Source organism: Dreissena polymorpha, chromosome 3 (assembly GCF_020536995.1).
Source record: "Dreissena polymorpha isolate Duluth1 chromosome 3, UMN_Dpol_1.0, whole genome shotgun sequence".
NCBI lineage: Eukaryota > Metazoa > Mollusca > Bivalvia > Myida > Dreissenidae > Dreissena > Dreissena polymorpha.
Genome location: NC_068357.1, coordinates 39,633,801 through 39,767,850, shown reverse-complemented (window position 1 = coordinate 39,767,850; position 134,050 = coordinate 39,633,801). Strand labels below are relative to the sequence as shown.

General features: G+C 35.7%; 6 protein-coding genes across 10 annotated transcripts; 4 read left to right on the top strand and 2 right to left on the bottom strand.

The window, feature by feature from the left end:
* Nucleotides 1–5,943: 5,943 nt before the first annotated feature.
* Nucleotides 5,944–21,158, top strand: LOC127873779 (uncharacterized). 3 transcript variants are annotated; one of them, XM_052417757.1, is made up of 8 exons: nt 5,944–6,045; nt 10,273–10,940; nt 11,316–11,389; nt 11,957–12,010; nt 13,604–13,702; nt 14,535–14,636; nt 18,761–20,106; nt 20,209–21,158. In XM_052417757.1, the coding sequence occupies exons 2-7, from the start codon at nt 10,295–10,297 to the stop codon at nt 20,063–20,065; spliced, it is 2,280 nt and encodes a 759-aa protein (XP_052273717.1). In that variant the 5' UTR covers nt 5,944–6,045; nt 10,273–10,294; the 3' UTR covers nt 20,066–20,106; nt 20,209–21,158. The 3 variants fall into 3 exon arrangements, with proteins under 3 accessions (XP_052273717.1, XP_052273716.1, XP_052273718.1); XM_052417756.1 differs by having other exon boundaries at nt 18,761–21,158; XM_052417758.1 differs by lacking the exon at nt 11,957–12,010 and having other exon boundaries at nt 18,761–21,158.
* Nucleotides 21,159–27,309: 6,151 nt separating this feature from the next.
* Nucleotides 27,310–29,680, top strand: LOC127873787 (uncharacterized). The gene is made up of 2 exons (XM_052417779.1): nt 27,310–27,844; nt 29,298–29,680. Exons 1-2 carry the CDS (start codon nt 27,671–27,673, stop codon nt 29,610–29,612), a joined length of 489 nt encoding a protein of 162 aa, XP_052273739.1. The 5' UTR covers nt 27,310–27,670; the 3' UTR covers nt 29,613–29,680.
* An 8,164-nt stretch (nt 29,681–37,844) lies between these two features.
* On the bottom strand, nt 37,845–70,628 carry LOC127873784 (E3 ubiquitin-protein ligase FANCL-like). Of its 2 annotated transcripts, none has more exons than XM_052417771.1 (12): nt 70,459–70,628; nt 64,008–64,127; nt 61,786–61,842; nt 58,000–58,094; nt 55,622–55,718; nt 54,187–54,406; nt 48,497–48,580; nt 43,265–43,310; nt 42,814–42,895; nt 39,519–39,635; nt 38,794–38,865; nt 37,845–38,008 (listed from the first exon to the last, which is right to left on the bottom strand). In XM_052417771.1, the coding sequence occupies exons 1-12, from the start codon at nt 70,537–70,539 to the stop codon at nt 37,979–37,981; spliced, it is 1,101 nt and encodes a 366-aa protein (XP_052273731.1). In that variant the 5' UTR covers nt 70,540–70,628; the 3' UTR covers nt 37,845–37,978. The 2 variants fall into 2 exon arrangements, with proteins under 2 accessions (XP_052273731.1, XP_052273732.1); XM_052417772.1 differs by having other exon boundaries at nt 70,572–70,620.
* A 71-nt stretch (nt 70,629–70,699) lies between these two features.
* Nucleotides 70,700–97,066, top strand: LOC127874036 (GTP cyclohydrolase 1-like). 2 transcript variants are annotated; one of them, XM_052418142.1, is made up of 6 exons: nt 70,700–71,131; nt 76,077–76,186; nt 76,406–76,461; nt 80,200–80,231; nt 87,965–88,049; nt 93,795–97,066. In XM_052418142.1, the coding sequence occupies exons 1-6, from the start codon at nt 70,807–70,809 to the stop codon at nt 93,925–93,927; spliced, it is 741 nt and encodes a 246-aa protein (XP_052274102.1). In that variant the 5' UTR covers nt 70,700–70,806; the 3' UTR covers nt 93,928–97,066. The 2 variants fall into 2 exon arrangements, with proteins under 2 accessions (XP_052274102.1, XP_052274101.1); XM_052418141.1 differs by having other exon boundaries at nt 87,965–88,064.
* A 6,334-nt stretch (nt 97,067–103,400) lies between these two features.
* On the bottom strand, nt 103,401–122,336 carry LOC127873775 (eukaryotic translation initiation factor 3 subunit K-like). Its single transcript, XM_052417750.1, has 8 exons — nt 122,182–122,336; nt 118,744–118,842; nt 115,892–116,012; nt 114,666–114,740; nt 114,235–114,301; nt 108,701–108,778; nt 106,014–106,139; nt 103,401–103,803 (listed from the first exon to the last, which is right to left on the bottom strand). The coding sequence occupies exons 1-8, from the start codon at nt 122,232–122,234 to the stop codon at nt 103,772–103,774; spliced, it is 651 nt and encodes a 216-aa protein (XP_052273710.1). The 5' UTR covers nt 122,235–122,336; the 3' UTR covers nt 103,401–103,771.
* A 79-nt stretch (nt 122,337–122,415) lies between these two features.
* On the top strand, nt 122,416–130,311 carry LOC127873776 (tetratricopeptide repeat protein 9C-like). The gene is made up of 3 exons (XM_052417751.1): nt 122,416–122,800; nt 125,540–125,728; nt 128,014–130,311. Exons 1-3 carry the CDS (start codon nt 122,509–122,511, stop codon nt 128,133–128,135), a joined length of 603 nt encoding a protein of 200 aa, XP_052273711.1. The 5' UTR covers nt 122,416–122,508; the 3' UTR covers nt 128,136–130,311.
* Nucleotides 130,312–134,050: the final 3,739 nt, after the last annotated feature.

Sequence of the window (134,050 nt, the reverse complement as noted above, 5' to 3'; positions counted from 1 at the left end):
TGGCGCTACAATCTTCGGGATAAATGCTGAACGCCTTCAGTAAGAATCTCGCTATGAACATGGGCAAATATACCACATTTATGAGAAGACCAACCGGCTCCTTCAATATTAGCGCAGTGGGTTCCAAGCGAGATTTATCTTATTGAAACGACTGGTGTGAAGTCATCCGCAGACGTCTTAGCGGTCGGAATGTCAAAGTACCAGACGAACGTCAGTTCCGTCTGGTCAGAGCTAGAGCATTAGGGTTAGGGCTGCCTCGCTGGCGTTAGCATTAACATGGGTTACGTGGCAGTGTAATGCGTAGGACTAAAGACCCGAGATAAACGTCTGGATCATATGGATATGGTAAGCGTGCTATGATATGGGTGATGAATAGATAAAGTAACCCTTATGATATAAAATTTCTAAGGATCAATAAAAACGTCCCGGTCATGCAGTCGGGTCTGTTGTTCATCGCTCGGTACTAGGGCTAGTAACTCTAATTTTAAGAAAATAATAATCGTCCATATTGTCACTGCCATTCACCAAAAAAGCTCTCATTTAGGGCTAGTGTATGCAGCTGTTAAGTTAAGAACTGAAAATGTCAAAGTCCCAGCCGAACGTCGGGTTAGGGTTGGCGCGTTCTGGTTTTTGTCGTAAACCTAATGAGATTCGATTTATAGACCAAGTGCAGACATTGGGATGTCTCCATTTGACCATTGCAAATACTAATTACAATAGCTATAGGGATGAATTTATTAAACCTTTTGTATGCCCAAGCCAAACGTCTGGACCGTCAATCTGTGTTTGTTGAGTACTAACCTTGGTATGAACTTGATTTACCACTCTTTCAGCATTGGAAATGCAAAAGTTTAACAATATCATTAAAATTAAAATTATCATTAACGCCGTGTATGTCAAGTTGTCTCATCAAGCCGATTGCAGAAATTGAGATGTCTCGTTTGAACAACTGCAAATACGTATACCGCCATTCTCCTTATTTTTGCTTCACACGAATGTCTCATGGGCATTCGAGTTTCTTTTATACTCCTTTAGGATAGTCCGACTAAGTGAATAAGTATGAAAGCCTTGGCCAGACGTATTGCATGTTTTTTCCGGGACTTCAATCTGTATTTACCCAGTCGTGTCAACATATCCGTCAATAGGGTTACAATACTGTTTCAAAACTTGGTCACATAGAAATAATGTATAAGCCACAGTAATATAGACACATCAACGGAATACAATATTTTGCAATTTTCCCAGCTGGCGTGTGATTGATTATATTGAATGTTATATTCCCCAGAGAAACAATTATAAAAGCAGCGCACTTTTGAGATTGAGTTTATACCCGTTTTACTGCAGAATTGATTCATAATGCTGAGGTTGTGTTTACCGGTAGTCCACTTTGATGTACATGTTAGTGGTGCAATATCATTTGCCCGTCCTTTTTTTCCAACCATACGGGCTCCTTTCCCTTTGTAATGAAAATTTTAAACGCGTTCACCTGGAATTGACCATTGCTGTTTTTCCTAATTAGACGGCGAAACCACTCCGTACCGGTAAGGACAGTGACCTTCTTTGTCATACAGAAGGCTGCCTTGTTTTATTTTGGTGTGAAGAGCTACAGCTAGGACGTATGTTATGTTTGCTTTTCCACTGATGAACATGCTTACCGATCGACAAATTGCGACGCTCCACCAACCCGCTTTATGTTTTGCTACGACGTTCAGGTCGAGGTTACTTTTGCAATGCGCCTTTTCCGTCAAGGACTAGACTTTTGAGCGCGTTATTCCCTTCAAAAAGATGGGCTAGTGAATACGAAAACTGCTCGCCTGGACTCAAGCTTTGTCGGGATATTTAGCTATTGTGCGCTTTTCCTTTTGGCCTTCATGTATATTTAAAAGAAATGCGGGCAACGTCATCCAGCAGTTATGACTGTCCCTCAACACAGGATTACACCCCCCCCCCACCTCCCCCTTCACGAACGCTTCCCAAGCATTATGAATATCTGCTGAAAAATATACAATATATAATATTTGGTCTCCTATCGATTTCCGCCTTTTCGAATTGTTCTGTACCAATGACGATTTGGCTTTAGAGCTCGGCGTGTTAGTTCGAGCTTGATTGTCTCCAGTCCTGGGACTGTTTCAGACCATTCATTTTATTACTATATGCTTCGAAGTCATTACAGACATTACAGCCTGTATCTGTGTTGAGCGTCTTCATACTTTACCACAGAGCTGAACATCTTTGCTATTATTTCCTGCGACCACTTGCCTTCCTGCCATGGCGTCTGAATTTTATTACTTCGCATAAGAACTCGATTGTTAATGTACCGCCGGGTTTTCAGCTGTTTTGACATCCTAATGTGATTTCCCACGCAGCGCTTCATACATGGTTATCAAAGACAGTCATTCTAAGATGACGGGCGAAAAGCGCCCAAAACCGAGGGTTACTTTACCAACAAATTGACCAGCCGCTTTTATAACCTCGCGGAACACCGAGCAGACGGTCCAGCTGATGTCGGGCATGCGAGATCACCAGGTACGCACAAACTCTACACTCAAGCAAATGCCGCGTCCGTTTGCATATTCACGAACCGCGAGATCTTCAATTTGTCAACCAGAAAAATGCGGCTGCCGAAAAGGCCTCTATGGTATGTGCTAACCTAATCGCTCTTTGTCTTGAAAACCTAGCCTTCGTTTTATATTTTAGCTCTATAATTGCTTTAGTTTTTATGATATGACTGTACGATCTCACGAACCAAAACCGATTAATGAGACATTCGCAGTCTCGCCGTGTGAAGGCGTGTACTTGCAAGACGATGCTTGTTCTTGATAACGAGAATATAAGTACTGACAGGATCAACAAGATAGCTAGTCACTGTGGAATAATAATACCATTACGATCGTTGTGCTGTAGAGGAATTTTAGTAACAGCTACCAGAGCTCTTCTTATACGCAAAACAAGTAACAAATAAGCCTTGTAAACTATCACGTTATGGTTAAACCAGTAAGAAGCTTTCATTACATCACGTACGCATTGGAGCGGTGTAAGGTTACTTTAGACCTCATTTGAACATATAATATTTGCAATAAATATAATGGCAGATGTAAATTATGTTACATTGTACTCATATAAATAGTTCAGAATGTGCAAAAGTTCAATGGTATGATATTGTCATAAGTTTACTGACTAAGCCAATGTTGAAATAATTTCCCAATAAACAGACACAAAACAGTACTTTCGTTTAAATAGATGTTCGCAATGCAATGAAAGCTTACTATTATGCAAATAAAAAAGGGAGCAACATGTATGGTTCTTTGCAATACACATTACCTAACGGAGCTTTAGCTACCCATTGAGCTTCAAATTGATACCTTTGTTTGTTTGCGAGAAATGCCCCGGACAATAAAGCATGATAACGACGTCAGATGACAAGATAGCACCAGTTGAACCACCGCCACCACTCCATTTAATTATGGTTCTTTGCACTACACATCCCCTCATTGAGATATAGCTAGGTATGAGCTACAAATTGATACCTCTTTTTGTTTGCGATTAATGCTTCCGACAGGAAAACATGATAACGATGGCAGGCGGACAACATGAAACTAGTTTACACATCCCCCCTCCCGCATACCACAACCACCACTACATTTACCGGTAGTCACGTCGGGGGTATACAAATATTTAGCTGTGTGTTCTAACAATTGATTTATGAATGTTTATCATGAGGTAAAAATATAATTATGCTTGAATCTTATTAATAGTAGTCTTTCATTACAAAGTGTACCAGATTATAGTTGAAAAATCACATTAAAGAACATAAAAACTACCTCAAAAATCGATTAACATTCCGTGTTTAATTATTTGCTGCTGATTGAGGAAAACTCATTGTTGGATGAGGATTTTGACGCTAAAAACAATGCATGAATTTTTGTAAATACGGTTATTATCACAAGAATGTGGATGACATTTGCTTTATTGAAGAAAGTAAAATCTTTCGACGATAATTACACATTCCATACCAATATTTGACAATGACTTTTCAGTAAAATGATTTATACAGTCTCCAGATAAACCAAATGAAATTAACAATAAAGTTTTATTTCGAATAACATTTAATTTAAAGTCCGAAACTTTATAGCTTTATTGAAAACTTATATATTAGTGCATTCTTAAACACGTGGAAGTTGAAAGATGTGTTGAAAATAATATTCATGAATTGGACCTTAAAATACAAAAACATTTCATCCGAAGTATAAGCATATTTCGATAAGTAAGGCTATTTAGTACCATTAATTACCATATTTGGCAGAATTATTATACATGTCGTCACATATCAGCCTCATATATGGCTTACTTCTGTAAAATCATTTGTAACATATTTAAATCCAATTTATTCCATATCAATATAATTAGAAAGAATCCAATGTGCACATAACAAAAAGAAATGAGTTCATATTTGACGAACATTTCTGTCAATATCATTCAGCTTTTTTAATTGTTGCCATTTCGTATTATGAGATGTTTAACGAAACATAAACAGACCATGTTGTAGCATATCTTAGTTGAATCAAAATGAATAGAAAAACAAAACAAAAAATACTGCCCTGTAAAGAATCGGGTGTTGGGCAAGATAAGGCGCAATAAAATAACGTATTTTTTGGCGCAGCTGTTTAACGTCACTTTTGACCTTAGATGACCTTCATTCATGATAGGTCCCACATGAATAAATCCGAATTGTGCATTGGCTAATAATACAAAAATCACCGTAAACATCGGATGCATATCATTTTTACTGAAATATGAATATATTGTAAATTACATGTATATTACAATAAATTAAAAAATGTCATGATACAAAACATCCTCTAAACATACATCGAAACGTTTCTCCTTAGTTTACTTAGCAGTATAGCATTAATCACATGTCTCTACATTAAAAGAAGCTATTGTTTACATGCCGTAGCGGTCACACTAAACACTACAAAAACAGGCTACATTGCACTTTACCGGTACGCAGTTGTTTACCACTATCGACAAAGCGGGGGTTTGGGGCGGTAGCCCCCGATACCAAGGAAATATATACGTGTTGGAAATATATGTGTCTTTGATTTATTCTAATCCATGTTTGCGTTTATTAGTGTAAATATGTTTCTTTGTACTTTGTTTTGTTCTTTTTTTTTATGAAGTTCTGTCTTTCTGCAAAAAATCATATCGCTATGATGCTTGCAATATTGAGCCTTTTTTGTTTACATTCTACTAACATATTTACACATTATAATACATTTTCTTTTATTTAACTCCAACATTATGTTCATAGTATTTCAGTGGCGAATATGTTTTCTTTTTCTATTGAAACTAATGTATTACTCGTTCAATTATGAAAACCTAGTCATTACAATACTTATTGACAATAAAACATACAATTTCACCTCTTCTTGTTCTTCATTTCTCATTTGTTAATACAGTAAAATATATTATATTATTATCACTCACTACCTTCATTAAAATACATGGTCGCTTCATTCCATTTCCTTTCACTGGTCGCAAACATTACAACATCAACGCCGTATATCTTTTTAAAGATAGTTCTTGTTTTCTATATTTCGCTTTACGAATTTGATGTGGGACAAATCCGGAGAACATCTGATCAATGTTTGTGTTGCCTTAACATAACTAAGACCTGGCCCCGTGTTCACAAAACATTTTTTGCAATCGGAAATCGATTTTGATTGTCATTGAACATGGATTTCTATTGTAGTTGATAGGAAAAAATAAAAATCAATGTCAGTTAAAATCGATTTTCGATTGCAAAAATTGAAAATCGTTTGTGAACACGGGGCCAGGCTAAGCTAAGTCCAACGTCTACGATGCGTAGACTGCGATTGCTAGCTGTTTTTAAATTATAAGTGCACTATTACCTACTGTGTTTAAGTGCACGAGTATATTTTTACCTGAGCACCGCCTGTCAATTTCGCCGCCATTGCATGTTGTCATTAATTTCGCTCATTACAGGTGTAAACTACAATGTGTGTCTCTGAGTAGGATTCATTGGTAAGTGATACAGACTTCATACTAGATGTATAGGACCGTAAAGTATTCATAAGTATGACTGTCGGATTTGTTACTCTTTCTTCTTGAACGGTATGTTTTAAATAAAAATTAAAATTGTCGCGAATTCTGAGGTTAGTCGATATAAACGTACTCCCGAAGCCTTTGATAATTTTTACTATGGCGGCTCTGGGAATACATATATATATTAACACAATCGCAGTTTTGCGCACAGACGTTGTTCGTTACTAATTAAGGAAAGCGATGAATAAAGGTCAAAAAGTTAAAAACACATTAAATTTACCTGAATGGCAGCCTACGAACATTATCCTTTGCATGCAACCTAAAAAAACACGATTTTTCAACACACTATTCTTGCTGATATCAGTGCCCCAGATAATTATTTGGGAAATAGGGTTTTCACCAATTGATTTTAAAAAATAGGGTGATTTCGGTCTTGAAATAGGGTGAAATGAGTTATAAAAATTCTTACCTTAAAACGCATGTATGTCGTAAGTAATTTTGTCAGATGCTGTAATTAAATATGAAATCTAGTTCACAGAGTGTTTGAATAACTTTGACTATTGTCGTGCTCCTTCATCCAGAAGCTTGCTGAATAAAAGCGACGTCTTATTACGATAATAATTGCAAAGAGGATATACCGAAAATTAGCAAAGAATTTTCGATTGAAGCTATTGTATCATACGCATCAAATTTTAGGAATTTGCGTAAAAGTCAAATTGGTTGCATTTTCAATACGCATGATATTGCATTTCTTTGCATTTTTAATCATTTTAATAGGGTGAAAGACGCGAATACACAGTTTATCTGGGACACTGTGACATTTTGAAATTATGAACAGTGTTAAAGGGGCCGTCCAACAGATTTTGGCATGTATTGAAGCATGTCATTAAATGCTTTATATTGATAAATTTAAACATTTGAACTAAAAATCTCTAGTAAAAAAACAAGAATATAATTTTAAAAAAGGAAAAAAAGTAACCCTAAACATTGCTCGAACCACTGACCCCTGGAGTCCTGGAGTAAAAAGTCTCCCGCCCAGACCACTCGACCATCCATGCTCATGCTTAGAGCGGATGTATTTTTTACCTATATAAGCAATCATTGTTGTTTCCCAAAATACTTCTTCCAAGTCAGGGTTTTTTTTGGCCCGATTTTATAGCCGAAATTCGGCTATGTTTACAATCCCAAAAAGTATACTTTTTTCCCAAAATGTGGCCAAAAATTCCCAATTTCCAAAAAAAAAAAAAAAAAAAAAAAAAATTTTTTTTTTTTTAGAAAGAAGTGTATTATGCATATTTTATCTCAATTTTAATTCAATTACATCTTACAAAGTATTTTATGATTTTGTTCTTTTAACTTGAATGATTATAAAGAGCTATATCAAATTTAGTGTTTCCCTCATCAGTGGATTTTTCGTGTGGAAAAAACGGCCAATGAATTTATTTTCCCAATTTCATGAAAATGCCGATAAAATTCCCAATTCCAAAGCCATGGGCTATCTTCCCAAAAAGTGGAAAAAAAAACCTGCAAGTTATTCAATCGGTTCGCTTTGCACGACGCTTTATAATTTTCAGGTTTTCAAATCGTCAAAAGATGCATATAATGGATATTTAAGAGCATGGTAAATGGTCAGTATTACAATTTCCTCATAAATATCATAACAAAAACGAAAATTTGCGAATCTGAAACAACTTGCCTTTTACTATAACTTCTTCATTTCTACACCGATTCACTTCTAATTGATACTGAACTTCTCTTATGACAATACGGTCAATCTCAACTATGCATGGCCCAATTACCAACCCTGGGGCGCCCCTGCCCAAATAGGCCACACCCACACAAAATTGCCTTTTACTATAATTTCTTCATTTCTACACCGATTCACATCTAATTGATACTGAACTATTCTTATGACAATACGGTCAATCTCAACTATGCATAGCCCCATTACCAACCCTGGGGCGCCCCGCCCACATAGGCCACACCCACCTAAAATTGCCTTTTACTTAACTTCTTCATTTCTACACCGATTCACTTCTAATTGATACTGAACTTCTCTTATGACAATACGGTCAATCTCAACTATGCATGGTCCCATTACCAACCCTGGGGCACCCCTGGGTCAAACATGCGGCGAGGGGATACGCGTCGGCCTCTGCCGCGCCATTTCTAGTTAACAGTTATCTCATCTATTTCAATTGGTAGCCAAGTTATGTACATGACTTGAAAGCGTACTTAATTGAAAATTCAGCCTTTGGATCAAATGTCCACTATATTTTTTACTAACTGTACAAATTGTCTTTGCATTACTCTTGACCTCAAATATTAATATATATTGAAACTAGAAATGGCGCGGCAGAGGCCGACACGTATCCCAACGCGGCATGTTTGACCCAGGGGCGCCCCAGGGTTGGTAATGGGGCCATGCATAGTTGAGATTGACCGTATTGTCATAAGAGAAGTTCAGTATCAATTAGAAGTAAATTATTGAAATGAAGAAATTAGAGTAAAATGCAATTTTGGGTGGGTGTCGCCTATGTGGGCGGGGTGCCCCAGGGTTGGTAATGGGGCCATAAATAGTTGAGATTGACCGTATTGTCATAAGAGAGGTTCAGTATAAATTTGAAGTAAATCAGTGTAGAAATGAAGAAATTATAGTAAAAGGCAATTTTGGGTGGGCTTGGCCTATGTGGGCGGGGCGCCCCAGGGTTGGTAATGGGGCCATGCATAGTTGAGATTAACTGTATTGTCATAAAAGAGGTTTAGTATCAATTTGAAGTGAATCGGTGTAGAGATGAAGAAATTATAGTAAAAGGCAATTTGGGGTGGGCGGGGCGTCCCAGGGTTGGTAATGGGGCCATGCATAGTTGAGATTAACCGTATTGTCATAAGAGAGGTTCAGTATCAATTTGAAGTGAATCGGTGTAGAAATGAAGAAATTATAGTAAAAGGCAATTTTGGGTGGGCGTGGCCTATGTGGGCGGGGTGCCCCAGGGTTGGTAATGGGGCCATGCATAGCTGAGATTGACCGTATTGTCATAAGAAAGGTTCAGTATCAATTTGAAGTGAATCAGTGTAGAAATGAAGAAATTATAGTAAAACTGCAATTTTGGGTGGGCGTGGCCTATGTGGGCGGGATGCCCCAGGGTTGGTAATGGGGCCATGCATAGTTGAGATTGACCGTATTGTCATAAAAGAGGTTTAGTATCAATTTGAAGTGAATCGGTGTAGAGATGAAGAAATTATAGTAAAAGGCAATTTGGGGTGGGCGGGGCATCCCAGGGTTGGTAATGGGGCCATGCATAGTTGAGATTAACCGTATTGTCATAAGAGAGGTTCAGTATCAATTTGAAGTGAATCGGTGTAGAAATGAAGAAATTATAGTAAAAGGCAATTTTGGGTGGGCGTGGCCTATGTGGGCGGGGTGCCCCAGGGTTGGTAATGGGGCCATGCATAGCTGAGATTGAACGTATTGTCATAAGAAAGGTTCAGTATCAATTTAAAGTGAATCAGTGTAGAAATGAAGAAATTATAGTAAAACTGCAATTTTGGGTGGGCGTGGCCTATGTGGGCGGGGTGCCCCAGGGTTGGTAATGGGGCCATGCATAGTTGAGATTGACCGTATTGTCATAAGACTAAGAGAGGTTCGGTATCAATTTGAAGACAATCGGTGTAGAAATGAAGAAATTATAATAAAATAACCTAAAAAAATGAGTGAAAATCTCTGACCCGGCCCCGCCCCAACCCCCATAACTTTTGACCCAGCAGTCAGATCAAAATTCCAAATAGTGCAGGGTCTCACATATGCTCATAGCTACCATGTGTGTAAGTTTCAAGGTTGTAGTGCTTATAGTGTAGGAGGAGATAGTGGCCAGGACGGACAGACATACAGACGGCGGAGATAACCACAATATCCCCACGCTTTTCAAAAAGCGTGGGGATAATAATTGTTAACATAATAACCTTATATTGCTCTAAACAAGTACAATTTTATCTCTAATTTAGGTGTTAATACAACTTATCTTCTAGAAATCCTTATTGGTAATGAACATGTTTGGTTTCAATAAAAACATAGTTTTTTAACAATAGGCTAAGTAAGTTTAAGTAACCAAGTTAACAACTGGCTTTTGCATGGTCATAGCTAAATAAAAAAGACCTTTTTAGTTGAAGCAAAGTATGTACTTTGTTAAACCATATCTTTTTAAGGAGCTGTTCAATTTCTTTCATCATGGATTCTGGGAGTGTTTCCTCCACCTCAAGTGCACGAAGTACGCCAGTACCCACCTACAAGCCCATCACTCCCAGCTCGTCTCTCTTAGCTCTTTCTAAAACCCCGGACGAGGATTTTCGAAGAAAGAGCAATGACGAATTATTGCAGATAATAAGGCGACTTGAGGCAGAAAATCGAAACGTCGTTGCAGAGCACTCCTCAATTTTAAAGGATGTTAATAAAAGAATGCAGATATTGTTACTTGAATTGCGTGGTCTGAAAGACATTAATCAGAGCCTTCAAGACGATAACCAAGAGCTCAGAGACCTGTGCTGTTTTCTTGATGATGACCGACAGCGAGGCAGGAAACTGGCAAAAGAATGGCAGAGGTTTGGTCGCTACACTGCCAGTGTCATGAGAAGTGAGGTGTCTGCATACCAAGAGAAACTGAAGGAGCTTGAGGTGAAGCAACAGGAGCTGATAACGGACAACCTGGACTTGAAGGAGTTGTGTTTGTACCTTGACCAGGAGAGGTTGCGGGCTAGTCAGCCACGAGATGAAGGGGACGGCAGCAGTAGCAGCACTGTGGCTGGCAATGAAGACCAGCAGCCTGATATTGAACTCGTCCCAATGAGCGAACTGCAGGACAACGCTGATAAAACAGGTATCATCATATAATAGTGCTAAGTATCTCAGATTTCTGTCAATAAGGGACTTTCAAGATGTGGATTATGTTTTGCATTAATATTATGTAGGTGCTTGTATCCTTTAAAACTGGATTTCTTGACATCTCCCTTTTTAATAGTCGATTTTTATTGCAAATGATTACCAGTATTACTAAAAGTCTAAATGCATTAACAAGATAAGGAAATGCTCAAATTGTACACTTGCTTATATGGACAAATAATGGCTCAGTTTTTTTGTTAACAGAAAGATTTTCCAGTCTCATTCTTTATTTTACGGGCTGGTATTTTATATGTTTTTCGCTATAGATTTTTCCAGTTTCCAGTTTAGAACATAATTCTTTAAAATGTTTCAGCTGACAGTGACTATGTTCGTAAGATTGACAACAGGCTGAAGAACATTGAAAAAGAAAAACAAAGCAAAGAAGAGGTAAATGCATACATGTACTATACTGGTAGTTGGTTGTTGAAATCACAAGTAAAGGTATTACTTTTATTAAATGCATATACAATTAATGTTCATTGTACCCAAGTATGCACTTTTTGGCCATTATGATCCTCTTGTTTTATACATGTAAACCATTTAGGTTACATTTATAGTCAAAAGAAGTGGCCACTGCGTAAATATTTGCGATAGGCTTTTACCGAAAAACTATTTTGAAATGACATCTTGGTTAATGAAAGTACCAAACACCTTTATGCTGCCATTTTGTACCATTAACTGTTAACTGTTTAACTAAAACAAGCAGTTGTTGAAATAAAATATGGTGGTTTAACCAAAATAAAAAGGAAAACAACTGCTCTTCTTTTTAAAGATTCTTTTGCGAGGCAACATGGACTCTGCACTGGCAATAAAAAAATATGGTTTAATTATATGATCTTTAAACGCAGCAATGCTTGGCTGTGTTCTAATGTTTAGAAGCTAATACCTTGTTAGTTGTGTTGTAATGTTTGGAAGCTAATACCTTGTTAGACAACCTTGTTTTGGGTTTTACAGTCTGGCTGGAATATAAAGCAACCAAGTCAAAGTAAAGTTACACCTTTGGTGCAGGTAATAAACAGTTCATTATTATCAAATTCATCTAAACATTCAACACAATGTCTCAAGAGTATTTTTTCTTAACTGATATGAAGATTTTAACAACTTTTATTTATTATTGTACTATTTTGTAAAGTTCTTAATGGAATGATTGATCATTTAGTCTCACATTTGTATTTATTGAAATGGATGTCTTATCAGTTGGACATTCAAGCTAGCTTTTATAAATATTCACCTTATTTTTACTGGAATACTCTGCACTTTATCTTCAGATGCTCATCTTTAATATCATAATACTGAATAATATCAAAACTTGAGAAAATCTAGATAAAATATATCCAATGTTTTTTTCCACCATTGAGCCAGGTCCCTTACGGTTGAGAAAAATCATGGCATTTTGACTACAATTGGGAAATAAATTTTGCTGTTTAGCTAACGGGTGCTTCAAAATTGAGTATAACTGAGATGAACTAAATGTTGAGATATGTAGCTATAAACTTGTTCAAAATCCGAATTTGAAGGGCTGTTTCTCACCATTTTGGGACTAAAACCTTTAGCCATGAAATTTGTAAGTTAAACATCAATTGACTTTAAATTAAAAAAATAAGTATAATTGTTTGCAGTGATTTTTTTCCCCAAAATTACAGCCGATTTTCGGCTGCTTTCCAATTGCAAAATTCCAGTTTTTTTCTCAAAAATCTGACCAAATTTTTTTTAAGAAAGAAGTCTCTTATGACTTTATTATGATTTCTTAACTCTAGATCTCAACTTTATTTGTTAAACATCCTACAAAATATATACCTTTAATTTAGTCCTTTTTGTTGATAAATAATTCCCAAATTTGCCACTTTTATTGATTAAAAAAATTCCCAATTTGACCAGACTCCTTTTCTCAAAATGGCTAGAAAACCCCCTGAACATGCACTTAAAAACAATATTTATTCTGTTACTTATAATCATATTTATAATGCTTAATTTTTCACAATTTCATGGTTTATCGCGCTATTTTTCCCAATTTCACTGTTTATCGCGCTAATTTTCCCATTTCAAATGGCACAGCCTGTAACAAATAAAGAAAAATCACTGGTTTGAATGCAAAATGTTGAACAAGTAGTTTTAAAACTAACAAAAACAGAAAATCATGTACATGTATAAATATAAAGATACAATAAAGTACTGGTAAATATGACACATTCAAAACACATCATGTTTTTGGACTATTGGACTCTATTGACAAACATTAGAAGGTCAAACAATCATTTGGTAATTTTTTAACTTGATTTTGTAAAAAAAACAAACTATATGCCATTAGGAATATTACCAAATAAGGACTAAAAAATCAGCAGAAAAAAGCCCCTGTCTGCTGAATGGATTCGTGGAGGAAAATCCCTGAGAAATCTTGGATGACAAAATTTTACTTTTGTGTCTTGAAAGTTTCCAACAGTCCAATGTAAAAAGTTTAAAAACTAATACATTATGTATATTTTCATTAAACAAAGACATTACCTAAAAGGAATACTGCAGTTTAAACTTTTGCTTGACATTTAATTGCCTCAAGACATTGATTATTGATTTTCTTATCAATTGTATGCTTACATTTTCCAGGTGGCTGGTACCCAACGATTGGGCCCAGATGGAACAAGAGACAACAGCAATAGGGGAACCAGTCCTCATAAACCAGAGGCCGTGGTCCATGCCATGAAGGTATTAATTGGAGATAACCTGTTTTGCATTCTCCTGCATAAGATAAATCTGATCAGTGATTCCTTTTGAAATGGTTTCATCCAGAATAATAAATAGGTTTTGTTAATTACCTTGGACATTTGAATGGTCCGTCTTTGTTTTTATATCTGAACCAGTGTCATAAACAAGGTTGTAAAGCTTGGGTTTACGTGATGCACTTCTGTGGAATATGTGATACGATTCTGTGCATGAGAGAATGTTAGTTGATTATTCGAAGCGTTGTATTACTCCTGTTTACTTAACTAGTATTGTTTTCAATAATTTACAGAGTGTAAGAATTTACAGAGTGTCAGTTAAGAATGTTGTATTTGATCAACAGATTAAAAGATTGTTTCATTTATTGTTTCATCTTGTTGTTTCTTTAACTTCTTTTCAGATGATACAATTGTATTCTTTTTCCGATTTCTCAGGTCAAATTTTCTTCTTTATACTATCCTAAATAGTATAAGATCATGTGTTAAGATGCAAACTCGCTTTTATAGTTTTAAAAGACTGCTGCCCACTCAGTTCTTTCTCGGATGTTGTTTACGTTGATGATATTGTATCTGCAGCCTTTGATATTGATGATACTGTGATATTGATGATACTGTGATATTGATGATGAACTTGTTACTGCAGATCATGCTCATTTTGCTGTAGTTGTCATTCCTTCTGCTGTTGTTAATGCTGATGCTATTGTTGTTGCTTCAAGTTTTGTTACTGCAGAATGATGATACTGTTTTTGCTGATGATGGTGTTGTTGTTGTTGCCTGTGCTGTTGTTACTGATGCTGTTGCCATTGCTGTCTTTGCAGGTGCTGGAGGTACATGAGAACCTTGAGAGGCCTCTGACAGCTGTTGGAGAGGACAGTGCTCTAGATGATAAGGAGAAGGCTATCGTCAGGGAAATGTGCAATGTAAGAACCTTACACAGGATTGGCTGCATTAACTTTTGAAAACTGGCAGTCTGAACACCCTTGCCTCTGGCTCCAAAACTTCATATTGTCATATTTGTTCAATATTATTCTTATTCGCATATATTTAACCAACAAACAAGAAGAAAATGTTACTAACATACTTCTCATTGATCAATATATTGTGTTTAGACCATGTTTGTGATCAAAAGTATTTGTAGTTGTGGGGCAGGATCATTTGAGTTTAGCTCACAGGTTTTTTCAAGCTTTGACAAAAAAATCATCCTCTTAATTAACATGAATACTTAACAACAATGTATATAAGACACTTATTTTGTAACCTTTCAGCTGGTAGTATAACTAAAACAATGAGTTTTGCTTTTTTAGCCGGATTTTTTTCGAAAAAATCTCGGCTTATAGATTGATGTTGTCGGGCGGGCGGGGGGGGCGGGCGGGCGGGGTGGCGGCGTGCTCGAAAATGTTAAAGTTCTTATTTCATGGTATAACTTTGGTATGCTTGGACCTAGAGTCTTCAAACTTGACATGAAGGTTGGCCAGGATTAACAGATGACCACTGGTCATTTCAAGGTCATTCATTTGAAGGTCAAGGTCACTGTGACCTTCAATATAAAAAATGTTAAAGTTGTTATAACTTTGGTATGCTTGGACCTAGAGTCTTGAAACTTGACATGAAGGTTGGCCATAACTAGTTAGTAACCACTGGTCATTTCAAGGTCATTCATTTGAAGGTCAAGGTCACTGTGACCTTGAATGTAAAAATGTTAAAGTTCTTATTTCATGGTATAACTTTGGTATGCTTGGACCTAGAGTCTTCAAACTTGACATGAAGGTTGGCCAGGATTAACAGATGACCACTGGTCATTTCAAGGTCATTCATTTGAAGGTGAAGGTCACTGTGACCTTCAATATAAAAATGTTAAAGTTGTTATAACTTTGGTATGCTTGGACCTAGAGTCTTGAAACTTGACATGAAGGTTGGCCAGAACTAGTAAGTAACCACTGGACATTTCAAGGTCATTCATTTGAAGGTCAAGGTCACTGTGACCTTGAATGTAAAAATGTTAAAGTTGTTATAACTTTGGTATGCTTGGACCTAGAGTCTTGAAACTTGACATGAAGGTTGGCCAGAACTAGTAAGTAACCACTGGACATTTCAAGGTCATTCATTTGAAGGTCAAGGTCACTGTGACCTTGAATGTAAAAATGTTAAAGTTCTTATTTCATGTTATAACTTTGGTATGCTTGTACCTAGACTCTTCAAACTTGAAATAAAGATTGGCCAGTACTAGAAGATGACCACTGGTCATTTCAATGTCATTCATTTGAAGGTCAAGGTCACTGTGACCTTAAATGTTAAAATGTTAAAATTGTTATAACTTTGGTATGCTTGGACATAGAGTCTTCAAACTTGACATGAAGGTTTGCAAGCACACTTAGATGACCACTGGTCATTTCAAGGTCATTCATTCTAAGGTCAAGGTCACTGTGACCTTGAATGTAAAAATGTTAAAGTTCTTATAACTTTGGTAGGTAAAAATGTTAAAGTTCTTATTCCATGTTATAACTTTGGTATGCTTGTACCTAGAGTCTTCAAACTTGACATAAAGGTTGGCCAGTACTAGAAGATCACCACTGCTCATTTCAATGTCATTCATTTGAAGGTCAAGGTCACTGTGACCTTCAATGTTAAAATGTTAAAATTGTTATAACTTTGGTATGCTTGGACCTAGAATCTCAAACTTGACGTAAAGGTTTGCAAGCACACTTAGATGACCACTGGTCATTTCAAGGTCATTCATTTCAATGTCATTCATTTGAAGGTCAAGGTCACTGTGAACTTAAATGTTAAAATGTTAAAATTGTTGTAACTTTGGTATGCTTGGACCTAGAATCTCAAACTTGACGTAAAGGTTTGCAAGCACACTTAGATGACCACTGGTCATTTCAAGGTCATTCATTTGAAGGTCGAGGTCACTGTGACCTTGGATGTAAATATGTTAAAGTTGTTAATACTTTGGTATGCTTAGACCTAGAGTCTTCAAACTTGATATGAAGGTTGGCCAGAACTAGTAGATGACCACTGGTCATTTTAAGGTCAAGGTCACCGTGACCTTGAATGTAAAAATGTTAAAATTCTTATTTCATGGAATAACTTTCTTATGCTTGGACTTACAGTCTTCAAACTGGACATGAAGGTTGGCCAGCACTAGTAGATGACAATTGGTCATTTTAAGGTCATTGAAGGTCAAGGTCACTGTGACCTTGAATGTTAATAATTAAAAGTTGTTTTAACTTTCGTATGCTTGGACATGGACTTTGCCATGACTAACAGATGACCACTGGTCAAGAGAACAACTGGTCATTTTAAAGTCTTTCAATTGACAGTGACCTTAAATGTGAATATTTTTTTCATGATTTAACTTTGGTATGCTTACCACTGGTAATTTCAAGGACATTCAATTGAGGTTCACAGTTGCGGCAACTTCAAATGTGAAAGGGCTCTAAAATATTATAATTTTTGCTGTTTCAGTAATTTAAGTATTGCATTGACAAAAACACGAAAGGTACTTTCCTGTCATTTAAATAAAAAATCCGGCTTCAATGCGGTCATCTCCGACAGCGGAACTCTTGTTATGAAGATGTTAAACTGACTTGAATACTGTAGTGCTGTGTATTTAAAATTGTAATTTAGCTGAAAAATGAAAGAAAATGCTTTTGCACAATTAAAAGGCCACATTTATTGCCCGTTTATAATGAAACTTGGTCAGAACATTTGTCTTAATGATATCTCTTCGGAGTTTGAAACTGGGTAATGTGGGTTCGAAACTAAGTCAATTGATTATAATAAAGAAAAGGCTTGTGAATGCCACATTTTTGGCCCAATTTTCAAGTTACTAGGGTCACTAGGTCAAATTAAAGAAAAAGCTTTTGCACACTATGGAGGTCATGCAATATTTATAACTTTATCTTCATGGATAGTCAAACTATGTTTCCCCAATGATATGTTGGCCAACATTGCATTGGTTTGAGTTGGGTAAAAAAACTATTACACATATAAGGATATTAAAAGAAAAGCTTGTTACCACTCTACAGGCCACATTTATAGCCCATTTTAATGAAATTGGTCAGAACGTAAGTCTCAATATTATTTCCACCATTATATTCAGCAATTCCAAAACAGGATTGTAAGGGTCAAAAACAAGGTTGTAAGAACAAATCAATTTAAATGCTTGTGAACATTCTGAGGCCACATTTATTTATCTTCATGAGTGGTAAATCTGGATCATGTGCAGGGTTTTTTCCGCTATGTAAAAAAGGCCGTAAAACGGACCCGATCCCAAAGCAAACGGACCCAGTCCCAAACCAAAATTATAAAAAAATTCCCAATTTCAAAAAAAAGAAAATAATTATGATTTTTGTTTGTTAAAAGAAGTGTCTTATGACTTAATATAATTATTAGACTCTATCTCATTTTTTTAAACAACATACAAAAATGAAAATATATAACCATAATTTATATGATTTGTATCCAAAACGGCCATGAAAAGACCTGTTGTGTCAATATCTGTTGATAAAAAAATCCCAATTTGGTCGTTTTTGTCGATAAAAAATCCCAATATTGACACTTTTATCAATTAAAAAATCCCAATTTAACCAGACTCCTTTTCCCAAAATGGCTGGAAAAACCCCTGATGTGCATCCGAAAACAAGAACGCCAGGTTCAATCTTAGAAAAACCCTGTTTCCACAATCAAGTCTACACTCTTTAAATATTTATTTCAATTAAGTCTGAGTCTGGTTAATTCTAAAACTAGAAAACAAGGTCAAATCTTAGAAAATCTTGTTATCTCTCACACCATATGCATGACTAAATCATGATGAACTTTTATCAGAATGTTCAACTTGACAATATCAAGGCCATGTTTTAATCTTGGTCAAGCAGGGTCAAAAACTAAGTCACTTGGTCAATGCTTCCCCATAAATGTTCCTTGAACTCATTTGAGCATTTCAGAGCTATCATGGTCCTCTTGTTGTATTTCAGACTTCCAAATAACCAGAACATAAACATCTGACTTTAATGTGCAAGCTCTCTATGTTATATTTTAGGTGGTGTGGAGAAAACTGGGCAATGTTCAGGCAGAGAAGCAGCAGTCACAAACAGAGGGGCTGTCAGAGCCCAGCACGGGACCCCCAGTCTACGAGAACATTGGTTCCTCCCACAGCAAGCTGCCAGAGGGAGCAGGGAACCAGTCTGTTAGCAGTGTGGCATCAGAGGACAATGTATACCCTCCAGGGTACCAGCAGGTGCAAGGAAGACCAGACCTTATATATGCACCAAGGCCTGATGAGAAAGGATCTGGGTATTTGGTCAATCCACAGTACAATGACCCTGTGTCTAATAATGACCTTGACTTTCAAGGACAATATCAGAAAACACTACATCAGGCTCCCATTCAAAGACCGCTAACCTCAAGTTCTTCGTATTCGCAGTCCTTTGATTACGCCCCTCCGCAGCCACATAATTATGGTAATCAGCCCAAGTATGGTTACATTCATACCTCCAGGTCGACGCCTGTCACTCCAACCCCGCTAGTTCAGGGACCCACAGGGCCTCCCATGCAGAGAATGGAGCCCAGAAGTCACTCTCCAGGTCCAGTCCGAAGGTCCATGACCCCTAAAGGGACGGAGTATTACAGTCAGTCCCCTGGCCCTCCTAGCAGGCTAATGGGTTCTCAGTTGGATGCCCCTATGTCTGAGGGCCACAGTCCTGTCTATCAGAACCAGCTCCAGTCTATGCCACGGAATGATCGATCGTATGAGAATGTTACTTCTGCATATTACGCATCCCCACCTTCTCAAAACTACGGTCATGCTAAACCGCACGATTCTTCTAATTATGACTATCCTCCACCACAACCAAACTTCACCGATAATTATTACCAAGGCAGCAGGCAAGTAGGCTCTACTCAGTCAGGACCGAACCAGAGAGGACCCGGTCCAAATCCTGCGCATCAGAGACCACCAATGTCACAAGATCAGAGACCACAAATGTTGCAAGGTCAAAACAGTTCCTATTACCAAAACATGGCACCTGGAACAAGAAGTCAGACCCCTTCAAAATCTAACGTACGTGACCCCTCCCCTCAAGGAATGAGGCCTACTCAGCAGCACCCGGCAGCGTTACCTCAGTTTTCAATCCATAGGGCCACACCTACCCACCCAAATGTAAATAATCTTCAGCAGCCGCCTCAGGGAGTGCCATCCATGCAACACGTCCTGCCCCCTAGATACAATGCTCCGCCCAGTTACCAGGACAGGCGCATGCAGGGATATAGTGAGACCAGGGACCCACAACAGCAGCAGTATGAAAGGGGCAGAAGAGAAACCAGAGATGGCTACTACAAGGATTAGAAGTGCATAAGCCAGGTGTTACTTAGAAGTGCATAAGCCAGGTTTATATTAAAGTGCATAGGCCAGGTTTTACATTAAAGTGCATAAACCAGGCATTTCTTAAAGTGCATAAGCCAAGTGTGGGTTAGAAATGCATATGCCAGGTTTTACATTAAAGTGCATAAATTAGGCATTTCTCAAAGTGCATAAGCCAGGCATTACTTTCAAGCACATGCATTGTTGAGCCAGGTTTTGCTTTAAAGTGCAGATTTATAAGCCAGTAGTTACTTTGGATTGACTTGAAAGTGCATAAATCTGGTGAAGATAGTATTTACAATACCGATACTTAATTGCAATTGTTTGCATAAATATTTACTATAAATATTATAGGGCATTTACATTTAGGACATAATTGTTTGTGTTCAAATCAATAAATAAGTACATTTACATTAGTAATTCATCATAAAAGATAATATTTCTTGTTATATTAAACTCTGTAATTTGTTTGGCATTTACAAAGAAATGTTCATGGTTCTGAAGCTATTTGTTGTGGTTTGTGCCGAGACAAGTATTAATTTGTTTATTAAATCGGTTTTAAAATTTAAATTTATACATCTGTTATGCAGAGATAAAACACTATAAAATTGAAATAGTTAAACTTTAAAAGCTTTGGCAGTGCAATATAGAACTATTTATTTTTGGCGATGGAACATAAAATGAGTTCAATCTTTCTTACATATTTTAAGTTTACTAATGTTGTACATATATTATTCCAAACGGAACATAAAATCTTGTCTTAATATTGTATCACAGCTTTAGATACTAATGGACAGTATCATTATTTCACCTCCACTTGCTGTAAATATTGATTGTATGTGTTTAAAAACTTGATCTCTGTTCTCTGATCTGAATAAGTGCAGATAGTATGATATTATCTACTTGTCAATTCAAGTATTTGTTTTTTACTCACAATTTTTGTAATCTTTTCATATCAAACATCAGAATGCATTTGGTTTGATTCATCTTTCTAGCAACTGGCTATTCCCTGGGGGTCAGACAGCTTCTATAGACTTACTTTGAAAAATCATTAAAAATCAATTTAAGTATCGGGTTAAATTATGAAACATAAAAAAAATAATTTGTTGAAATATTTGCACTGATATATAAACATTATTGATATACATAACGCATTTTCAATATTGCTAATTTGCATTTAAAGCAGTTACTTATACAAATATCTAGGAAGATCGACTTATTTAAATGTGAATGTTTGAATTCTAATCTGTAAAAAAGAACCAAAGTATTAAGTGAATTGCTTACTTGGCAATTATTTCTATGAATATGTAAGTATTTATTGCATTTATATAATATTTTTACTTTTTTACATGTAAATATAAACATATACATATGTTTTTTTCCCACATAAAAATATTGTGAATGCAGGTTCATTGTTTATAGATTTGTTACGGTATTTTCCCAAGTATACAGTGTGTTAAGTATTTTTGTTATCATGAGATGATAGTTTTTGTTAAGATGAATGTTTTATTTATAAAATGAAGTTAAATGACCATGCAAACTACTTCAGCTCTTATTAATTTTATATTCAAGCAGTATCTTTATAATATTAGCTTACTTCTGGAAAAACTGGGCTTAATGCATGTGCATATATTGCTGACCCAGATAAGCCTGTGCAGTACACACAGGCTAATCAGGGACAACACTTTTTGGTTTAACTTGATTGTCACTGATAAGAGACATCCTTGAAATGAAAAAGTACCATGAAAGCGAAAATTGTTCGCCCTGATTAGCCTGTGTGGACTGCTGATCAGGTACACTTTACGTATATGCATTAAGTCCAGTTTTCCCAAAACCAGGGTCATATGAATGTTCGGCAAAAAGTGAAAAAGCCTGTACGATCTGACAGTTGTTTTTATGCTACAGTCATTTAAAAAGATGGCATGTGAGCAGGAATTGTTACTGTTGTCCGCGGGTTTTTGAAAGCACATGTCCATTCTATTAAATAGCATAACCAGTTGCTTCTTAATTAGCTGGGGTATTCATGTCTTATTTCAAGTGTATAGGATATTGTATGATTTAACAAAAGCTTATTAATTATAAACTAAGAAATTAACGAAGTTGGAGTAAATTGCCATATGTTTAATTGTATTTGTCATTTTCACTGGTGCTGAATTTCTATGCATTTTGTCACAGGCTGTATTATGTATTGTTTGTATGGTGCTTTGGACTTGTTTATGTTATTGACAACAGTGTAGTGTTCTTTGGTTTTGGTTATTGTGGTATAGTGTTTGACACATCACTTAAACTGCATTTTGTCATTTTGGTGGCTGAAAAATTTATATTGTCTGTGTGTATAATAATACATGTACATGTGTACTATATGTTGAGAATTGTTTGTCACTGATGTGATTTACCTGACAAATGGCCTCAAAGCATGATCATGTATGAACATATTACCATGAATATTTGTTGATTGACTCAAGTTCACTATATGAAAAACGCCTACTGTTATGGCATCTTTAAACTTGTGCTTAGACAAAACGAAATACACGAATCAATTCAGGCATTTAGCATTTATATTATTATATATAACATGGCACACCAGTATTATTGGTTACTGTTAGAAGGCTGTAGGAAAAAAGCTGTGACTTTTGTTATTGAAATGATTCTTGTAAAGCTATTGCATAATTGTAAACTCTTAAAAATTTTTATTTAAGCTCTAACGTTTTTTTAGTAAGTTTATTTAATGGCCTTTTACAAAAAAGAGAATCTGTGAACAAGCCCCGTTTAGATGGTAGTTACTGGATTTTTAAATTAAAGTTTTATTTCATACAATGTATGAAGTAACTTAAATTTCAGAAATACAAATATTTAAGTTTTTTGCTCAAGTCATGCTTTATAATAATAATAATAATAATTATAAAATAGCTTGTATTGAAAGTATAGTGAACATGATTATTTAATTCAAAATCGTTTAATTTTCAATTTTTATATACAGAGATTATTTGTATTGCATTTGAAAGATTTATTATGCATGATATTGTTGAAAACACTTGCATTTATGTCATGCTTTACATATTGTTGTAATGGCAAAAATGTAAACAATTAATAGATTATCATAAATATACTAGCTTTATTTGTAATTATTTTTCCACCGTATGCTAGTTTGATTGAATTTATGTTACAAGGCCACCTTGGCATTACCAAATTGAATTGATATGTTATTGAATATATTGAAACGGATTTTATCTCAGATAATTCTCAGATTAAAACATGTTATTATGCCCCCCTTTGAAGAAGAGGGGGTATATGTTTTGCTCATGTCGTTCCGTCCGTATGTCCGTCCACCAGATGGTTTCTGGATGATAACTCACGAACGCTTAGGCCTAGGATCATGAAACTTGATAGGTAGATTGATAATTACTCGCAGATGACCTTTATTAATTTTCAGGTCACTAGGTTAAAGGTCAAGGTCACGGTGACCCGAAATAGTAAAATGGTTTCCGGATGATAACTCAAGAACGCTTTTGCCTAGGATTATGAAACTTCATGGGTAGATTGATAATGACTGGCAGATGACCCCTATTGATTTTCAGGTCACTAGGTCAAAGGTCAAGGTCACGGTGACCCGAAATAGTAAAATGGTTTCCGGATGATAACTCAAGAACGTTTATGCCTAGGATCACGAAACTTCATAGGTACATTGATCATGACACGCAGATGACCGCTATTGATTTTCAGGTCACTAGGTCAAAGGTCAAGGTCACGGTGACCCGAAATAGTAAAATGGTTTCCGGATGATAACTCAAGAACGCTTATGCCTAGGATCATGAAACTTGATAGCTAGATTGATCATGACTCGCATTTTACCCCTATTGATTTTCAGGTCACTTGGTCAAAGGTCAATGTCACAGGACCCGAAATAGTAAAATGGTTTCCGAATGATAACTCAAGAGCGCTTATTGCTAGGATCATGAAACTTCATAGGTACATTGATCATGACTCGCAGATGACCCCTATAGATTTTCAGGTCACTAGGTCAAAGGTCAAGGTCACAGTGACAAAAAACATATTCACACAATGGCTGTCACTACAACGGAGAGCCCATATAGGGGGCATGCATGTTTTACAAACAGCCCTTGTTTGGGTTTTATACTGGTCAGATTGTTGGGGGCCATAGCCGATTCGCGATATATTGGGCAACGCGATATAACGGACCGTGATATATTTGAGTTGCAGTGTATACACACTATTAATAACATGTTTGAATACATTATGACTCACACATATACAAACTGTTTACCTTGAATGCCTTTTACTGTATGTTATGTCTAATATCCATCAAACTGTATAATGGTTCAGCTTTTTCTTAGGGTGTTTTTAAAATCGCACCGTCCGTTAGTCAGTCCGTTAGTCCGTCCAGATTAGTTTCCGCTCATTAAGTCAAGCAATTGTCATCAGATCCTCACCAAACTTCAGGAAAATGTGTAAGGCAATAACATCTAGGTCAAGTTCGATAATCGGCTAAATTGACCCAGACACTCTTTAGTTACGGCCCTTGAATCATCGTAAAATTTGTTTTTTTCTCGTTTCCGCTCATTAACTCGAGCAATTGTCATCAGATCTTCACCAAACTTCATGCAAATGTGTGAAGCAATAACATCTAGGTCAAGTTCGATAATCGGCCGAATTCACCCAGACACTCCTGAGTTACGGCCCTTGAATCATCGAAAATTGCGTTTTTTCTCGTTTCCGCTCAATAACTCGAGCAATTGTCATAGGATCTTCGCCACACTTCATAAAAATGTGTAAGGCAATAACATCTAGGTCGAGTTCGATAATCGGCCTAATTGACCCAGACACTCCTGAGTTACGGCCCTTGAATCATCGAAAAATTGCGTTTTTTCTCGTTTCCGTTCAATATCTCGAACAATTTTCATAGGATCTCCACCACACTTCATGAAAATGTGTAAGGTAATAAGATCTAGGTCGAGTTCGATAATCAGCAAAATTGACTCGGACACTCATGAGTTACGGCCCTTGAATCATCGAAAAATTGAGTTTTTTCCGTATGTTATAAAGTTGTGCATGTTGGATTGTTATTGTCCTATATCAAAACTGAACTTTTTTATGCCCCGGTAGAGTGGCATATAGCAGTCGCACTGTCTGTCCGTCTGTCTGTCCGTCGCACTTTTGCGTTTAGGTTTTCGAAAAATGCTCATAACTTCTATGTCACTTCAGATGTAACCTTCATATTTGGTATGCATGTGTATATGGACAAGGCCTTTCCATACGCACACAAATTTTGACCCCTTTGACCTTGAACTTGAACTTCGGGTCGGCGTTTAGGTTTCGAAATCTGCGTTTAGGTTTCGAAAAAAGCGTTTTTTGGGGGAATTTGTCTTCCGATGGAGAAATCTCTTGTTTTTTAACAGAACAACTCTTTATTTACACCCAAGTATACAAGGTATACAATAAGGGCAGAAAGATGATTAATATTGTCAGTGCGTCCATCAGTTGCTTACTACGGTTTGCAAATATTTTCTCCACAAAGAGATTGCGGAAATCTTTATTATTCTTTCTTGTTAGAAAACTTTTACCACCGCGGGCGTTTCAATAGATGTTTACGATTTAAATACAACACAAATGAAAACTGTTTGTAAAAGCGCATTCATTAAGATAACCTAATTGGTAAAGATAACAAACCCTTCAACGTCAGAAATATTAAGTTCACTCAATGATCATGCAGCAAAATGAAAACACGACAAAGGTTCATTGAGTTAATATTATTACAAATGCGCACATTCTTTATTTAAAACCGGAAGACCAGTAGAAAACGGATTATCATATTCTGTATAACATTCGCCTGCATACTGTACATTTATATTAATGTTCAGATGCGAAATTGTACAAAAGCCGCATATTTTAAGATATAGTATATAGTGGCCGCCGGGAATCACGGATCCGATCCTCACTGCGAGAGCCTTCTTTTGGTCTTCCACAAAGACACCAAGTACACAGGGAACAGGCTCGAGAAAGTGTAGATCTTACTAGATTCAAGCTTTTAAGGCTTCATTTCCAAATCCTTAGATACTGATGAGCAGCAAACAGCATAAAACCTGAACAGACTGAGAGTAATTCGCAGGCTGTTCTGGTTTTATGCTGTTTGCACATATCCATTTTCACATTGCTTCTGAGTGGGAAAGGATTAAACCTACTCAACATGTGACTGTCGGCTATATTTTTGGTCGGCTACTTTTGATATCTTCAAAATCGCGCGCATTCGAAAAATTCGTTTCAATAGTGTACGAGAAATTTGACAGCAATCCATTCAAATTTAGTATTAATTAAGTCTGTTTCGGGTAAGCCAAAATGTTGTAAAAATAGTTTCTGTTATGTTAAGTCTCCCCACCCCCACACCCAGATTTTTTTTTTATAAAGTACTTAATTATGAAAGCAGTGCATGCGATATTTCGATGTCCCAATATGTTAGAATATACCTGTACGTACCCTTGTTTTTAACTGTACTCGTGTTCCCGGTGGCACATTTTCCCTACAGATTACACTAGGGACTGGGCTGCTGTAGTTTATAGCGAACTCTCCGACCTATATAGCAAGGTTTATGTGCCACATTTTCCCTACAGATTACACTAGGGACTGGGCTGCTGTAGGTTATAGCGAACTCTCCGACCTATATAACAAGGTTTATAAAGCTGTACTAACACGAACTAAACATTGTGCTTAACTGTGGAATTATCATGTTACGGTTCGTTCAATTACAAGATGTAGACACGACGCATATTACAATATATAAAAAGGAATTTATAGAAACAGCATTCTACGAAAGTATATACTTATACAGAGACGTAGACGTCTTTGACCGTTTAGCAAGACTATATAAAAATACATGTACATTGTATGCAAATTATTTTGCGTATTTTGTTGTGATGCTTTTATAGATACAGTTGCAGTTTGTGGCTTGCTATAAAATAAAAACAGATAGCTGATTGATGAAACGGGGCGAAAGACAGACTTCATCTATAATATCAAGATGTACTAGAGTTGATGTTTATTTAGTAGTGCTTCTGCTGTTCGTGGATTTGTTGTTATAGCTAGAGATGTACAACACCGTAAACTGTGGTCTCATTCTTGCATCGTAACACAGGATTGAATTTACCTGTAGGCTATGTCTGCTTGTATTCATGTTATTAACTCGTGGAAAAAAAGTGTTCTTTACAACTGTTCTTGAAAGCTCAGCTGCTTTTACGCAGTCATGTACAGATTGGATTGTATTGATAGAATCTGTACAATCGCGGTTCGCCTAAACTGATCGCAGGTTGTCAATTATCTAAATTACAGATTTCCGTGTTTCTGAGTTTGGGGCATGTCAATCGTATCTAGCAAATTACTGGTTTGTGCTCATTAACAATACAGATGTACTCCACGCGAACAACGATTAGAGTTTGAAATGACGTTACGTGGATTATGGTGACGGAAACATGATCAAGTGGTTGTGTCTAATACTTGTTGCGATGCAATTTCAGAGCAGCAACTCATTTGAAAAAAAATCAACTATTTTTTCTTGTGTTTGTGTGGAAAAGACATAAAATGGAGACATCTCGAAGCGTGAAGCGATCAACAACGTTCAGTGCCGCTGACGTCATGCGTAGGACGTCAGATCCACCGCTGGTCGCCAGGTCGATGTCGGTGGACGGCGTGGAACCAACGGATGACACCCGGCTGTCGAAATTCAAGGGATCCTTTGAACGTCGCTCGATCCGGGTGTGTATTTACTGTTACTTTATAATAATGCTCATTATAAATTCTATCCAATCTGCTGCGTAAAGTCAATAAAGCCAAAACAGGTTACGATATTTCAAGAGACTATCGACACGTGAACAGTTAACTTGTTTACTTTTAAAACACACATGTTAAAATTTACAATATGCTATACATGATGTGAGCATGCATAAGCTTTTGTAAGATTATAAAAATATACTTTATTTCTCAGCAATATAAACAATGTACGGCCACTGGTTCGTTATTTGCACAGTCAGACGGCACACTCATAGTTGTTTCTTTATAGTCTTAATACCGGTTTCATTAATTCAGGCACAACTGTCTTAGCTTGTACAGAAACTGTATGAGGTTCGCCGCAGGTATAATTTGATGGTATTTGGCTTGTAGAAAACAGGTGCTGGAACTCGTGCCTATTTATGCCGGATCTCATAAACCCTGCAACTTATAGCATTTTTTCCGGATAATTGCTTTGCTAATCGAGTCACAGACTAGCGGTATTTCTTACTTTGCAGCTGCCTCTTAGAGTTTTTTCCCAAAATTAAAGAATGAAGCAGTACATAGCAACACTCGCATGGTGTGCTAGTTCATGAACACAGAAGAACGATTCTCCTCTTACAGAATATTGATTACCGGTACATGTATTCATGTGTATTATATTTCTCTCTTTTGACCAATTTCATTCACTTATCAAATGGCCGGTCTGCAGCCGGAAATTAAAATACTATAATAATGAACTCTTATATTATGCTTTCCTTGGATATCAAAACTCATTTAGATTTACCAATTGGCGACCACAAAATTACAATAATGATCCCCAGTTAATAGCCTCGTACGTTTATGAAACGCGTACAGAAAGTGAGTTTATACTCAATGTATACATGTAGTAAATGTATACACCGTAACAAGTTTTTATGGCGAAAAGCACATATTTAAGCATTATCAAGAGTCTGGATTTTTGTACATCAAGACGTAGATTATATATTTTTATTTCCGGATACATATATTTTCGGTGCCTCCAGCCATTGCCGACAGCAATCTCCACACATGTCATCCGCTGTCGACAGAATTGTGATTGATACATTTTGAGCGAGTTCGCCAAAGAACAGGAGTTATAATCAAAGTCGATATTATTCTGAACGATTTTAGCAGAAAGTTAGAACCAATAAAGTATACATATGTTTGTATTCAATTATTGACTCTACACAGCAATGTGGCGTCTAATGAGCAAGATAAAAAAATGCATTTTCAAAGGTTCAACTAGCGTACTTAATTTATGCATGTTTGATGTTGCCCAGGTTTGTCTTACGAAAATGCAGCACATATTCATCTGTGCCAATATTTCCGAAAGACGAAAGGCAAGATGCGTGTAGATATGTTAATGCTATAAATTCGATGCTTAATTAAATTAATTTAAGTGTTTTATTATCATTTCCAGCGCCGTCCGAGTAAGCGGTTTGACCGAACGGATCTGAAGTACGGTCACGACGAGGACACTTACGAGGCTATACGTCAACGCGTGTTTCAGGAACGCGCCGTCACTAACGCCATAGAAGCGTTACAGGAGCGCTGGAACATGCTTATGTTCATGTACGAAGACTGTATGGCACTTAATGACGAATGGAAACAGAGAAAGTTGACTAAACTTAGTGTCAAACGGCAGATGGAATTGATAACTATAGTTACGCTGTTTCTCGTGGCGTGCATACCTGCTGTCGTATTGATGTGTATAGTGTGTAAGATAAATGCATAGGAAGAGTCATATCATATCGCTTACAATCATCCGAGGAAAACAATCTCAAAATAAAATTCATGGAATTTTACTTTTTTGCTTAACATCGCCCATTTATGTGCACAAATGCATACTTTTAATTGTTTACACGATCTCATTTTACTTGATTGGTAATTCATTCACGGATACCTTTAAGTCACCTATTTCATTTTATATTTGATATCAGATTTATGTTATAACATGAGATCATGGTTTGCATTTGTCACCGAATGCCTCTTTTGCATGACGGCATCAAGGTTATGGTTGACGGATGCCATTCAAGAATTACAAAGTAATTACAATCCGATTTGAAGTATGGATATAGATGTAGCAAGGGAAAAGAACTGAAATGTCAAACTGATAGTCTTGCTTGATAACATTAAGCTTATATTTTAATAAGTGACTAAAGAAATATTCTTCATTAACCACTTTATGTTGTTTCCTACACGAATTCATACGTTCCAGCGCATCTGGGTGCAATGTGCTGTCTAAGCGTCGGTTTCTTTTTGCCCAAATTACTCTGACGACTCACATTTCGGTAACTAAAGTAAATTAACACAGACATACCCACTGGTGGCAATATAAAAGTCTCGAAATAATGATAATAATGTTAATTGAAAACGGCATCAACAACAGTACTCCACAGACAGTAAAAATGCATCAGAAATAGAGGAATAAATATTAATTAATTACCAAGTAATCAATTAATAACCCAGTAACCATTAAGCGCATTCAAGCAACAAATTACCGTTAAAGGGATCTTTTCACGGTTTGGTAAATTGACAAAATTGAAAAAAGTTGTTTCAGATTCGCAAATTTTCGTTTTAGTTATGATACTTGTGAGGAAACAGTATTACTGAACATTTACCATAGTCCAATATAGCCATCATATGTATCTTTTGACGATTTGAAAACCTAAAAATGATAAAGCGTTGCAACGCGAAACGATTGAATAATTGGGGAGTTCTGTTGTTGTCGTTTAAATTTACGAAACTACGAAGATTGCTTATATAAGGTATAAAATACTTTAATTGTGTATATCAGGCGGAATAGCCGAGAAGGCTAATGCGTTTTTACTTCAGACTAACTCCATGACTCCAGGGGTCACTGGTTCGAGCCCTGGTACCGGCTACTTTTTTCCTTTTTTTAAATTTTATTCTTGATTTTTTTACTAGAGCTTTTAAGATCCAATGTTTACATTTATCAATATAAAACTTTTAATGACAAACTTCAAAATATGCCAAAATCTGTGAAAAGGCCCATTTAACATGTAGAGTATAGAAGTAGTTCACCTACCAATAGTTTTAGAACGCTTATATGCACGTTATCCTGTCGGCTTGCTCCGCCAGTCTGAATGCGATTGACATTTCAACTATTCCAGCGTTGGTTCGATTGTGAATGCTGATGGAGAATGGGAATCAATTAAGATAACCTAATGGACCCATATAATAAACAAATCTACACCAGCAGTTGAAGTTAAATCAATTTACATACATCAGCGCTTTAGGTATAAGCGCCCGACGGTTATTGATATGTTGGTAAGAATTAAACTCGTTTGTTTGCGCTTTTAATACATATGGCATATAGGTAAGTTTACACTTAATCCAAGTCACGTAAGGTCCGATTGTAAAAAATGCAAATTACTTGTCAAGTTATTTGTCTTGCCGTTCATTTATTTCAGATTGGTCGAGTCTAGTTCATGTTTACAGAAGAATTTGTCCGCGTAAAAGCTTTCCTAAATATGATCGGATGTGCAATGAGAAACAAAAGGCGGGTTTCCCTGCTTTTTAGTCCCCTACCGGTTTCACCGGAGGGGACTTATGGTTTGCGCTCTGTGTGTCCGTCAGTTCGTCAGTATGTGAGTCTGTAACACTTTTCTGGATCCTGCGATAACTTTTAAAGTTCTAAATATTTTTTCATGAAACTTGAAACATGGATAGATTGCAATATGGACATTATGCACGTCATTTCATTTTGTTCCTACGTCAATAATTATGGTTGCTATGGCAACACATAGACTAGAAATACTGCTGAAAATGGTGGTTTTCTGGATCCTGCGATAACGGTAAAAGTTATTCATATTTTTTTTAATGAAACTTCCAACATGGATAGATGGCAATATGAACATTATGCACGTCATTTCATTTTGTTCCTACGTCAAAAATTCTGGTTGCTATGGCAACAAAAAAAAATATATTCTGACAATGGTGGAATTTCTGACAATGGTGGAGCCGGTAGGGGACTTTTATTGCTTGGAAATAGTCTTATGTTTACTGTTTTAAACCCGAAAATCAAGTTTCACTATATATATATCGTGGACAAGACATAATTATTATAATAATCACATGTTTTCCTGCTAAAAGTAGGGGTTAAGAGCCGTTACCTGGTTTTCTTCAAGGAAATTTTACACTAAATCCAATGCCCATAGATTACGATATGAAACGGCCAATTTTCAAGACATTTGTCCTTCCTTTCCTTTATTTTAGTTTGTGCGAACCTATTATCCCTTTAAACGTATGTATGTTTGTCATCTTTCGCAAATTGGAATTAAACAGATATGTCATTTTACTCTTAACAAAAGGCCATTCTCCCTAATGCAAGCGCCCTCATAAAACAGGGTTCGACAGTGTCAGTTCGAAACAAGTTTTGGGCTCTTGAAAAACGGTTCAACTCCTCCCCCCCCCCCCCCGCCTAGTGCTTTTGGATCGTTCCAATCCGGTGACCCCATTTTGTTCATGCGTTTTTCTAGTACATTTGTTTTGAGTCGTACTTTTGGGGTATTGGTTTCGATCAATAAATAAGGGGCCGCATTGTGTAATCATATTTCTCTTTTGCTGGCGCAGCTGAAGTTCCCCTTCATGTGCAGTTTGTATAACTGTGGCATTGTCGTCATGAACGGTAGTGAGACAGAACGCTATTGAGGCTCGATTGGTCACTAACGGCTCGGGTACTACTGAAATGTACCCCAGATACTCATAGGTATACTTAAATGTACCACGGGTACGGAAATTATACTAAAACGTACCCGGGAATTCTAACACTAAATTTGTCGTTTTCGGCTTTTTTTCATATTAATTATGCTGTTATTTATGTCAATATTTTGTCAAATGGCATCTATAATATCGAAAGTCATACTCAGTAAAAGAATGTTGAGGCAGGTTTCGTTCAAATATAATTTTGTTTCGTATTTCGTAGCGCGTTTTAAGAAATCGGATTTTAAGCGGGAGTAAAACTTGGTTACAGTTCTCAATTCGTCGGGTACGTTTTAGTATATTTTCCGTACTCGGGGTACATTAAAGTATACTTTAGAATACCCGGGGTACATTTAAGTAGTAACCAAGTCAACAATCAACAATCGCGCGCTAGGAAGACATTTGCAAATCGTCGTTTACGATTTAATGCTTGAATCTCTATATCAAGCGTGAATGGATACGAAGAAATGTTAAGGAAAAAAAACTTCTGGCCCGTAATGTTTCATTGTGTCCACACAATATGTTGTGCGAGAATTTCGTTAAAAGCTAGAGAGCGAAATTCGGGGATCCGATCTTTCGACTGTAATTAGTGTATATTTAGGACACACAATCATGCCATTCAAATATTCTGAAGTATTCTCATAGCTGATTGTTTTCTGGCGACTCGGCTGTATACCAATATAAAATGTTACAGCATGATCTTGTGACACGCCGATGAAGATTAACAGTCAGGATAAGTTTGTTCGAATGTTAAATTATGGTTTTATACTATGATATGTCGTAAATCATAGAACATGAACATGATGAAGATCAAGTGAATTAATTTGAATTGAGAATATTGAAAAAAACACATGTTTGTTATTAATCATAGTTTTCTCATTAAACAGTATGAAGACTTTAGTAAATGTTTGCTGCAGCTGTTATTGTAACTAACAGTCCCCCAAATCATGAACGTATAATAAAAAGAAGTTACAGTTAATTTAAGCCAGAGACTATAACCGCTCAATTCGTAATGTCTTTATTATTGAGAGACATCGTTATACAGATACCAGTGCTTTTATTAAGTGTAACCCCATGGTTCATATAAACTGATCACTACTAATCAATTTGTTAAGTTTTTTTTTATTAAGCATTGATGACTATCATAAACAAAAGAGATGTGTATATCTTATCTAGATCACGTCCAACAAAGCTAACTTAGCTCCCGAAACAATACAACTATGTAACGTGAACGCTCGTATGGTTTGTAAAAGATTACGCTCGACTTTTTATTTGCAAGATATGGACTTTTGTTGTGAATACTTATGTTCTTGTAAAACGTTGTGTTTAACGCAGACTGCCATGTGAATTTCGTTTATGCGCGCTTTTTCGTTCTTGAAATATTTCTCAACATATATATATATGAAAGATAAAAATTGTTTGGGCGTGAAAAAGTAGATTAAATGGAGGGTTCTCAAAGCGTAAAGCGGTCTTCAACCATAAGTGAAAGTGACGTTACTCAATTGACGTCAGAGCTGCCTCGGGTCGCCCGGTCCATGTCGGCAGACTACGGAGAAACCGCGGACGGTGCCCGGATGTCGAAATTCTCGGGATATATCAAACGCCGCTCTTTTCGGGTAAATTATATATTTCTGTTCAACACAATTCAATGATACCCGGGTATTTGATATTTGCTCGACAAGGTTGCACTTGAACGCTGTCACAACATTTTGAACACTGTTTATAACAATCTCCATGCAGAGTTGTCGTTCCATGCTCTCACATACGCATGAATGTAATGTAACCGTATTTTTTTAGAAATTACCCGATATATAATTAAATTATAGTCCGGACAAGCTGTTTATGTTGAAATTTAACCTTTGAAATGTAAGTTTGAGCTTGGTCGTTAAGGTCTAGTTAGATATGTGTTACATATGATGGACATTTTTGAAATTTCATAATGAAGACGACGCGACAGTCCGGACCCAAGCACACCAACGCGCACATACTCTCTACCATTGTGACAGCTACATCCAGCTTTCCACAAAATTGCTCGACAAACACGATTTGATAATTATGCATGTATTCATATAAAGTTCCATATTACAGTTCATACAGTATTGGCACACACAAAATAAACGCACGCACGCATCGTTCCACAAATCAAACTCTTTAATAGTCAGGTTCATTTCAGCGCCGCCCGAGTAAGCGTCTGGTCATACCTGAAAAGAACTACGGTCACGACTCTGCCACATACGAGGCGATACGTCAACGCGTATTGCAGGAACGTGCCGTCACGAACGCCATAGAGGCGTTACACGAACGGTGGAACATGCTTATGTTCAGGTACGAAGACTGTACGACATTGAATGAAGAACGGAAGAAGAGAAGGCTGATGAAACTTAATGTCAAACGGCAAATGGAGTTGATCACTATTGTAACGCTGTTTCTCGTAGCGTGCTTACCTATTGTCGTAGTTATGTTTATAGCGTGCAGATAGCATAGAGAGTTATCTAGCATCTAACAAAAACATTTTAGCCTCGCTCCGGGAAAACAGGACTAAACGCATGCGCGTCTATTGAAGTCCCAAGTTAGCATGTGCAGTCCGTACGAGCTAATCAAAAAATACACTTTCCGCATCGACTGGATTTTCTCAGAAGAGACTTCTTTTAGACGAAAAATACCATTTAAGCTGAAGGTGACGTCACCGAAACTTTAAGCATATACATTACACCCCGTTTTCGCATATACATTACGCCCCGTTTTCCCGAAGCACGGCTCAGATGTTTTTTATCGTCCAATGACATGTATTCTTAACAGTTCAAGTTCTCTATGAAATCTACATCTTATTTTTGTAAACCATTTGCAGATCTGGTTTCGTCTATGTATTTTTGATTTGCATGTGTATGCTGGGACGTGGCTAGTTGTTATTTCATCGTTACTCCGATACCTTCATTTTCTTCTGTCTTCTTTAATTTCTTCGCATTCTTCTTTTTCATCAAACGTCAACTACAAGTTTCATCATCAATTATGAAACCTATTTTAAAATGTGTAGATGCAGTCGATGACGCGGTGGATAAATACCGGTTATGACATGGCAGTAGTTAAGCTAATGCTTACATAGAACAATATTTCAGTATTATGATGCCGTCATTAAATTCATCCAGTGTTTCATGTTTATTGTTGGTAAATACCGTTCAAGAATTGTATGCGTTCTGAAGTATTTGTACACATAATAAAGGACGTGATATGGCCTTCAGTCACCGAATATCAAGTCATTGAACACAACAAATCAAACAATGGCATGCACAAGTGCGTTAGTGTCACGATTTGGACGAGATACATACAGGAATAACAACACAAAGAATGGCTGGAGTTTTTAATGGTTCTATTAAAGTGTAGTTGATACATTATTAGTCCCCTACCGTTGTAACCGGAGGTAAAGTAGCCCCGGCCCGACCGTGTGTTCGTCCGTCCGTCATACCGTGTTTCCGTATAAATCTTTCCCCCGCAATAAATCTTAATTAAATTTCGTACACTAACCAGATGAAACTAAGTATCTGTATAGAGTGCCATGTCACATGGGGAATTTTCACGTTTTTTCTTTTTTTTAAGACAAAAAAATGTGGTTGCTACGGTTATTGATATAATTGATAACTTAAATTGATTAAACTTGGTATGTGAAGAAAGGGCGACATGGGGATATGAACATTATTTCAGTTTGTTGTGTCAGACAAAATCGTGATTTCTATGGTTAACGAAATTATTGACAACTAAAACCTGGATCATGCGATAAGTGAAACAGGTCGCCGGCTACGTTGCTGAAACTTGGAATGTGGATAGAAAGCCATAAAGGTAACATGCACGTTGTTTAAGTTTTGTCCGTCCGTCGGTCCGTAAAATCTGGAACCTGCGATAATACACTGAATTCTTCAACTAGGTTGAAAAACTCAGTATGCGGATAGAGGGTCAAATAACCATGTTATTACTTTTCTTTCGGGCCAAAAGTGGTTGCTATGTTTACGGAAGTAAGTGAAAACTAAAATCTAGATCCTCCGACAACTCAAAAAGTACTTACGCTAGGTTGATGAGACTTAGTAGGTGGGTAGAAGACCATATGAGGAAATTATACATGATTTCAATTTTGTCCGTCTGTCCGCACGGAAAATCTGGATCATGAGTTAACTCAAAAATTACTTAGGCCAGGTTGATACAACTCAGTAAGTTGATATAGGTCCATATAGAGAATATGCATGTTATTTCAGTGTGTGCGACAGACAATTATTGCGGATTCTATATTTACAGAAATTAGTTATGGCTACCATAACTTTACATATCGCTTTTTATGATTTTTGACTGGCGCGATATTAATGGTCTGTCAATACTATATAAACTGTACGCTGAATTTTCTTTAGCTACATGTATACAGAAATAAGTGGAAACAAGAAATGTGTTTGTCGGAAACACTATGTCCCCTTCTGCGCCGCTTTGATTTTTTTTACCTTTGACCTTGAAGGATGACCTTGACCTTTCACCACTCAAAATGTGCATCTCCATTAGATACACATGCATGCCAAATATGAAGTTGCTATCTTCAATATTGCAAAAGTTATGGCAAAATGTTAAAGTTGGAGCAAACCAACAGACAGACCAACAGATAGGGCAAAAACAATACGTCTCCCACTATAGTGGTGGGGGACATAAAAAAAGATCCTGCGACAATTCAAAAAGTACTAATGCGAAGTTAGTGAAACTCGGTATGTGGATGAAGAGTCGCATTGTGAATCTAAACGCGTTTTATTTTGTCAGACAACCTCAACGGGTAATCGTGGTTTCGATTGTCACAGAAATAACTGAAAACAAAAATCTGCATCTTGCCATAAATAAAAAGTACTCAAGCAATTTTCATCCACCATATGGACATCCAGATTTTACTCCGACAATAATAACACAGTAGACGACTGCTGTTTTGTCTGCGACCAATATCTTGTTACAACAACTTCATTTAAGTGTGTGCAAAAAAGAGTGCTGCTTTTAAACCTGACAACCATATATCCAATATTTGCGAATAATACTTTGATATACTACTAACCCTATTTTAGTGATATACAGATAAGTTCTGAAATAGTTTTATAATTATGGTGAACCACATCACTGGAGCGTTGGATGTTAACTGGGCTAATTGAAGATGTGAATACGTATACCTTTGTCATACTTTTGACAAATTTCATCACCGCTAGTCAATAACAAAGCACCGTGAATATAAAATAAAGCCACAGATTTAATTTTTAATCATTGCAACATGCATATAGAATAAGAAAGCATTAGAGTCACTGAAAATGAACACAACAATGGTGGTATGGGTGCTGGAAGACTAGAAGGGTTTTGGAATCAACTTCACCGGGCCATCAACTTAACCGTCATCGCCTGTCAATAAAATGTCATACAATTATACGATTGTGTCTCGTTATGGGAAAATGGGGCTAAATGCATGTGCGTAATATCGTCCCAGATTAGCCTGTGTAGTCCGCATAGGCTTGTCAGTGACGACGCTTCCCTTTTTATGATATTTTTCGTTTAAAGGAGGTCTGTTCTAAGCAAAAATCCAGTTAAAGCGAGTCATCCCTGATAAGCCTGTGCGGACTGCACAGGCTAATCTGCGACGACAATTTACGCACATGCACGAAGCTCCGTTTTCTCAGAGCGCGACTCAAACACATGAATAAATGATACACATGCATGAATTAAAGCTTACAACATGTACATGCTATAGTGGTATGTCCTCTAGTCTCGATTTAATGTCTATATAGATATAGTCTACACTGTGGTCTATAGTTTGAATAGTTTGAATATGAACAATGACGAAAATAACCTTTTTTAAACAGGGTCTCAATACACAGGTACATAGGTAAAAAACAACACATTGTAAAAAATAAATCATTCACCACACCATACTAGCTAGCTACTGATTTCAGTTATGCAGAGTAGTAAAAAAACCCACAAGACTTCATACAATTTGAAACAAAAACATTTCAGTAATTTTTGTGAATAAATATTTTAAAACTGAAATTTGACATGATTTGTCTACATTTCTTGCATAAGTCATGTTCAAATATGAAACATACGTGAGAACAAAATGTAACTAAGCAGTCCAATACTAAATTCCAAGTATTAAACACATTATTCTTGGACCTAATCATATTTCTGTATACCTTTTCACAATATGGACAGTTGCCAAATATGGTATTGAAGCTTTGTCTACTCGATGAAAGTGCACGTAACCACTGAAAAACATTGAAATGTTCCGTAGACAATGATATAAGAGAGTCAAAGGTGCTTATCTGAGACCAGAAGAAACTTGCATTTTATTAGCAGGACGTTTTTCATTATAGCTTATAAGGTTAAAGGGACACCACACAACCATGTTTTTGTTGTTAGCTTACCAACCACTGAGGTTAATAATTTGGTTCTTAAAATCGGTCTTCAAAAGAACTACTGTTTACCAAATCACTCAAAAATCGAGGACTGAAGGCAAACAGTTGTATCTGAGTTCGTAGAAGAGTATTCTTTACATAACTGTTTTTGCATAATGAAAATAGTCCACTGTGTGCTTCATTATAAACGCATAACACAGCTCTCCTTAAAGGTCACAGGGGTAGGTCCGCCAATAGATGCAATTGCAAAGCACAGCAGGACCAGTAATGAACTCTAAAATACACGCACAAGAACTGCAGCTATTCATCAACCTTAATAACAGCCACTTCCTTATCAGATCAAGAGGACCAGGATAAATTGTCCCTAATTTTTAGGACATCATTTTTTTTTGTTTTTTTTTTTAGTCTAAATTTTTTGACACAAAAGATATTGACAATTGTCATTTTGGCAAACTGTAAAAAAGTGGAACCCTTTAATGCCTTGATACTATGACTACACGTACATCAACGAGGCATGTCTGGTGGAAGACCTGTTGACAGCGTGACTCATTGCACACCTCCGAGGGAATCTCCTCCTCCAGACGATATGAGTAACAGATGCCACACTCAAGTCTGAACTCCTGCAAGGCACAGAAAAGAGAAGAGTGGATTGAGGAAAAAAGCACTTCTTTTTCTGGTACAGAGATGTTAATCAGATTCAAGAGTTTTGCGCTTAATCCTTGATGCGAAGTTAACATAAGGAATATAATGAGGTTTTTCTTTGAAATCTGACCTATCCGAAGTTTTCTGTTTAGCCGTTGAGAAGAACTGAAATGTCACTGACTGCCATGTTTTTGAGCTCACTCAAATAAGGAATCTTTTTCTGAAGTCTTCAAACTCTTTTTTTTTAAGCTATTGGTTGCCATGGCAACAATAGTTTTGAACTACCAATAGCAAGAATTGGGTAAACATCCACCCTAAAACATATAAAAATACATCAAAATCCGACCAGTGGTTTCAAAATATAAACTATTATAAGAAATGTGTCCATTGTGTGAGAACATGTTGATTGTGTGATAACTGACAGCAGATGTAGGACAGAAATGACTGAATAAAATGCTCAGGCATGCCATGTGTTCTTAGGTCAGCTACAAACCATAAAACATTTTGATCATACAGAAAAATGTACCTATGGCCTAATTCATAAACACGTTAATTCATTAACATTAACGATTATTATATTTATGTTTATTGTTATACAAGACAAGGGAATTAACAGGGGTCAAAAATCAATGCTTTCATCTAAACCTTCCAACTCACAGTTACTTCCCTTGCCAATTGCATGCTATAACAAGAAACTATTGTTCCAAACATCAATCAATTACTACCGGTATGCTCTCTCAAAAGAGTATTATGAGTAATCGATACCACAAATCACACATTAGCATGTTAAATGCAAAATGCAGTATTTCATATTGAACATGTAATATTTTAACATGTATCAAACACAAAACAATAGTTATCAATAACCATGGGTAAATTACTCTGTTCAGTATGCATACAATAGAACATTCTGTTGTGCAGCCAGATGGAACAATTGAATGACTAGCTATTATCCAGCAACAACACAGATTCAATCCCCTTTACTTGAATATTTAATGCATTGCAATAAACACAATAAAATTTAAACGCAAGGCAAGTGGTAAATAACAATTCAGCCAGAAATAAAAATTATAAATCATCAAGCAATTCCAGTTATAAATAATAAATAAGCAAGTGATGAAAATCAATTTAATAAACTGGCTAAAAAGTTTTTTTGTAAGGATTACATTTTAATGATTGAAAGCAATTATTGATGGCAGTCCACAACTAGAGCTTTGTCACAGACGTGACGTATACCCCCACATGCTGCATTGACACACAATATTTTACATGCTGTCTTCACAAAACAAGAGAAGCAAATTTATGGCAATTTTTAAGAATTATTATGCCGTTATCATTTATGGCCATTTTGACCTTTGAACTCTTGAATTCTTTGGCATGACACGCCGTCCAATTACTGTGAACAAAATTAATGTACAAAGTCATTTTAAAATCTCACAATGAAAGACATACGGTAGTTATGGCCCGGACAAGCTCATTTATGGCCATTTTTGACTTTTGAATTCCATGTGTGACCTTGGAGATATTGATGTAATTCTTTCGCATGACACACCCTCAAATGATTGTGAATAAATGTACCCAGTAATTTTAAAATCTCACAATGAATGACATAGTTATGGCCCGGACAAGATCATTTATGGCCATTTTTGACCTTTGAACTCAAAGTGTGACCTTGACCTTGGAGATATCAACGTAATTTTTTCGCATGACACACCGTCCAATGATTGTGAACAAATGTACTGTGTAATTTTAAATCACATTGAATATCATAGTTATGGCCCGGACAAGATCATTTATGGCCTTTTTTGACCTTTGAACTCAAAGTGTGACCCTGACGTTGCAGATATCGACATAATTCTTTTGCATGACACACCGTCCAATGATGGTGAACAAATGTGCCAAATGATTTTAAAATCTCACAATTTACGACATAGTTATGGCCCGAACAAACTCATTTATGGCCATTTTTTACCTTTGAACTCAAAGTGTGACCTTGAGCTTGGAGATATCGGCGTAATTCTTTCACATGACACACCATCCAATTATGGTGAACAAATGTGCCAAATGATTTAAAAATCTCACAATGAACAACATAGTTATGGCCCGGACAAACTCATTTACAGCCATTTTTGACCTTTAAACTCCAAGTGTGACCTTGACCTTGGATATATCGATGTAAATCTTTCACATGACACACCGTCCAATGATTGTGAACCAATGTGCCAAAGGATTTTAAAGTCTCACACTACATGACAAAGTTATGGCCCGGACAAGCTCATTTATGGGCAACTGTTCCATGATGGTGAACAAATGTACCAAGCCATCTTAAAATCTAATGATAAATGACATAGTTATGGTCCGGACAAACTTTCGGTTTAAAACGCACAAAGTGACCCTGTGACCTAGTTTTTAACCCGGCATGACCCATATTCAAACTTGGCCTAGACATCATCTAGATACAACTTCTGACCAAGTTTAGTGAAGATTGAATGAAATTTTCGGGACAGACAAACCGACAAAGTGACTCCTATATAGCCCCCATTACCCATGGTAATAGGGGTACATTGTATAATAATAAGAAATACACTGTACAATTTTTTACTAGTGTTTTATCAGCACTAAAGGCCTCGGTAAGCAATTTTTATAATGGAAGGGTTCTGACTATTGTACCTATATAATTTCATGTTACTAGCAAAGGTTCCCTTGACCTTTCACTTGCCAACCACAAAATGGATTTGTGTCTTTCTTTCATTACAAATTACAATCATACCAATTTAGGTAATATGTCAAAGAAATGGGGCATTATAAATATGTACATCAGTAATGCTTTTTTTTGCTATTCAAATAATCTGTAACATGTTAACCAAACTCTTTTATTGTTGAAATATGTGAAAAAAAACACAACACTGTTTAAAACGTAAATCTGTCCAACAGGGAAGAAACATTTTGCTAGTTTTCGCAATCACAGTACATTAATACACAAGGTTACATTCTGAAACGGTATATAGGTGTTATTGGTCTAGAAACTTAAAAATACTTTACTAATTAAAGGCAACACAACAATTTGACAGACCAATTGAAAGATAGGACTATCCCCTCATAAAGACAATAAAATATTTACACTTTCTATTTTTTCTTTAGAAAGATGTAACTTACCTCCTTTGTAGAGGTTGCTGGTGAGGGGAATGTGACGTTCAACAAGCGCCCAAGGTTGTCAAGGATACCAGACTCCTCATTCCTAGAATGCAACACTATAACACTGTAGATCAGCATGCAAACCAATAGATGATTGAAACGGTAATGTTACATAACTTTAGATCTACAAGGAGAACAGTATCTTTAATATCCTACTAACAGTATTAGATTGTATAACAATAAGAACCACAAAATACAAAAGCTAATTATGTTAGTTTTAATATACTGGCTTTGCAAATAATTATGCAGTGTTATTGTACTTAATAAATGGAAATACATGTATACATGTAATGCCATGGCATAATTATGTGAATTATAAATTTAAATTCAATATCTAAATGCAGAGTTCTCAATAGATTACCATAAATAGTATTATTGCAGAAGAAATAAATAACAAACACCAGTTAATTACCATGCAGAAATATTGGCATTCATGCTCTGTCTGAGTGGTTTGATGGCTGAAAATAACAATTCGCACTCTGATATCCACCAACACTCTGATTGCATAATTTATAACATAATTGCAGATTTTGCATGATCGATGATTATAAAGAACAAAACATATAGGCATTACAGGATTACATACCACAACATGATAGTGAACAGTATGGTTACAATAATGATTGAAGCACTGAACAGTATGGTCACGAAAAATTGCAAAAAACAATTAAAGTCACGTGACATTAGTGTAAATTACAACAAAGTTCTCAGTGGGCCCACAATAGTGTAAACTGCAACAAGGTTCACAGTATGGTCACAACCGTGTAAATTGCCACTATGTGCACAGTATGGTCGCAACAGTGTAAATTGCCACTATGTGCACAGTATGGTCGCAACAGTGTTAATTGCAACTGGGTTCACAGTATGGTCGCAACAGTGTTAATTGCAACTGGGTTCACAGTATGGTCGCAACAGTGTTAATTGCAACTGGGTTCACAGTATGGTCGCATCAGTGTAAATTGCAACTAGGTTCAAAGTATGGAGTCTTGTAAATAGCAGTTATGCTCTACTTCAGTCACAACTATTTTGATTGCAAGTAGGTCTGCAGTATGGTCAGAATACTGTTAATGCAAAGAATATTCACAGTCAGTAGGTTTTCACAACTGTTAATTGCAACTTAGTTCCACTATCAGTGTTTTTTCTCTCAATATTTTAAGAATGCATGAGGCCCGGGTTGTTTGGATTGGGATATACAGCGTTATTATGACAACAATTGGTAAACTTCTGTTGTCTCTGCTAAGAACTACTTAAATATTGAGAAACAATTGAGAATAACAATATCTTTAAAATTACATTATATATTTTAAAAAAAGTTCTTTTTTTTAATAAACTTTATTCGGAATTTGGGGAAAATAAATAATATTTGACATTGGGAATGTGAAGACACAAATTTGAAAAAAAACAACACTTGACCATGATCACTTCAAATGCTTTGTTTAAAAATATGGCCCCTGGTAACACTTAGAATTCATTCAAACATATACAAGATAAGTATTGATGCAAAGCATCAAAGGGCGTCGGGAATTTCAGTGTAAAAGGCACTCAATGAAGTTACATGGAACGATTTTTTTCTACTGTAAATATTAATATATTGGCCGATTATTTTAAACAAAATAGAAAAAGATACTGGTATAACCATTATCTATGATTTTGTGTTATAACCCCCAAATAACCATTATTTATGAAGTTGTGTTATAACCCCCAAATAACCATTATCTATGATTTTTTGTTGTAACCCCCAAATATTTCATAGTTCATTTTATTTACATTGGTTTCCTTTTTTTACTGGCATCCGTGTGCAGTTTTCATTAATGGAACAGAACTGTGTAGGTTTTAAAAAATCTGCTTCATCTTGTAAGCGTAATTTCATATTTTTCTCAACTTCAAGGGGAGATGATTCTGAACTTATTCTTACGTTGCTCATTTATGATAGGGGTTGAGTACTCATTGATATGAAAACACTGTAAAAATTTGAAAAAAAATTGAATGAAAACTGTAAATTGCATAAAGAAGCTGCATTTCACAATACTTTGAAATTCAGTAAAAGATCATAATAGATTTATTGCTCCGATATTCATAATTTTCTATAGGGTTCGAGTAATACTGATATAAAAACACTTAACAAGTTTGGAAAGATTCAGACGAAAGTTGTGAAATCTTTTAAACAAGTGGAAATTGTTTATTTGTCAAATTTAATAGAAAAAACTCTGGACTTATTGTCCCGATGTTTCTCATTTTAAATGAGGTAAAAATGCTCATTGATATGAAGACACTGTAAGTTTGGAAAGAATCTGATGAAAAATGATGACATTATCGCCTAACCAAGCAGTTTTTCACTTTTATTTTTAAATTCAAAGAGACATAATTCTGGACTTATGGTCCAAATTGCTCATATAGAGTTTGGGTTGGGTCCTCATTGATAAAAAAAACCCTGTGCAAGTTTGGGAACAATCGGATGAAAATTTTGGACTTCGAACAAGGATTTCAAAATTTCTCAAATTCTAAGGAAGATAACTATGGACGTAATGGTCGGATAATGCGAAAGGGCCCATACCACCTGGATAGTAATACGTGTCGCGCTCTATAAGTGGTTCTTAAAAAAAAATCCGAGGAGTGCTTGACTCTAGGGAAACGGGTTGCTGGGACACAGCTCCTCCTTAATAAGCGGCTGCTTCCTTTATCGCAACTCATTGTTACAATCAATAATACGTGTCGCGCTTCGCGCTCTATATGTGGCAGGGATAGTACTTAGGGCCTATGATAGACAACCATAAAAATACATGGATAATAGATGTGTTGTTTGCATTTATTTGTTAATATAAAAACACATGTATTTTTAGCTCACCTGTCATGAAGTGACATGGTGAGCTTATGTGACCGTGTGATGTCCGGCGTCCGTTGTGTGTGCGTGCTTCCGTCCGTCAACAATTTGTTTGTGTAGACAGTAGAGGTCACAGTTTTCATCCAATCTTTATGAAATTTGGTCAGAATGTTTATCTTGATGAAATCTGGGTTGGGATTGTATTTGGGTCATCTGGGGTCAAAAACTAGGTCACTAGGTCAAAAACTAGGTCACATTATAGGTCAAATAATAGAAAAACCTTGTGTAGGCAATAGAGGTCGCAGTTTTCATCCAATCTTTATGAAATTTGGTCAGAATGTTTATCTTAATGAAATCTGGGTTGGGATTGTATTTGGGTCATCTAGGGTCAAAAACTAGGTCACTGGGTCAAATAATTGAAAAATCATCAACAATTTGTTTGTGTAGACAGTAGAGGTCACAGTTTTCATCCAATGTTTATGAAATTTGGTCAGAATGTTTATCTTGATGAAATCTGGGTTGGGATTGTATATGGGTCATCTGGGGTCAAAAACTAGGTCACTAGGTAAAAAACTAGGTCAAATAATTGAAAAACCTTGTGTAGACAATAGAGGTCACGTTTTCATCCAATCTTTATGAAATTTGGTCAGAATATTTATCTTGATAAAATCTGGCTTGGGAATGTATTTGGGTCATCTGGGTCAAAAACAAGGTCACTGGGTCAAAAACTATGTCAAATAATAGAAAAACCTTGTGTAGACAATAGAGGCCGCAGTTTTCATCCAATCTTTATGAAAGTTGGTCAGATTGTTCATCTTAATGAAATCTGGGTTGGGATTGTATTTGGGTCATCTGAGGTCAAAAACTAGGTCACTAGGTCAAATAATAGAAAAACCGTCAACAATTTGTTTGTGTAGACAGTAGATATCACAGTTTTCAGTCCAATCTTTATGAAATTTGGTCAGAATGTTTATCTTGATGAAATCTGGGTTGGGATTGTATTTGGGTCATCTGGGGTCAAAAACAACCGGTAGGTCACTATGTCTAAAACTAGGTCACTAGGTCAAATAATAGAAAAACCTTGTATAGACAATAGAGGTCGCAGTTTTCATCCAATCTTTATGAAATTTGGTCAGAATGTTTATCTTGATGAAATCTGGGTTGGGATTGTATTTGGGTCATCTGGGGTCAAAAACTAGGTCACTAGGTCAAATAATAGAAAAACCTTGTGTAGACAATAGGTCACAGTTTTCATCCAATCTTCATGAAATTTTGTCAGAATGTTTGTCTTGATGAAATCTGGGTTGGGATTGTATTTGGGTCACCTGGGGTCAAAAACTAGGTCAATAGGTCAAATATTAGAACAAGGGACAAAATTGTCACAAAACCAGGTTTTCATTGTGAAAAAAAATTCTGATAAAGGGAGAAAACTCAAACTGAACTTTTGAAATGAACAAACAAAATTAACCCCCTTTGTAAGTTTGTTTTAAAAAAAAATCTATTTTTAGTCGTGGCAACCTTGACATTGGAGATATTGACGTGATTCTTTCGTGCGACACACCAAACAAATGTGCCAAATGATTTTAAAATCTCACAATGAATGACATAGTTATGGCCAGGACAAGGTCATTTATGGCCATTTTTGACCTTTGAACTCAAAGTGTGACCTTGACCTTGGAGATATCGACGTAATTATTTCGCGCGACACACCGTCCAATGATGGTGAACAAATGTGCCAAATGATTTTAAAATCTGACAATGAACGACATAGTTATGGCCCGGACAAGCTTGTTCCGCCCGCCCGCCAGCCAGCCAGCCCGCCCGCATTCGCAAATCTAATTACCAGTTTTTTCCTTCGGAAAACCTGGTTAAAAACCTTGTGTAGACAATAGATGAACAGTTTTCATCCAATCTTTATTAAATTTGGTCAGAATGTTTATCTTAAAGAAAACTGGGTTGGGATTGTATTTGGTTAGTCAGGTGAGCGATTCAGGGCCATCATGGCCCTCTTGTTTATAAGCTTTTTAAGTGATGTAAGAAATTTTAATTAACGTCACCACGTTGCATCCATTAATTTTAATAAAAATGTCCAATTGTAGTAAAATGGATTTTAAAATGTCTACATAAAATAAAGCTTTCTTATATTTATTAACATGACTGAAAAAATTGTCAGCCGCCGAACTGTTCCGTTCGTGCCCGAAACCAGGATTGAACCTGGGGCCTTTAGATTACTGTTGCGCAAACAACTTCAGTCTAACGCTCTCCCAACTGAGCTATTCCGGCTGACATTAATTTATTATCTGCTATTTGGTGAAGTTGTGTATAGCGATCGTTATTATATGCCTATTAATAAACTAATACATTGTACGTTTTCGTACTACGCCTTCCAATAAACTTGCTTGCGCGATAGGTCGTCAAATATCTTACTACATTGATTCTCCACTAAATAAGCAAATTAGAAAAACCACAAAATAAATATATTTTGATTATGTTTTGTTTTTAAACAAAACATCATTTGTTTTTATACAAAACCAGAAAGTTTCGCATATTTGCCCAGTCCCTGTGATCTTTCCCCTGTGATCAGTTGTGGATCAGTTATTAATTAAAACAATTAGCTTTGCATTATTGGCAATAAATGTTGTAATAAATGTAATAGGCACAAATGCAGTACTTATTTACACTAATTTACACATAAAATCACCACTATGCAAGATATTCTTAAAAAAAATATATATACATTAATCCGTAAAATAACTTCTCCAATAAGCGAAAAAAAAAGCATTACATTAGTGCGACGCCAATAACATTACATTATTTTCATACCTTGGTCTGAACCTAGAAACATGCAGTCCGGCAGAACTCTTGGATTGTTTGGATCCACTGTGATTTGTACAGAGACACTGGGATCTGAAACATTGCCATAGCATGAGAAACATATATATGCATGTATATTGCCATATTGCCAAGTGGTACTCAGTGGGATATCATTTTGGCAAACCCTTTTTAATGTCCAGAAGAATGATGAAGTTAAAGATTAAACACAATCTGAAGAAAAGACAGAGGCATAGAAGGGATATAATTTATAGATATTATTAATGATGTTTTCTTTTTGAGGGCATTACCAGTAGTAAGTTAATAAAACAAGAGCACCACATAACGGGTGCCACGCTCGGCGTGTCAGAATTTTTTTTTTTTAAGGTCACAGTGACCTTGACCTTTGACCTAGAGACCTAAAAATTGGTGTGGCGTGTAGAACTCATCAAGGTGCAGCTACATGTTTAGTTTCAAAGTTGTGGGTAGAAGCACTTTGATTTTAGAGCCAATGTTAAAAACCTTAACGAAATGTTAAGGTTTTAGCACGACGCGGACAACGAGACGACGGACACAACAAGCTGGCTATGACAATACCTCAGGTTTTCTCCGAAAACAGCCGAGCTAAAAAGTCGGAACAGCGTATAACAACTAGAGGGTTAGATTCATGGTTTACTAATACTTAAGCCTTTCCAAAACAAGAGGGCCAAGATGGCCCTAGTTCGCTCACCTGAGAGGAGTCGGTTCATTCAATCTTTACCTAATGTCAAACTTCACCTAGATATTGACCAGACAAACATCCTGGTCAAGTTTCATCATTATTTAACCAAAACTCTGGCGTAGGGAGTGTTTTTGATTTTGTAAGATTTGAAATGGTGACCTATATTTTGAGTTGACCCCCCATACCAAACATCAAACTTTGCTTACAAGGATTTTGTATAATATAATGAAAATTTGGACAATCTAAGGGCAATAATTATCATATGGCATTAACTATGTGATTTTGGTCATCATCAAACTTGACTGAGATCTTTCAGCAACTTTGATAAAGAATGCTTGAGAAATGTGAATGCTAGAGTGTTTACAAACCAAATGTGGACGGACGGACAGCGGACAAAGACCAATCCTAAAACCTCACCTGAGCAATCAGGTGAGCTAAAGTGTGTTTCACACCGATCTAAGCCATTTTCCAACTTGTCAGAGAAATCGATAAAACCAATGTATTGACTAAGTTTCACGATGATTAGGCAAAAAATGTGACTTCTATAGTGTTCGATCACAAGGTTTCTCTATATACATGTAGTCACATAAGGAAAACTGCCCCACCCCCCTGGCAGCCATGTTTATTGACCCATCGGAACCATTTGCAAACTCAAATGAGATATATATAAAACCAATCTTTTCACCAAGTTTCATGATGATTGGGCAAAAAATGTGACTTCTAGAGTGTTCACAAGCTTTTTTTACTATATAAATATAAGAAAACTGCCCCCCCCCCTCCCCCCCCCCCCCCCCCCCCCCCCGCAGCCATGTTATTCAACTGACCGGAACCATTTTCCAACTCAACTCTCGTATCAAGGAAACAAATGTTCTGACCAAATTTCATGAAAAATGTGACTTCTAGAGTGTTCACATGTTTTCACTATATACATATAGAGAAAAATGCCCCACCCACTGGCGGCCATGTTTTTTCACCGATCTGGACCATTTTCAAACTCGTCCGACATATCAATAAAACCAATGTTTTACTTAACTTTCATGATGATTGGGCAAAAGTTGTGACTTCTAGAGTGTTTACAAGGTTTCTCTATAGCCATATAAGGAAAACTGCCCCGCCCACTGATGGCCATGTTTTCAACGGACCGGAACCACTTTTGAACTCAACCAACATATCATTAAGACAGACATTTAAACAAAGTTACATGAAGATTGGGCATTAAATGTGACTTCTACAGTGTTTACAAGCTTTTTCTTTTTTTTTGACCTAGTGACCTAGTTTTTGACCCAGCATGACTTAGTTTCGAACTCGATCGAGATATCATTGGGACAAATCTTCTGACCAAGTTTCATGAAGATCGGACAATAAATGTGGCCTCTAGAGTGTTTACAAACAAATGTGACGGACGGAGGGATGACGGCCAAAGACCGCGGACAAAAGCTCACCTGAGCAATCAGGTGAGCTAAAAAAACATCCAACCTCGAATAACAATTAACACATAAATTATACACACCACTATTATTATGATGAAAACATTAACAATCAAAGGGGAGTAACTACTGTCAACTTAAATGCAATATTTAGAAGAGTTGTCTCGCATGTTAGATGTCCTTAATTCATGATTGTTTAAAAGCCTTTTTACTATATAAATATAAGGAAAACTGCCCCGTCCCCTGGCAACCATGTTTTTCAACGGACCGGAACCATTTTCAAACTTAACTCACGTATCTAGGAAACTAAAATTCTGACAAAATTTCATGAAAATTGGGCAAAAAATGTGACTTCTAGAGTGTTCACATGTTTTCACTATATACATTATAGAGAAAAATGCCCCGCCCACTGGCGGCCATGTTTTTTCAAGGATCTGGACCATTTTTGAACTCGTCCGAGAAATCAATAAAACCAATGTTTTGACCAACTTTCATGATGATTGGGCAAAAATTGTGACTTCCAGAGTGTTTACATTTACAAGGTTTCTCTATAGCCAAATAAGGAAAACTGCCCCCCCCCCCCACTGGCGGCCATGTTTTTCAATGGACCGGAACCACTTTTGATCTAAACCAACATATCATTAAGACAAACATTTTGACAAAGTTACATGAAGATTGGGCATGAAATGTGACTTCTACAGTGTTTACAATTGTTTTCTTTTTTTGGACCTAGTGACCTAGTTTTTGACCCGGCACGACCCAGTTTCAAACTCGACCAAGATTTCATTGGGACGAAGCTTCTGACCAAGTTTTATGAAGATCGGACAATAAATGTGGCCTCTAGAATGTTTACGAACAAATGTTAACGGACGACGGACAAAGACCGGTCACAAAAGCTCACATGAGCAATCAGGTGAGCTTATAAAACCAATCTTTTCACCAAGTTTCATGATGATTGGGCAAATAATGTGAGTTCTAGAGTGTTCACAAGCTTTTTTTACTATGTAAATATTAGAAAACTGTCCCCCCCCCCACCCCCCCCCATCCCTCCGCAGCCATGTTATTCAACTGACCGGAACCATTTTTTTTCGAACTCAACTCTTGTATCAACGAAACAAATGTTCTGACCAAATTTCATGAAAATTGGGACAAAAATGTGACATCTACAGTTTTCACATGTTTTCACTATATACATATAGAGAAAAATGCCCCGCCGACTGGCGGCAATGTTTTTTTACCCATCTGGACCATTTTCAAACTAGTCCGAGATATCAATGACACCAATGTTTTGACCAATTTTCATGATGATTGGGCAAAAATTGTGACTTCTAGAGTGTTAACAAGGTTTCTCTATAGCCAAATAAGGAAAACTGCCCCGCCCACTAGCGGCCATGTTTTTGCATCGGACCGAAACCACTTTTGAACTCAACCAACATATCATTAAGGCAAACATTTTGACCAAATTTCATGAAAATTGGGCCAAAAATGTGACTTCCAGAGTGTTCACATGTTTTCCCTATATACATATAGAGAAAAATGCCCCGCCCACTGGCGGCCAATTTTTTTTTCACCGATCTGGACCATTTTCAAACTTGTCCGAGATATCAATAAAACCAATAATTTGACCAACTTTCATGATGATTGGGCAAAAATTTTGACTTCTAGACTGTTTACAAGGTTTCTCTATAGCCAAATAAGGAAAACTGCCCCCCCCCCCCACTGGCGGCCATGTTTTTCAATGGACCGGAACCACTTTTGAACTCAACAAACATATCATAAAGGCAAACATTTTGACACAGTTACATGAAGATTGGGCATGAAATGTGACTTCTACAGTGTTAACGAGGTTTTTCTTTTTTTTAACCTGGTGACCTAGTTTTTTACCCAGCATGACCCAGTTTCGAACTCCATCAAGATATCATTGGGACAAATCTTCTGACCAAGTTTCATGAAGATCGGAAATTAATGTGGCCTCTAGAGTGTTTATGAACAAATGTGGACGGACGACGGACAAAGACCGGTCACAAAAGCTCACCTGAGCAATCAGGTGAGCTAAAAAAGTTGACAGAAAAAACTATAGACAAGGGACAAAATTGTCACAAAACCAGGTTTTGAATTGGAAAAAAAAGTCTGATAAAGGGAGACAATTCAAAATGTGCATTGTTATCCCCTTTGTGTAAGATTCAATCTAGTTTTACTTGTGGCGACCTTGATTTCTTTTTTCTTTTTTAAAGTGTGATAAAGGGAGACCAACTCAAAATGTGCATTGTTACTGGTCAAAGTTACCCCCCTTGTTTCAAAGTCAATATATTTTCAGTTGTGGCAACCATGACCTTGGAGATATTGACGTAATTCTTTTGCGCGACACATCGTCCAATGATGGTGAACAAATGTGCCAAATGATTTTAAAATCTCACAATGAATGACATAGTTATGGCCCGGACAAGCTCATTTATGGCAATTTTTGTCCTTTGAACTCAAAGTGTGACTTTGACCTTGGCGATATCGACGTAATTCTTTCGCGCGACACACCTTCTAATGACGGTGAAAAAATGTGCCAAATGATTTTAAAATCTCACAATGAATGACATAGTTATGGCCCGGACAAGCTAATTTATGGCCATTTTTGACCTTAGAACTCAAAGTGTGACCTTAACCTTGGAGATATCAACGTAATTCTTTTGCGCGACACATCGCTAATGATGGTGAACAAATGTGCCAAATGATTTTAATATCTCACAATGAAAGACATGGTTATGGCCCAGACAAGCTTGTTCCGCCCGCCCGCCCGCCAGCCGACATTCGCCAATCTAATAACCTTCGGAAAACCTGGTTAAAAACCTTTAAGACAGTAACATTATAAATAAGGCAGTTAAAAAGTTGGCTGTTTCCAATTACCCAACCAAGGCTAAGTTTTGTGTCAAACAGTGGTTAAGGGTTAAAAGTCAAGTAACAGTGACACTGATCTGAACCTGATTGGCCCAAAATGCAATCCCAAGCTAGGTTGCAATGTAAATTACATACACGTACAATTGTAATGGCAATATACCATCCAAACTGAATTTAATGAGCAGAAACTACTTTTTTTATTTTAATAAGTAACATTGATGTTGACCTGATGAACTCCAGATTCAATGCATGCTATTTCTGTATTCAAGCTTACTATATCATAAGTTTAATCAAGATTGGTTCGTGTAAAGTTTTTTTGCAAAGTTATTGACCTTAAAACACCTATTTTAGAGCAGACAACATAAATTTAGCAAATATTTGATAATTCAAGGGCCAAAGATCCAATGTGCTTGAGGCTCTCTGACTGTTCATTAAACTTGGTCAAGATGCTACACCCAAAGAATGGTCACCATGCTTGAAGATGATACAATTAGAACTATTATCACAAAGTTTTATTTGAACTTTAATTTATTTCGCAGATATCATTCTCCTGAACAGCGCACGCAGTAGGCGTTCCCATAATGCATCCCTTCCCTGTGGCAAACCTACAAACCTTATGTTTTATGTTTGAAAAATTAAATTGGAGGCTTAGAAGAACGCTATACTTATTGCTATTCTTCTATGCTTTGCAGCATGCGTTGGTTTCTCAGGTTCAAGCACCCAAGTTTTGGCATCAATTTCCGCCATCTTGTTCCAGAAGTCCTGGAAGGTATCCACGGAAACCTCAAACTGGCCATAAGCATCGGTCAGTGTTGCATGGGCTGACCAGTGGAGATCAAACTTGACAGGTAGCTGGACAGAACACTTCGGACAGTCTCTGGGATACTTTTGGGTAGAACAATCATGGTGACATTTATAAATATAAAGGCCTTATGTTGCTGACCTGAGATAAGAAGGAACTGAACTTTTCTGAGCAGCTTTTTTTTATTTAACTAAAAACATTTAAGGACTCAGCCAAGATATCATAAGAACAAATTTCTGAAAATTCTCCATGAAGATTGAGTAAAAAACACACTCTTGAGCTTTAACAAGGTTTCAAAGTAGTCATATACAGAAAACTGCCCCACCCCCTGATGGCCATGTTTTTCAACACACCAGAGTCATTTTAAAACTCTGCCAAGATATAATAAGAATAAATGATCTGAGCAAATTCCTTATAGATTGTACTAAAACTTTTAATAGAAGAATGTAAACAGGGTTTCACTGCAGCAATATCAAGAAAACAACCCTGCCATCTAGTGGCAATGTTTTTCAACCAACTGAAACACTTTTTGCACACAGATGAGATATTATTAGAATAAATGTTTGGAGCAGGTTGATTGGGATTATACTGTCAGTTTAAAAGTATTTACATCCTTTTTGTTTTATTTCTTTAATTTGACAGAGTAACCTAGTTTTTGACCCCACATAAACCATTTTCCAACTCGAAATATCGATAGGTCAAATGTTTTGACCAGGTTTTCTGAATATTGGACAACATATGTCACTTCTAGGGTGTTCACAAGGTAGAATCATAGCCTTATGAGGACAAATGCCCAACTCCCTTGTGGCCATGTTTTTTTAACTGACCATTTTGAAATTGGCTGAAATATCATAAGAGCAAGAGTTCTGAGCATTTTGTATGAATATTTGGTGAATATTCTGATTCTTAATTGGGTGTTCGCAAGCTTTGTAAATTTCATAGTGACATAGTTTTCGACTCCACATGTCCCAGTTTTTATTTTGTCTAAGATATTTTGAACAAAAAATATTTTCACAAAATTATTAAATATATTGACGATTGGGATGTAAATGTGGCCTCTATGGTGTTCACAAGGTAGATGTAAACTATGATTGACAGATGACAAACAACAGATCAGCATGTTGTGCTCAATAGCTGATAAAAAAATAAAAAGTTCTTCTTGATCTTTTGCTATACATTAAAAAGTAAAAAGTTATAGATTCACACATAGTTTGACCAAAAATTCACTTGAAGGTATGCATTTATTAGTTATACAAATATTTACCTATCTTACTTTCAATGCAAATTTAAACTTTCACCTGCTTTCCAGTGTAGAGTTTCATGACATGTTTTCTCCGTGCAACATCAGTGAAAACCATATGAACCTCACGGAAGTCATCGGATACATACTCTAGTCTGAAGAGGATACAAGAAACACAAAGTATGGGAAACCCTTTATCAGAACATGTGGTTAAACATTGAAAAATTAAGCAATATGACTACTAAAGTAATTAATCTTAAACTAAGTCTCAAATTAACAAGGCAGTCTGTGAGACAGCTATATTTATCCCCTGTCGAGATTCTTTTGACTTGGCAGTAGTGATCTTATCTTTTAGGCGGTGACCTTGACCCTTAGGCGGCATGACTGACTCTTTCCGTCTGCACACCCTCGCAATGACATTAACATTTTGACAAAGTCTAATAAAGGGTATAGGACATATGAAATGGACACCAAAATGGAGGATCAAACTTTTGATCTTTAAATATCACCTTGACCTTGTACTGAAATGATTGCTGACTATTTATTACTGCACATACTCTCAGTTACCCCAACATTTTAGACAAGGTTCATGGTTATATGCCAAAGGTTATAGGAGATAAGAACCAAATACCAAAGTAGAGTCATAAAGTTTGACCTTGAAGTATAACCTTGATCTTGAGCCAGCATGACTGATATGCCATCTCAATAACACTAACACTGTAAACAAATAAACTGTGTAAGGGTTTATCAGAAACGAAGGAGACACAAAAATGAAGGCTTAAATGTTAACCATCATTTATTGCCTTGACTCATGCCTTTAGCATATCATCTCAATAACTTTAATAGTGTTGCCAAGTTCCATGAAAATCCTTCAAGGTCATCGGAGATATAGACTTGACATTAACAAATAAATTCTTACTTTTTACCTTTAAGTATGACCTTACAAATGACTTATCTTTTCTGCAATAGATCTAAATGACACAAATTTAGCCAAGTTTTATGAAAATCATTCAAAGGTTAAAGAGATATGGAGTCGACACAGAAATGGAGACTCTAATGTTTGACAATGAAGCATAACGCCGGTATTCAGATAGCAAGACTGGCTGCTGCCCTCTGCATATTGTCTCAAGGCCCTTAAAACATTTGAGACACATTTCATTAAAATCAGTCAAAGGGTTTACAATATATGGGTTGTACAAGATATATGAACAAACTGATGGAAAGACTTACAAACAAATGAAATAAGGACATTTTTCTCCTGTTTTGCAGCTGGGGATCTTTTGCAGCTGGGGATCTTTAAAACTGATCAATTAGAATTATTGTAATGCTTGAGCTTTAATATCCATTGGTTTAATGTATGCAAATAAAATTGAGCTCAACTAGACATCATCTAGATACAACTTCTGACCAAGTTTGGTGAATATCGGATAAAAAACTACTTGAATTAGATAGCGGACACCATGCTCAATGTTTAAAACGCACTAAGTGACCCCGTGACCTAGTTTTTGACCTGCCATGACCCATGTTCAAACTTGGCCTAGACATCATCTAGATACAACTTCTGACCAAGTTTGGAGAAGCTCGGATGAAAACTACTTGAATTAGAGAGCGGACACAATGCTCAATGTTTAAAACGCACTAAGTGACCCTGTGACCTAGTTTTTGACCCGGCATGACCCATATTCGAACTTGACCTGGACATCATCTAGATACATCTGAGCAAGTTTGGTGAAGATCGGATGAAACAACTTGAATTAGAGAGCGGACACTTAACACGGACCGACGGACAGACCGACGGACAGACCAACAGACAAGCTCACTCCTATATACCCCCCTAAACTTCGTTTGTGGGGGTATAATAATGTTTGTTGTAGTCACAGCAACGATACACTACCAGTACCATGTGCATGTATGGTGCCATTAGGACTAAACTACTACACTGGTTGAAATCCACTAGGGGCCATATTTTCACAAATTCAAGGGCCATAACTCCGAAAAGCCTGGGTGGTTTTGAACTTGGTCCCAATTTAATGCTAATAAACATTTCAGAAAGGTGAGTTATTGGTTGAGTGGTTAAGTTAGAGGTCTAACACAAAAAAGTGCATACAGACTGACAGAAGATCATAGCTGATTCTATATGCCTCCCTTAAATGATATAAAAAATATAATATAAATAGAATGTAAGATCAAGAGAAAAAATAGTCTTCTTAATACCAGTTTAACACTAAAATTCTTTGCATTGACCATTCCAAGACAGTGACCTCAGTTTGATTCATTTTTGATTGGTTGTTGTAAATGTGTGTGTCATGTCTATCACATGTTCTTTATGTCATGCTGTTTGGTAATTGCTTCCTTGCTTCGAATGAAGGGCCACATGCTGTAATAAGGTTCCCTCCTACTGGTGAAGCTGAATTAACACAACTAATATTTCCCTACTTGTCCCACCCAAGCAGTTCAATGTGGTCCAAAAGTTGTCGACAGAACATTGTAGAGTCTGTGGCTGCTACAGCATTTCTGTCAAGTTGATTCTCCTGCAAGAACCAGGGTACATATTAGAACACATTGTAAAGATGCTTAAGCTTATTAATAACCTAATATTAAAATAAATACAAATTTGAAAATGTGTTGTAATTACACATTTTTACACGTTTTTGAACTTGACATATTCTTATCAACATGTTTGAATAAAGGAAACTCCGGCATTGAATTGATGTCATTTTTTTCTTTGAGATTATATTGTTTTGATATTTTTACTAGCTTATTGGCAAATCAAAGACAGAAATAATGTAACAAATAAAATATTAAGCAAGTGTTGAATTGTGTTGGCTGTGTTAGGTTTACTATCTTAATATGAAACAGGTTACAGGCTTTCCACTTTACAGGCAATGTAATCGATAAACTGTGGCAACCAATCAAGGTCCTTTCTAATTGATCATGCCTGAACCAAGCGAGCCCAGCAAAGTAACAGTGTTGATAACCTCAATTTAATGACACTTCAGGCGTCAGATTAAATGATGTTGGGGCAATCAACTGATGTCGCAATATAACGCCAGATCATGAAAAAATATCGGCAGCAACACATGCACCTTTTGGGTCAACTAAAATGTGGCACAAAAAGTCTTACTTTGTTTGGTTAAAATTTTTGGTAGATATGTATAAAAGATAAAGGTCATTAAACATAAAACACAGATGTAAAATAAAGAATATAGCAGGGGAGCATGTCCCCAGATTAACCCTAGCATCTCCACGTAAGTGAATACATGTACATGCCTAGTCAGGCCTGTGACAAATTGCGAAAAACATTGACGACAATAGAACTGAAACAAACATGTATCACAATTCCATTACGTCAATTTGACTGAAAAAGGAAACAGCAACAAAAACAAACATTGATCTAAATTCCACTCTTCCATGAACACATTCCATAGAAAATAAGCCATTACAATGGAGACAAAAACAATTATTGTTTAACTTATCAATAGCAATAGTATCACATTTTCACTCCCCCGCTTCCACCTACATATTCTTCATTGTATGGAATAAACAAAAACTGATATTTACATAAAGACAAAAAGGATGCCCAAAGAACTAATCAATATAAATTATTCCTGAAAAGACACAAAAAGGAAATGCAAACAGAAAATGTCAAACAAGACAATTTCCATGAAATATTGTAACCATTGTTAAAATTACTGGCTTTGAAAATAGCTAATTTGAAATCTATACTAATAAATAAATGCAATAAATAAATGCAGTTGACTAGGCATGTATACAGAGATAAATGAGCAGTTAAAACTATGGTAATCATTGTTGTTGTTGTTATATCAATACTTACATGCTTATGAAAAGAAGTCAATTAAGCATCACTTAGTCTCTTTTATACACTAACAATACAAATACAAGTAAATATTAATTACTTGTATGGCATAGCCCTTTTCCTAAAATATCACCATTGTTAGTTAATGATATTGTTTATGACGGATGTTCTGTCCTAGTTAATGACCTATCACTAGAAGAACAAGAGATGTGTTTGTCAGAAACACAATGCCCCCAATTGAGCTGCTTTGATTTATTTGATTTTTTTTTAATCATTTGGCAGGTACAGATAATTATCTCCCTTTTAAGCTTATTCCTTCCCTTGGATTTGTTTTTTTGACCTTTGACCTTGAAGGATGACATTGACCTTTCACCACTCAAAATGTGCAGCTCCATGAGATAAACACGCATGCCAAATATCAAGTTGCTATCTTCAATATTGCAAAAGTTATGACCAAGTTTAAAGTTTTAGAACAGACAGACACATACAATGACAGACGGACGGACGGACGGACGGACGGACGGACGGACGGACGGATTTCACCATTTCACCAACATGACCTACATGTATACCCATGAACTTGGGAAATTTAGCTTAAATTTACAATGAATTGTGAAAAACTAATTTTATTTAATTGATAACTTTTGAACAATCATGGATATAACTGACATAAAACAAATATTCCTCATCATGAACGTAACAAAAAAATGTATATCAAACGTCCAAACTCTTTATTTCTCAAAATGAAAACCTCTATTTTCAAATATACAAACATCAAACCATCAGTTAGGATACCATTTGCTATAAGAAATATTACAAGATTATGACCATAAAATTAGCCTTAAATAAAGGCCTTCCCAAATACAATCCCAGGTAAAGTCTTGATATGCAAACTTGCTGTTCCTACAGTTTATACAAGATTGATCAAAGCATATGTTTGTTATTGACCAGAAACCAACTATGTGTCTCAACCTGTCCAACCGCATTCCCAAAGCTCATAACCAAGATTTTCAACTTTCTTTAAAACCTTGTTATTAATGTTCATTTTTGGCTATGCATTATAGATAGTGATCAATTATCATCTACCCACACAAATCTATATTATTGCCAATCAACGTTGGTAATACAGCTGTATCAAAAAAGGTTCTCTTGGTATAAGAGCAGATATGCAAATACAGGCATTCCCACACACTTCCTATTTGCTATGGGAATATTCATATGGTTATTTACACTTTGGATGAGTACCTTGTTGTCAGCTGTTTATAATTGATTTAAAAACCTGGTTTTGGAGAAAATTTATTTACATTTGTTAACTCATATCTTAGTTTATTTGTTGTTTTGTTGTCGATCCCCAGTAACAGCAGGGTTTATGTGAGGTAGCTTAAGTGGAGTAAAATGCAAAAAATATATTTCACAAAGTCTTTAGTAACAAAGACAAGTGTCACTCAATATTGTTTGGTTGTATCAGTTCCTACTAATTTCTTAATATCGACTCTGGTAATCTCTAAATTTCCAAGTGTATACAAGGTTTTAGTTATTTTAAGATTGACTTAAGCTTACTGTATTGGGAATTAACATTATTATAACAATCACTAATGCAAATGAAAACAAACCATCAGTTCCATGATTTACAATCAGCATATAACTGAGATAAAGCCATCAGACAAGAAATAAATTGTTCTTTGGTGGATTATTTGATAATTCTGTTAAGCCATATTGTCTCACACATATAACACATGAAAGGGGATTGAAAACATGGAAAGCCATAACAGTTTAAACTTGATAAGAGGAAACTATTATATTACTCAATGTTTTCAACATACAAATTAATATGTGCTAGTATTCAAGTAATTTGATAAATAAGCATAATTATTTGCTTGATCTAAAGCATTGATAAATGTGCTTTTTTTTACTGCAAACACAGTTTTGTAAATATACATGTATTTGTATTTAAATCTTTATTTAAATAAGCCTTGATTAGTCAATTAAGCAAAGTCTTGTAAAAAACAATAAAAAATGTACACAATTTATAAAAATACTTTTCACTCACTTTACATAATAATTCTCCTAAAATCTACTTAGTCTTATTTCTAGACTTTCTTCCTACAAAACACTGTTCTTTCTATATGATAAACCTAAATGAAGACATACTGAAAATAAAATGTAAAATCAGCATTTCATAACAATGTTTTTATTGAAAGCATACATCAAACAAACATCTTCATCACCAGGAAGAATTTCAGAATTAAAAAAATAATCTACCTTGTGCTTGATCTGATTATATCAAAAATGAAATGATTTTGTTTTTGTTTTTAATATGATCTCTCACTCCTGTTGCGAAAAGCTTAATTCTTTTACAAAACTGCTCAATTGTTGTGGCCTCACCATTTAAATACAGCACTTACCGCAATGCTCTGTATTTCTTTCAGGAAGCCATGGAGGCTATCACATTGGGATAATCTCTACAAAATATGAGAATGACTATGTATGTCTTACAGTGTTGAAAGCTATATTGTATCAATGGAAACAATAATTAAATTAATAAATTGAAAACTAAAGCTTTGTCACAGACGTGACAAATATCCCACATGCCGCATTGACCCAGAATATTTTGCATGTTGTCTTCACAAAAAACAGCGGACACCATGCTCAATGTTAACAAGAGTGCCAAACTGTCACAAAATACGCCCGTTCAAAGGTTTTGGACACCATGCTCAATGCTTGAAATGCGTTAAGTGACCTCGAGACCTAGTTATTGACCCGGCATGACCCATATTTGAACTTGACCTAGATATCATTTAGATGTAACATCTGACCAAGTTTGGTGAAGATCGGATGAATACAATTTGAAATAGAGTCCGGACAAAGTGGCCCCTTTGAAAATGCACTTATTGACCCTATGACCTAGTTTTTGACCCGGCATGACACATATTCGAACTTGGCCTAGATATCAACTAGATGCAACTGCTGACCAAGTTTGGTGAAGATCGGATGAATACAATTTGAATTAGAGTCCGGACAACAGGTTTTGGACACCATGCTCAATGCTTGAAATGCGTTAAGTGACCTCGAGACCTAGTTATTGACCCGGCATGACCCATATTTGAACTTGACCTAGATATCATTTAGATGTAACATCTGACCAAGTTTGGTGAAGATCGGATGAATACAATTTGAAATAGAGTCCGGACAAAGTGGCCCCTTTGAAAATGCACTTATTGACCCTATGACCTAGTTTTTGACCCGGCATGACCCATATTCGAACTTGGCCTAGATATCAACTAGATGCAACTGCTGACCAAGTTTGGTGAAGATCGGATGAATACAATTTGAATTAGAGTCCGGACAACAGGTTTTGGACACCATGCTCAATGCTTGAAATGCGTTAAGTGACCTCGAGACCTAGTTATTGACCCGGCATGACCCATATTTGAACTTGACCTAGATATCATTTAGATGTAACATCTGACCAAGTTTGGTGAAGATCGGATGAATACAATTTGAATTAGAGTCCGGACAAAGTGGCCCCTTTGAAAATGCACTTATTGACCCTATGACCTAGTTTTTGACCCGGCATGACCCATATTCGAACTTGGCCTAGATATCAACTAGATGCAACTGCTGACCAAGTTTGGTGAAGATCGGATGAATACAATTTGAATTAGAGTCCGGACAAAGTGATGCCTTCCGCCCGCCGCCCGCCGCCCGCCCGCCCGCCGCCAAGGGGTTTCACATAATACGTCCCGTATTTTATACGGGCGTATAAAAACCCACAAAGTGACCCCATGACCTAGTTTTTGACCCGGCATGGCCTGTGTTCAAACTTGGCCTAAACATCATCTAGATACAACTTCTGACCAAGTTTGGTGGAGCTCGCATAAAAACTACTTGAATTGGAGAGCGGACACCATAATCAATGTTTAAAACGCACTTAGTGACCCCGTGATCTAGTTTTTGACCCAGCATGACCCATATTCGAACATGACCTAGACGTCATCTAGATACAACATCTGACCAAGTTTGGTGAAGATCGGATGAAAACAACTTGAAATAGAGAATGGGCACTTTATACGGACCGACAGAGCGACCGACCACCAGACAGACAGGCTCACTTCTATATACCCCCCTAAACTTCGTTTGTGGGGGTATAATAATAGAAACATGGTAAATAGGTGCTGAGGAAAAATACTTTGCTGCATAACTTGAAAATAAACAGCAATCCCATTATTTACTGAAATTACTGGACAAGTGACCACTTTATTAAATAAACAGCATTTGTTTACAAGATAACAGGGTATAACTGAAAACATCTACTTTTGTGCCCTAAAGATTAAAAAGAAATGAATGGCACTCTGGGAAACAGGGCTTAATGCTTGTAAGTAAAGTGTCATCCCTGATTAGCGGGTGCTGTCTGCACAAGCTAATCAGGGACAACACTTTGTACTTTTACGATTTTCTTTGTTTAAAAGGATGTCTCTGGTAAACAAAAAAGTCTAAGTGGAAAATGTCGTCTCTGATAGCCTGTGCACACTGCACAAGGTATCTTGGACAACACTTAACATACATGCAATAAGCATTTTTTGTACAGAGCGATCAGGCTTAAATAAATTGTCAAGTCACATGTTACCTGCTTAATGATGTCAGAGAAAGGATTCAGAATTCTTGTAAAGTTAGCATCACATTTGACTGTAGCCTCACTCAGGGATCCACTGGCTGGCACCTTCACCTCCAGTCTATAGAGAGCACCCTGCAATGCTCAATAAGTTCTGCCTATTGCATATAGGAGTGGCCTTTTGGGAAAACTGGGCTTAATGCATGAGCCTAAGGTGTCATACCACATTAGCCTGTGCAGTTTGCTTGGGCTAATCATCGATGACCATTTCCCCTTTAATGGTATTTTTTCTTTAAAGAAAGTCTCTCTTTAGTGTAAATCAAGTTAAGGCGTAAAGTGTAGTCCCAAATAAGCTCATGTGGACTGCATAAGTTAATCTGGGATGACATTTTATGAAAATGCATTAAGACCATTTACTAAGAACAAGGCTAATATGATATCATCACATATTCTGGGCTTGTACAGTAAACAATAATAGACAAACAAAATGCTTATAGCCTTTGTGCCTATTTATAACTGCAAAAACAAACAAGTAATATGAACTACTGCACCCTACACACTGACCTAACAATTAAAATCCTATGATTTTAAAATTTTGTGACAATCACATAACTTTCGTTAAGAAAACCTAAGTGATATTGAGACACTCTGGGTCAACCGTCTTTTTTATAAGTGGCGGTCTCCGCGAAAGTCAGCCTAAGCCAGTTAAAAGTCACATGGCCAAGGAATCAATTGAGACTAGTTCTATAAAATCAGGTGTCATTGCATGTGCGTTTAGTGTCTTCCTCACATTAGGCCTGTGCAGTCCCCACAGGCTATTCAGGGACCGCAGTCCTGAGTCCTCACCTTAACTGGATTTCCTCTTAAAAGGGAGTCCCTTTTAAGGAAAACTACATTAAAAGCCGGTACATGAAGCTCCATTCTTCCAGAGCAAGGTTCATTTTCAGAATTCCAACCTGCTGGTCAAGTACTTAGTTGTAGCTGAGTTGCAAGTAAATTGGAAATAGGGAAAGTTATGCTCGATTGGTCATTGTCGGCTAGGGTACTACTTACATGTACCCCGGGCACTCTTAAGTATACTTTCATGTTCCCCGGGTACGGTAAATATACTGAAATGTATCGCTGACATTAGACTGTAATTACACCACTTGAAAAATTTTGATATAATCAAACTGTCATATTCAGTTAAAAACATCTTAAACTATTTCTAGTAACATATTTATCTCAATTTTGCTTCGTAAGTTCAAGACTACTTAAACTAAAATAACAGGGATTTAGTTAATCTGTTTATTGCAGAAGATCATTTTGTGAAAATAATTTGGTGTGATACTTACTCCTTTCATAAGTATTAATGCAATTTGTTTGTGGCATATGCCTTATACAAATAACAATAGCAAAATAATTTGTTATTGTTTATTTCAAATGGCTTTTTCATTCAAAGATCTTTTAAATGTTAAACATGAACTATCAAACAAATTATCAAGAAATTCAGTTACACTTCAAATGTATGACAAACCACGTTTAACCCATTTATGCCTAGTGGACTCTCCCATCCTTCTAAATTGGATAAATTTATTTCCAAAATTAGGGATGTCTAGTATTTTTATTTCCATATTTAGAATATTTCTTACAGAAATTCCTTTGAGCAAACAGCGCAGACCCTGATGAGACACCACAGTATACAGTATACCTTGTATGTCTTAATTCAGAACAACTTATACATCTCTTAAAGGGTGTTATCAGTAAGAGTATATTTTTACAAAAGCAGCTCAAAATATACAGAATATATGAAATTGTTGGTCATTTTTAATGTGAACAGTGTCACATGCATCCTAGGCATTTACATTTACTTACATATTTAAAACAAGAGATGCGTTTGTCACAAACACAATGCCCCCTATTGCGCCGCTTTGAAGCCATATACTTGACCTTTGACCTTGACCTTTCACCACTCAAAACGTGCAGCTCCATGAGATACACATGCATGCCAAATATCAAGTTGCTATCTCCAATAAAGCAAAAGTTATTGCAAAACTTTAACCAAGGTTAAAGTTTTAGGACACACACAATGAATGAATGAATGACATACAGACAGGCAGACAGACAGGCCAAAAACAATATGCCCCCGATCTTTCAATCCGGGGGCTTAAAAATAAACAATTTGCATAAGCTAAATTTCTAAATATTTAAATAAAACCATGGTAACTGGTACTTTCTCCCAAGTTTTAAGGGGTTTCATAAATACTACCATAAAATTTTTCAAGATAAAAAAAGAAAACAATACCATATTTCTTATTCAACATGAAATTATGTATACTCAAATCCAGTATTCACTTGCGCTGGCTGGTCTGACAGTATTGCGTTTTATAATGTCCCCTGGCTTTTGTTTACAAACAAACATTTGCGACCTGTTTGTTAAATCTGCAAGAAAACATCTCTTTTGCGATTATTGGTTATTTTATGGTGGGAAACTTAATTCGAAGCTGAAATCTACTAAAATGCCATCATGTATAGCTCTATTAGCTTAAAGGGATCTTTTCACGCTTTGGTAAATTGACAAAATTGAAAAAAGTTGCTTCAGATTCGCAAATTTTCGTTTTAGTTATGATATTTGTGAGGAAACAGTAATACTGAACATTTACCATGGTCTAATATAGCCATTATATGCATCTTTTGACGATTTTAAAATCTAAAAATTATAAAGCGTTGCAACGCGAAACGATTGAATAATTTGGAGAGTTCTGTTTTTGTCGTTAAATTTTGTGAAACTACGAAGATTGCTTATATAAGGTATAAAATACTTCAAGTATATGTACTCGGCGGAATAGCTCAGTAGGCTAAAGCGTTTTTACTTCAGGACTCTGGCAGGACTCCAGGGGTCACTGGTTCGAAACCTGTTTCGGGCAGTGTTCTTTTCCTTTTTTTAATTTTATTCTTGATTTTTTACTGGAGCTTTTACGATCCAATGTTTACATTTATCGATATAAAGCATTTAATGAATAAGTTAAAAAATGCCAAAATCTGTGCAAAGGCCCCTTTAATGTTCGCAAAAGGCAAAACTTGTTTTCCTGATTTTGGTCCCTGACTGCACCAACATAAAATAAACAAGTCCTATTAACATATTAGGATGAATTGAACTTAACTTCTTTGTAAACATAAGAAAATTTACTAAACAAATAAAATATAAATTTAAGTTTTTATTTTATAGATGTATGTATGGTTTTAATTTACAAGCTAGCTTACACAGGCTACAGACCCAGAGACGTAGATGTACGTCTCTGACCAGGGCTGTACCCAGGAAATGTTGACTGGGGGGGCCCAAACGGGGAGGGTGCGGGAGGGGTTGCCCCTCCCGAATAGATTTTTTTTATTAGGCACTGTTCAAGGTGTATTTTAATGCATATAGAAACATATGTTGTGTTGTAAATTAATGGATATATAACAAGTAAATCAGCACCTTTCTGAAGTCCATTTAACCATTACGGGCCGTCCATAAAGTTTGTCTCGCTCCAGGTGGGGGGAGGGGGAGTAAGAAAGTGACAGTTTGTGACATGGGGGAGGGGAGTCAGGCCATGTGTGATTTCACACATTTATTTTAAAAAAATGTATAATTTATTTATTATTTCTTTAGTAGAATTTAAAAATAATTTTCAAAAAATTGTGAAACATTTGAATTAGTTTTATGTCAAAATAAGACGAATTGCGTATCTCCTGATTCTGTTGTTCGAATGTTCAATAGGCAACTTGGCTGGGCCGGCTTATTCAATAGGCACAACCTCCACACAGATTTCAATGACGAAATAATTGGACTGTTCCATTTTTAGTAAGTAAAGGGTTGAAAGAAAATCTAAATTATAATTTCGTTTTTATTAGAGGTTAACACGTGGATAAATATTCATACTGCTCATCGTAACAACCCTACAGTTATAAAAGCCTGTAATGTGAAAGTTCTTTTACCGGTAAGTGAAATTTTAATACGGTTTAATAGTGAATTGAGTTTTAGATTAAATTTAAATTAAGTATTAATTTTAAAAAAATGTTCGAAAGTGTGAGTTTGTGACGTACTTTAGGGAAGGGGGTCCAAGATTTTGTAACAGTTTGTGACATGCCGAGGTAAAAATGTTAAAAAAAAAGCGTGACATGCTTTATCAACGACCCCTTAGTGTAAAATTCACACACATGTTTAAAGCTTTAGATTTCAGAAATGTATTACACTTTATAAAGAAGTTAAAGCAACCTTTGAAACTAAATAACCTTTATTATGAAATTTAACATAAAGTATGACTGTAGAGGAGGTTTGATTTCAAAGAGAAAATACTACTATGGTTATATGTCAGAAACTGACATATAACCATCTAGTATTTTCTCTTTGAAATCAAAACTTCCTCTATATAAAATTTCAAAGTAAATTCATTATAAAATGTTTATCATCTACAAGACAGTTTTCACAGAAATGTTTAATAAGCTATGACTCTAGAGGAAGTTTGAATTTAAAAGAGACAAGAAATATCTTTAAAAAAGATATACGGCGTAAATAGTTTAATGAATGAGATCAAGTATAGCGAATGTCTTTTTCTGTGCAGTTCTTAGCTGCATCACACGCAGTACGGGATGTTACGGGGAGTTTTCGCGGCTTATTTTACATTATAACATATTGCTGGTCATAAACCTATAGATACAAAACAGAAAACCAAAAGAAGAATGGAAGTGAAATTTAAACATATGAGTCAACCGGCCACACGAGAAGTATCCGTATTTATAGGCGCGTTCTTCGAACAAACCTGTTTTAGTGGTTTGTCGGGCATTGCTATTTGATTCGATTATTAACAGTATCAATTATCATCGTGCTAATGCTTAAAGTGATATTATGGGCATTTTGCACTGTTGAATTGAGCTGAAAAGAATTAACAGGTCAAAATAGTTAGTTAAAATGTGGTTACTGATTAATTATCTGCAACTCACCTTGCTACCAGTTGTTTATAAAAATATATTTTATATTCGATATTCTTACGTGACCCACCCAGTCCTGTAAGCTGAAATGATCCGTAAAACAATTTCGTGTCTTTGTGTCGTATGAACAAATCTGCACTAAAACTAAATTTAGGTTCAACTCGTAAACGCATGATCAGTTGTCAAACGAAAGTACGGTTGATATTCAAATGCATTATTTTTCTCTTTCTGGTATATTGTTTTAGTATGATGATGCTGCATTAATTAATATAAGTGTATATGAAGTAGAAACATCAAAAATAATCAAACGGTTGCGATAGACACCTATAAACTGTTACATGCTCATAATATCATTTTAGTACATTAGGCAATATGGACGAATAATTATTGTTAAATTTATCAACAATAATATTTATCATTGTATTGTTGAAAACACATTAAGAATCTATTATTTACATACCATAATTATATTGCTGAATATCTTCATTTAACATATTTCTGGTCTAAAGAAAATTCCAGGTCACCTAGTTCACGGATAGCGTCTTTATTATATAACGATTATTTTACTGGCCGCCAACTCCGGTGATGACCTGTATATAAACTCTGAATGTCCGCGAATTGACCCGATATACCTCGCGGGTTGAAATGCAATGCTTTAAAGTGAGGCCTCGCTTCCATTGCTCTTTATACTTTTACATGTTAACATGTTGACAGGAATAAGGAAGTAAGTACTAAATATGAGAACATAGCCTTTTAAGTATAAACGCTCTTGCGCTGGTAATACTCTGAAAATAAAAGTTGTACGCACAAACTGTATTGATGTCGAGAATTGAGTGTAAAACTGTTCTATCTATTAAGCCTTTTCATTCGAGATAAAATTGTTTCATACAGTAAAACAGTGTTACAAAGACGTGGATATGTTTCCAATGTTCTGGTGGTATACTCAAATCAGCCAATGGAATAAATGAAGTGTATTCATTCGTACCTAGCCGCGGGAAATTTTATTGGACACTTACAAAGGTCAGGCTAAGGTGAAAAGCTGGCTTATACAGCTTACGCCGAAAAACACTATTATCGTTCAGACCTACGACCTTCTGTATCAGTTCCATCCATTCGCTGTTTCTCTTTCCTTGTCCAATCAAAAGACGTGTTACACCCACCATTAAAAGATGAAGCATTGAGCACAATGGGTAATTGACAGATCGGGGATGTTTGTACAAGGTGATAAGAAAACAATGCCTAGGGGCTTATCTCCACTGGCGAGTAAATTAGCGCTAATCCCCTTGTGTATCAGGGGCAATAAAACACATCTGCACATTTGTATTGTAGGGAAGTGTACTTTGGGCCCTTTCATGGGAGAAAATTTGCTGTAGGCCCATTATTAAAAAATCATAACTCGACAGCCAGCTGGGGGGGCCCGGGCCAGACAGTGACAGACCCAACTTAAATTTCTTTATTACACCCGTAATACCATGATACATGATGACAGTTTAAATGATTGGATGCATTTATAAACCTTAAGTTCAATGAATCCGTCATAATGAAGTCCTTTTATATCTTGGAGAGTCAGGTAAGGAAAATCATGTAAAATATCCATAGCTTTTATGATACTAAACACATCAATTGTACTTTCATTTTCAGTTCATTCAGACGCATGGAATGCAACCGCTGGCTTTCCGTCAAGCGTCGCTCGTGTTATGAAAGATATTTCAATAGACACGTGATCGCAAAAACGCCACGTGATACTATGTGTATAAATAACTGGGTAAACGGTTCGACAAATCACATTGGATGATTGTGCAACTTTGATTAACACTAACAGCGAAAAGCGTTTGAGATAACTTCTAGTAATTGTGGCAAAAATATGAATGACATTGCACATACCACGATGGAAGATGGCGAATTTGATCTTGATGAAAGGTTTAAAAAGATGAGCACTAATGGATCTTCGTTTGAAGGTGACACTAGGATTAATAGCAAGGCAGCCGGTTCTGCTAGTGCTGCGAATGAAAAGAAAGTTGAAGAGGAGGCAAAATATGAAAAGGCTGTGGCGGAAATTTCACACGGTTATAAAGGTTTATTACAAAACATTGGCGAAGATACAGAACGGCAGGGACTTTTAAGAACACCAGAGAGAGCTGCAAAGGCTATGATGTTCTTTACAAAAGGATACAGGGAGAACATATCAGGTACCTGCTATCATGTATTATGACCAATTGTTTTTGTAAGCATTTTTATGGGGCCAGGGCCTTTTGGATTTGAAAAAAAATACTTAAAAAGTGCTTGCATTGTTTTTTTTTATTACAAATACTATAAAATAAAACATAAAAGTGTTTTCAGTATTTTATTGACAAATCTAACCTTGAGCTAGGAAAAATATTTACTTTCAGTGTTTTTTTTTCACTTATATGGGAATGGTGGCGGGCCCGTCCAAAGGGGAAAAAATGCGTCGTTTTTTACGAAAAGGGGAAAATTAAAAATTCACTCTTTTATATGTAATATTTATTATATGAATACACATGTTTGTATGAATATAATATTCACAGCAGAATGTCTGTCCTTTTTCTGAAATATATATCAATGATTTTTTCAACATTAGTTTCAGACAGTTCAGCCTTCATGCACAGTCTCAGTTTTCTTAGCCATTTTAAAATTTAAGTTGAATTGAGTTTTTTGAAAATCGATTAAATGGAAAATTTGAGCATTTTTTATCAATAAAATGGACCAAATTGGAATGTTTTTATCAACAAATATTGACACAATATAGATACATCAGGCCTTTTTGCTGGCCATTTTGGGAGAAAAATGCAATTCATGTGAAAAGTCCACTGATTTGGAAAAAACTAATCTAATTTAATATAACACTTTATAATAATTAAAAATCATATAAATTTTAGTTATATACTTTGTTAGTTATTTATGAAATAAATTTGAGATATATTTGTCATGATAATGAAACAGTTCTTTCTAAAAAAAAAATAAAAAAATAAAAAAATTTTTTTTTTTTTTTTTTTTTTACTTCTGGAGGGGATTTTTTTTACAAAATGGGGGGAAAATGTATACTCTTTTTTGAGGGGAATGGGGCCGAATATCGGCCCCGAAATTGCCATAAAAAACACTGACTTTATTTTGGTAAAGGTAATAAGGCTAAATGATTTCCCCAAATTTGACCAAAAAATATTGCTATATGGTATTGACAAGACATTTTCATTTTAATTCATGCATAAACCTTAATCTTTGGTATCTTAGTATTTTATTTGATTAAATTTTGGACATAAATTCTGTCCCATTACGTACTTCAACAGGTATTTATTCTTAATCAATCAATGTTAATGATTGGCTGGAAAAGTATAAATATCAATCATATTAATATTGATAACAACAAATGGGAAATTATATATCGGCCATTACAACACGATGCTTTGCTAACCATAAACAAATAATTATAAGACATGCAATTATTCAATTATTATAAATTCATACTTTAATATAGTAATATATAAAAATCATAAATGAAAATCATACATTATGGAATTTATTCATACAATGTCATGTAAGAAGCATGAATTCTCATATTTTTAATTAATAACTAAATGAATAAATAATTCTCATGAAGACATACTGGATGATTTACCAATAATTCAAACCAAACAAGTCAGCGTAATTAGTAATAACTATGATCATTAATACAGTTGCCTGTGCTTTAATAAAATAATTGTTCATATCACCTATGTCAATTGATTATTTCCTTTAATTGGAAAGCATCTTCTGAAAATAAAACTTTTTGTATGTACTTGATGGGCCAACATAGCGACAATCCACCCCCTCTCCAGGGCCAGTATTTTTTAAATAAAATTAAAATTCTCAAGCCAGTGTTTTTTTCCCACCATTTTGGGAATGGGGCCGGGTCCCTTTGTATTGGGAAAAATCGCTGTGTTTTGACTAAAATTAGTATTGTTGCTGTTTAGTAAATAAATTCAAGTTGAGAATAGAATTAAGTTTTTTTCAGTATTTTAATAAGGTTGAAATGATATTTCGGACAGGAGATGAACAAATTGTTGAAATCAAATCTACAACAATTTTTTTTTTAGAAACCTTAATTTGGAATGTTAAGGTCTCATTTGGGAAAAATATATACTTTTTAGCTCACCTGATTGCTCAGGTGAGCTTTTGTGACCCGTCTTTGTCCGTCATTCGTCCATCGTCCGTCTGTCCACATTTGTTAGTAAACACTCTAGAGGCAACATTTATTGTCCGATCTTCATGAAACTTGGTCAGAAGATTTGTCCCAATGATATCTCGATCGAGTTCGAAACTGGGTCATGCTGGGTCAAAAACTAGGTCACTAGGTCAAAAAAAAGAAAAAGCTTGTAAACACTGTATAAGTCACATTTAATGCCCAATCTTCATGTAACTTTGTCTAAATGTCTGTCTTACTGATATGTTGGTTGAGTTCAAAAGTGGTTCCGGTCCGTTGAAAAAATTATGGCCGCCAGTGGGCGGGGCAGTTTTCCTTATACGGCTATAGAGAAACCTTGTAAACACTCTAGAAGTCACAATTTTTGGCCCAATCATCATGAAAGTTAATCAAAACATTGGTTTTATTGATATGTCAGACGAGTTCGAAAATGGTCCAGATCGGTGAAAAAACATGGCCGCCAGTGGGCGGGGCATTTTTCTCTATATGTACATGTATATAGTGAAAACATGTAAACACTCTAGAAGTCACATTTTTTGCCCAATTTTCATGAAATTTGATCAAAACATTTGTTTCCTTGATACGAGAGTTGAGTTGGAAAATGGGTCCGGTCAGTTGAATAACATGGCTGCCGGGGGGGGGGGCAGTTTTCTTATACACACTTGTGAACACTCTAAAAGTCACATTTTTTGCCCAATCATCATGAAACATGGTGAAAAGATTGGTTTTATATATTTATTTAAGATGAGTTTGCAAATGGTCCCGATGGGTCAATAAACATGGCTGCCAGATGGGTGGGGCAGTTTTCCTGATGTGACTACATAGAGAAACCTAGTGATCGAACACTATAGAAATCACATATTTTGCCTAATCATCGTGAAACTTAGTCAATACATTGGTTTTATTGATTTCTTGGATAAGTTGGAAAATGGCTCAGATTGGTGAAACACACTTTTTAGCTCACCTGATTGCTCAGGTGAGGTTTTAGGATTGGTCTTTGTCCGCTGTCCGTCTGTCCACATTTGGTTTGTAAACACTCTAGCGTTCACATTTCTCAAGCATTCTTTATCAAAGTTGCTGAAAGATCTCAGTCAAGTTTGATGATGAGCAAAATTCACAAAAAATATTGCCATAATGATTGCCCATAGATTGTCCAAATTTTCATTATATTATACTAAATCCTTGTAAGCAAAGTTTGATGTTTGGTAAGGGGGGGTCAACTCAAAATATAGGCCACCATTTCAAATCTTACAAAAACAAAAACACTCCCTACGCCAGAGTTTTGGTTCAATAATGATGAAAGTTGACCAGGATGTTTGTCTGGTCAATATCTAGGCCAAGTTTGACATTAGGTAAAGAATGAATGAACCGACTCCTCTCAGGTGAGCGAACTAGGGCCATCTGGCCCTCTTGTTTCAATTAGGAATAGGGCCAAATACCAGATTCAATTTTTAACGAAAAAAATAATTTTCCAAGTTATTTTTTTCCTGTGTTAAGTTATATAAACAATTGAATTAAAATCAAATTTATCATTTTCACAGCAAACACATGAATTATGTATGTATTCAATAAAGGCCAATTTTATTTATTTGTTTCTAAAATACAAGTGGAAGATTTTAGAATAACAAAAGATTATGTTTCTAGGACAAATATCATCAACAAATGAGGAATATTTGATAAAAATGGACATGTTTATTATGCATTTTACTCAGAAAAAATATGCTGGGAACTTTCATTCTATTAAAACATGCAGGGATGTCATTTGATGTGGCTATAAGAAGATTTGAGGCAATGTTATACAAATCCTTCTTAAGCGTGATTTCCATGAATAACAAATGAGACGGGATTGTTCTCCAATTGCCTTTTGATCAGCCCAATGTCATCAACGGACATACGTGATTGAGAGAACAAATATGTGATATTCCTGCGTCTGTATTTGTACTTGGAAATAGTTCCCGTGATCAATAGCTTTGTGGACTTTGAGCAAGAACTCGTTTAGATTGTGCATATTTATGTTAGGACTTAGACGAGATTTCATCATGCAAGATGAGAAATTGGATAGACAACTGACTTGCATCAGGTCCACTCACTAACATTGGCATTGTCTGGGTTGAGCAGGAAAGTGATGTATCTTATATAGAGAATGGTAGGCAGATACCGCAGATTCCCACTAAATGCTCAAGTGAACGCACTTTCTGTGTTGTTATAGTTATAGATTATTTGCAACAGAGTTTTCATGAAAAGATTGGTGTAACCAATAGGTTATATAGAGTACATAGCTTTACCAGGTCTTGGATCCATTTATGGCAGAAGTTAATTGATTTTGCATTAAATAAAGTATTCAATGAATGTGTTTTTATCCACAATTGACTCTAGTTGGGGTTTGTTGTATTCAATGAAGGGATTGATAGGCAGCCGTGCGGAGGTGTTATTGATAATCTGTCGAACATGGAATTGCAATTGATCTCCTTCTGCATGACAATGTGGCTCTATTAGTTTAGTTAATGTTGTCGCCTTTTCATGAGTGCTGACAGTTATGAAAACAGGTGTTTTTGCTGAAAAATGTTTATATCAGGTCTTTTAGTTTTACAGTTCAGAGCATCTACTTTGATGCAAGTCCTTTATAATTATATAATTATAAAAGGGTTTTGTTATTTTTGAATGCACTCAGCATATTATTCCGAATTTTTTAATTATTATCCTTAATATATAGCTATTTGTTTAGAAAATATAATATAGTATGATAATAATAAAATAAAATAAAATATTATAATCTTTTAAATAACCAAATGTTTCCTTTGGGTGATCAACATACATGGAGCCACCCACGAAAGCATGCTTTTTGGTCAATATCTTCTTATGTTGAGATAAAAATTGGGAAGGTTAAATAAATGTATCTTGGGTACCAGTGGTTTAAAATATTTTGTCAATTTCAGATATTCTTAATGATGCAATATTTGATGAGGATCATGATGAGATGGTTATCGTTAAAGATATTGAGATGTTTTCACTCTGTGAGCACCATCTTGTGCCTTTTATAGGAAAGGTGAGTTTATAAGCATTTATTGTTCTTTTGACTTCATATTAAAAAAATAAAAAACAAACTTTGGCTCAGTATAAATCATGAAAACTAAATGGTTTACGTCATTATAGTAATTTGTTTTAACGACTGTTCAGTACTTTTCATTATCTAAGTTTGTTACACTTTCCCTATATACATAAGTATACATGCAGTTGTTGTTATGATATATTTTTTGTATTCCAGGTTTCTATAGGATATCTACCAAATAAAAAGGTGTTAGGTCTTAGCAAATTAGCAAGGTAAGTGTGTGTTTTTTTAAGTGAGTATCCATGTGGTTAAAAAGCATGAATTAAAAAGAAAATGTGTTGTTTTTTACCTTTACAGCATTTGCTCATTTTCCATTAAGGTTGAAACATCTGGGATATTTGTTTATTTTATTTGGAAAATGAAAACTTTATCATAACCTACATCATTATTGAACAAATTAAGACACAAACAGGACAATTTAAATTCCTGTTAAATAGGAATACTTTAGTTTAGAACAATGAGATTAGTTTGTTTGAACTTCTAATGCAATGCATAGTAGACAATGGTATTTTTACATTTGTGTGATTTCTCGCTTTGGGAGAAAAGGATGTAAAAGATGCTTGTCTACTCTTGTCAGCTTGATTTTCATTCATCAAATAATATTTACATAGAATTTACAAGACAGTAGACTGGTCAATCTAAGAGCTATCTGATATATGATGCCGATATACATGTAAGGCGAACTCCTAATGGAGAATGCTTTTTAGACACAGGTTTTATGTCCTTTCTACTTCCTGAAAAATGGTTGAGACACAATTTACACAACAGCCTATCCTGAGAATTAGCTCTGTTTGCAGTGGAATGGGAGAAGGTGATACAGTATATTAGCTAATGGCACATGTTAAAGAGGCTCATTAATAGTCCTTATCAGGAAAAATGTGTTTGAAGTGCTAATGGGGTGTTCAGACGATGCCACAGGAATTCCGATATACACTTGGAGACTTTTCCAACGCATCACTTAATCATATAAATATAGCTCCCTTATTTTTGAACGGATTGTGTTGAAATTTGGACCAAGAATAATTCAACACATATCTGATAATTCCTGACAATTTAATTGAAATTGAAAAACAACAAAATATAAAACTTAACAAATTAAAACGTCACTTCAAAAGTCAAATTCGCAAACTCGTACAACGTTAAATAATAACAATTTGAAAAGTAAAACGCATAAACTTACACGTCTTAATAACTGACCGGCTTGCAACATGCCAATTCGGCCGTTGCGCTCCTAAATATTTATACAAGCAAATTGTTTTTCTTTAATTAATGTTATGTTTTTCTTGTGTAAAAACTCAACTAGAATGATGAAATTGAAATTAAATTGGAATAACATGTATATCTCGTTTTACTACACTTGGTGACTTTTCTAACGCAAAACTTTTAAAACTTACATATCTCAGTAATGAGTAAATATTTTTATTTAAAATTGCACATGTGATCATTTGACTTCATTATGTGCAAGCTAACGATAAAATCGTTCATCTGTGACGATCAGACGCTTTAGCAAGTGGGGAAGGTATTCTGCAAAATGCAAAGTGCACGATTGCGCTCCTGAATATTCAAACGAGCAATATTGTTTTGTAAATTAATTTTATGTTTTCCTTGTGTAAGAACCCACAGAAAATAATTAAATTGAAATAAAACTAGAATCATATCGCGTTTCACCATTTTCACGTGCAAAAATATGGAACCACACCTACCCCATGTGCTTAATCGTCCAATTGCCTCGGATAAATGATTTTATCGTGAGCTTGCATAGAATGTAGTGAAATGATCGTAAGTTAAAATTTAAATCAATTTTTTTTTACTCGTAACTGAGATATTCAAGTTTGAAAAGTGATGCGTTAGAAATGTCCCCAACTGTAGATTCCAAAAATTGGTTGCCTTTAGGACACTGTCACATCCCTCTAATCCTAATCTACAGTGTACATGATATGATGATGATATAATCACTAGAAATGATGCAATATAGTGTTTCAAGCTTTGAGTGCACACTATGTCTATCACTGTTTTTGTTTATTTTATTTTATGGTTTCAAGCTTTGAGTGCACAGATGTCTATAGCTGTTTTTGTTTATTTTATTATGGTTTCCCATGGTTTATAGAAAAATATCATTTAATTAAAACTGAAAATTAACAGTGAAAATTATATATAATGTTCACTGTTTTACTGTGAAATTACATCATTTTTTATTGACAAAATGACGTCATTATTGCAGCAAAATTCTCCAGTTTAAAACTTTAACAATGAAAATGAACAGTGAAAAAAGCATAAAATACAAAAAAAATGTTGGATTCTGTGGAATATCAATTTTAATTCACTCATGATCATAGAAAAAAAATATTTTCACTCTTTGCTGCACCACTCATGAAAATATTATTTACTATGATCACTCGTGAATTAAAATCGATATTCCACTGAATCCAACAAGCATCCTCTCTATAAAAATTAAATTATCGTGTTTTTATTCCTTCTAATGAGCGAATAGACATACACCTGTCTGTATTTACTATTTAGGGTTGTCATGAAATTTCATCTAAATCATTTATTTTACACTTAACAAAATGTGCAAAATAACAGCATTTTAAAATTAAACTTTTGCTCTTAAAAATCACGAGACTTTTAAACTAAAGAAGACATATTTAAATGTGTAATCTATCCAATTAATTATAAATTCATGCTACAATGTTCTTGGTGTTAAATACAAAGCAAAGAATCCCTTTGCTATGGATGTGTGTACAATTGTTTATATTTTAAAGTACATGTACGTGTGCCATGTTGAAAGCGCCATTATTATTTCCATAATTGTGCCTTGTTCTGAGAAAACTGGGTTTAATGCATGTGCGTAAAGTGTCATCCCAGATTAGCCTGTGCAATCCGCAGTTCGGTAAAAAAAACACCATAGAAGTGGAAAGTGTCGTCCCTGATTAGTCTGTGTGGACTGCACAGGCTAATTTGGGACGACACTTAACACACATGCATTTAACCCCCTTTTCCAGGGGTGTGATTTTTCCGCGGATCCGCGGATTTCCGCGGATCGGGTTGTCCCGGATGTCACTTCTGAGATTTGCGTAAATTCATTTTTAAAAAAGTGGGGGAGAGGGGCTGCCACCGATTCCGCAGACGTATTTCATAAGCGGCCCGAAATATCCGCGGCCCGCAAAATCTCTCCGCATTTTACACTGGTAGATTCTGCCTAAGCATTTTTAAAACGAGCCATATAATTGGCTGTCGTTTCCCAATCTTCCAATTAAAATCGTGTTCTTAAAATGCGCTTTGTGATTTGTTTGCAAATGGCGCCGTTGTGAAGAGAAAATTAAGAATATTGAAATAACAAATAGCAATCGAATAAACGACTGACATCACCTAGTCTGACAGGAATAATGAAATGTGTTTGTCAAAAAAAAGACTACGTTTTAGATACAAGCAACACATATTTTGTTAAGAAATGTGCCCACTGAATTTGTGTCACGGAAACCAGTGTTTGCAAATTGGAGTGTAGACTGTAGTCTACTCGCGAAGTAAAACAATTTAGAGAGTATCGTTCGAACATGGAAATAGACAAACATGGAAAATCCTCAGTATCATTAATGTGAACTTTAACAGGTTTTTATAAAGAAATATTGTTATGAAGTTCAAAAAGTTGTTTATTTTAATGTCTGTTTTTATGTTTGTCATTGTGTTATGCGCGCCATTCGGGAAGTCATAATCAGTCAACAGAATTTTCCTCCCCTCTGACTTTGCCTCAATCACACCCCTGTTTTCACAGACCATGGTCATCATGTTTTTAAATGCATGTTTGAGTGCTCTTTTTCAGAGTACTGGCTGTGCATCAAGTATGCTGATACTTATATAATGAAAAAATGTGTGTAGAAATGTGTTGGAATAGTCTCAGTTGTGTACTTTTTGGCTGTTTTTTAATCAAATCAATTGTTTATGCTTTTCAGGATTGTTGAAATTTACAGCCGACGATTGCAAGGTGAGTGGATAAAACCTGTTGCTTATTTTCAATCATAATTGTTGATTGAAAAAATAAGCATCACTGTGTTTTTTGTTACATGCAATTATTACCAGTATGGTAATTTTTATTGATCTATTAGGAAATTTATAATATTCCTGTAGTGATAATATTTAATGATTCTTAATAAATATGCAAACTAACGTTTTTTCCTATCAGTTACATAATTGTATGTAAATTAGCAGGACTCCTGCTGCCATTCGCAAATGTCACCAAATGTGAACGTTTTAGAAGAGTGGCGATAAAATCTTTCCATTTGAAACATGGCCATTAAAATCAATTGGATTTGAGAATGGCTGGTCAGTACAGGCCATGCGAAGTTGAACATTGAAATGAACGTTTGGGAGCCATTAGACTTCTTTAAATTGTTCATAGATGATGCCTTGATTTATTGCCTTGTGCTGTGCCATTTAACAATGCTTCTGCAGTTAACCCTTTGCATGCTGGGAAATTTGTTGTCTGCTAAAATGTCGTCTACTGAATTTCTAAAATTAGCATTTTCTTCGATCTTTTTCAAAGAATACTATCAGAATAGCAAACAGTATGGATCCTGATGAGACGCCACGTTCTGTAAAAAAAATCAATATATTAAAAGTACCATCATAATCTACAATCAATGACAAACAACAAAAATTAGGTGTTATTAACTTATGTCTTATAATAATTTAAATGCATTCTATTGACATTGACCACACATTTCAGCCTCTATAAAAGTAATTAATTCAGCAGTAATGAGGCTTTTAATATCAGTTATTACATACATGTAGCAGGTTTTAGGTTAAATATAGAAATGAAACTCAGTTTAATAAATCCGTGAATAGACATAAACACTCAAGCGTGTGTTTGTTTATATTTGTTTATGTTTCCCTCAAACTGCCAAATGTGAGTTGTTTGATTAAAGATGATGGGCATTATGTAATGAGGTGTATTAAACAAGTGCAAAGTTGATATAAATGCTGGAAATGAACCACTTCTCCCTTATTTTTTAATAGAATCTGTGGTTATAAGGAATTATCAGAAATATATATTCATTTTTCATACTACAAAAGCAGTATGTATATATTCGATACGGAAGAGTTAATATGAATGTTTTGGCAAATGGTGCAATCACAACACAACATGGAAATATAAAATAAGCATTGAACTTATTTACAATACAGGTTTGTGGCCCATGTTGGAGCTATAATAGTGTATGTTTACAGCATCTGATGACCACATATTAAAACTTGGCATTCAGTAAGGTCTAGTGTAATATCGGTTTTTAATAAAACAAAGAATAAAGCATTTTATTCTATATCCAATAAATTCATCCAATCGGCATTCTTCATATGTACCACGTGACCGTCCAATATATTCCGGTATTGGATCCAAAAAGTCTATATTTTTTCCATATTGGACAGTTGAGTACAAGTGCACTAAGCAATTGTTTTATAACGATAAAAGCCGTTACCGAGAAAAAGTATCCGAATGTACTATAATCAACTCACACGGGCGCTTGTCTTGAAAATAGCATAGATGCAATTAAAGCATTTTCAAATCAAAATTAAAATGAAACAAAGAGCTGAAGAAAGGGATATAGAATAAAAAGCTTATTAGACGTTTAAACTGTACAATACGTGATATATTTGGACTCGCACACAGTTTGAAGTCATATTGGACTCGCCTTACGGCTCGTCCAATATGACGTCAAACTGTGTGCACGTCCAAATATACCTTCGTATTGTACAGTGAAACGTCTAATAACCCATAAGTATTGCATTGAACGCTATGATTTAAGAATATGGCTGTTTTGTTTTTTTTAATGGCAAAACATAAATTAAAATGGCAAAAATGGGTGGCGAAAGAAAATCTTAATCCAGCGAGAGCCCTGAATTACTTTACAATGTATTTCAATAAGACTGAAATACATAATTTTGCATAATTTATTATTACAAATTATTATCTATATATTTATAAAAAGATATGTATCATTAACTCGGTGTTTTTTATGCCCCTGGTAGGATGGCATGTAGCAGTCGGACTGTCCATCCATCGGTCAATCCAGCAAATCATTTTCAAGGCTTTTTTCGAAAAACTTTAAGATATTGACTTGATATTTGGTGTGTGAGTCTATCTATTTGACTTTGATGGTCCACTGATTTTTGGCTAAGTTATGGGTCTTGGACTTCGACATTTTCCTTTACCAGAGTTTTTTTATGAAACGCTTTCAGATATTGAGCTGACATATATTGTAACCTACAGATAAAGTGTGAATTTTTTTCCGGTCCAGTGATTTTTGATGAAGTAACAGGCCTTGGCATTATAATTTTTCTACAATAACCAATTTCCAGAGGTTATAACACAACGCTTTCAGATATTGAGCTCATTTTTGGTATGTGAGTCTTACATGACCTACATGACTTTGATACAAATGTGATTTTTGGCAACGTGATAGGCTTCGAACTTCTAAATTTTCCGTTTACCAGAGTTTTTTACCAAAACCTTTCAGATTTTGACCTGATGTTTGGAATGTTAATGTACCATAATGCCCTACAGATGAAGAGTGACTTTAGTTCTAGTCCACTGATTATTGGCATATTTATGGGTCTTGGACTTCTACATTTTTGGTTTTCTGGAGGTTTTTACTGAGCAAAATCAGATATTGAGTTGATTTTTATGTCCCCCACTTTAGTAGTGGGGGACATATTGTTTTTGCCCTGTCTGTTGGTTGGTTGGTTTGCTGTCTGTTTGCGCCAACTTTAACATTTTGCAATAACTTTTGCTATATTGAAGATAGCAACTTCATACTTGGCATGCATGTGTATCTCATGAAGCTGCACATTTTGAGTGGTGAAAGGTCAAGGTCATCCTTCAAGGTCAGAGGTCAAATATAGGTGGCCAAAATCGCTCATTTTATGAATACTTTTGCAATATTGAAGATAGCAACTTGATATTTGGCATGCATGTGTATCTCATGGAGCTGCACATTTTGAGTGGTGAAAGGTCAATGTCAATGTCATCCTTCAAGGTCAGAGGTCAAATATATGTGGCCCAAATTGCTTATTTTATGAATACTTTTGCAATATTGAAGATAGCAACTTGATATTTGGCATGCATGTGTATCTCATGGAGCTGCACTTTTTGAGTGGTGAAAGGTCAAGGTCATCCTTCAAGGTCAGAGGTCAAATATATGTGGCCCAAATCGCTTATTTTATGAATACTTTTGCAATATTGAAGATAGCAACTTGATATTTGGCATGCATGTGTATCTCATGGAGCTGCACTTTTTGAGTGGTGAAAGGTCAAGGTCATCCTTCAAGGTCAGAGGTCAAATATATGTGGCCCAAATCGCTTATTTTATGAATACTTTTGCAATATTGAAGATAGCAACTTGATATTTGGCATGCATGTGTATCTCATGGAGCTGCACATTTTGAGTGGTGAAAGGTCAAGGTCAAGGTCATCCTTCAAGGTCAAGTATATGGGTCAAAATTGCGCATGTTATGTCACTTCTGCATTATTGAAGCTAGCAATTTTATATTTATAATGCGTGTGTATCTCAAGGAGCTGCACATTTTGAGTGGTGAAGGGTCAAGGTCAAGGTCATCCTACAAGGTCAAACATCATATAGGGGGACATTGTGTTTCTCAAACACATCTTGTTTATATATTAGTCTACCTACATAACCTACAGATAAGGTGTGAGTTTTGTTCGAGTCAATTGATTTTTTGTTGACATTTTCTCCATTTACAGAGGTCTATTACACAACAATTTCAGATATTGAGCTGATTCTTATGAGTTTTGTTCTGGTCCATTGATTGATTTTTATAAAAGTTGGATTTAACAATTTTCTCTAAAATAGCTGCTGTGCGGCTTCAAAGTCGATAGGGGGCATTGTGTTTTTCAAACACAGGTATTGTTTATTATTGTTATGCCCCTGGTAGGGTGGCATATCGCATTCGCACTGTCCCTCTGTTTGTCCATCTGGCATTCAGTTTTCCATAGTTTATATAAACAATTCTTTAAGATATTAAGTTTATTTTTGGTATGTGAGTCTACCAGTCTACCTACATGACTTACAGATGAAGAATGAGTTTCATTTTGGTCAATTGGTTTTTGGCTAAGTTTTGGCCTTGTTTTCTCTAAAAGAGCTGCTGTGGAACTTAAGCCCAGTAGGGGCATTTTGTTTCAATAATGGAGCTTTTGTTTTTGTTTTTAGATCACCTGAGCACAAAGTGCTTATGGTGACCTTTTGTGATCGCCTTTTGTCCGTCGTGCGTTGTCCGTTGTGTGACGTCAACATTTGCCTTGTTCACTCTCTAGAAGCCACATTTATTGTCCAATCTTCATGAAATTTGGTCAGAAGATGGGTTTCAATGATATCTTGAATGAGTTCGAAAATGGTTATGTTTGCTTGAAAATTTTGGAAAACGGAAGATGGGTTTCAATGATATCTTGAATGAGTTCGAAAATGGTTATGTTTGCTTGAAAATTTTGGAAAACAAGCCTTATATAGGTTTAATAAAATGATACAGTTATTGTAAGTGAAACAACACTGAAGCTTAAGTATGGCAAAATAGCCTATGGTAAAAATGATACTTGTACTGCAAATATCACAATGGGCGGGGCATTTTTCCATATATTGCTATATATGGCTATAGCAAAATCTTGTTAACACTCTAGAGGCCACATTTATTGCCCAATCCTCATGAAACTTGGTCAGAAGATTCATCCCAATGATATCTTGGACGAGTTCGAAAATGATGTTGGCTGGTTAAAAAATATGGCCGCCAGGGGGCGGGGCATTTTTCCTGATATGGCTATCGTAAAACCTTGTTAACACTCTAGAGGCCACATTTATTTTCCGATCTTCATGAAACTTGCTCAGATGATTTGTCCCAATGATATTTTGAATGAGTTAAAAAATGGTAACCTTGGCTTGAAAAACATGGCTGCCAAGGGGCGGGGCATTTTTCCTTATATGGCTAAATATGGCTTTAGTAAAATCTTGTTAACTTTCTAGTTTGCTCAATCTTCATGAAATTTGGTCAGAACATTTGTTTCCTGTGTAGTAAAGTTTGGTTTTATTATGTCAATATTATGTGACATTAACTGTATTATGTAATTTTTCATAACACAGAATTTTCATAGTTAACATAACTGTTTTAGTCATTAACACTTATGATAAGCCTTTCAACTAAGAGATAACTGAAAGAAAGACAACATGTACATGATTTTGCAGTATTTATGCAGTATTTATCTCCCTTGTTTAACCTGGTTCAGTAATCTATTTTTTAGTTCTGCTCTGGAATTTGGGAAGATATTGATCATTGATAAATGCACTGTTCTGAGGGAAAATTGACTACTCTGCCATTGATCTCTTCTGAACTGTATAAAATAAGCTGTTTTGGCTGATTTAAACACCTCTTGATGCTTTCTTGAAAAGTTAACAGCCCTTGAAAAAGGTTGGAATTTTGAAATAATTAAACTCTAAATTATTTTTAACACCAGCATCAAGACATTTTGGCATTATTTTCTAAATTATTCTTATTATTTAGATTATTTTTATTTGGCATTTTCTAAATTAGAAAGACTATTATATTTCAATAACTTTAGTAAATTTTTCTTATTTTTACATTTGATTCACTGAAGTTTCCTAATCTCCATTAATATTGTTCTTTAGATTAAATTAGACCTATTTTGTAAACTAGATTTTGAAGCACTTTCTAGACTAACAGTAACTTATATTTATATCAGTTTTTTTGACAGATTTTGAACTTCTTTTTACATTCATTAAGGTATTTGCTGTATGTTGTTCATTTTTGTAACGATACTTAGATTCTTTAGACTTGGCTTGTACCTGTTCTTAATTTTCTGTCATTGTTCTTCATTTTTCGAGTTCTTGGAATAAAAATTAGTTATTTTTGTTAAAGCTGCCTTGGTTTTCACTTATATAAATTCTTTTAGTGTATTTAGGCGTCCCTGACTGAACGCCTTTAGTTAATTGAATTACAACCAGTCAATATAGTCATCCTGACCGGAAATAAGAGTTCGTCAAATAAATATTTTCGCATTACATAAGTGCTCACAAAGTTACATAACTTGTAACCGTCATGTGACCTGTTCATTTGCGTAAGCGAAGGAGACCGCACTACCACACCTGGATAGGACAGTTGAGTTCGATAATGGTTTGGATCGGAAAAAAAACATGGCCGCCAGGGGGGGGGCGGGGCTTTTTCCTTATATTTATAAAGTAAAAAAGCTTGTGAACACTCTAGAAGTCACATGTTTTGCCTAATCATCATGAAATTTTGTCAAATCATTAGTTATGTGGATGTCTCGGACAAGTTTGAAAATGGTCATGATCAGTGAAAAAACATGGCCGCCAGGGAGTGGAGCAGTTTTCTTTATATGTATATACTGACAACATGTGAACAGTCTAGAAGACACATTTTTTTCCCAATCTTCATGAAATTTGGACATATCTTGGAAGAGTTAAAAAATGGTTCAGGTCTGTTAAAAAAACATGGCCGCCAAGGGGCCATTTGTTGTTCATTCTTCATGATACTTGGTTAGAACATTTGTTCCATTGATATCTTGGGCTGCAAAGAACAGGTCATTTCTTTTTATCTCAGGTGAGCGACTTTGGGCCTTTCAGGCCCTCTTGTCTTAAATTTACTATGTAAGTTGTGCAATGCTTTCAGTAACACAATTCTTAATTGAAAGTCAAGTAAACATGTTTGCACCATGCACTTTTTAAAAAGTATATGTAAATCATTATTTCAATATTTTCTTTCAAAAGGAATGTGTTTCAGTATTCTGAAGCAAGTAAGTGTCAATAACAGTTGTTACGTTGGTGTAGTGGATATGGTGTTTGCAGTGTTCTTTAGATCTCTTCAGTGGCTGAAATAATAATCTTTTAACCCTATTAGCGCTGGAACTGAATTTTAAAGGTCTTTGCAAACAGTTTGGATCCAGATGAGACGCCACAGAACGTGGCATTTCATCAGGATCCAAACTGTTTGCTATTCTGATAGTATTCTTTGAAAAAAATCGAAGAAAATGCTAATTTTAGAAATTCAGCAGACGACATTTTAGCAGAAGACATGCAAGTACTGGTTCTACCCAGTAAACAGACTCTCTAAACAGAATCTCTCAATAAATCTGAAGCTTTCAATGCAATCTACTTTAAAATAAATACCAGTTGACTTATATCAAACAAACTTGTGTCATTTTCAGAAAAAATATTTTGCAATAATAATGTCATAATAGTTTTGCCATGTTAAAACCTATTCTCTTGCTTGCAATACAAGAAATATTTTTCATCACTTCATTCTAGAGCCTGTTGTCCTATTTAAAGTACAAGTATTGTGTTCATAGTTTTGTTGTATGTAAATTTTGTGCTTCTTGATGTCCAAATATCATCTTCATAGTAAGTTCCTACTTAATTAACAGTAATTGTGATATTTGCAGTACAAGTATCATTTTTACCATAGGCTATTTTGCCATACTTAAGCTTCAGTGTTGTTTCACTTACAATAACTGAATCATTTCATTAAACCTATATAAGGCTTGTTTTCCAAAATCTAGTACAAGGAGCATTTTCTTCATACCCAAATAGCTTTATCAAAGCTCTTTGTTTTGTAATTGCAGTACAAAGTTCATTCATATCCTTATTTGCCTTACATAAGCCTGTTATCCACCTATACTTACAGTACAAGAGAGGTTAACCAAGCAGATTGCTGTTGCTGTAACGGAAGCCATTCAGCCTGCAGGTGTTGGGGTTGTGATAGAGGCAACGTTAGTATGCTTGAAGTACTGGTTTCTTTATTCTATACTTAACTTCTATAGAGAAAATATAATTTAACAGTTTGTTTACTCAATTTACTATGCATAATATGAATAAGTGGGCCAAATTAATAGAATGAGCCCCATAATGGGAAAACTGGGCTTAATGCAGTCATTACAGACTTATCATGGATAACATTTTCCGCTTTTATGTTTCTTTCTTTAAATTAAGTCTCTTCTTAGTGAAACTCCAATTTAAGCAGAAAGTGTCATCCCAGATTAGCCTGTGCAGTCCGCAGTACTGAGACAACAATAAGGACATGCATTAAGCCCAGTTTTCCCAGAACGAGGCTGGTATTATTACTTTGTAAGTACCCTCATAAATGATGTTCAGGCTTCAGCTTTCCACTACTTCCTGTCAGGTAAATGGTTTCTGCTGACCAGATAGTCACTGTAACATAAGGAGGCTGTCGATGGTCAATAAAATCTCATACAAATCAAATCCTAACTTTGGCGTAATGAGTTGTGGAACTTAGCAGGTAGAATAGCACCATCTGACTGAGGATGATTTAAATGAGATAGGTGGTGTGTAATATTAATCACATTAAGCCAACAACAATCCACTCTTGTTTTCCAGAATATTTTAAATACTGCAAAACTATAGAAGGATCTATTAGACACATTGTCTGATCATGTTAGAATCTTGTCAGACATAAGGGCCATCTTTCAGATACACACTCTCAGGGGCATTCCTGAGGCTAGTTCAGCTATAAGTACGATCGAGCAGCCAAGCTGCGAGTGGCGGTAGGTGCGGGAAGGGGTCTCCCCTCCTGCTGGGGAGGTTTGGGGGGCCTCCCCCAAGAAAATTTAGGAAAATTTCACAGCAGATGGTGCGTTTTGGTGTTATCTTTCAGTCTCGTTTTGGCAATTTTAATCATCAATTACCTACTTGAAAAAGACAGATAAAAGGAAATATTATATTAAACATTGTCAACAGTAAATATACTTTCGACCATAATTTATTTGCTACGTTTAAATGTAAATGCTTTAAAATCAAGAAGCCTTATTGCGAGTGAGAATGGATCCGTAGTTGCATAGGTGTGCGAGGGTGTTCAACTCTATTGCTGGCGGGAGTATGGGGTCCTCCCCTAGAATTGTTTTTTAAATTTCTTTGCAAAAGGTGAAATTTGGTGTTGCATTTCAGGAACATTTTGACAATGTTTATCCTAGAATTTTAGCTTCAAAAATTAAGAAAAATAAATATTTTTAATAAACATTGCCAACTGCAAATATACTTTTGACCATAATCTATTAAGTTTGAGTGTCAAGGCTTTAAATCAAGAAGCCTATGATTGTGAGTGAATCATCCAGGGTATGTAAATGTGAGGAAATGTTTGACTCTTGCTTCCTCCCTAAGAAAATTTTGGATTTCATTGCAGAAGAAGCGTTTTTTTGTTATCTTTCAGCGACATTTGGCAATTTTGTTCCTCAATTTCTTTCTCTAAAAAAAGTAAAGGATTCTCCATGGAAACCTTTCTCATGTCCGTGTTTTTGTTGCGACTAAGTAAAAATGTGGTACCACGCCCATGGCTTGTGTATTTGTTTAGACGAGTCGTCAAACCTGGAGCGATGTGGCGCCAAAACTAAGCCCGACATTATTTTATTCTGAAACTGATTTGATTTGTGGTATTTAGTAAACTGAAAATTAAATTCGTTTCTAATTAAACTGTAAAAACCCCCCCCGCTCTTTGAATGTAACAACAGCATGCTCGATGAGTCTTGAGCAAGCATACTTAACTTTTATTTAACTCGTAGATCTATCAATCGACTTACCTTAAGGTGGGTTCCCACTGCCGATCCGATCAACTCGATCATCCAGTTCACCAAAATTTCCTGAACAAACACGACCAAGCTCGACTAAAAAGGGTATACACGACTTCTTGTCGATAACACACGACCCCCACATGACTCTTTCACGACATCCACTCAACCATCTTTCCGATTTCCGCTAGATCATCTCGACCTATACGCGAGCCCTATACAATCTCAGCTCGACCCAGTGGACCTCAGCTCAATCGCCACCAAATCTTCACACGACCAGATCGTGATGGTCGTACTACAGTCGTACAAAGCAATCTAATATAACTATATAATCTATAATAATCTAGAGGTTGAGCAGATCAGGTACAGAGCTTGTGTATGGTCGAATAGCAATCGAGAAGTTATCGTGTACGGTCGAGTAGCCGTCGGGTAGCAGTCTAGTAAATCCGTACATCAAATCAAATAGAGGTCCAGTGGATCGTGTTGCTATCTAAAATAACTCGGGTAGAGGTCGAGCGGATCGGGTACAGATCGTGTAAAAGATGTCAATATGATCGCCACACGATTGCTTCACAATCAACTCGATCTTATTCTCGACTTATACGTGACCACTTCCCAAGCGCTTCTCGATCCATTTCCTACTCGACTGCTACTCGATATTTTTTGACATGTCATAAAATATGGGGTAGGGAGCCCGACCAATGCCGACCTACCCGATCGCCCCCGACCACTCATGCCGACCGAACCAGACCAGTACCCCACTGCTTAGTCGGGCTTGATCGAGTTGATCTGATCGGCAGTGGGAACCCAGCTTTAAGCGAAATGTAATGCTGTGAACATTTTCCCATTTATCTATTAAAACAGCTAGCTTCTGAGTATCATCTAATGAACATGTTTCGCTGAAGCTATCTCTAAAAACATCTGAATAAAACAGAGCGTTCGCCGACATTTTGAAAATTTGTGCCATGTAAACATAATCTAGTACCCGTGTCCGAATATTGGTTCCAAAAAAACCATGAAGGGCGACAACATAGTCGTATAACAAGTAAAGTCTGCCCAGTGATTACACAGTGTACCCCTCATCAGTGAAAAAGACTTTACGTCGTATGTTTGGAGTTAAGACTGTGTTGTTTTTTGTACCAACTTTTATTTTCTGAAAGTGGACGTCTTGTTTGCTTGTTTACATATTTATACCCCTAACCCCCTTAGCCCTCAATTTTTTTTAGCATTTTTCGAATTTTAAGAGTTTTCATTTTTTAAAGTTTGAATGAATTATACGCACGGGCGTACTGCCGTATGCCTAGGTACGCCCATGCACTCTTGTTTTCTGTGAACTTAAAAAAAATCTTGGCAGATCTTGTGTCTTATTGTACCGGAATTGTCAGGGCCCATATTCATCAAACTATTTTTAGACTTAAGTGGTAGCCTGTATATACAATGTACTCAACTACTGGATGTATTTTCTTCATCTCAGTAAATTCTTTATTCTTGAGTCTTAGAATAGATTGGTGAATAAGGGCCAAGATTTGTCATGCAGGTTTTGCATACATGCTGTTTCAGGCACATGTGCATATTGATGTTGCTATTTCAGGCACATGTGCATGGTGCTGTTGCTATTTCAGGTACATGTGTATGGTGCTGTTGCTATTTCAGGCACATGTGCGTGGTGATGTTGCTATTTCAGGCACATGTGCATGGTAATGTTGCTTTTTCAGGCAAATGTGCATGGTGCTGTTGCTATTTCAGGCACATGTGCATGATGATGTTGCTATTTCAGGCAAATGTGCATGGTGCTGTTGCTATTTTAGACACATGTGCATGGTGATGTTGCTCTTTCAGGCAAATGTGCATGGCGCTGTTGCTATTTCAGGCACATGTGTATGGTGATGTTGCTGTTTCAGGTACATTGTGCATGGTGCTGTTGCTATTTCAGGCACATGTGCATGGTGCTGTTGCTATTTCAGGCACATGTGCATGGTGATGTTTCTATTTCAGGCACATGTGCATGGTGATGTTGCTATTTCAGGCAAATGTGCATGGTGCTGTTGCTATTTCAGGCACATTTGCATGGTGATGTTGCTATTTCAGGCACATGTGCATGGTCATGTTGCTATTTCAGACACATGTACATAGTCATGTTGCTATTTCAGGCACATGTGCAGGGTACTGTTGCTATTTCAGACACATTTGCATGGTGATGTTGCTATTTCAGATACATGTGCATGGTGATGTTGCTGTTTCAGGCACATGTGCATGCTGATGTTGCGCATGGTGATGTTGCTATTTCAGACACATGTGCATGGTGATGTTGCTATTTCAGGCACATGTGCATGGTGATGTTGCTATTTCAGACACATGTGCATTGTGATGTTGCTATTTCAGACACATGTACATGGTCATGTTGCTATATCAGGCACATGTGCATGGTACTGTTGCTGTTTCAGACACATGTGCATGGTGATGTTGCTGTTTTAGACACATGTGCATTGTGATGTTACTGTTTCAGGCACATGTGCATGGTACTGTTGCTATTTCAGACACATGTGCATGGTACTGTTGCTATTTCAGACACATGTGCATGGTGATGTTGCTATTTCAGACACATGTGCATATTGATCTTGCTGTTTCAGGCACATGTGCATGGTGATGTTGCTATTTCAGACACATGTGCATGGTGATGTTGCTGTTTCAGACACATGTGCATGGTGATGTTGCTATTTCAGACACATGTGCATGGTCATGTTGCTATTTCAGACACATGTACATGGTCATGTTGCTATTTCAGTCACATGTTCATGGTGCTGTTGCTATTTCAGACACATGTGCATGGTGATGTTGCTATTTCAGATACATGTGCATGGTGATGTTGCTGTTTCAGGCACATGTGCATGGTACTGTTGCTATTTCAGACACATGTGCATTGTGATGTTGCTATTTCAGACACATGTACATGGTCATGTTGCTATTTCAGGCACATGTGCATGGTACTGTTGCTGTTTCAGACACATGTGCATTTTGATGTTACTGTTTCAGGCACATGTGCATGGTACTGTTGCTATTTCAGACACATGTGCATGGTAAGGTTGCTGTTTCAGGCACATGTGCATATTGATGTTGCTGTTTCAGACACATGTGCATGGTGATGTTGCTGTTTCATACACATGTGCATATTGATGTTGCTGTTTCAGACACATGTGCATGGTGATGTTGCTATTTCAGACACATGTGCATGGTGATGTTGCTATTTCAGACACATGTGCATATTGATGTTGCTGTTTCAGACACATGTGCATGGTGATGTTGCTGTTTCAGGTACATGTGCAGGTTTTTTTCCCCACTTGTTGGGAAGATAGCCCATGGCTTTTGAATTGGGAATTTTATCGGCATTTTCATGAAATTGGGAAAATAAATTCATTAGCCTTTTTTATCCACACTAAAAGTCCACTGATTAGGGAAATACTAAATTTTACATAACTCTTTATAATCATTCAAATTAAAGGAACAAAATCATATAATACTTTGTTAGATGTAATTGAATTAAAATTGAGATAAAATACACATTAGACACTTCTTTCTAAAAAAAAAAAAAAAAAATTTTTTTTATTTGAAATTTGGAATTTTTTGCCACATTTTGGGAAAAAAGTATACTTTTTGGGATTGGGAACATAGCCCAATTTCGGCTATAAAATCGGGCCCAAAAAAACCCTGATGTGCATGGTGATGTTGCTGTTTCAGGCACATGTGCATGGTGATGTTGCTATTTCAGACACATGTGCATGGTGATGTTGCGCATGGTGATGTTGCTGTTTCAGGCACATGTGCATGGTGATGTTGCTATTTCAGACACATGTGCATGGTGATGTTGCTATTTCAGACACATGTGAATGGTGATGTTGCTATTTCAGACACATGTGAATGGTGATGTTGCTATTTCAGACACATGTGCATGGTGATGCGAGGTGTACAGAAGCTGAACAGTCGCACCGTTACCAGCACCATGCTTGGCGTGTTCCGTGAGGACCCAAAAACACGCGAAGAGTTCCTGACCTTGATACACAAGTCGTCATGAATTGGCAGGCCTGGGAGCTGTTTCTGGTTTACGCTTATAATTTACCATAGGCATTTTGTCATGTACAATTTTCATTATGTGTAAGGGTGTTTTGTAACGGTTAAGGTAGTCGCTTAGAACAATTACTCTAAAATGGAGATCTGTAGGCAAGTATTTAGAAATTAAAGTTACTAATGTTTCCCATTCCATGATCCATCAAAGTAAAAATATGTATAAAAAAGCTACCATCGTGTGTTAGTTCTCTTTATGAACGTTTGGTTAAAAAAAGACAACATTTTTGGACTTGTAAAGCCATCATTTCTTAATGCTTAATTTGTAAATGAATATTCACAAAAATAAATAATTAAGGTTGCAATCAGTTTGCTACATTTGAACATATTTGCTAAATGAACTTAAAATTTATTAATTTATAACTTTAATAAAGAAATTAAAAAAATACAATATTAGTGCAGGCAATTATAATTTCGCTTTATTTATGTTAAAGCATAACAGTGCTTAATTGCAGCTTCAACTTCAATGAAATAACACAATTATAAATAATGTAATATTTAAATATTTGACATAAGTTGACAAGAACTTTGATTTTGATGTCCTGTGCGATTAATGTATTTCTAGTAACTGCGATTGTTAATATATTTTTTGTGTTAAATCTTAGTTTTGAGACCTTTACGCAATCAATATTTCAGTAAATAATGTAGTCACATAAATATTGTGTTATAAATGATATCCGTGGGTTATTGCAGTAATATATAATAATGTTACTCTTGGAATTTGTTAAGTTCTCTTACTTAATGTTGTTATTCTCTTTTATATTTAAAGAACGAGCTATGGTTCATGTTTTCTGTAAAAATGCACATTTACACTTAAAATGTTGATTTACGATAGACTTAGGGTAAGTGTAACTTTATGTGCAAAAGTAAGTAATTTGTAATTAAATGAAGTTTTTAGAAACGCTACCTGATTTACGTTATGGACTTACTTTAAATGAAAGTATTGCTAAGAAACGGCTTCCTGGCCAGTTGCCATGGAATCCGTATACAGACCATGACTTGCTGCCTGGGTATTTGGGACCACTTGATATGTTTACTTACATTCTGGGTATTTGGTATTTGGGACCATTTGATATGTTTAATTACATTTTTATATAAATGTACACAAAATGCATTTGTTTTTTTATCTGGTCAGTTAGATTTTTAGCTCACCTGAGCACATTCACCTGAGCACAATGTGCTCATAGTAGGCATTTGTGATAGCCTTTTGTCTGTCGTCCAGTGTGCCGCGTGCATTGTTCCGCGTCAACATTTCCCTTGTTAACACTCTAGAGGCCACATTTATTGTCCGATCTTCATGAAATTTGGTCAGAAACTTCGTCTCAATGATATCTTTGACATGTTCGAAAATGGTCAAGGTTGCTTGAAAAAATGGCCGTCAGGGGGGGGGGGGGGGATTTTTCCTTAAATGGCTATACACATGTATATGGCTATAGTAAAACCTTGTTTGCACTCTAGAGGCCACACTTATTGTCCGATCGTCATGAAACTTGGTCAGAAGATTTGTCTCAATGATATCTTGAAAAAGTTTGAAAATGGTTCTGGTTGGCTTAAAAACATGGCGGACAGGGGGAGGGTGTTTTTCCTTATAAGGCTATAGTAAAACCTTGTTAACACTCTAGAGGCCACATTTATTGTCCGATCATCATGAAACTTGGTCAGAAGGTTTGTCTCAATGATGTATTGGACGAGTTTGAAAATGGAGCAGGTTGCTTGAAAAACATGGCCACCAATGGGTGGGGCATTTTCCTTATGTGGCTATAGTAAAACCTTGTTAACACTCTAGATCTAGGCCACATTTATTGTCTGATATTCATTAAACTTGGTCAGAAGATTTGTCGCCATCATACCTTGGAGGAGTTTGAAAATGGTTTTGGTTGGTTGACAACATGGCTGCCAGGGGGCGCGGCATTTTTCCGTACAAGGCTAAAGTAAAACCTTGTTAACAACCTAAAGGCCAAAATTATTATCCGATCTTCGTGAAACTTGGACAGAGGATGCGTCCCAATGACATCATGAATAAGTTTGAAAATGGTTTTGGTCTGTTGAAAAACATGGCCACTAGGGGGCAAGCATTTTTCCTTATATGGCTATGAATATGGTTACAGTAAAACCTTGTTAACACTCTATAGACCACATTTATTGTCCGATCATCATGAAACTTGGTCAGAAGATTTGTCCCAATGATATCTTGGAAGAGTTCGAAAATGTTTTGGTTTGCTGAAAAACATAGAAGCCAATGGGTGGGGTATTTTTCCTTATATGGCTATGAAAAAACTTGTTAACTCTCTAAGTCACATTTATTGTCCAATCTGCATGAAAATTGGTCAGAACATTTGTTGTAATGATATCATGAATGAGTTCAAAAATGGTTTAGGTTGCTTGAAAAACATGGGCGCAAATGGGGGGGGGCATTTTTTCCATATATGGCTATAGTATTTCTAAAATAAAACCTTGTTAACACTTCAGAGGCCACATTTATTGTCTTATCTTAATGAAACTTTGTCATAAGATTTGTCCCATTGATATCTTGGACGAGTTCTTAAATGGTTCTGGTTTGTTGAAAAACATGGCCACCAGGGGACAAGACATTTTTCCTTGTATGGCTATAGCAAAAACTTGTTAACACTCTAATTGTCACATTTTTTGTCCAAATTTCATAAAACTAGGTGAGAACATTTGTTTTAATGAAAACTTTGATCAGTTTGAAAAGAGTTCAGGACTGTTGAAAAACATGGCCACCAGGCGTCGGTGAATTTATCCTACTACTGCTAAAGTAAAACCTTGTTAGCACTCGGGTACATTTATAGTTCACTCTTCATGAAACTTGGTTAGAACATTTGTTCTAATAATTTCTTGGGGCTGCAATGAGCAGGTCAGTTCCTTTGTATCTCTGGTGAGCGACTTTGGGCCTTTCAGGCCCTCTTGTTTTACTTATAAGATAAATCATTGGTCGTATTTACATAATATTCATACATTAAAAATGAATTGCTTTACATAAGGTTGATTTTAAGACCTGTTCTCTTGCTTTGATTTCAGACCAGAATTATTATTAAACACTAATAAATAAACTAATTTAAATGTTTTAATTTGTATATTTTATTATCATTTATTTATTTTAAGCAATTTGAAAGTGTTAAAATTAACACAAATCAAAATATTGTTTTAATATGTATGTTTAGTTTACTCATAGATTTATTAGCTCAGTTGAATTATCCGAAGGGATATTAAAAAATTATAACTCTCTGATTATACTCCTTTAATTGACGTTTCGGCATAATGCCTTTATCAAAACATTGGAAATTATATGTTAACTACATTTTTACGTCTTTTGACTGCACAATTTAAATAACAAAGAAAAATGTTTTTAAACGTCAAATGACGTTGTACATGATGACGTCATAAATGGCGTTATATAAAATGGCGCCAAAAAAATGTAAAAATTCACCAAAAATGAAATGACGTTAAACACTTACATATTGTATCTTAATCCTATGTTAAATGTGTGCTTTATATATTTAATAAATTGATATTTTACAATAAAATAATCATCATCATATGTAATTATAATCTACCTTAACTTATTATCATAAATTAAATAGGGTAAACTTATTTAATGACTCTTATTATTTCAATCCATATCTATGTATAATATTCAAATGATATTTGATTAAATAATCATATATACTTGCTATTCTATATATCATATACACATTATGGACAAGATAAATTGCATAAAGTACTATTAGTTTTACATCCATTTATGTTGATGATTAATATCAAATGTTTTTCACATATATTTTTTACAAGATAGTTTCCCGTAGCAGGACATCAAGTTGATTTTTTGTATTTAGTCCATTTGGTGATTGCGTTTGAAACTTCTTTATAAATTCCACCTAGATACACAAAAACTTAAATCAAACGATAAAAGAACTAAAAACAAGGGTGAAAATAAACCAGCAAAAAAAGACACAATTGAAACAAATAATAATAGTCTTGACACTGTTACTAATCTGTCTTCAAGAAAGTTAACAGAAGCAGAAACAAGTCTATTATCCAAAGGAATATCTTTTGTACCGTCTAAAAAACACGTAGATTTATCTAAGATACACAGTGACCTAGCAGAATGGGAGAGACGGATGCGACTCGCAGAGTATTTCCATAGTGATGAAAATCAAGAAAGGAAAAATGAAAAGGAGGAATATGAGATAAAGAAAGAAAGCCGTTTTACTCCTGAACCTGGTAGAGAAAAGTGGCTAGATGCTTATATAGAAGCAGTTAAAAATGATATTCTAAATGGCATAAAAGAAAATGGACAGTCAAATATCACAAGACAAGAAAAACAAGCATTGCACACGTTACTAAATGATTCCGGTATAATAATAAGGCCTGCAGACAAAGGTTCTGGAATAGTGATAACAGACGCAAATGAATATGTAGAAAAACTCCGGAATGAACTTAATGACAGCACATCATATGAAAAAACTAATGGGAATGGACTTGACAATGCAAACACAAAGGTGAAGCAACTAGCAAATAAACTATTTAAAAACGGCATTATCTCAAAGAAATTACAACAATACTTGATACCAAAATATCCATCAAGAGGGAAACTTAAAGGAAATCCAAAAATACATAAAAAAGGCAACCCGTATAGAACAATCGTAAATGGCATTGGAACAAGTACTGAAAGAATGGCAGAGGTAGCAGAAAAGGAGCTAGAAACCTATGTTATAGAAACACCAAGCTATATAAGAGACACCACAGCATTTTTAAACGCTATAGAGAGGGAAATAACTACACCATTACCAGAAGGAATTATCTTATACTGTTTTGATGTTGTCAAGTTATACCCATCGATTCCAAAGAAAGAGGGCCTAGAGGCGTGCAAACAAGCTTTAAATGAACGCTGTACTAAGACCATCAACACTGAAGCGGTGATTGAAATGATTGAAACTGTTTTAGAAAATAATGTGATCGAATTTTGTGGACAAGAATACAGACAAAAAGAGGGAGTAGCTATTGGATCGAAACTTGGGAGAAATTATGCCTGTTGTTACATGAGAAAATGGGATGAACAATTATCTGAATACAATAAACAACCAATATTCTATAAACGTTTCATAGATGATGGGTTTGGACTATGGACACATGGAATTGACGAACTCATGAAATTTTTCGACTATGCTAACAAAATACATGAAAACATCAAAGTAGAATTAAGATGGAACACAGCACAGATAGATTTCTTAGACACAAAAATTCAACTAGAAGATAATAAAATAACAACTGATTTATACTCAAAGCCAACTGATAAACATCAATATGTCCAATATGACTCAGACCATCCAACAAATGTGAAGAAAGCAATACCCTATGGATTAGGAATACGTTTAAAAAGAATATGTTCTGACGAAAACAAATACAGACATCGTAAAAAAGAACTAAAACAGAATCTACAAAAAAGAGGATATCCAAATAAATTTGTAAACCATGAGCTATCCCGAGTTGATAATTTAAATAGGAAAGACTTACTTAAGAAGAAAGAAACAAATAAAACAGCCAACAAGAGAGTACCACTAGCTATAACTTATTCAAACAACCTTCCAAATATCCACTCAATAATTCGAAAACATACAGACAAACTATATAAATCAGACAGAATGAAAAATATATTCCCAGACGTACCAATAGTTGCATACAGACCAGATAGGAATATCGGTGACATTTTAGTTCATGGAAAAACAAACCAAGAAATAAACAAACGTTTTCAACTAATACCACAATCGTGTAAGACTAATTGTATAGTCTGTAAAATGTTGACAAGAGGTTTTCATAACAACCCAAAAAGTGACATTCCAAACGAAGCAATAAAACAGAACTGTAACATTTATAACTTGGTGTACGGTATATTTTGTATTAAATGCCAAAAGATGGTATACGTCGGAGAGACGAGCAGATCATTAAAGGAACGTGCCAAAGAACACGAGGCTGACGTGCGACTACGAAGAGAGAAACCAATCTCAGAACATTTCAATGGTGCAGGCCACAGAGTGCAGGATATGGGTGTATCAGTGTTAACACAAATAAGAGACAGTTCCCATTATTACAGACTTATTAAAGAATTGGAATTTATAAAGAAGTTTCAAACGCAATCACCAAATGGACTAAATACAAAAAATCAACTTGATGTCCTGCTACGGGAAACTATCTTGTAAAAAATATATGTGAAAAACATTTGATATTAATCATCAACATAAATGGATGTAAAACTAATAGTACTTTATGCAATTTATCTTGTCCATAATGTGTATATGATATATAGAATAGCAAGTATATATGATTATTTAATCAAATATCATTTGAATATTATACATAGATATGGATTGAAATAATAAGAGTCATTAAATAAGTTTACCCTATTTAATTTATGATAATAAGTTAAGGTAGATTATAATTACATATGATGATGATTATTTTATTGTAAAATATCAATTTATTAAATATATAAAGCACACATTTAACATAGGATTAAGATACAATATGTAAGTGTTTAACGTCATTTCATTTTTGGCGAATTTTTACATTTTTTTGGCGCCATTTTATATAACGCCATTTATGACGTCATCATGTACAACGTCATTTGACGTTTAAAAACATTTTTCTTTGTTATTTAAATTGTGCAGTCAAAAGACGTAAAAATGTAGTTAACATATAATTTCCAATGTTTTGATAAAGGCATTATGCCGAAACGTCAATTAAAGGAGTATAATCAGAGAGTCATAGATTTATTGTTAACATATCAAAACATATTAATTTTGGTTGTGTTTTAATATTCATATCCCCATTCCAGCGGTAATATATTTCGCTGCTTTTTGAACAATGAATAATAATGATGGCAACATGTATATTTTCCATCATATTATTCAAAGATAAAATAGTTTGGTATTAAGTACAAATATATGTGCTTATCAGTGTCAATTTAACATTACATTAGAGGATCTTTAGTTAATAATGTTTGTAACAAAGTTTATGTGATGTTGAAATGTAATCATAACAATTTTGTGAAAGTAACACAGGCAGAAATAAAGTATGAAATCATTTTGAAGCTATATAACACGAATATGAAACAACCCTTTTTGTAGAACACAAGTAAACAAAATCTTTAAAGAAGAAACTTTATCATAAAAACAGTCTTTTTTATATAAAGTCTTTTTCAAAGTATGGAAAACATGTTTACATACCTCTTGAACATAAACATTCTGCTTTAATTTGTAAGTAAAGTAAGTTGCCATGACTATGGATTGTAATTGTTAGTCCTTTACCTGCTTGGCTGTGTTTGATACATTGTCCATGTCACTGTTACACAATTTTGTGGCAATATGCTTACTATGAGATTATATAATCCAGACAAAATGCATTTAAACATTGTTGATATTTGCGAGAATACTTTTTAGTATTCTTTTGTGTAAGTATATATTTTGTAAACAATGTTTTAAAACTTATTATGTGTTAGAATTAACATATGAATACTTCATATTCATGCTGGACATGTTTATTTTTTCAAAGGACACTATTCAACGAACGTTAGCACATCAGAGTGTACAGTTATGTCCCTTGAACGTTTACTATGATTCATAGCTCGATCAGCTTGATCAAATGTGTGTTGTTCTGTGAAAACTGGGCATAATGCATGTGCTTAAAGAGTCTTCCCAGATTAGCCTGTGCAGTCCGCACAGGCCAATTAGGGGCGACACTTTCCACTTTTATGACATTTTTCGATAAAATGAAGTCTCTTGTAAGCAAAAATCCAATTTAGGCGTAAAGTGTCGTCCCCGATTAGCCTGTGCGGACTGCACAGGCTAATCTGGGACGACTCTTTACGCACATGCATTATGGCCAGTTTTCACAGAACACGACTCAGATGTGACCTGGGCACTGATTGTATGCATGTATATGTAAATTATTATATAACAGATCTTTTTCAATCAAGACATAGGTTTTCTTAGTGGAATAGGATAAAGTTACCTAATAATATATGGTTTCACAAATGTACATAAGTGCACACTAACAAAGCAAGTGTCGGACACATCCGAAATGTCAATAATGCTTAAAAGGGTTTTTGATTTTGTTCCTGCTATACATTTGTTGATCATGATTTATTCTTCAATATACATTTCTATGTAAGTTGGGAAAATAAAATGTGATACATAATTATCAAGTTGGCTTTTGTTTTATATGGCATTTCATACAATCTCAGATTTTTATAAAGGCAATAAATATATTTAAAATAGATGCTGCCACTCCAGTTTTGTCACACTTGTATAGTGATATTCGCCTGATACAAAGGTGTTTGTTAAAAAAAAAATTATCCAATAAGTTATAGGCATTAATATTGCTCAGTGTTTTGATTGAGCTTATATTACTCTTTATCAAATATAGTTATCATTTTCTGTAGAAATTAATCATATTCAACAAGACATACTATTTGATACTCAGATGTAGTACATTTAATATACATAAAGCAACAAAAACGGCAAAAATGTCTTTCACAAATACTACATGCAAGTGCTCATGAAGGCCTGATTAACACGTCAACATCATAAAACATTAATTACCATCCAAAATGCATAATTGTTGCAAAAATATGTTATTTCTTTCAACATGAAGACACAGAATAATGATGCACAGAGGTGTTTTATAATGTATCCGGATCAGTTGATTAAAACAATGGTACTGCGTTTTTTAATTCTAATCTTCGTCTGCTATATTTAAGAATGATAAGTCAGTAACCTCTTATTCTTTATAAGAATGATGTTTTATTCCTGATGCAGCCTAACGGAGTCATAAACTCTGTTTTATGTTTTGAATACACAGATAAGTTATATTGAAATAATTACATTTTTCCAAATATTCCCAATGTTATTTCCTTTCCCTTCAGCATATTAAAGTGTTATTCCTATTCAATAAGAATTGGCACAATCTACCATGTTTACGTATGTATGGAGGGAATAGAATATGAAGTTCAATATAAAAACAAATTACTGAATTACATACAACAAGAGCTGTCCCCTCAGGATGACTTATGCCCCCTATAAACGCTTGATAGAAGTTATGAGCTTTTTTTCGAAACCTAAACGCAGATTTCGAAACCTAAACACGGACCCTAAGTTCAAGGTCAAGGTCACAGGGGTCAAAATTTGTGTGCGTATGGAAAGGCCTTGTACATATTAACATGCATGCCAAATATGAAATTGCTATCTGAAGCGACATAGAAGTTATGAGCATTTTTCGAAACCTAAACGCAAAGTGTGAGGAACAGACAGACGGACAGTCGGATCACTATATGCCCTCCTTCGGGGGCATAAAAATGCATGTAGAAATACCATTTATATGCAATGGAAAGAAAGTGCAAGACTTGAGCGGATTTTGTACTATTTAATGGTCTTCATGCTAATGCACAGTACATTTAATAATCTGTTTTAATGTCAATAAGAAAACTTACAAATGTACAATTAATGACTTTATTACTACATATATAGCTTAGTCCTGTTTATCATCCAGACAAATAGCAAGACTTGTATAAGCTTAATTAACATTCTTGCAGATTGTCTATGGAATACTTAGCAGATTTTCTACAAAGGTGATTTTGTGTCCACTCAAACTGCTTTTGTTTTCCCCCAAGAACAAGGTACAATTTCTGTTTCAAGTTTCAATTTATTTCTCTGAACCACTGCACATGTTACACTGATGACTGGCGTACGTAGTCTTCTGAATTAAAATCTAGCCGAGTTTCAACGATGAGTAGCCATGATGGCGGCAACGCCTGAAACAACCAACGGAAGACAAATGTTTGTAACCGTCATTCCACAGGAATACAGTGTACACAAAAGCATTGGAGCCTTGCTCTCGGTACACAGAGTATAATGCAGGTGAAGAAAAAGTCGTCCCAGGTTAGCTTGCACAGTTAACCCTTTGCATGCTGGGAAATGTCGTCTGCTAAAATGTCGTCTGCTGAATTTCTAAAATTAGCATTTTCTTCAATTTTTTTTCACAGAATACTATCAGAATAGCAAACAGTTTGGATCCTGATGAGACGCCACGTTCTGTGGCGTCTCATCTGGATCCAAACTGTTTGCAAAGGCCTTCAAAATTTGATTCCAGCACTGAAAGAGTTAAACACTTTCCACCTAAACTGGACTTATGCTAAGAGGAGACTTTCTTTATACATAAAATGCCATACAAGCGGAAAGTGTCATCTCTGATTAGCCTGCTAATTTTGGACAACACTTTATGTACATTCATTAAACCCAGTTTTTCCATTTGTAAGTTGTATTTGCCAATTTTTTTTTTCACAAATGATACAATATACATTGCACTCTTACAAATGGAAACAAAAGATCACTTGGTTGTTGTTTAGGGAGTAAATCTCCAGTCCAACAGTAATGGCAGTTATAATATTTTCAATCTGGTAATTGTGTATAGATTAAAGTGAACACACATATGCAAAGGTTAACTGTGACTTACAACACACATGTTTAAAGAAGAAAAGAAGTTAAGTGTTGTATTTAATTACGAGATAGAAATGTGGACAAATTCATGCAAGATTAAAAGAAGTGAAGAGTTGTATTAAATTACGAGAATAAATGTGGACACATTCCTGCAAGCTTAAAGTTTGAAGAGCTTTCACTGATTTGACTTGAAATAATTTAAATAAACTTCAAGATGATACGTAAAAAAGAACAAATTAATATACAATAATAGTGAAAGTTATATACATTACAGAAATTAGCATTTTAGGCAAATAAACCAGGCAAATAATGCCCTTTTTTATTTAACAAGCTGCTTGTTCCACAAGATTAACCTTTACGACTTTAGTTTGACCTTGACAATTGCCTAAGGGTAACAGGGCTAAAAATGATGAAGTTACAGTCTGGACACACTGTTTTATATCCGATTTCAACCTTTGACCTTTATGTGTGTTATCATGATCTTTGAAGAAGGAAGCAGGTTCTTACATAAGACATGCCGTCTCCGTCTCCACACGATGAACATTATCTTGCATGATGAATGATAAAGTTACAGTGCGGACAGGCTGTTTAAAAGGCCAAATTTAACCTTTGACCTTTAAGTCTGACCTTGACCTTTGGGTTAGTGAGACAGGTGTTGCACACATCATGTCATTTTCTTGTTTTAGGCAATTGTTGGAAGTTATTTTGAATTGAAAATTGAATTATAACTCCTTATTCTGGTCTTCACCTTTAAGGTAAAGAGATGGGTGTTACAATCATCATGATGTCTATTTATGATGGACATTTATGGTAAATTATTTAACAAGAGCACCGCATAACGGGTGCCACACTCGGCTGCGAAAGCTTGTCAGAATTTTTTTTTTCATAGAGGTCACAGTGACCTTGACCTTTGACCTAGTGACCCAAAAATGGGTGTGGCGTGTAGAACTCATCAAGGTGCATCTACATATGAAGTTTCAAAGTTGTAGGTGGAAGCACTTTGATTTTAGAGCCTATGTTAAAGTTTTATATTAGAGGTCACAGTGACCTTGACCTTTGACCTAGTGACCCAAAAATGAGTGTAGCGTGTAGAACTCATCAAGGTGCATCTACATATGAAGTTTTAAAGTTGTAGGTGGATGCACTTTGATTTTAGAGCCAATGTTAAGGTTTTAGCATGACGCCTACGGCGGACGGCGAGCTGGGTATGACAATAACTTGGGTTTTCTCCGAAAACAGCCAAGCTAAAAATTGCATGGTGAATGACGACGTTACATTCCAGACAGGTCCTATAATGGCCAAATCTAACCTTTGAAAGTGACTTTTGTAGTGGGGTGACGGGTGGTATTTGTGATAAATAATTGTATAATTGCATGACAATGTTGAATGATAAGGTGAATGTTCAGAAAAGCTCAAAAACACACACTGGCATAGGCACATATATAAACTTAAAATTCACAGAAACAAGGCTCGAAGAATGGTGGTTATTTTGATCACCACAAAATCCACCACTCTAACTACTTACTGTCAAATGTGATTTTTTCTGTGATGTTCTTTGTTTTAATGTTGTCCTCCTGGCTGGCCACATACACGTTCCCATCAGAGCCTAACTGCCACCCATATTTGTTGATCCATTGCTTCACCCCAGAATCTATATATTTAATGATAGAACTTGGTTAAAACCTTGTTATTTAAATATGCACAATCATTTCAGGCATTAAAAACACAAACAAGATTTTCTGTATGTTGATTGAAACGTCTATATATGACATAAATTTAAAATTTAAACAAGAGATGTGTTTGTCAGAAACACAATGCCCCCTATTGCGCTGCTTTGAAATACATTTTCAATTTATCATTTGGCAGGTTTAGAAATTATCTCCCTTTTAAAGCTTGTTACTTCCCTTGGATTGTATCTTTTTACTTTTGACCTTGAAGGATGACCTTGACCTTTCACCACTCAAAATGTGCAGCTTCATGAGGTACACATACATGCCAAATATGAAGTTGCAATCTTCCATATTCAAAAAGTTATTGCAAAAGTTTAACCAAGGTTAAAGTTTGAGACAGACAGACAGACAGACAGGCCAAAAACAATATGCCCAAATCTTTCGATCCTGGGGCATACAAATTGGTCACCATGAAATATATTTAGGTAGTCAAGTTTGTTTTTTTAATACCATACCATTTTTTTGAAATTACCATTTGTGCAATTTATGGCAATTGGTACTGTTTAAAATGCATGATAAATATTAAAATACTGAACCATGCATATGTGAGAAAGAAATTGTTCAAACAGTGTAATTATTAAGTATCCTATTAAGATCTTTCTCATATATATACTTTTTCTAATTGTTCTTGTTTCCTAATAGGATCCAGTGTTTTTGAAAGTCTATTCGTTGGTGTTTAAAAATATTTCTCAACCATATATTGTGGATTATTTGTTTGTTACAGTCATTTAAAAAGTTTTATTATGAGAAAATAGGTAAAGTTAATAAATCATTTTACAGTATTAATTATCAAATTGATAAAAACTACTTTATTGGGGGCATTTTAATTATTATATCAGGAATCAACATACTTTGTATATATTTTAAATATATAATATGATTTAAAAGAAAAAAAGTTATAATTATTGTGTCTTAGCTTCCTACAGAAAAGTAAAGAAGTACTGTTAATTTGAAATGATCGTACATCCTTATTTTAGATCGACTGAATCAAAAGCCTTTGACTTATGAAGACAACTCTGAGTCTGTTGCCTGGGATGATCCATTAATTCTGTTAATATTGAAAATTCAACCGGTGGATATCAAACCAGGGATCAGTTTGTAATATTGACATAATGTCCACTATGCAATTGTGCACTTTAAGGATAAAACTATTGAACAGATGATCAGTTACAGAATCACATTGCAGTCAGGTCTTACAACTTCGCTTGAATTGAAACTGTATTTAACTTGTTAAATGAAACATCTCAAACAAACTTGATATTCTCAAAAAGATGTATCTGTAGTCAAGAACTTTTTTAATTATGATATTGACCTTCAACTAAGAGACTTTATGGCTACAGTGTGGGTCATAAAGTATGCTTGTAACTGAAAATTTATTTCATTTTTTATATTTTTCTAAAGCCTGTGTTTTTTAGCTATTACCTTCTATTGTGACCTTGACCTTACTAATAGTGACCTGGTTTTTGTCTGACATTCTGTTTCATCATACTTTTAATTTTTTTAAAGTAATTAATTCCTGGAAACTGTTGTACTAAAGACATGTTATAAGAATTAATTTCCTGCATTAGACTCTCTACCTTGACAAGTGTATTGGAGTTTGTGATCTGCTTTTATTGGCATACACCACAGGTGGTTAGCCTGTGGCTATGATATTAATTAGTGAAAACATCATTTTGAATGATAAATAATCATATTATAACGAAAAATTAAATTTTATGAAGAAAAAAAAATTCACTATCAAATATATATATAACAAGGTATGCAACTCAAAATCACCCCAAAACGGGGTGCATCACTTTGAACAGCCATATCTTCATCAATTGTGCAGCGATTTTCACGATCTCGGTCTTATTCAACGCAGAAATGACTTTCCTTTCTGGAAATGTATATGTCTTGCAATGATCATGCAGTTAATATCATAGCAACACGATAACCATCTGTGGCGTACACTATGTTCAATCATGAAGATCAAGGTCATTGAAAATACCTACATTTGACATTGGAACTTAAATTGTTATCTTAACCTTATACCTAGGGACCTGATTCTTGCGCGAGACAATTTGTCTTGTCATGCTGCTAGGTTCTGCCCAGGTATTTGAAAATTCATTTATGTTTAACATGTAAGACATTCTTAAATAAATAACAGTTTGTAAGTTCAATTCATTGATAGCACACAGTCACCCTTTATACAATGTCACACATGAAAGACAACTAAATTAAAATGCACCTCACTCTCCAAAACTGGGGCTTAATGCATGTACATATAGTATTGCCTTAGGTTAGAATGCGCAGACCGCACAAACTAAAATGGGACAAAACCTTCTGCCTGAACTGGATTTTTGCTCAAAAGAGACTCCTTTAAATGAATCATACAATAAAAGTGGGAAATGTTGTCCCTGATTCTGGTTATCTTTACACAAATGCATTAAGCCCCGTTTTCCAATTGCCAGACTCATTTGCATGTTTACCCATGTTTACTTACCGGGAATACCTCCCAACAAGACGGTGAGATGTTCCACAGGTATGGTCTGGTATGTAGCACCCACCACATGGCAGACGACTGAATATAGATGTTATATAATTATATATTGTGCATTGAAGTACAGAAAATCATACAGCTGTATACATGTATTAATACTCTGTACATTACATGTAAAGGCAGTTATGATGCACACAATACCAGTTGTATTTTGGCTAAATGTTCCTTTATATTACTCATATATATTCATCTTACGCAATTTATTTTAGTAAAATAATCAAAAGATATAAATAAATATTAAATATTTGGCCATTCAAAAATTGGCATGAGGACATATGCGAGCAATGTTTCTACATATACATCTCTGCATCTGTATACTCTGATGAGAAGTCATAATATCTGCAAACAAGAGCACCGCCTTGCGGGTGCAGACCGCTCATCTATTTTTCATTTTAAAGGTGTAGGGACCTATCTCAATTTCAATCACAAAGGAGGGAGGGGTGGAGTGGAGAGGGGTGTATAGTGTGGGGGTGAGGTCATTTATTACATTATCCTCCAAAAATGCAAAAACAAATGCAAAAAAAAAAACAAAAAAACATTTGGGCGGGGGGGCATTCTTGGGTGGGATGGTTGGACGGTATTTCAAAAATAAAAAAATAAAAATAAATATTTGTGTTTTTTAACCGTGTTTGAAAAAAACAAGAGATGTGTTTGTCAGAAACTCAATGCCCCCTATTGCGCCGCTTTGATTTTTTTTAATAATTTTTTTTACCTTTGACCTTGAAGGATGACCTTGACCTTGAACTTCAACCACTCAAAATGTGCAGCTTTATGAGATTGCCCCTTTAAAATATTATTTTTTTTACCTTTGACCTTGAAAGATGACCTTGACCTTGAAGGATGACCTTGACCTTCCACCACTCAAAATGTGCAGCTTCATGATAACCCGCTTTGAATTTTTTTTTTACCTTTGACCTTGAAGGATGACCTTGAACTTCCACCACTCAAAATGTGCAGCTTCATGAGAACGCGGCTTTGAAATATTTTTTTTTTGACCTTTGACCTTGAAGGATGACCTTGACCTTGAACTTCCACCACTCAAAATGTGCAGCTTCATGAGAACGCTGCTTTGATTTATTTTATTTTTTTTTTACCTTGAAGGATGACCTTGACCTTTAACTTACACCACTCAAAATGTGCAGCTTCATGATAACGCCACTTTTAAATTTTTTTTTTTTTTACCTTTGACCTTGACGGATTACCTTGACCTTGAAGTATGACGTTGACCTTGAACTTCCACCACTCAAAATGTGTAGCTTCATGATAACACCGGTTTGAAATCTTTTTTTTTTACCTTTGACCTTCAAGGATGACCATGACCTTGAAGAATGACCTTGGCATTTAACTTCCACCACTCAAAATGTGCAGCTTCATGAGAACGCCGCTTTGAAAAAAAAAAAAAAAAAGACCTTTGACCTTGAAAGATGACCTTGACCTTGAAGAATGACCTTGACCTTGAACTTCCACCACTCAAAATGTGCAGCTTCATGAGAACGCCGCTTTGAATTTTTATCTTTTTATTTTGTTTACCTTGAAGGATGACCTTAACCTTTAACTTCCACCACTCAAAATGTGCAGCTTCATGATAACGCGGCTTTGATTTTTTTTTTTTTTACCTTTAACCTTGAAGGATGACCTTGACCTTAAAGGATGACCTTGACCTTCCACCACTCAAAATGTGTAGCTTCATGAGAACGCCGCTTTGAAATTATAAAAAAAAAAGACCTTTAAGGATGACCTTGACCTTGAAGGATGACCTTGACCTAGAATTTCCATCACTCAAAATGTGCAGCTTCTTGAGAAGGCCGCTTTGAAATTTTTATTATTATTTTTTACCTTGAAGGATGACCTTCACCTTGAACTTCCACCACTAAAAATGTGCAGCTTCATGAGATACACATGCATGCCAAATATCAAGTTGCTATCTTCAATATTTAAAAAGTAATGGCCAATGTTAAAGTTTTCGGACGGACAGACACCATATATTTGACATTTGACCTTGAAGGATGACCTTCACCTTCACCTTTCACCACCCAAAATGTTCAGCTCCATGAGATACACATGCATGCCAAATATCAAATTGCTATCTTCAATATTGAAAAAGTTATGGCCAATGTTAAAGTTTTCGGACGGACAGACACCATAAATTTGACCTTGAAGGATGACCTTGACCTTTCACCACTCAAAATGTGCAGCTCCATGAGATACACATGCATGCCAAATATTAAGTTGCTATCTTCAAAAGTGAAAAAATTATGGCCAATGTCAAAGTTTTTTTCGGACGGACGGATGGACTAACTGACATACTGACGGACAGTTCAACTGCTATATGCCACCCTACCGGAAGCATAAAAATATTTTTTGGGGTGGGGGATGGGGGGTGGGGGGGTTATAGTATGAGGGTGTGGTGGTGGTCATTTATTAGATATTCTTTAATTAAAAAAAAAAATGGAGGGATCGAGGGGGGATTCGGGGAGGGGGGGGATTCGGGGGGGGGGGGGGGGGGGGGGGGCATGGGGGATGGTTTGGGTGGAGTCTATTGTGGTATGTCAGGTAAGAGTTGTTTTGTCAAAGTATCAATCGAATCTAATCATAAATAAAGAAGTTATGGCAATTTTAGCAAAATTTAATAATTTGACCTTGAGTCAAGGTCATTCAAAGGTCAAGGTAAAATTCAACTTGCCAGTACGGTACAGTACCCTCATGATAGCATGAAAGTATTTGAAATTTAAAAGCAATAGCCTTGATACTTTAGAAGTAGCGTGGATCTAAACACAATATGTAACCATATATTCAAAGTTACTTCTGTAAAAATGACAACCAGAGTTATGCAACTTGTCCTTTACTGTCCCCTTATGATACTTTGCGAGTGTTCCAAGTATGAAAGCAATATCTATGATACTTTAGGGGTAAAGTGGACCAAAACACAAAACTTAACCAAATTTTCAAGTATAAAGGGCCCATAATTCCGTCAAATGCCAGTCAGAGTTACATAACTTTGCCTGCACAGTCCCCTTACGATAGTTAGTAAGTGTTGCAAGTATGAAAGCAATAGCTTTGATACTTTAGGAAAAAAGTGGACCTAAACACAAAATTTAACCAAATTTTCAATTTTCTAAGTATAAAAAGGGCACATAATTCTGTCAAAATGCCATTCAGAGTTACATAACTCTGCCTGCACAGTCCCCTTATGATAGTTAGTAAGTGTTGCAAGTATGAAAGCAATAGCTTTCATACTTAAGGAATAAAATGGACCTAAACACAAAACTTAACCAAAATTTTCAATTTTCTAAGTATGAAAAGGGCACATAATTCTGTCAAAATGCAAGCCAGAGTTATCTAACTTTGCCTGCCCAGTCCCTTCATGATAGTAAGTAAGTGTTCCAAGTTTGAATGCAATAGCATTGATACTTTATGAGAAAAGTGGACCTAAACGCAAAACTTAACTGGACGCTGACACCGACGCCAACACCGACGCCAAGGTGATGACAATAGCTCATAATTAAAAAAAATAAAATAGATGAGCTAATAAGAGCTGAAACCTTGCATCACTTTAGAGGATAGGGTAGGTCCTGACCAGAATGTGACTAATCAGGACTCATGTTATAATACCCATTTTTGCATGATGCACCTCAATAATGAATGGCGTATAAATTAAGCTTTTTTTAAATAATAACTTTATTTTCTAATTCCACTAAATCGCTAATAATCATTTCAACAGCACAGTAAGTACCATTTACAAAGGCCATTTTAAAATCAAGCAATAAAAACACAGATTAAACAAGGGCTGTTTGTAAAATATGCATGACCCCCATATGGGCTGGCAGTTGTAGTGGCAGCCATTGTGTGAATACGTTTTTTGTCACTGTGACCTTGACCTTTGACCCAGTGATCTGAAAATCAATAGGGGTCATCTGCCAGTCATGATCAATGTACCTATGAAGTTTCATGATCCTAGGCTTAATTATTCTTGAGTTATCATCAGGAAACCATTTTACTGTTTCTAGTCACTGTGACCTTGACCTTTGACCCAGTGACCTGAAAATCAATAGGGGTCATCTGCCAGTCATGATCAATGTACCTATGAAGTTTCATGATCCTAGGCGTATGCATTCTTGAGTAATCATCCGGAAACCTTTTAACTATTTCGAGTCCCTGTGACCTTGACCTTTGACCTAGTGACCTAAAAAATCAATAGGGGTCATCTGCCAGTCATTATCAATGTACCTATGAAGTTTCATAATTCTAGGCGTAAGCATTCTTGAGTTATCATCCGGAAACCATTTTACTGTTTAGAGTCACTGTGACCTTGACCTTTGACCTAGTGACCTGAAAATCAATAGGGGTCATCTGCCAGTCATGATCTTTGTACCCATGAAGTTTCATGATCCTAGGCGTAAGCATTCTTGAGTTATCATCCGGAAACCATTTAACTGTTGCGAGTCACTGTGACCTTGACCTTTGACCTAGTGACCTGAAAATCAATAGGGGTCATCTGCAAGTCATGATCAATGTACCTATGAAGTTTCATGATCCTAGGTCTAAGCATTCTAGAGTTATCATCCGGAAATCATTTTACTATTTCGAGTCACTGTGACCTTGACCTTCGACCTAGTGACCTGAAAATCAATAGGGGTCATCTGCCAGTCATGATCAATGTACCTATGAAGTTTCATGATCCTAGGCCAAAGCGTTCTTGAGTTATCATCCGGAAATCATTTTACTATTTCGAGTCACTGTGACCTTGACCTTCGACCTAGTGACCTGAAAATCAATAGGGGTCATCTGCCAGTCATGATCAATGTACCTATGAAGTTTCATGATCCTAGGCCAAAGCGTTCTTGAGTTATCATCCGGAAACCATCTGGTGGACGGACCGACCGAGGGACCGACCGACATGTGCAAAACAATATACCCCCTCTTCTTCTAAGGGGGGCATAATAAGTTTCTCGAGCATTTATCATATAACATGGACTTTATACTCTAGACATCGAGTATAGGTAATGCATGTACAAAACAATGAACTCATGGTCAGCTCTAACATATGGCTTTATTAAAAGACTAGGGATTATATTACTAACTGGTATTGTATATATGCTGCGTGATACGCACATGAAAAAACAAACTCAATATTCCCCATTTAAACAATCCAGCTATATGTTTATTTGATGCCAAAATGTGCCCATGAACATACTTTAGTCAATATTCTGACTCAACTTTGATTTGTTTTCAATTTTTGAGATGAGATTGACCATCATGCCTAATTCCGTGTTCTCTACGTTTTTTTGAGTCAACCCTGAGTTTGAGGAGGATTACATGCATTATCTCATAGCTGAGGTTTGAGATTGTTTGTGAGCAGACGGAAATTCTCAAATACTTAATACATGGCTGTGTGGATACTAAATCTATCTTCTTGGTTGAGCATTATTTTTTAGGATGTTCATGATACTGAGTTCTGCAAGATCTATGATACCTACACTTGCGGATAGAATCTTCAAATCCATTTACACTTTCTGTCAAGGCAGGAACTCTTTGCAATTCAATCTGAAAAAGATACAAGAAGACAACTATTAACTAGATACAATAGTTTAAGATTTAAAAGTTTTTTGCTTTTTTAAATAATTACAGCTTTTAAATGACTTGCACATTTTTAAAACAGATATCCATTTCAATTTAATTATACACCAGTTTCATAACTCAGAACTGTTCTACAGCTCACATGTTGTACATTTTTTCATTATAGAAAACGTACTGTGCAAGATTATGGATGTCACAGGTCTTTTATTTTTGTCTAGGCATCAAGTTATGTACTATGACTATACAGTACTTAAGATTTACATTACATACATTTAAAAAATACTTCCATGCTACAGGTACATTAAAACCGATAAAAATAACCCATAGTTACCCAGAAGACCTGAAAGCGGCATGTTTCTAGCAGGTTAGCAAGTCCCATTACACTGGCCACTGGTTCCTCTGTTTGCTTACAATAGTTAAGGTTCCAATAGACGCAACAAATTATTTACAGTTATTGTTCATTCAATAATATAGGCTAAGACATGTTCACTTGAATCTACATAAGATTCATATTATTGCCAAAGAAGAAAAGCCATACAAGGAATCCCGCCCCCTGACAGCAATGTTTACCAATAGAGCAAAACCATTTTCAAACTCGGCCGAGACATCATTAGAACAAACTGACAACACTTCATGAAGACTGGACTTAAAATGTTACTTCTAGAGAGTTTAAAAGGTTTCACTATATCCATATACAGACAACTGCCCCGCCTCATAATAGCCATGCTTTACGACTAACCGAAACCATTTTCAAAATCAACCAAGACATCATTAGACAAAAAGTTCTGACAAAATCTAATTAAGATTTAACTAAAAATGTGACTTCTCTCTAGAAACAAGATTTCACTGTACCAATAACAGAAAAATGACCCTGTTGGTAATGTTTTTTTACAAACCAGTTACATTTTTAATGCACCCACGACATCACCAGAACAAATGTTTTTACTAAGTTTCATGTAGATTCAACCATAAATGTGAAATCTGGAATGTTCACGTTTTTTCTTTAATTTAATCTAGTGACCTAGTTTCTGATCTCATTGGACCCAGTTTAAAACTTTGCCAGGACAACAAAATATGATTGACAAATGTTCTGACAATATTTTATGAAGATTGGTCAATGCATTTTACCTCTAGAGAGTTAACAAGGGTAATATTGACATGTGACAACGGACAACACATGCTCAGTTTAGCCAAAGTTATTTTTTTTTTAATTTCAAGTTCACTCTTTTGCAGCAGACAAATGAATAAATTTGGTCATATTTCTTAAGGCTTTAGCAAGAAAAATGACGGAGAGGGGGAACACCAGTTTAAAAATTTAGTACTACTCAAACTTTTTTTTCAACACAATTAATAATGCAAGAACACAAGTTTATCCCTTCTCTCATTCCCTACATTGCAACTATCAAAATACAAAGCCATCCCATCATATCACTCTCACATTATTTCCTGGAGCAGCCCTCCATGAAAGTGTATGATTGTGAAATACCCTATACTGTAATTTGCACTATAGGTGGTTGAATAAAAAAAAACAACTGCCTTATACTATGCCAAGGATACTCGAACAGTGTCAATCAAGCATTTGCAGAGCGTGAAGTCAGTGTGTGGCAGGTTGGTAAGGGCCTTCAAAAGGATTTGTGCTGTCACATTGGTCTGGTAGAAGCCAGGGTTGAACTGATACCTGCAAATAACCATAGATTAAAATAACTCAGATTTTCAGTTTCATGATGAAACTATTGAATATGACACTACTCTAAACTCACCAGCTCAGCTCATGTGAATGCTAACTTCTAGATGCAAAAGATGAAAACAAAAGCTTTGCATCAATCACAATTATTATAGAATACCAAGAAAACATAAATAATAAGAATATACTGATGCATTGACATGTTAGAAACTGAGTGTAAGTGCTTTTGTTAATTCTGGAAAGCAAATTGTTAAACTGAATCAGTTTTAAATAAATAAACACCAAGTAACTGTTTAAATGTGCCAAATACAACACTCTTGGAACTATGAATTTTTACATATAAAGCTTCAATAAAGAAAAATCTATGCTCTGGGAAAACGGGGTGTAATGCATGCACATTAACTTTTTAAGTGTTTGTCCAAGATTTCCCTGTAACAAGGTTAAATGCATGCACATTAAGTGTTTGTCCAAGATTTCCCTGTAACAAGGTTAAATGCACGCACATTAAGTGTTTGTCCAAGATTTCCCTGTAACAAGGTTAAATGCATGCACATTAAGTGTTTGTCCAAGATTTGCCTGTAACAAGGTTAAATGCATGCACATTAAGTGTTTGTCCAAGATTTGCCTGTACAGCCCCTACAGGCTAATCATAAACAAAACATTCTCTCTAAACTGGATTTTCTCTAAGGAGAGATTTCCTTTAAAGAATAAAGCAATAAAAGCTGAGTTTCATCCAATATAAACTTGTGCAGACACTACAGGCTAACCAGGGACAACACTTGACACACATGAATTAGGCCCAGCTTTTCCAGAGCAAGACTCAATTATACAGGGGTGTGGAGTCCGAGGGGAGGAAAATTCTGTTGACTGATTTTTACTATGTGATTCACATGCATATTGCAATCATAAACCTAAAATCAAACATTTATATAAACACCTTCTTAAACTTCATGACAATATTAATTTATGAAAACATTTTTAACTTTTAAACATATTAATTATTATACAAGTTAAACAGTATTGTGATAAAAAAACACATTGGGAAAAAAACACGGTCCCAGCCCATCCGGGAAAATTTTGCACACAAAACCCTGCTCCCAAATACTTATGAATTCATAACTTGATGTTGTTAAATAGTCAATATTACATTAACAAGTGTTCTCTAGAAATATATGAGAAGCCAGTTATATTTTCAAAGTAGACGGCGTCTAAGCAATAAAACAGTTGTATTTGCACCATTACAATTGATATTTTAGGGAAATTAGCCGGCATCTAGATTGAATGTAACCAGTGAAATCCCCGGTTGCCGGTGCTTCCGGAGAACACTGTATTAACCTGGGTTCAAGCCATAGAGCTTTTATATATATTTTTTAGAAACCTTCAATTGGGAATTTCTTTGACAGCAAATTGGGCAATTTGTAGATTTTTACTAATTGGGAAAGTGCCATTTTCATGTATTTTATAAAGGAAAAAAATCGCTGAAACAATATGTGATCTAATGCCAATAAACAAGGACAGCAATCTTTAGTTTGAGCTTATGTGTGAATCTCCAAGACTTTGTGAAATTCGTTTATTCTTAAAGTAATTTTAATTTCCCCTCCACAAAAACACCATTTGCACACAAATCATCAAAGAAATACCAAACACATTTTAATAGATAAATGCTAATTGGAAGATCAGGAAACAACAGCCAATGACATCACTCTTAACAGATATGCTTAGGCAGATTCAACCAGTGCAATATACAGAGAGGTTCCCCAACAGGGCTCGACACTAATGGTGGTCCGTTGACCCTGGGTCATTAAAAAATTGGGAGGACCAGTGAAACTAGAAATTTGGTTGATCCGTCGGACCAGTTAAAAATCCTGGCCAGCTTATTGTGAAATACTGGTGGAAAGCCGTTTTCATCAATAAAACAACTTTATATGTTCATTATAAACCGATTATTTCATCATTATTTTATGGGACCACTCGAGACCGGGATAAAAATAGCAACATATTGGAAATTTCCATTTTTCTAGATGCCCGAATGACAAAAACCTATTGTCGCATCAAAAAAATCAATTTGTGATCCGCAAATGTCTCCAGAAAATGTCTCCGGACTTCGCTGTGATTGATACACAAATTAACATAAAATTCTAATGGTTCGGATCGGGAAATGAACAAAATGGTATTTATAATTTTGAAAAAGCAGCAATAATCAGCATTTTATTGATCTTAATACCATCAGAATATACCCTGTTCACCGTGAGAATTTATACTGGAGTGCGCCGAATAATGTTTTGATATTGCGGGAGAGTAAACGTGCGTATTTTCATGATTACATGTTTTCGAGATGTGGAATTTCATTCCGGGGGTGGTTGAACCTACGCCTAAAAACCTAAAACTAATGAAGAGAAGCTCGAAGTACAGCGAAAATATGAAAGGGATATTGAGATATTTAGTAGATAGTATAGTTTTCTTTTTATAAATGCACAATACATTGTGGATAGACCGGAAAGTAAGTTGAAATTTAAGTCAAATAACAGAGAAATTGTTGGACCACTTGAAATCTTGGAGGACCAGTAATTTCTGAAAGCTGGTGGTCCTTTGGGTCAGTAGGTAAAAAAAGTTAGTGTCAAGCCCTGCCCAATGTTTTGACAAATTTATGCGAATCTCAGAAATGATCCCTGTGACAAGCCAATCCACAGAAAAATTACCACCCTGATTAAAAGTTGAATCTTACAACTTCAGAACACCCAGGTTAGCCTCCAAATCGTAAGTATTTTCTGTTATCTGCATGTCAACATATCTCTCCAGGGTTGAAAGGTTTTCTGGATTGTATCTGAAAAGAAAATAAGTATTGAGTAAAGTGATGATCCGCTTTAAAGAGAGATTGCAAAAATAAATTTTGTACAATACAATTCACACATTTCTGGTTTTTGTGTTATTTTACCACTTCATTTGTTCTTTATAAAAAAACTTTCATAATCGGTCTGATGAACGGGTAAAATTACTCAATTCCATATTGATGTGTTGACAAATCCCAAGACAAAGTAAAGTTGTTATAATTGTGTTCCAAACATTCATTTAGGGAAAGTAAGCAAATAAAAGTGACAAGTCATCGCATGCACATTGATCCAAACACTTTCAGTGTTTTTCACACTAATTTTTCCAATTAAGCGTGGTATGGCTTTCAAATGGGGCTAAAAATCACTACATCGTTTTGTTTTTTACATACACACAAATCTAAGTAAAACAAGGGACAAAATTGTCACAAAACTAGGTTTTCATTGTGAAAAAAAAATCTGATAAAGGGAGAAAACTCAAACTGAACTTTTGAAATGAACAAACAAAATTAACCCCCTTTGTAAGTTTGTTTAAAAAAAAATCTATTTTTAGTCGTGGCGACCTTGACATTGGAGATATTGACGTGATTCTTTCTTGCGACACACCGTCCCATGATGGTGAACAAATGTGCCAAATGATTTTAAAATCTCACAATGAATGACATAGTTATGGCCAGGACAAGCTCATTTATGGCCATTTTTGACCTTTGAACTCAAAGTGTGACCTTGACCTTGGAGATATCGACGTAATTATTTCGCGCGACACACCGTCCAATAATGGTGAACAAATGTGCCAAATGATTTTAAAATCTGACAATGAACGACATAGTTATGGCCCGGACAAGCTTGTTCCGCCCGCCCGCCAGCCAGCCAGCCAGCTCGCCCGCATTCGCCAATCTAATAACCAGTTTTTTCCTTCGGAAAACCAGGTTAAAAACTCAATTTTGCTTTGTAATCATTAAGAATCAATGTTCAACTTTAATAGCAAAATTTATCGGAGTAATATGGGAATTAAAATGAATTTGGAAATTGGATTCTGGATTGTTGCAATAATCCAACTCCAAGCTATTGACCCTCCGGGTCACTGGGAGTTGCAACTGCTAACCCGATTTTCCATAGAGACGTGCCGCCCAGAATCCAGGCGGCAGTTTAATCGGAAATATTACCCACATTAACTATTTTCTGGCATAAATAAACACAAATAGATCGTAAATATATCCATAATGTGCAAATTAAAACAACTTACATGATATATTTTGCTCGCATAATATTGATATTAATCCAAAGTTTCAAACACGTCAACGGTTCATTTAAATGTCAATGTTTATGCAATTGACAAAGCCGAGAATTCCGAGTAATTCTGAATTCTAAAATACGCTATAGACTATCTCCAGAATCCTCGGCGAGATAGATCGCTTGTCTTATCTACCAATCATAATATACCGACTTTCTCCGGAACATCCATAAGATATATCGAATCGCTAATTCAAAACTTGCGCTTTTGGTTTGATAACGGTTTTTATATAAAGTTTTTGTTTTGAGTCTTTGTCCACAATTCACTCGCACATTGATATCGGTAATCATGTCGCTCGATGTCAATGACAATGTTTAATTAATTTATTTATTTTTATTTTTTATTTTGGTTTTTAGTTACCAACCCATGCGAAAGACAAAAAAATCTTACAGGACATGAGGTCCAATAACTTTTAAAATTTACAGAACCTCACCAGATTTTACCGGACCTTGTTCTTCTTTAACCAAATACCAGAGAATACCTTTAATAGAGTTTATTTGTATCATTATTTCGTTCACAATGTTTTACAATTCAAAATACATCATTAAATTGAAGTCATGGCCTGTCCTTTTTCCAAACCTCTTGAAATCCTCGTTCGTCACGTTTTTCTACTTCATAAGCCTTCCACCTCTTTTTATCTACCTCTGCTTTTTGGTCAATACTCACCTGGCTTTTTTTTTTTCGCCAGACTTAGCCCCGTCAAAATAACGTAGCAATGAAAATGACATTATGAGTCTGACAGTGACACACTTTACAGCTAGTTTTAGTGTTTAGTTAAAAAATAATAATCAGGCTCAAAAATTAATAGATTAAGACTTTACACAAATAAAAGGTATTGCAAAAACGTAAAACAAATACAATATGAAACAAAATCACCTGATAAAAAATACACGTATTCGCAACCGGTTGAAGTGCTGATTTTCGCTTTCAATGTTGACACGGAACAGGCAAAGGTCGTATGGTTCCCCCCTTTCGCTTTACGATCATCACAAGGATTGAAACCAGTAAAATTCATTTCAACCAATCACAAATTTGTTGTGTTGCTTACGTCACAAAACAACGCGCAGTATTTGACAGGTTCAAAGAATAGCATTACGAGTTGTTACGTCACAAGTAAAGATAGCAAGTTCGACTGGTTTGTTACAAATCTTTTTATTTCATCGTCAAACCGTCTATCTAAGTAGATTAATTCATACCAATCAGAATGTTTTGACATAGTCGTAGTTTCATTTTTATTTCCAACCAAAAAGTTTTACTTATTGTTTTTTTCGGGAAAGATACTGGGCCTCAGCAAATTTTATCGGAAATGTCCGAGGTCCGACGTCTTTCGCATGGGTTGGTTGCTCGTTGTTTATTATAATGCATACACATACTAATTCAATAAAAACCTTCCGGCAAAACGTCTTCTTTAAAACCTTGCTCGCTCATTTCTCTATCTACTTTCAGTTTCAACAGAAACATCCACAGACAATGTGTAACTATTGTTTCACTCAATTAATGGCAATCAACAAAAGATATTGTAAATTGCATACACATGAATCATTCCTTACCCTTTAACTTGATTTCGTCTCCCATGGTGATTTCCAAAAAACAAATCAGCATGTCAAAAAGCAAATCTGACGCCTATAAAGTTTAGTGGCTGTTATTGTATATAAAGAGCGAGGTTCGTGGCCTGCGCCTGCATTTCAATATTATTAACATTATTATTATTATTATTAATGTTATTTACAGCTATTGTGTTTGTAACAATGTATTAGGGTGATTGAACTCGATTTTATAGACATAGGTGAGACATAATTTTTTTACATTAAAAAATGGGTTAACAAGAAGAACTCTGAGCTGTACGTATGTACTTATAAAAGCTAAGAGCATTCAACAAGAACTAGGATTCTTAGTTTAGAATCCCGTTCGCCTGGTCCAATGTTGACATCTAGTTCTTGGTGAGTATGCGTTGCGTAAAAACGCGGTTCAAGACACATGTACAAAGCCTGAGATTGCTTCAAAAGAATATTATTTCCATACATATTTAACCCTTAAATACCTGTCAATGCCCTTTAAAAGGGTAGCAACTGTTGCTCTCATTGCATCTGCCATTTTGACAACAAACACGTGCGGAAGTGGAACGTTTTACGGCACCGGTTAGTTAACTCACTAGTTCATTTAAAAACAAAAACAAAGAACATCTGTTCAAGCACGATTGTGTTCGGTCATATCTGTATATTTAAAATACACAAATTTTACAAAAATATATTCTAAACATTAAAAGTTTACGCTTCGTTTCTTATTTTTACGACAACCGTAGTTCGACCACTATAGTTTCAGTTTATATATTGTTTTTAAAAATAATACAAATACATTAAAACTAAGGATGGCTTCTCCTGGGCCTAAGCATAAGTCTGATCTAGAGAAAATAGAAATTGCCAAACAATTTAAATCCGAAGGCAATGAATGTCACAAACAAGAAAACTTTAAACAAGCTATTGGAAAATACCACAGAGCTCTGATGCAGTTGAAAGCTGTTGGTAGTTCCAAAAGTGCTGGATTAGGAGCGTTCTTGTCTGATGAAACCATGCAGGACATGGGGTATTCAGAGCCAGTTAGCGAGAGTACCAGGCATGAAGTGACAAAACTGATGTGTGATTGCTACAATAACCTTTCAGGTACTACTCCCAATGAACTCGGACAGCTTTAGCCACTATTCAAAAGCGATAAGACACCGTCTTCCAAAGAACAAGGTTTTAATTTCTGAAGATTGCTTATCCTACATACTACACTATACTCTGTCTACACAGACACAAAGTTTAAAAAACAAATGAGTATTTTCTATTTATTAATATAATTTATTTTAGCACCAGAACAATAGTGGTGTACTGGATATGTGGTCATTCATGGGACCAGAAGGTTAGGTCCCAATTTCTGTCCCCATTTTTGGAAATTATAAGATATTTCAAAAGAAACCTAGTTCTTCTTAAATGAGTTTAGCTCTCATGAGTACATACAGAGGTCAATATGTGGGAGTTGGAATATTGCAACTACAAAGGCACCAAGCTCTTCTAAAGAAACCTACTAAATGGTGCCTCTTTAAGCCATACGGCCTTCTATGTAATCAGGTTGCTAATAATATGATTAAAATATTGTATGTTTATCAGAATCTTGACAGTCACATTCCAAGGGTCATACAGATGTGGATGCCATTTATTTATATACACCATTTGAACAGTTCTCTGGGTCATGAGTGAATCTGGGTCGTTTCGCCCTAAATCCTGTTCGCCCCCGAGTCGTTTCGCCCTGATTCCCCTTCGCCCTGGGTCGTTTCGCCCTAATTGCCAGGGTGTTTCGCCCTAGTTTTTATAAGGATTTATCTTTAGCTTGTTACAACTAGAGTATTACTTTTTTATACAGTGTTATGTTATTTTTATTACTGTTTCTTTTGCTTCAGGTATATCTCAGGGAAACAGATAAGGTTCATTTTATCGTTTTTAGGATTTTTATTTGACAGAAAACGAATTGAAATTAAAATTCAATCGTACAGAAATTGATTTTGAAAATGGAAAACGAATTGAAATCGATTCTTCGTCGTTTTATTTTTTACGCGGACGGGTTAGGAAACTTTCATTAACGGCGTGCGCGCCCAAAAAACTAATTGTAACAAAAAAATTGCAGTGAAAAATAATTGACCCAAAATCTTATCTGTTGCAATGCTAGAGACGCTTTGAAATAAAACAAACTAACAAGTTATTTATATTGCATATATTTTGATAGCTTCAAAGTGATAACATACTTTACGGAATACACATGTCTCAACAAAACATTCAATACAGTGTCCCTAGCACACATGCACAAACAGTTGACATACACAGTTGACATACATTTTATTTTACATAACAGAAAACAAATGAGCGCATCACACCAAAATACAGACTTCATTTTATATTTATTAATACACATGTCTAAATAAAACACACACAACAGTGTCGTAGCACATACTCACACAATAAGTTGACAACAGAAAACAACTGTTCACAGTTCACCAAACTACAGACTTCATTCTGTGATAACATCATCCACAACCTCCAGGGTCGTTATGTTGTCGGACGGTCCGTACATTCTGGAGACAGCCTTTAAGAAATGGGATGTGGTTACTTCGTTTTCCATGTACTTGTCCCAGAGTTACATAAGAATTAAATCAGGGTGAATCAACCCACTTGTAAGGGCGAAACGACCCGGCGCCAAACGACCGATGTGACAGAGGGCGAACGGGATTAAGGGCAAAACGACCTGAGACCGTCATGAGTCTTGCTCTTAACCATTCCAACATGTTCTTTTCACCCTTATAGTTTACTTTGTGTAAGTGATCCACCTGTTGTTAGAAGAAAACATCAGAAACAATCCCAATGGGTTTAACATATCAATTACGTAATTATTTTCTCAATTTTTACTGCTGAATACGCGTTAACAAAACAGCTTTAGTGATTTGTGCACCTTTATAGTGTTTTTTTAAGTTATCACTAAATCATTCTGGTTACAGGCCATTTTAATGCAAAATATTATAAAGCAGGGGTTTTTCAGCACTGTCTGCGCCTCCGGAAAACGGAGGCACTCCCAAAGCAAACAGACCAGATCCCAAACCGAAATTATAAAAAAAAAATCCCAATTTACAATTAAAAAAAATAAAAATAAAAATATTTTATTTTTTTTAAGAATGAAGTGTCTTATAACTTGTGTGACTGACCAGTGTTTGTTTTGGTCAAAAGTATCTGCCATAAGGTTTTGACTGTTCAGTTCTTATCTCAGAGTGTAACTGTAACTGAAAAACAAAACTACAGTACTTGAATAAACGTTGAACACGCCCAATATTGCATCTGTTTATATAAAGAAGACAAAATAACAAATAAAAACAAATTTATTTGTTAAACCACTGAATTATTTAAGCATGATAAATTCACAATTTTTTCCCAAATGAGCCGTTTCATCAAGCAAAAATTCCCAAAATGGCCAATTTTGTCGATACAAAAATTCCCAATTTGGTCAGACTCCTTTTCCCAAAATAGGCAGAAAAAAAACCTGTAAAGAGATCATTTATCTGATAGCTATTATCACCTTTAGTAGAAGAAATACATACACAAAATTACAAAGATGTAAGTTTGTTAATATTATTTATGTATTGCATTAATTGAATACACTTATCATCTGTTGAGTAATTTTAGTAATTGTATTAAACTACAATACTACATTTACTTGAAAGTGCTAGTGTGTTAATTACTCTTTTGATGGTCAATGAACACATTTTTATCAAGGAAGACACAAAAATAGATTATAAAAATAAACATAATATATAATTGTAATAATTTTATTGTAATTTTATGATATTGACATGTTTATGTTTTTGTTTATTGCAGCATGTCTACTGAAGCAAGATGCACCAAATCATCACAAGATCTTAGAATATTGTGACAAAGTTACAGATCTTGATCCCAGTAATGCAAAGGCACACTACAGAAAAGGGTTGGCATATTATAGTTTGGAAAAATATGAAGAAGCAGTGCAATCATTCAGTGTGGCATCAAAGTTGGACAGCTCGTTTCAAGGTAACACAAAAGTCTGATTGTGGTATAACCTTGCAGGAGTACTATAACCACAGGTTGAGTGATTTACTTTGTATTACCCTCAAAGATGGCGTGAACACACTATTATGTGACACTGAAGTAAGAGTTCAGACTTTGGTTTAAGAATGCTTAATAGGTTATAGTTTTAGGTTTTGCATTAATTATACCCCTACAAACCAAGTTTAGTGGGATATAAAGGAGTGAACCTGTCTGTCTGTCGGTCGGTCAGTCCGTATTAAGTGTCCGCTCTCTAATTCAATTTGCTTTCATGTGATCTTCACCAAACTTGGTCAGATGTTGTATCTAGATGATGTCTAGGTCAAGTACGAATATGGGTCATGCCGGTTCACAAACTAGGTCACGGAGTCACTTAGTGCATTTAAAACATTGAGCATGGTGTCCGCTCTTGTATTTAAGTATTTTTTATCCTTCACCAAACTTGGTCAGAAGTTTTTACCGGTATCTAGGTGATGTCTCGGCCAAGTTCGAACATGGGTCCTGGCAGGTCAAAAACTAGGTAACAGGGTCACTTAGTGTGTTTTAAACATTGAGCATAGTGTTGGCTCTCTAATTCAAGTAGTTTTCATCCAATATCTTCACCAAACTTGATAAGAAGTTGTATCTAGATGATATCTAGGTCAAGTTTGAATATGGGTCATGCTGGGTCAAAAACTAGGTCACAGGTCACTTAATGCGTTTTAAACATTTGGCATGTTGTCCGCTCTCTAGTTCAAGTAGTTTTCATCCAATATCTTCACCAAACTTGGTCAGAAGTTTTATTTAGATGATCTTTACGCCAAGTTTGAACATGTGCCATGCTGGGCAAAAAACTAGGTCACAGGGTCACTTAGTGCGTGTTTTAACATTCAGCATGGTGTACGCTCTCTAATTCAAGTAATTTCATCCGATATTCTCCAAATTTGGTCAGAACTTTTATCTAGATGATCTTTAGGCCAAGTTCCAACATGGGCCATGCCAGATCAAAAACAGGGTCACTTAGTACGTTTTACACATTCAGCATGGTGTCTGCTCTCTTATTCAATTAGTTTTCATTTGATCTTCACCACAGTTGGTCAGAAGTTGGTCCTAGATGATGTGTAGGTCAAGTTCGAACATAGGCCATGTCAGACCAAAAACTAGGTCACGGGGTCACTTACTGCGTTTTAAACATTGAGCATAGTGTGCTCTGTTTTTTGTGAAGACAACATGCAAAATATTCTGTGTCAGTGCTGCATGTGGGCGTATTCGTCACGTCTGTGACAAAGTTTTAGTTAATTTTATCAACATATAAGTTATACCTAAGTCAAAACTGGACACCGTTCACCGTCCGATCAGCGGCCGACTTTTTTTTGCACTCATCGGGCTGGCGGCCAATGATCGCACTCTAGTTGAACTTGTATCGGCAAAAGTAAAGGTATTTCCCAGAAGCATAAACATCGGCCGCCAACTGTCTGATTGCCAGAGGGCCTCCGCACGATGCCAGCAGACGCCGGACGATGCTCGTTATCATACACGTACAATGAATCCAATGCCGGGCGATAACAGTTCGTATATCTTTCGATCTTTTTCGATCTCAACTCGATTCCTTCCCGGGCCCGATGTCGGGAAAAACAAACTGTGATATAAAAAATTAATCCGGAAGCCGCCCGATACTACAAAATGACCCTACGTGCGTGTGATCATGGGCCGGCGCCAGCCTGATGAGCGGGCCGCTGATCGGATGGTGATCGGTGTCTATTTGTGACTGAGGTTTTAAACTTTGTCACTCATCGGACAGAGGACAGCTCCGATGTGTCCAGTCTTCCCGATGCCTGGAGATCGCACACATCGGCCGGCAACCGGATTATTTGTGACTGAGGCATAAAATAGACACTCGCATACATAACTGCACCATTTAAATTAATTTTTACACAAATCTGTATGCTTTATTGGAAATAAACTATCATCAAAAATTAAACAATGTGCATGTGTGAATGAGCACAGTTCACAAACACAGCTTAAATGATAAAAAAAACACTTTCCCTTTCAGTGAGAAATTTGTGGAAAAGTGCTAAGGCTTGAACATCAGAATGTTTTTCTTCTAGTATCCCACCAACAATGTATTTTAATCACTGACTCAAAGTTGTGTTTGTCTGAATTAAGGAAATAATTTGTATTAATTGTTTAATTGCATGAACTAAATATCATAATCTGAATTTTACTGTTCATGTGACGACATTCAAGCATACCCAAACAAGGCTAAATACTGAACCATGTTCTGTTTCCAGCTTCCAAGTATATCCGTCAATGCAAGGAAGGGATAAGGAAACAAGACCAACAGCTAAAGGACGCATACAGAGGCATCTTCAATAAAGGCAGCAGAGACTCAGAGGCAGCAGACAATGGCTGAAGAAAGCACTCTGATCAACCTGTTTATTTGAAGAACAACTGTTATGTACCTGTTTTTATTAGCTCGGCTGTTTTCCGAGAAAACCAGAGGTATTGTCAAAGCCAGCTCATCGTCCGGCGTCATTCTAAAATCTTTACATTGGCTCTAAAATCAAAGTGCTTCCACCTACAACTTTGAAACTTCATATGTAACTGCACCTTGATGAGTTTTACACGCCACACCCATTTTTGGTTCACTAGGTCAATGGTCAAGGTCACTGTGACCTCTAAGAAAAAAAATAATGTGGCAAGCTTTCATTTATTATGCTCCCCCAAAATTTATTTAGGGGGGAGCATATAGTTTCCGCTTCGTCTGTCCGTCCGTGTTTCCCTGTGTCCGTTCGTGCACAATTTTAGTCCGGGCTATTTCTCAGAAACTAATGACCGGAATTCAATGAAACTTTATGGGAAGCTTCACTACCTGGAGGAGATGTGCATATTATCAGTGGGTTCTGGTCGGATGATTTTTCACACAGTTATGGCCCTTTGAAATTTTCCATTAACTGTACATATAGTGCAATTCTTGTCCGGGCTATTTCTCAGCAACTAATGACCGGAATTCAATGAAACTTTATGGGAAGCTTCACTACCAAGAGGAGATGGGCATATTATCAGCGGGTTCTGGTCGGATGATTTATCACAGAGTTATGGCCCTTCGAAATTTTCCATTGTTCATATAGTGCAATTCTTGTCCAGGCTATTTCTCAGCAACTAATGACTGGAATTCAATGAAACTTTATGGGAAGCTTCACTACCAAGAGGATATGTGCATATTATCAGCCAGTTCTCGTTGGATGGATGATTTTTCACAGAGTTATGGCCCTTTGAAATTTGGCATTGTACATATAGTGCAATTCTTGTCCGAGCTATTTCTCAGCAACTTATAACGGGAATTCAATGAAACTTTATGGGAAGCTTCACTACCAAGAGGAGACGTGCATATTATCAGCCGGTTATGGTCGGATGATTTTTCACAGACTTATGGCTCTTTGAAATTTTCTATAAACTGTACATATAGAGCAATTCTTGTCCTGGCTATTTCTCCCCAACAACTGACTGGAATTCAATGAAGCTTTATGGGAAGCTTAACTACCTTGAGGAGATGCGCATGTTATTTGTTGATTCTGTTTAGATGATTTATTTAGAGAGTTATGGCCCTTTGAAAATTTTAAGTTGCTAAACCATCCATCGTATTATTTTGTCCAAAGTTATGCCCCTCAAGACTTTTCCTTTTATCTGAATATATAGTGCAATATTGTGACAAAAAAACACTTTGGGGAGCATCACCTGTCTCCGACGGTTTCTTGTTCAAAACAGCACCGGCAGCTGAGCGTTGGCACCCGCTATGCTGTGCTCTTGTTTAAGTCAAATAATATACTGATAAACATGTATTACCGTTTTAAGTGTTCAAATTATCTCACATCATTCTAAACAATTAAATATTATCAAAAGCATCAGGTGAAAATTGCCTTAAGCCACATGTGGCCAGCATAGCTTCAGACCAGCCTGTGCATCCTTGCAGTCTGGTAATGAGGTTCACTGTCCACTATAAAGAAATTCAATATTTCCTGGTCACATGAGGTCCGAAGGTAGTTTCTGACCAAACTGCGCGGATGCACAATCTGGTGTGGAGTTACTCTGGTATTATATGGCATAAGACCTATTATTGCATAATAAGGTTTAAGTATGTTATAGAGGTCAAAGTTTGTGACACAACAACATAGAGATGCATAAGTTCGAATTGGCACGACTAATACTCTGTACATACAAGTATCTGCCTGTTAATGCGCTGTATATTGTGCTGTATGCAGGACTCTGAGCCCAGATAGTCAATTGGCATTTACATAGGTGATGCTTTATCTGTCATACAGATATAGTTCCAAGCAATAATATTATAACATATTTTAGATAAACTCTCATGCATGAAATGATGTCAAATGGAAACGGAACAAAATTTGAATGTATTGTTAAAACAACTTTTTTGTTTCATGAATTAAACTAATAGTTAAATTTAAACACCATCTGTTTTCCTATGTTATTTTGAATTTATATACTGGTAGGCATTGGTAGTTGATGGCTTGCTAACATTTATCCTTTTTTTACATTACATGTATCTATTAAACCAATACGAAAAGTAATTTCCTTATGTTCATCCATCTCAAGTTTGTAATGTAAATGCACCAAGAGACAGCTTTATTCTCCCCTTTATTTATTTGACCTTGAAGTGGTGACCTTGACCATGAGGGGTCTGACAGTCTCATGCCTGTTCATGAGACTGTCAGACCCCTCGGCAACAGATATGGAACATACTTTAGAATGCACACATAATCATTCAACCTTCATTCGTGACAGTGACTTTCACTTCGCATGACTGGCTTGTAATAAATGCCTTCTTCACACAGTGGCAATGAGCGACAAGCAGACACCTAAATATAACTGAAAATGGCAGCTCATAAATTTGACTTTTAAGTGTGAACTTCATATTGGGTTGATGTAAAGATTCCATGATTCCTGAATATCAGCTAAACATTCGATTGAAGCGTCGTGGGCATTTTTCAAAATGTAAAGAAGATATGGAGCTGACACAAAAATGGAGTCTCAGACTTTTAACCTTCAAATATGACCTTGATCTTTAATGTGTGTAATTTTGTCTTGCCTTCTTCAGATCTTCTTATTCACATTTTCTTTTCTGGCAAAGTTCTCAAAGGGTGTGGGAGATATAATGTTGACAAAAAAAATGGAGAATAGCATTTTTACCTTCAATTATGATATTGACAGTGAGCCGGCATGACTACACATTGTTTAAAGACTGAAAATTAATTTCTTTGTTTCATGAACATAATTCAAAGGATAAAGCAGATACGGAACAAATTAAAACTAAAAATACTCAGGCTTTTAACCTTCAAGTACGACCTTGACATTGAGCTGATATGACTCGTCATCTGTACATTATCTCAATGACCTTGATGGTTTAAGTTTCATGAAATATTTCTATGGAAATGTGAGATTTTGCCCAAACACAAAAATACCCAGCCAGCATTATATATATAACACCCATACAGGTTTTGCCGCGGGGCATATGGCCACTCCGTATGGGTCCTACGTGGGGTGCATATGGGATTGTTGTCTCATGGCTTCTTGTACTACCATATCCATGCTATTCCGGGTTTGCCATGAAAACTGACATCGCATGAATACGTTACAAATGTAACTCATGGCACTATAAAATAAAATTGTACCAACTGTTCTTCATACACAATATGTGCATCAATTTATATGAGGGTTTACATATTTTGAGATATCATCATACTGAAAATAAATATAAAATAAAGTTCTGTATTTCGAATTTACTTTGGAAATTGTTATAACCGTGTTCTCAAAAATTACCACAAACACAACATTATTATAGATAAATTTCAACTTGTCTTACAGTGCTGCAGTATGGACTCCATATGGGTGGTATCTGAGGTTGTCCATATAGGTCCAATATGGGCATTCCCTTCTACAGACCATATGGGAATCATATGGAATCAATGAAAAATAGCCCATGTGGGCAAGCGTATATAAAGTATAACCTTGACCTTGATCCTGTGTGACTGACTCATGCCGTCTGCAAATCGTGTCAATGGCCTAAATGTTAGAGACATGTTTCATGAAAATCTATTGAAAGGTATTGGAGATATAGAAAGAACAAGTGTTACGGACATAGGAATGGAGGGATGAAGGGCATTTTTATTAATCCCCTCCTAATTTGCCTTGAATGATTTAAGATAGTGGTAACTTTAATTGCTTTAATGTTTTCTCCATTAGGTAAGCATGGATGATAATATAAGTAAAGAAGCTAGCATTGCTGATGCAGTAATGAGGATATCCATATGATGAGATGAATGTAACTAGCATTGCTCAAGATGTAACATACAGTTTGCAATCATTGCTTATGATTTAATAAATGAAGCTAGCATGTACAATGAATTAATGGAGGTAACTAGCAAAGCTGAGTATACAAAAGACGTAGCAAGAAATTCTGATTATTGAATGGTAGTCGCTAGACTGGCTAATGATGTACTTGCTCTAGCTAGCATTTCAGATAATTTTATGTAGGTACTCAGCTTTTCTGATGATACAATGGAAGCAGCTTTACTTGATGGCGACACATTGCAGACAGGTTGCATTTATCACAATAGAATATGTGTTAATAGAATTGCCGCTGATGTTCTGGGGACAACTAGCTTGTGGGTTTGTCAGGATCAGGTATTCACTGTTCCCTGTTACTCGTATATGAGGACGACTTCGTAAATGGTGCAAAATATTGTCATCGTAAGGGACGTTAGCGGGATTGATGATAAGATATTTTAGCAGTCCAACAAGCTCACTCGGTCAAGCACTTGCGTTAATAGTGATAGGTCGTGGTTTTGAGTCCCGGACTGGTGACTCTCTATTGACAACCCCAAAACAGTAAAATTGATGTGATGGAGGTAGCTTAAATTACAGATTACGTAATCGAAATACACGTATCTAGAATTGCTGATGATATAATGGAAGTAGAAAACATTGCCAATGAAATGATGGAAGTAGCTGCATAATTCGGCTGCTGGCATCGCTTATGAATGGTTTATGGACGTTTCGTGCCACTACCAGTTCGTGCCACTGATATTTGTGTTGAAAAGGGGTAGTCGTTTCGTCCCACTGATAATATATAGGCGGATAGGTGTGAATAATGCCGTATAGGTGTGAATGATATAGGGGTGTGTGTAAATGTAGAAAATTACAACAATGTTGACAATTATGATTATAAATAACAAACAAATAAAATGATTTATCGTTAGTATACTAATATTTGTAAATAGTGTATTATATGCGATAAACATAAAGCATAAAGTGTTGTTATTTTTTATAAATCATGTGTATGCGCTTGTAATAATAAAATAAAATGATTTATTGTTAGTATAAAAACATGTGTGCATAGTTCATTATGTTTAATAAATATAAAACATGAAATGCTGTTATTTTCTATGCTTCAATTGTATATATTATATACATAAATAATAATATATAATACGAATGAAAAATAATACAATTTGAAATAAAGTTTGTCTTTTTCTTTTAAGAAAAGCTTATGCTTTACTATCGACTCACAAACTTTTAATTAGCCGTATGTGTATTTACGTAATTAGCAAACAATTAATTACCGACTCGGGCCTTTAATTTACCGACACGGGCTTTTAATGGCCAATTAGTAACCAATTAGTAAACAACTCGCCGCTTTAATTATTATACAAACTGTGTAATTCATTGAAGGAGTAAATAAAGTCAGTTGAACACACAGTATATAATACCGCCAGACGGTACGAACGAACAACGACGTTAAAGGTATTTTTTTTACATATATAGAATAATAAAGCAATATATTATTTTCAATTGATAGTTATAATTTAAATATTATCTTATAAAAACTAATATATCACATTTTCATTGGATAGTTATAATTTAAATATTATTAAATACAAACTAATATACATCACATAGTTCACAACATATTTCTTTTTTCCAGGATGGCATCGCAGAATCAACGGTCGAGCAGGGCGTCCCGACCTAGGATTTTACGTGCTCGTCCCCCTGTTGCGCCGTGAGGCAGAAACAGTGGATCTGACAATCCGCCTTGTGTCGGAGAACGCCCTGACTCGGATACACCGTAAAATTTTCAAAGAAGTGCACGGGCGGCTCTTCGAGATCTGGGAGAAGAACGAAGACGTGACATGACAACTACTCAACTGCTGAGAGCGACGTGCAGCCATATCATTGGGCTGGGACCGAGCACAACCCAGGATGACATCCACGATGAGAACTTCTGAAATGCAATACATTGTATATATGATT

What these genes read in the sequence shown, in the direction of transcription:
- LOC127873779 (XM_052417757.1), top strand. Translation starts at nt 10,295, where the DNA reads ATGGATTCTGGGAGTGTTTCCTCCACCTCAAGTGCACGAAGTACGCCA. An exon ending in CCGTGGTCCATGCCATGAAG is followed by an intron (nt 13,703 to 14,534) that starts GTATTAATTGGA and finishes CTGTCTTTGCAG; the next exon opens with GTGCTGGAGGTACATGAGAA. An exon ending in TCGTCAGGGAAATGTGCAAT is followed by an intron (nt 14,637 to 18,760) that starts GTAAGAACCTTA and finishes GTTATATTTTAG; the next exon opens with GTGGTGTGGAGAAAACTGGG.
- LOC127873787 (XM_052417779.1), top strand. Translation starts at nt 27,671, where the DNA reads ATGGAGACATCTCGAAGCGTGAAGCGATCAACAACGTTCAGTGCCGCT. An exon ending in TTGAACGTCGCTCGATCCGG is followed by an intron (nt 27,845 to 29,297) that starts GTGTGTATTTAC and finishes TATCATTTCCAG; the next exon opens with CGCCGTCCGAGTAAGCGGTT.
- LOC127873784 (XM_052417771.1), bottom strand. Translation starts at nt 70,539, where the DNA reads ATGGATATTTTACATGATTTTCCTTACCTGACTCTCCAAGATATAAAA. An exon ending in TCTCTGACATCATTAAGCAG is followed by an intron (nt 61,843 to 64,007) that starts GTAACATGTGAC and finishes CATATTTTGTAG; the next exon opens with AGATTATCCCAATGTGATAG. An exon ending in GCATAGAAGAATAGCAATAA is followed by an intron (nt 48,581 to 54,186) that starts GTATAGCGTTCT and finishes GCAATGTTTCAG; the next exon opens with ATCCCAGTGTCTCTGTACAA.
- LOC127874036 (XM_052418141.1), top strand. Translation starts at nt 70,807, where the DNA reads ATGAATGACATTGCACATACCACGATGGAAGATGGCGAATTTGATCTT. An exon ending in GGTCTTAGCAAATTAGCAAG is followed by an intron (nt 76,462 to 80,199) that starts GTAAGTGTGTGT and finishes TATGCTTTTCAG; the next exon opens with GATTGTTGAAATTTACAGCC. An exon ending in TTACAGCCGACGATTGCAAG is followed by an intron (nt 80,232 to 87,964) that starts GTGAGTGGATAA and finishes CTATACTTACAG; the next exon opens with TACAAGAGAGGTTAACCAAG.
- LOC127873775 (XM_052417750.1), bottom strand. Translation starts at nt 122,234, where the DNA reads ATGGCAGATGCAATGAGAGCAACAGTTGCTACCCTTTTAAAGGGCATT. An exon ending in TGAAGATTCTATCCGCAAGT is followed by an intron (nt 108,779 to 114,234) that starts GTAGGTATCATA and finishes ATCTATATTCAG; the next exon opens with TCGTCTGCCATGTGGTGGGT. An exon ending in AGAAAAAATCACATTTGACA is followed by an intron (nt 103,804 to 106,013) that starts GTAAGTAGTTAG and finishes TGGTTGTTTCAG; the next exon opens with GCGTTGCCGCCATCATGGCT.
- LOC127873776 (XM_052417751.1), top strand. Translation starts at nt 122,509, where the DNA reads ATGGCTTCTCCTGGGCCTAAGCATAAGTCTGATCTAGAGAAAATAGAA. An exon ending in TTGCTACAATAACCTTTCAG is followed by an intron (nt 122,801 to 125,539) that starts GTACTACTCCCA and finishes TGTTTATTGCAG; the next exon opens with CATGTCTACTGAAGCAAGAT. An exon ending in GTTGGACAGCTCGTTTCAAG is followed by an intron (nt 125,729 to 128,013) that starts GTAACACAAAAG and finishes TTCTGTTTCCAG; the next exon opens with CTTCCAAGTATATCCGTCAA.